General features: G+C 38.7%; 2 protein-coding genes and 2 pseudogenes across 2 annotated transcripts; all 4 read right to left on the minus strand.

Annotated features, from left to right (window-relative positions):
• Positions 1-19,717: 19,717 nt before the first annotated feature.
• On the minus strand, positions 19,718-32,850 carry ZNF226 (zinc finger protein 226). The gene is made up of 5 exons (XM_037820613.1): positions 32,769-32,850; positions 27,371-27,418; positions 25,498-25,624; positions 24,160-24,252; positions 19,718-22,377 (listed from the first exon to the last, which is right to left on the minus strand). Exons 2-5 carry the CDS (start codon positions 27,383-27,385, stop codon positions 20,183-20,185), a joined length of 2,430 nt encoding a protein of 809 aa, XP_037676541.1. The 5' UTR covers positions 27,386-27,418; positions 32,769-32,850; the 3' UTR covers positions 19,718-20,182.
• Positions 27,703-28,937, minus strand: LOC119521968 (annotated as a pseudogene).
• A 3,644-nt stretch (positions 32,851-36,494) lies between the features above and the next one.
• Positions 36,495-47,289, minus strand: LOC119521159 (annotated as a pseudogene).
• A 27,941-nt stretch (positions 47,290-75,230) lies between these two features.
• Positions 75,231-99,676, minus strand: ZNF234 (zinc finger protein 234). Its single transcript, XM_037820640.1, has 4 exons — positions 99,538-99,676; positions 93,422-93,663; positions 89,346-89,472; positions 75,231-79,265 (listed from the first exon to the last, which is right to left on the minus strand). Exons 2-4 carry the CDS (start codon positions 93,434-93,436, stop codon positions 77,545-77,547), a joined length of 1,863 nt encoding a protein of 620 aa, XP_037676568.1. The 5' UTR covers positions 93,437-93,663; positions 99,538-99,676; the 3' UTR covers positions 75,231-77,544.
• Between the last annotated feature and the right edge of the window lie 44,503 nt (positions 99,677-144,179).

Raw genomic sequence — 144,179 nt, forward strand, 5'->3', positions numbered from 1 at the left:
ATAAAAGCAGTGTGCAGTAGTCAAGACTACACTACACACTTGGGATCAGGCTTTGCCACCTATTCCGCAACCTGTATCCTTTTATTATCATTTATAAAATGGAGGTAACAATAGGTTTGATATGAGGAACAAATGAGTGAATACATGTAAAGCACTGAAAACTCTGCTTGAATCATAACCATGCCATAAAAGTTAGCTATTATACTCAGGTAATAAACACAAGACACATAAATTAGGGCTGGTTTGTTTCTAAATAAATTTGCTTTATAGCATTAAGATAGTATCAATAACTGTACATCAACTTTTGAATTCTGTGGGAAAAAAACTGGTAGATTCTACATCCCACCAAAATTGAGATAAAAGATAACTTAAATGCATATTCTTCCTGCTTTATTGTTTCCTGAATCCATTTCAGGAATTCTGAAAGATTATAATCTAACTGAGCTACAAGTCTGTTTCAGAAATGTTAGGCAACTACACCAATGACAAACACTAAAGAACCCCTCTCTCCATCTTGCACTGGGAGCTAAGCATTCATTAAAGAATAGAAACATTCCCTGCAATAAAAAAAAACATACAGCCTACAGGAGAGACAGATCAGAAACCAAGATCTAGAAGACAGTGCCAAGCCAAACTCCAAATAAAAAAAGCAAATTCATAATTGTTGCTCTCCAATCTTCAAATTTGTCTTATCTTTCTCAGGTAACTACTGTTTTCCTAGTTGCTAGGAATGAAAACCCTGAAGTTAACACCTGCTCTCCCTTGCTCTCCATAGATAATCAATTAATGTAAATGACTTTGAAATTCTAGTGATTTGAAGACTCAGATTTGGTTTTGGTTTAAAATACCAATCTCTTTTCTATCCCCAGGAAAGTATTGTAGGTGGGGAAGCAGAATAGATGCCATAAAATAGGCAAAATGTTGACAAAGGTCGAAGATGACTGATGGTTGGGGGTTGGGGTTCATCGTACTATTTTCTAGAAATTTATGTAAGTTTGGCCATTTCCATAATAAAATATGAAGGGGGAAAATCCAGCTTATACCATGCATAAATGCATTAAAATGTTAACAGGTGGTGGACTGTGATGGTTAGGTTCATGTATCAACTTGGCCAGATGATAGCACCCAGCTGTCTGGTCAAGCAAACACTGGCCTAACAATTGTTGTGAGGATGTTTGTGGCTGGTTAATAAACCAGCAGGCTGGTTTATTAAATCATCAGTCAATTGACTGCAGCTGTGACTGATGACTCACCAAAGGGCATGTCTTCCACAATGAGAGAATGCAATTGGCTGGATTTAATCCAATTAATCAGTTGAAGACTTATAAGTGAGACAGATAGAGGACCTTCACTTCTTCTTTGGCTGCCCAGCAAAGCATTTCCTGAGGAGTTCATCAAACTTGCCAGTTAGTTTTCTGAGGAGTTCATAGAACACGTTCGTCAAAGATCCCGGTTCATTTCCTGAGGAGTTCGTCGAAGTTGCCGGTTCATTTCCTGAGGAGTTCATTGGACATCTTCCTTGAAGTTGACAGTTTGCTGACTGCTCTACAGAATTTGGACTCATGTGTGAGTCACTTTTATAAATTAAGATCAACCATGTTTTGTTGTTGATCTTAATTTTATAGTCATAAAAAAAAATGTTAACAGGTGTCTTCTGTAAATACTGAGATTATGGTGTGCCATTTTGGATATATTATGTCCCTCAAGAAAAAGCCATGATCTTTTAATCCAATCTCATGGGATATTGGGATTAGGGTGTTTCCATGGAGATGTGACCCACCCAACTGTGAGTGACCCCTTTGGTTAGGGTGTGAGCTCTGATGGAATGTTTCCATGGAGGTGTGGCCCCACCCATTCAGTGTGTGTCTTGATTAGTTCACTAGAGTCTTTATGAAAGAGCTCACAAACAGAAGGGCCTCACAGCTGCAGCTCAGGGAGACATTTTGAATCTGGCCATTGAAACCTGATGCTGACACTTTGGAGAACGCCATTTTGAAACGCAACCTGGGAGCAAGCAGATGCCAGCCACGTGCCTTCCAAGTTAACATTCCGGATGCCAATGGCCCTTCTTTCTCCAGAAAAGGTATCTTCCTCCTGATGCCTTAATTTGGACATTTTCATGGCCTTAGAACTGTAAATTTCTAAGCTAATATATCCCCACTGTAAAAGCCAATCCATTTCTGGTGTTTCGCAAATGGCAGCATTAGCAAACTGGAACATATGGGTAACTGATTCTTCATATCTTTCTGTATTTTCTCTTTAATGGGCATGCATTACTTCTATATTGAGAATATAAATTACAAAGCCTCAAACCTCCCAAACCTGATAGAAGTAGTCTCTTTTTTCCTATGGCTAAAAATGTACAAGATAGAGATTAGATACACAGGGTTGGGGCTGCAACTCCTTGAGTTCAAGAACAGTTCAGCCTCTTACTGTCTAAGTCTTAGGCAAATAAACTTTATTTTCTAAGGAGAAATGGAAAAAAAGAATTTTCCCTGTTGCAAAAAGGGTGTTTCCCATCTCCTTTTTCTTAGATCATTTCTGTAAGAAACCTAATGCTTGTGAATCCTTTCTCTAACCTTTTCATAGGCATGTAAATCTTGTTAGAGGCTAAGTAAGCTTCTGCCCCAAGTTTACAACTCAGGAATGTTTTTCAAAGTCGAGTCATCTCTTTTGAATGTAGTAACTGAAAAGAGAACACCTCAGTCACTGTGGGAGTTTTACCAAGGTGCCTGTCGCTGAGCTGTAAATCTGCTATGAGGGGAGATGAGAAGTTTTATTCTTTCGGATAAAGTAAATTAAACAAATTAATTTATGAAAGAATTTGCAACAAGCAGTATTATGTACTCTTATAGGAAAACAAAACATGGTTGATCTTAAAAATTCATGTATGTTGTGGTTAAAAATAGAATGGTATGAAGTTTCTAAATGCTTGACTTTATTAATAGAGCGTAATTTCTCTCTCGTTGTAATCTCGTTTCCCAATATTGTACTCTGGATATGCTTATTCCGTAATAAAACTGCTTTCTTTTTTCTTTAGCGAGGCCTTGCTTGTTGGTAGGGCTTTTATCTCCCTAACGGTACTTCAGTTTCCTTACGTGTAAAAAAAGTGGGTAATAGCATTACCTACCTTATACGGCTGTTGCGATCATTTAATGAATTAATTCGTATAGAAGTATAAGGTACTACTACTGGTCACCCTACTTTAGAGATGAGGAAAATGTGGCAGATAGATTAACTTGCTAGAAAGTGGCAAAGGCAGTAGGTGGGAAAGCGGGTTGGGGAGCGCCAGAAGACTCCAACCAGGGGATGCGCGGTCCGTGCTTCTCCACAGACCGGGGACACAGGAACCACCCCAAATGCGAGGCTCCGCCGAGGACGACGCAATGCACCCACAACCCCACTCTCCGCCGCTAGCCGCAGCATCTCTTATACGAAAGTAAGGAGCCCCGCTGGCTCCCCACCCAAGATGAAAAAGCTCGGAGGATCCCAACCATCGACAAGGACGAAGCTCCTTTAAGGGAAGACAAGCTGCAACCTGTCCCGCTCAGAGCGAAAATTCCACCTTCCCCGCCAACACGAGTCCCTAGACAATTTCCCAGAATTCCCTAGCTCTGCCGTGCCTTAGCGGAAGTGCACCCGACCCCGCGAAGCCCCAGACTACACTTCCCACAATGCAGGCGGGGACGACAGCCACTGCCCCTCCCGCTGGTGCGGAAATACCTCCGAGCATCCTGAGCCACTCGGTGTTAATACGTAGGACGCCGGTGTGAGTCTTGGATAGTCATTCAGTTTTACTGTGGACTTGCCTACCTTGAGGACACCCACTGATTCTGCTGATTGAAAGCACTTTAGACATGTTGAAGGGGTTCCAGGACAAAACATTGAATCCAGGGCGTGCTGGGGGGGCGGGGGGAGGCCATTGGGGAGAGGAGTCCCTCGGTAAAACCCCAGTGTGCTGCGCCATAGGAGTAAGGATAAATGGGAAATGGATCCTCTTTGGTAAGGACTGGATCCAGACTCCAAATCACCATATTCCTTGAAGTTGGATTAAGGTGGACATTTTTTGTTAGCATCTTCCAGGCACCTGGCGGAAACAAATGAATATCATCCCTAGAGAAAGATAACCGTTGCCCTGGGTGTCACATTCTATAATTTTAACTATATTAATTTGGACAAGATTGTCTTTGAGGCAAAAAGAGTTAGAAGATTTACAAAGAGACACTTCATAATAATAAAAGTTTCAAGTAATCAAAAATTAATAGCCTCATAATATACAGCAAATTTTATAAAACAAAAACGGACAAAACAACAAGAAGAAAAACAATTCATAATCAGAAGAGAAATTTTAACACATATTTAATGAAATGTAAAGCCATAAAGGCATACATTAAGAAGAGAAGGTGAAAATAAAAATGAAAACATCCATCTCAGCACCTCCTCCTCCTCCTCCTCCTCCTCCTCCACCTCCTCCACCTCCACCTCCACCTCCACCTCCTCCACCTCCACCTCCTCCTCCAGTTAATAAATAACAAAACCAAAGTAAGTGGAAGGAAATGATTAAGACGATAAAATTAATGAAATAGAAAAAAAGCAAAATAGAGTGGATTAAACAAAGTGCAAAAGATCATTCCATGACTAATACAATAAAATTGATAAAATCATGTGAGAGTGACCAAGAAAAGAGACCACAACGACGTATTACCAATTTCAGAAAAAAGGGGAACACCATTAAAAATATTAAGAGAACATTATGATGAACATTATAAAAATAAATTTGAAACTATAGGGGGAAATATATATAAATTCCTAGAAAAATCCAACTTAAAACTACAATAAACTTACACAAGAATTACATATAATACTTAGTGATGGAATGTTGAAAATTTTACCTCTAAGAATGGGAATGTATAGAGAATGCTGAGTATGGCCATTTCTAACCAAATTGTACTGGACCTTGTTTTTATCCAGCAACCTGATAAAAACATTTAGCAATGTTAGGGGAACATTTATCAATTCCAATAACTTATCTGTAAACCCTTTTAGATTTTCTAAATATGCAATCATGTCATCTGTATATAATGATAGTTTTATTTCTTCTTTTTCAATCTTTGTACTTTTTATTTATTCTTCTTTCTGTTGTGATTGGTTGGGATCTGTTGTTAATTTTAACCACTATCACTTTTTTTTTCTTTCCAGTTGTGCTGGTTTGAATGTATTATGTCCCCTAGAAAAAGCCATATTCTTTGATGCAATCTTGTGGGGCAGACATTTTAGTGCTGATTAGATTGGAATCCTTTGAGTGTTTCCATGGAGATGCGCCCCACCCAACTGTGGGTGATGACTGTAATTGGATAATTTCCATGGAGTGTTACCCCACCCATTCAGGGAGGGTCTAGATTAACTCACTGGAGCTGTATAAATGAGCTGACAAACAGAAGGAACTCAGTGCAGCTGAGAGTGACATTTTGAAGAGTAGCCACAGCCAAGAGGGACACTCTGAAGAATGCCCAGGAGCTGAGAGAGGAGCTGCAGTTGAGAGACAGTTTGAAGACAGCCACTGAAAACAGACTCTTGCTCTGGAGAAGCTAAGAGAGGACAAACACCCCAAGAGCAACTAACTGAGAGACATTTTTGAGGAACTGTAGCCTAGAGAGGAACGTCCCGAGAGAAGGCCATTTTGAAACCAGAACTTTGGAGCAGACGCCAGCCATGTGCCTTCCCAGCTAACAGAGGTTTTCCGGACGCCATTGGCCATCCTCCAATGAAGGTACCCCATTATTGATAACTTACCTTGGACACTTTAGGGCCTTAAGACTGTAACTGTGTAACCAAATAAACCCCCTTTATAAAAGCCAATCCATTTCTGGTGTTTTGCATTCCGGCAGCATTAGCAAACGAGGACACCAGTACACTTGAAATAGTGGATGAAGTGTGATAAAATATATGATAAAATGATTTTATTATTTATTTATTCCTTTCTTTTCCCTATAGAATACTCTCATAGGCAATCATTTTTATTTTTGTATGTGTTTCTTTTTGTGTGTGTTCTTGTGCAAAATGTTTGTGGTGTCCTTTTGTGTGCACATATTTTAAATTTATAGAAATAGGATTGTGTCATAAAACTAATTGTTTTTTACTTTCCTCACTCAAGAATGTTTTTAAGAGCCATCCATATTTCTAGTGTACATCTAAACTATTTTTATAGAATGCGTTATCTGCATCCACAACATTTTGTCTATTTACTCTTCCATGGCAGACACCCAAAGTGCCAATAACCTAGAAAAGAACATCTTCATACATCTCCATACACCCTACGAGAATTTTTTTAGGACACATATTCAGGAGTGGAGCTGTTGCTTCATAGCATATCCATATACTAACATTTACAAATAATAGCCAGATTGCCCTCCCACATTACCACAAGTACTGCATGAAGTTTTTCATATAATCATTTCCACACTATCATTTGGCATGATCAGTCATCCTAAAATTTACCAGTTGATTGAATGTATCATGGTGTCTCACTGTTAAAATTAAATCTTTCTAAATTTTAATAAGTTTGAACATTTCTTCAAATGCTTGGTAGATTCTTTAATAAACTATCTACCTTTCTCCACTTTTCTACCCTTTCTCTACTTTTCTATTATGGATGCTATCTTTTTTGGTTTGTTTATTTGCACTATATATTCTAATTATTTATACCTTGTGAGTTGGAACATTGCAAATATCTTCTATTTGGCACATAACTTATTTTGTTACAGTTTTGTTAAGATAAAATTCACATAGCATACAATTTACCCATTTAAAGCATACAATTAATTTAACATTAGTATGTTCACAGAGTTGTGCAACCTTCACTACAATGAAGTTTAAAACATTTTCATCACCCCAAAATGAAATCCCATACCCACTGACAGTCACTCCCAATTTTCACCCAAACTCCTCAGCCCTAGGCTATTACTAATCTACTTTCTGTAGATTTAGTTGTTCTGAATATTTCACATTAATGGACTCATACAATATGTGGTCTTACATGAGTAGCATATTTAAATTAGCATAATATTTTCAAAATTCATCCATGTGGTTGCATGGATCTGTATTTTATTTCTTTTTATGGCCAAAGAGCATTCCTTTGTATGAATATACCCCATTTTATTTATCCATTCATCAGTGTGCTGGTTTGAATGTATTATGTCCCCCAGAAAAAGCCATATTCTTTGATGCAATCTTGTGGGGCAGACATAATAGTGGGGATTAAGTTGGAATGTTTGGATTAGGTTGCTTGCATGGAGATGCTCCCCACCCAACTGTAGATGATAACTGATGGGATATTTCCATGGAGGCATGGCCCCACTCATTCAGGGTGGGACTTGATCAGTGGAGCCATATAAACATGCTGACTCAGGGAGATGGAACTCAGTGCAGTGCAGCTGTGAGTGACGTCTTGAAGAGGAGCAAGCTTGCTAGAGAGAAACGTCCTGGGAGAAAGCCATTTTGAAACCAGAACTTTGGAGCAGACGCCAGCCACGTGCCTTCCCAGCTAACAGAGGTTTTCCGGACGCCATTGGCCATCCTTCAGTGAAGGTACCCGATTACTGATGTGTTACCTTGGGCACTTTATGGACTTAAGACTGTAACTGTGTAGCCAAATAAACCCCCTTTTTATAAAAGCCAATCCATCTCTGGTGTTTTGCATTCCTCAGCATTAGCAAACTAGAACAATCAGTAATTGGACATATCCAGTATTTCCATGTTTGGGCTATAATGCATAACACTGCTTGCTACTAACATTCACCTGCAATTCTTAGTGTGGACATATGATTTCATTTCTCTTGGTTACATATCTAAGAATGGAAAGCAGGGTCATGTGGTAACTCTATATTTAGACTTTTTGGAACTGCCAGTCTGTTTTACAAAGCATCTTCACCATTTTCCATTGTCACGAATAGTGTATTGTGTTCCAATTTCTCCACTACTTTGCCAATGCTTGTTATAATCTGTCTTTTTAAGTAAAGCCAATGAAGTGGTATCACAATGTGGGCTTGATTTGCATTTCCCTAAGTACCAATGATGTTGAGAATCTTTTAAAGTGCTTATTGACCATTTGTTTATCTTCTTCAGAGAAATATCCAGATGATTAGGCCCATTGTTTAATTGGGTTATTTGCCTTTTTATTATTGAGTTCTGAGAGTTCTTTACATAATGTAGATAAAAGTCCCTTAGATACATGATTACAAATATGTTCTTTCATTGTGTGGGGTGCCTTTTAATTTTCTTTTTCTTTTCTCTTTTTGTTCCTTTTTTTATTAGAGCAGTTGCAGGTTTAAAGAAAAGTCATGCAGAAAGTACAGCCTCCCATTTACACCCATTAATACACACACAGTTTTCCCTAGTAACATTTTGCATTAGTGTGGTACTTTGTAGTAATTGAAGAAACATATTATAATAATTATACTATTAACTGTAGTTATTAGTTTATATTAGGCTTCACTCTTTGTATTGTACAGTTACATGGCATTTTTAAATTTTTATTCTAGTAGCATATATAAAACCTAAAATTTACCATTTTATCCACTTTCAAATATATAATTTGTTGGTGTAAATTGCATTCATAATGTTGTGCCACCATCACCACCATCCATTACCAAAACTTTTCTACCACACCAAAAGAAATTCTGTGCCAATTAAGCATTAATTCCCCACCCCCACCCAAACCCTGATAACCTGAATGCTAGTACCTATTAATCTGAATATTCTAATTATTTCATATAAGTGAGATAATACAATATTCATACTTTTGTGTCTGGCTTACTTCATTCAATGTGATGTCTTCAAGATTCATCCATGTTGTAGCATGCATCAAAACCTCATTCCTTTTTATGGGGAATAATCTTTCATTGTATTTATATACCACATTTATGGCCAAATAATATTCCATTGTATGTTGTTTCAGTTTCCCTGGCTGCTTAAAGCAGTACCATGAAATAGCTCAGCTTAAGCAATGGGAATTTATTCACTTTCAATTTTGAGGCCGAGAAAATATCCAAATCAAGTCATCATCAAGGCAACACTTTCTTCCTGAAGACCAGATGCCAGTGATCCTTGGCTCCTCTGCTACATGGCAAGGCACATGGCAGCATCTGCTGGTCTCTCCCTCTCTTCCAGGTTTTGTTGATTTCAGCTCTTGCTTCTGTGGCCCTCTCTCTCTCTCTCCCTCTCCCTCCCTCCCTCCCTCTCTCTGTATTCATCCTGTTTATAAAGGACCCCAGTAAGAGGATTAAGATCCATGCTGATTGAGGTGTGTCACACCCTACCTGAAGTAACCTCATCAAAAGGCCCTGCTTACAATGGGTTTAGATTTTAGAACATGCTTTTCTGGGGTACATACAGCTTCAAACTACCACATATGTATATAACACATTTTGTTTATCCATTTATCTCTTGATGGACACTTGGGTTGCTTGCATTTTTGCGTCTATATTCATTAAAGAAATTGGTCTATAATTTTCTTTTTTTGTAGTATCTTTGCCTGGTTTTGGTATTAGGGTGATGATGGCTTCATAGAAAGAGTTAGGTAGCTTTCCCTCTTCTTCAATTTTTTTGAAGAGATTGAGCAGGATTGGTACTAATTCATTCTTAAATGCTTGGTAGAATTCACATGTGAAACCATCTGGTCCTGGGCTTTTCCTTTTTGGGAGCTTTTTGATGACTGACTCAATCTCTTTACTTGTGATTGGTTTGTTGAGGTCATCTATTTCTTCTTGAGTTAATGTTGGTTGTTTATGCTTTTCTAGGAAGTTGTCCATTTCATCTAAGTTGTCTAGTTTATTAGCATATAGTTGCTCATAGTATCTTCTCATTATCTCCTTAATTTCTGCAGGGTCAGTAGTTATATTTCCTTTCCCATTTCTGATTGCATTTATTTGCATCTGCTCTCTCTTTTTTTTTTGTTAGCCTAGCCAGTGGTCCATCGATTTTATTGATTTTCTCAAAGAACCAACTTCTGGTTTTGTTGATTCTCTCTATTGTTTTCCTGTTCTCAATTGCATTTATTTCTGCTCTAATCTTTGTTATTTCTTCCCTTCTGCTTGCTTTGGGGTTAGTTTGCTGTTCTTTCTCTAATTCCTCCATGTGAGCAGTTAACTCTTCAATTTTTGCTCCCTCTTCTCTTTTAATATAGGCATTGAGGGCAATAAACTTCCCCCTCGGCACCCCCTTTGCTGCATCCCAGAAGTTTTGATAAGTTATGTTTTCATTGTCATTTGCTTCGAGGTGTTTACTAATTTCTCTTGTAATTTCTTCCTTTACCCACTGGTTTTCTAAGAGGCTGTTGTTTAGCCTCCATATGTTTGTGAATTTTATGACCATCTGCCTTTTATTTATTTCCAACTTCATTCCATTGTGGTCTGAGAAAGTGTTTTGCATAATATCAATATTTTTAAATTTGTTGAGACTTGCTTTGTGACCCAACATGTGGTCTATCCTAGAGAATGTTCCATGAGCTCTTGAGAAAATAGTGTATCCTGCTGTTGTTGGATGTAGTGTTCTATAAATGTCTGTCAAGTCTAGTTCATTTATCATACAATTCAACATCTCTGTTTCTTTAGTGATCCTCTGTCTAGATGTTCTATCGATTGATGAGAGTGGTGTATTGAAGTCTCCAACTATTATTGTAGAGGTATCTATTTCTCTTTTCAGTGATCGCAGTGTTTGCCTCATGAATTTTGGGGCATTCTGGCTTGGTGCATAAATATTTATGACTGTTATGTTTTCTTGATGAATTGACCCTTTTATTAATATATAGTGTCCTTCTTTGTCTCTTTTAATTGTTTCGCTTTTGAAGTCTAACTTGTCTGATATTAATATAGCTACTCCCCCTTTTTTCTGGTTGTTGTTTGCATGAAATATCTTTTTCCAACCTTTCACTTTCAGTCTATGTTTGTCCTTGTGTCTAAAGTGAGTTTCTTGTAGACAGCATATAGATGGGTCCTGTTTTTTAATCCATTCTGCCAGTCTGTGTCTTTATATTGGGGAGTTTAATCCATTTACATTTAGAATTATTACTGTAAGGGCAGTACTTTCTACTACCATTTTGTTTTTTGGAATTTATATGTCATACCTTATTTTTTCCTCTCCTTTTACCTTTCCTGATAATCTTCATTTCTGCACTCTTCTCCAACTCTCTCTCTCCTGTCTTTTCCTATCAGCCTGTAGCACTCCCTTTAGTATTTCTTGTAGTGCCGGTCTCTTATTCACAAACTCTCTCAGTGTCTGTTTGTCTGAAAATGTTTTAATCTCTCCCTCATTTTTGAAGGAAAGTTTTGCTGGATATAGAATTCTTGGTTGGCAGTTTTTCTCTTTCAGTATCTTAAATATATCATGCCACTGTCTTCTTGCCTCCATGGTTTCTGCAGAGAAATCTGTACATAGTCTTATTGACCTTCCCTTGTATGTGATGGATTGCTTTTCTCTTGCTGCTTTCAGAATCCTCTCTTTGTCTTTGACATTGGACAATCTGACGAGTAAGTGTCTTGGAGTAGGTCTATTGGGATCTATTCTATTTGGGGTACGTTGTACTTCCTGAATCTCTAATTTTCTGTTTTTTATAAGAGTTGGGAAATTTTCAGTGAATATGTCTTCTATTACTCTTTCTGCCCCTTTTCCCCTCTCTTCTCCTTCTGGAATACCCATAACATGTATATTTCTGCGTTTCATGTTGTCACTCAGCTCCCTAAGACTCTGGTCATATTTTTCCATTTTTTTCACCATCTGTTCTTTTGTGTGTATGAATTCTAATGTATGAATTCTAATGAGTTGTCTTCCAGTTCACTGATCCTTTCTTCTGCCTGTTCAAATCTACTGTTGTAGATGTTTCCATTGTGTTTTTCATCTCCTCCATTGTGGCCTTCATTCCCATGAGTTCTGCCATTTGTTTTTTTAAGTTTATGAATTCTTCTTTATGGTCAGCCAGTGTCTTCTTTATATCCTTCAGCTCTTTTGCTATATCTTCCTTCATTTCATCAAATTTATTTAGCATTAGTTGCCTCCACTCCTGTGTTTCAGCTGAGCTATTAGTTTGTTCCTTTGGCTGGTCCATGTTTTCGTGTTTCCTGGTATGGCTTGTTATCTTAAGTTGTCTAGGCATCTGATTTTCTTGATTAGTTTATTTTGGAGCTTCTTTTCTGTCTTTTACCTAGTGGTTTTCTTGTTGGTTGGCTTTGTTCTCTGGCCTCTGTTATTCAGTTCAACTTATTCTAGACCTCTAACTTAGGTTCTATTTAGCTGATCATAATTTTTCCCCTCTTGTTTTTTCTGTTTCTTGCTCTGCCTCTATGTAACCTTTTTGTGAGTGGGTCTCCTCAGATATGGTCGACCCTAGTCAGATTTTCCCAGTCTAGTGAGGCCCAGGTCTCATTGGGAGGGTATGGAGTTTTCCTGAAAATGAGACCCTCCTATGAGGCCTTTAGGATTGGTGCTTTTCCTCTCCTGTCCAGCAGGTGGTGCTTGCCAACCCGCAGCTCCCCCACCAGTGTAAGGAGGCATGGAGACTTTAGTTCTCCTGGTGACTCTGATCCTGTCGGCGGCGTGGCTGACTGAAGCCAGAATCTGAATTCCAGCCCCTGGGGTCTGAATTCCCAGAAGGAGGACTGCCAGTTGAGCTGGACCTCCCTCCACTCTCCCAATCCTCAGAACTCCAGTTGTCTCTCAGGGGCACCATTGCCTTCTCCCCTCCCCTCTTTGGGGCCTCTCCAGGTAGATTCCTTGGTCAGCCTGAGTTGCCAATTAAAGACGGGGGTGGAGGCCTTCAGTAGTGAATACGGAACTCAAAGACACTGTGGGTACTCTGTCTCCCCCAAGCCCAGCCTAGTCCCTCAACCTGGGCTTTCCGATAGAAAATAACCACATATATTACTTTCAGATTAAAAAAAAAAAAAAGTAGAAAAGAAATCAAGAAAAAGAAAAAAGTAAAAAAAAAAAAAAAAAAGAGTCTCTTTTAAAAGTCTTTCCCCAGCCTGGAAGTTTTGTCAGTGTCAGAATAGAGCATTTAAAGATATGCTTTGGGCTATTGTCTGATAATTACTCTCCAACCGCTTCAGTTCCACCCCTGTCGGGGGCTATTGAAATACAAAAAGATAAGGGATCAGTGAGAAGCCAGAAGGGACAAAATGTAGGGGAAAAAAAATGGCTTTTTTGGAGTCTGGGAATGGGTGCCCGCATTTACGTGCCCCCACTTCTTGGAGCCCAGCCCTTCTTTAGCACCCCAGCTCCCAAAGTTAGTTAATTAATTTGTTAATTAATTCTGCAGTTGAGGCTGGGTTGAGCCTCCCTTCTTGCCCTCAGCAGATTGCTGTTTTTTGTGTTTTTTTTTCCCCCCTTTTCAGGGAGCCGGCAGCGAGACAGTCTGTGAGGTCTGGCTGGGGAGGGGCACCAGACCCCTGGTCCGGGGAACTTACAATGTTCGCTGCGATCTCAGCTTTTCCTCCAATTCCAAACTTGTGTCCAATGTGTGACTGGTTACTGGAGACCCCGAAAACGCTGTTTCATATAGTTCTTGGGTAATTGCCAGCTGCTCTAGGGGAGAGACGAAATTCTGCTCCTCACCACTCCGCCATCTTGCCCTGCCTCCAGATCGGTTGCTTCCATTTTTAGCAATTGTGAATAATGCTGATATGAACATCAGTATGCAAATATGTGCAAGTCCCTCAAGTGTTTAATTTCCTCATTGCTAAAGCAAATATCCTGCAATGGATTGGCTTAAAAACAGGAATTTATTGGCTTACAGTTTTGAAGCTAGGAGAATAGAATCCCAAATCAAGGTATCATCAAGGCAATGCTTTCTTCCAGAAGACTGTGGTGTTCTGGGGCTGACTGCTGGTGACCCTTGGCCCTTGGCTTTTCTGTCACATAGCAATGCACATGGTGTCCTCTCCTGGCTTCTCCATTCTCTTCTGGGTTCCACTGATGTTCAGTTTCTGGATGCTCTCTCTGGCTTTCAGTCTGTGACCTTCCCAATAAGGTCTTCAGTAATAAAATTAAGACCCATCCTGATTCAGTTAAGCCACCTAATCAATGAAGTAACCTCATCAAAGGGTCCTATTTACAAGAGTTCACACCCACAGGAGAGGATCAAGTTTAAGAACATGTTTTTCTGGGGTACATAGCTCCAAACTACCACAACTTGCTTTCAATTCTTTGGGGTATATAACTCAAAGTGGGATTATGGGTCATAAAAAATTCTATACTTAATTTCTGAGGAACCACCAAACTATCTTTGATGCAGCTGCACCATTTTACATTCCAACCAACAATGAACAAGTGTCCCTACTTCTCCGCATCCTTTCCATTTTTGTTTAAGTAGCCATTCCAGTGGTATCAGATGGTATCTCACTGTAGTTTTGATTTGCATTCCTCTAATGACTAATGATGTTGACGATCTTTTCATGAGTTTATTGGCAATTTGTATTTCTTCTTTGGAGAAAAGTCTATTCAAACCTTGGATCCATTTTTAAAAGTTGGGCTGACTGTCTTTTTTGTTATTGAGTTGTAGGATTTCTTTATATATTCTGGATATTCAGATATATGTTTTTCAAATATTTTCTTCCAATCTGTTGGTTACTGCTTTACTTTCTTGAAGTTCTTTGATGCACAAAAGTTTTTAATTTTGATGAAGTCCCAATGATTAATTTTTTTCCTTTTGTTGCTCATGCTTTTGGTGTAAAGTCTAAGAAATCATTGCCCCACACAAGGTCCTGAAGGTGTTTCCCTCTGCTTTCATCTAGGAGTTTTATAGTTTTGCTTCTTATATTTAGGTCTTTGATCCATTTTGAATTAATATTTATATATAGCATGAAGTAGGGGTCCACCTTCATTCTTTTGCTTACTGCTATCCAGTTTTGCCACCACCATGTGAAGAGATTATTGTTTCCCCATCGAATGAACTTGGCATCTTTTCAAACCATCAATTGCCTATAGATGTGAGCACTTTTTATTTTCTTGATGGTATCCTTTGATGCACAAGAGATTTTAATCTTGATGTCTGGTTTATTTATTTCTTTATTTTGTTGTTCCTCATGCTTTTGATGCCATAACTAAGTAACCATTGTATATACCAAAGATTTGAATTGGATATAGGCAAATATGACTATATTTTTCTTTTAAAAATTTTATAGAATTAGCTCTTACATTTAGGTCTTTGATTCATTTTGAGTTAATTTTTGTATATGGTGTAAAGTAGGGAAGTCCACCTTCATTCTTTTGCGTGTGATTATGCGGTTATCCCAGTAGTATTTGTTGAAGAGACTAGTCTTTCCCCATTGAATTGTCTTGGCATCAGCACTTGATTTTTACATTCATTTATTGTGTCATACATTGAATAAACACTTTAATTTTGAGGAAATACATTTAATAAAATTTTGTCTTAAAATCTATCTGTGGTTTTGAAACTCCTAAGCCTCAAGAATATTCTCCTACATTTCTAAATTTACCTTTCCCATTTAGGTCCTTTAATCCTTTGGAGTCTCTTAAATACATGTTTATTAGGTGAGGAACCACTTTTATTTTTCTTCATAAATAAAAGAAATATTTAAAAATAGATAGTGGTACTAATAGAAAATTCAATACTGTAAACATGTCAATACTTCTTCTTAAAGTGATCTATACTATCAATACTGACCTAGTTAAAATACTAACTTTTTTTCTGGAAATTAATACAATCCTTATAAAAATTTTGTAGAAAAGCAAAGGGCTAAGACTAGTCAAGATAATGTGGAAAAAAATGGACAAACTGGTGGATATACATTATTAGATATTAAATCTTACAACAAAGTTACAATATCTAAGATAGTGTGGTATTTTTTTATGGACAGATAAATAGGGAAGAGAATAGAATCCAGATTACAGCAGACACTCATTTGATTCATGAAAAGGCGATAATGCAATAGAGGAGGATAGAGGTCTTTTCAATCTGTACTTCTCCATATGGATATCCATATGGGAAGAAATATATTTACCTCTACTTCTCAGAATACACATATATAATTTTCAGAAGAACTGCAGATGTAATTTAGAAAAGTAAAATAAAAGCAAAAACAAAAAATTAAATTAAATTAAAAAAATAAAAGCAAAAACTTTTAGGGAATAAACACCAGAACATGTTTGCTGCCTCGGAATAGGAAATAACTTCTTAAGCAATACTAAAATATCACTAACTAAACAAAAACTGGTAAATTAACCTACTTTAAAATTTAGAACTTCTTTCATCAAGGCACCATTATGAAAGCAGACCATTATGGCTGGTCTTCTCTGGGGAATGGTGCCTATTTCAGGTGCAGTGTTGGCCTCTGCTTTTGGAAGGCTGACCATGCAGATGACTGTAGCTGGACAGGACTTAGTGAGTGGAAATCCATGATGCTGAACCCATACATAAGTTCCATCTCTTCCACCATGACTGCTCTGTTCATGAGTCCCCTGGAAAAAGACAGGGTGGCTTGGGATAGAGCCTGAAGGCCATTCACAGAATGGATCTTGATCACCTGATTAAGATCCTCCTCAGATGAGTTTTCACACTGAACATTTACATGAGTCACAAATAATTTCATACAATACCCACTCAGAGTGGTCCATTCACATAGCTCAATAACAAATTGTGTTGTCACCAATTACCAGTCACCGTCCTTTGAAGCCCCTGATCACCCAGCCAAACTATTAATACCTTTGGCATTATTCCGTCTAGGCAAAAGAACTGAAGTGCACTGCTCAGAATTCAAACAAATGGGAATATTTCCTTCCACTACTTGTCCGTCAGGATCACCACAGCATGAGGCTGTAGCACTCCAGTGTCCATTTTGGGTGGTATCAGCATATCATACAGAACTATCTGTAAACTTGGTCCAACTTTTCCTCCTCAGTCAACTGATCACAGTGAACTCCCCAAGAGTTCACAGGCATGGGTTGAGAGACAGAAGTCATTATAGCAGTAGTTGGAAATCTGGAAATGAGCCACTTGCCCATGCAACTTACTTGTGACTTGTATTTGAGTCCAGTATCATATGTATCACTTACACTTGTTGATGAAGTACTGCTGGTATGCCCAAAGTTATGACTTGATTGCATGGTAATTTTTTAGCCCATGGCCAAATATTTAGTTTTAACTAGAGCCCAATAAAATTAGAAAGTGTTTCTCAAAAGGAGTAATGCCATCTGTAGAAAAGGGCATGACTTTGTTCCAAGATCCTAACAGTATGTTTTGATTCACCTATTGGGGCCTTCCAAAGGCTCCTCATAGCATCCCTGTCACAGACATTTCATATACCAACAAGTATGCTGGGCCATATGGCCCAATAAGCAGAGCATCTTGCCCAGCAGTCTGTACATATTGCAAAACCTCTTTTCTGTGTCCCACCCAAAATTGGCAACCTTTAGGTTACACGGTCAATGTTTTTGAGTAGCATGTCCAAATTAAATACTTGTTGCCTTCTAACCTCAAAGGCCTACTAGGCATTGTGTCCCTTTTCTAGTGGTTTGGAAGGGCTGGATGTAGCTATTTGTTTCACCTTGAATAGATATCTTGATATGCCCCAGACCAATGGTTATTTCCATTTCCCCAATGCACAGGCACCATAAAATATGGTTACTTTGGGGAAGGCTTGGATGACTTATGGCATTTCAGGCCAGCCCCTGAATTTTTCTGTTTATCTATCCTCTCTCATGCCTATATGTAACCAATGTGTCTAGCGTAATCATTTCTTCCTGCTAGAAAGTACAATCAGCATTTTATCAAAATTATATTGGTCAGTGTGATGTCCTGTGGAATACAGAGGCAACTAAGATTCCTACTGACTAGATCAGGGATCAGGCAATTATTTCTGCAAAGAGCTAGATAGTAAAGATTTTTGGGTTTGCAGACCAGAATCTGGTCCCTGTTACAATTACCCAGTTTGGACACTGTAGCACTAAACCAGTAGATAATATGTAAAAAATGGTTATGGCTATGCTGCATTAAAACTTCATTTACAAAATCACGTGGCAGCTAGATTTGGCCCAAGAGCTGTAGTTTGCCAATTCCTGGACTAAATCATGATAAAGAATGGAAAGTTGATATAGCCTTGAGCTTGGATCATAAAGTATGTATTACTGGCCCTACCAGATGAATCTAAACTGCTTTGGATGGTTTTACCAATAGGTAAAAAGAAAAAAGCACTTGTCAACTCAATGGCTTCATATCAGGTACCTGCACATGCACTGATTTGCTCCAGCAATGAAACCACATCTGAAGCTGTAATTGGGGTCAACCCAAAATTAAGTTTACAATAACCCCCTGCCGTTCTCCAAGATTCATCCACCTCCCCCACAGGTCAATTGGGTAAATGGGGATGTGACAGAAATCACAATCCTGCAAACTTCAAGATACTGCTAGTGGCACTAATCTCTGCAACCCCTCTAGGAATGTTAATGTCTTTGGTTTACTATTTTGTTACAAAGGGGACAGTAATAGTGATTTTCACTTGTCCTTTCTTACCAAGATAATCCTCATTCCATGGGTCAGGGAACCAGTGTGGAGATTTTGCCAGTTGTTAAGTATTTCTTTGTTTTCTGAAATTTGGGAAGCCCACAGGATGAGTTCAAGGATCCATTCAGACCACCATATGGACCTGAGCAAAAAATCCATTAATTATTCAGTTTGGATGTCCAGTAATCACTCCATATTCTGGTTATTTCCATTCCCCCAATGCACAGGCACCATAAAATATGGTTACTTTGGGGAAGGCTAGGATGACTTATGGTCTTTCATTCTGGGACCTGACCTTCTCTTCATTCAAGGTAGACTGGAAATGAAAAATGACAAGTCAGGTAATTGGGTTGATTCAAGCCAGGACTTATGTTCACCAGAACTGGAGCTTTTCCACTTATTCAGACCAAGTAGGACTTTAGTAAACGTCCCATCTATTTAAGCCCCGGGACACCACAATCAATTAACTAACACCAAAGACCTCTGTGCAACAAACCATTCCAATAACTCCTTTTGGCTTTGCTGCTCATTATGATAAACACTCACTTGTCTCTGTCAATGAAGTACCTCCACTTGGCCTCTTGATATCTCAGGAACCCACCTTTCACACTGAAATCAGGGAGCCCACTTTGATGTCAGCATTTCCTTGTTATTCCTGGCCCACAGGCAATACCATTACAGAACTCTTCAAGAATGCCAACATAGGTTAGAGAACTTGACACAAGTAGGATATACTTCCAATTAAGAGACAGCCTCTACCTAAGTAGTTTTGATAAATATGCCACACCCAGGAGGAAATCATATCAAAACCTGGATGGAAATGTGGGGAATAAGGAACCAATGATCCATTCAATATTAACTATGAAAAAGTCATTAGTTACTGTTTCTGAACTTCAAAGTGTTAAAAGTAACCCCCTGCCTTCACATTGAGAAAAAAATTCAACCATGTAATATATAGGGTTATGTTATTGCAAGACTAACAAAATTCCTTTTTCAGTCTGTTTTTTTTCTATCAGAAAATATAATTCAATAAGTTCTGTTTACAACCATAAAATGCTAGGGAAGCCTAAAATGATAAGGATTCAACTTAAGAGAGACTGTGGGACTACAGGAGTTATTCATGACAGGGTGATGCCAAATAATGCAGATTGCAGTACTGAGTAGTTTTCTACATTTCAACTCTTTTTTGCCCTGAATTAATTTTATTAATGCTACTTTCAGGTTTCCTATTTTGAATACAGAAGTATATGAGATTTTGGAGATTAACTCAATAATACAATTTTCATATACTATACATTTTTCCCATTTATTAGTTTAACAAGTTTTGAGCATCTATGAAGTACTAAGCAATATTAAGATTGTGTAGATTCAACAGTGAACAAAGTCCCTGCCCTATGGAGTTTACATTCTAGTGGACATTAATTTTAGCTTCTCTAGGTGTCAAACTTTTGTCAAAGTCCTAATAAAACTCTTATCCTTTCTAAGGTCTCTCTTCTGAATATCTAATGAAAGTCAAGGTACTGACTGCACCACTAAGGGTTCTCTGTTGTGTGTGGTCTCCTGACTCCTGGGATATGTTGACCTATGGATGAAAACTGACTTTAATGAAACAAATGATTTTCTCTTATGGGACATGATGATTGGAAGAATTCACACCACACCTGAGTCTCTTCAAAAAATCATTTTATAGCTCTGTTTCTGTGCGGATTCTCTGATGTCCTTAACACTTCCATCACTTTTATAGGATTTATGATCAGCATGGATTCTGTGATGAATTGTAAGATTTGATCTCCAACTAAAGCTCTTATTGCATATCTCACATTTGTAAGGTTTCTCTCCTGTGTGAACTCTCTGATGAGAATGCAGTTGTGAAGACCGACTAAAGACTTTACCACACACATCACATTTGTATGGTTTTTCTCCAGTGTGGATACTCTGATGTAGTTGAAGACTTGAGGCCTGACTGAAGCACTTGCCACACTCCCCACACTTGTATGGCTTCTCTCCTGTATGGACTCTCTGATGCATGTCAAGATTCAAGCTCCACTTAAAGCCCTTCCCACACTCCTCACATTTGTATGGCTTTTCTCCAGTGTGGACTCTTTGATGGGCTTGAAGGTAAGAACTCCGACCAAAGCTCTTCCCGCACTCTTCACATTTGAATGGTTTTTCTCCACTGTGGATTCTCTGATGGGCCAAAAGATTTGAGGCCTGCCTGAAGACCTTCCCACACTCCTCACAATTATAGGGTTTCTCTCCTGTGTGGATTCTACAATGAATTTTAAGATCTGCTCTGCGACTGAAGCCCTTTCCACACTCTTCACATTTGTACCGTTTCTCACCAGTATGGATAAGCTGGTGAACTTGAAGACGTGAACTCTGATTGAACCCTTGTCCACACTCCTCACATTTATAAGGTTTCTCTACATTGTGGGCCTTCTGATGGATTTGAAGATATGAACTTTGACTGAAACCCTTCCCACACATCTCACATTTATAGGGTTTCTCTCCTGTGTGGACTACCAGATGAACTTGATAATGGGAATTTCTCCTAAAGCTCTTCCCACACACCTCACACTTGTATGGTTTCTCTCCAGTGTGGACTCTCTGATGGGCTTGGAGATTTGAACTCAGAGTGAAGCCCTTACCACATAAATTACATACATAAGACTTTTCTCCAGTATGGACTCCCTGATGGGCCTGAAGGCTTGAAGGTCGACTGAAGCCTTTACCACATTCCTCACATTTATAGGGTTTTTCACCTGTGTGGACTCTCTGATGAATGTAAAGATTAGAACTACAAATGAAGCCCTTCCCACATTCCTCACATTTGTATGGCTTTTCACCAGTATGGACTCTATGATGAGACTGAAGATGTGAATTCCGACTGAAGCTCTTACCACATGCATCACATTTGAATGGTTTCTCCCCAGTGTGTACTCTCTGATGGTCCTGAAGATGAGAGACCTGACTGAAAGCTCTCCCACACTCTCCACAATTATAAGGTTTCTCTCCTGTGTGGACTTTACAATGAACATTAAGTGCTGATTTATGACTGAAGGTTTTCCCACATTCTTCACATTTGTATGGTTTCTCTCCTGTGTTGACCTTTTGATGAGTTTGCAGATGTGGGCTCTGACTGAACTTCTTACTACACTCATCACATTTATAGTGTTTCTCTCCCATGTGAACTCTCTGTTTAATACAAAGAACTGAGCTGTAATGGAAGGCTTTCCCACACTTGCTACATGTATAAGACTTCTCTCCTAAATGTAATTGTTGATGAAGATCAAAGCTGGAGAGATCATTGAAGGTTTTTTTACACTCGTTACACTGGTAAAGTTTCTGCCCTGTGTGACTCATACTACACTGATCAAATGTTGAAATCTTCATGCTGTCTTTTCCATATTTATTGTGGCTATAAGATTTTTCACTTTTGTGTACTCCATGATCATTGTGGTTATGTGAAATCCAGCTCATCCTGTCAATACCCTGTCTATACCAAAACAGTTTATTTTTCAGGGAAATTTGCTGATATGTGCTCTGATAAGTCTGTGACTCAGTCATGTAAGATTTCCTCCAAGAATCCTGGGCTCTTGAAGTTTGGGATGCTGGATTTCCAGTATCACTAGGACCATTCTCTTCATGATTCAGTATATAGTTTTTATCTTCAGAAATTTGAATAGAGAGTCCTGCCCTAACTTGGCAGGGACAATCATCTTGTTTATGGAACTGAGAACTATTTATCATGGAGTCTTGACACCTGGTTAAGTCACTTGCAATCTGTTGCCATATTTGCCAGTAAGAAAGTTCCTCATGTGACCCTCTGTCTTGAACAATCCCCAGCTTGCTTCGATTCTTCTCTCCTGAAAGGACAAAGAATTCAGAGATACGGGTGGATGAATGAAAGATTCCTTCAGATTTCAGGATTTCACATGTAGGACAGTCTGAGGCTCAAATGAATCCCAGAATGGAAAAGGACTAGAAATTGCAGTTTTGCCAAGAAACAGAAACCGTGTACCACAGGCAGGGGTACACCAAGGGGATTAATGCCAATGAAGAAAACTGAAGGTGCTAAGAATCACGTGGGGTGAAAAGAAAGCAGGAAGACATATGCAGTGGTTCCTTCTGAGGTTTTTGTATTGTTTTCTAAGACATTTTTACTTTTCCAAGAAGTCAAAACTTAAGAGGCTAGCGAAGAATGTGGTCTCTTTGAAAACAAAGTGTGGAAAATTTCTGGATGTAGACATATTGGCATTTAACAAAACTGTTTTCCAAACTGATGAATGCACCCCATCAGTGAGCAGTGAAATAAACTTACTAGCTTGTGATATTCAGGAGATACAGAATAGAAATTACCAGAGAATCATTATAAGCAATGGAGGTGTCATTTTATGAAATGCCTCCTAAAATCATACATATAAATCTACACACACATAAAATGTAGTGAAAATGATGTAAGATCCATGTTATAACTAGGACTGCAGAAGACAAATGGGACATGGCTAGATAAATCTTTCAAGGGAAAGGCTAACTCACAAGCTGTTTATTTGGAGACTTTAGGAAATAGAGAAGTGAGCATGAGAATCATCATTTAAAAATTTCCTCCCTGAATATGCTCTGCTACTGATGGCTTGAGGAAAGCCACAGGGTAAACACGTTATTCAGTTTGGTCACAACTACAATGCCACAAGTTTTCTAAGATGTGGGTCAACTTGTATAGATAGGCACACACAAACATATACCATGGGCACCTAAGAAATTAGCATTAGGTAGGAATCATCGGAGGACAAAAAATATTTTGCAATATCCTTTTTTTTACTCTGATTTATTCATCAACTATTAGCTATTTCCATGGAAGACAGTGAGATCTCCTTATTCATTAACTCCTTCATTTAATTAACAAATATTCAGAGGCCCTGCCAAGTACCAGAATTATTCTAAGCAATGAAGATTCAGCAATAAACAAGTCAGACAAAATTCCTCCAGACCTGGAGATCATACTCCAGTGAGGACAGATGGGTAAAAAAATAAGTAAGCAAATGTATGTGAGGTAGTGATCAATGCTTAGATAAAAAATAAGGCAGGTTATAGAGGGTAAAGGGAGGATGGTATTTTAAATAGGTTGCTCAGAGGAGGCATCTCTTATTATAAAAAAATTGAACAGAGACATGAATGAAGTATAGGAGAGGCCAAAAGGATTATAGTTGAAAGAGTATTCCAGGCAGAGAGAAGATCAAGTAAAGGGCTGTTAGAAGCAAGAGGGAGAACAGTATGGCTGGAACACACGGAGCAAAAGGGAAAGGACAGGAGATGTATTCAGGGAGGGAGTGGGGGTTGAAGAGCAGACCATGCAAAACTTTATAAGCCATTTTAAGTGTTTTTTACTGTAAATAAAATAGGTCATAGATGATTTGGGGCAAAGGAATACTATAATTTGACTTGCATTTCCAAAAGGGCACTTTGGCTGCTACTTGGAGAAGACTATAGGGTGGAGAGGACACAGGCAGGGCAACTAGTAGGAAGGCTGCTGCAACAATCCAGGAAGAGATTTGGCATTTTGGACCACATGATGGAAAAAGTGATGGCGAGAAGCAAAACATGGACAGTTAACTAACTATGAGAACTCACAATTGTTTGGTTCTTACCCAAATTTCTCCCTTTTTGGGTTGTTGTCTTCATGATCCAAAGTTTCTCTTCTCTTTCTATATGTAATACATCTTGTTTCATAGGTTGATGTCCTGGGAACATGCAAAATCACATGTTTAAAATGAACACACTAGAAGTAAAATTTACTGGAAATTTGGATTTTAACTAGATATTCTTCATGATACCAAAAGCAGTGTTTTCAAATTTTTTGTATATCATAACCCATTTGAAGAAATGCCATTTATTGAAGGACAAATACTCATGCATAAATTTGTATTACTAAAACAACAGTCCAATGACCTATTTCTAAGCAATGTCTACTTTCGTTAAATTTTGTCCCACTGGTTGCATATCCCATTCATACAATGGCCAGAGTTTTTGCTGCAATGTGTTCTGTTCTTCCTAAGGAGCTCTGATATTTTTCTCCTTTTTTTTTTTCCATTAAAAATTGCTGACAGTACGTGGAATATGACTCCCGGGGAGGAATGTAGACCCGGCATCGTGGGATGGAGAATGTCTTCTTGACCAAAAGGGGGATGTGAAAGGAAATGAAATAACCTTCAGTGGCAGACAGATTCCAAAAGGAGCCGAGAGGTCACTCTGGTGGGCACTCTTACGCACACTTTAGACAACCCTTTTTAGGTTCTAAAGAATTGGGGTAGCTGGTGGGGGATACCTGAAACTATCAAACTACAACCCAGAACCCATGAATCTCGAAGACAATTGTATAAAAATGTAGCTTATGAGGGGTGACAATGGGATTGGGAAAGCCATAAGGACCACACTCCACTTTGTCTAGTTTATGGATGGATGAGTAGAAAAATAGGGGAAGGAAACAAACAAACAAACAGACAAAGGTACCCAGTGTTCTTTTTTACTTCAATTGCTCTTTTTCACTTTAATTATTATTCTTGTTATTTTTGTGTGTGTGCTAATGAAGGTGTCAGGGATTGATTTAGGTGATGAATGTACAACTACGTAATGGTACTGTGAACAGTCGAATGTACGATTTGTTTTGTATGACTGCATGGTATGTGAATATATCTCAATAAAATGAAGATAAAAAAAATTGCTGATAGAACTCAATAAACTGGTTTTATAACTCACTAATGAGTCAGGAGTAGAATGTGAAAAAGAACAGACAAGGTATAGCAGTACCCTGTCCATTTAAAGTTCTTTTACAAATCACTTGTCCATGAAGAAAGATGAAAAATATTCTATCTCTGCATCTCCTAGGAATTAGAAACTCAAGTCCAAACTCAGAGAACCATTTCAAGAGCCCCAAAGCCTTCAAACCCCAAGGACACAAAGACACTCCAGAGGGAGGTTGTCCTCACCCACTGAGAGCAAGTTCCTGAAGTTTTCCACCATCACGTCTTGGTACAGCTTCCTCTGGGCAGAGTCCAATAGCCCCAGCTCCTCCTCAGTGAAGGCCACAGCCACGTCCTTGAATGTTACTGTGTCCTATAAAAAAAACACACACAACCTCAATCTTCTAAACCAACGTCCACTGGATAAGGGGTAGCAATGAGAAGGTAGAGAAACATGTGAGAAGTTGCTCTGGATTCTTGAAGGTTGGGAGCTAATTTGTAGATTTCTCAGCCCTTCTCCTTCTGTCCTGCCAATACCATAAACAATTTCCTCAGTCTCACCAAAAGTGCTGCTATGAAAGTTTTGTATATTTACTTGGTGCCTTCAGGGGTATTCTTTGAAGTAGTCCCCCTAGAACTCTAATTGTTGCACTCAGAATAACAACGTTTTACTTTTTAATTATTATTGCCAGTTGCCTCAGAAACATTTAGCAGAAATGTTTAGCACTTCAATCCCCAAAGTGTTTGATAGCACCTCCCTTCCCACTGCAGGTAAGAACCAGGTGAGTAGTGTTATGTGTGGAAATAAACCAAAAGGGCATAACCAGGTCTCTGCGTTAAAAACTCCTTCTCTTTTCCCCCTTTCTCTCTCTCACTCAAATACAATACCCTGCCTCTGGACCCTTGATTTACTTGTGTCAACTTGAGGTTTCTTCATATGTCCACAAGCTTTTCTTTTTTATGTTTCAAATGAAGATGAGTCCAATGCACCTTCGGCAGTGAATTAAAAAAATACAGAGAGGCTTTTTTCACACCATCATGCTGCCTTAGCATCTCTAATGTCAGTAATAACATAGGGGCTTTGCACTGTCGTGATGCCTCAGCATCTCAGATCTTGTAGTTAAGTTCCTCAGTGATGACTCGAAACCCTACTTATACAAGATAAACAGCTTCTCCCTCTCCTTCCTGCATTCTACCTAGGTTTATGCCCCAAAAAAAGTCAAATACAAACTCTCAGTCCCCACTCTTGCTTGACCAACTGCTCCAGCCTCACCCTTATAAAGGCCTAGGCCCCAGGTCCACGTGTCCCTCTTGCTCCCTGCCTGCTTGGTTGAGCCTACACTCCTGCCATGTTTCCCTGAATGATCCTGTGAGGGACCTATGAGTACTCATATATTTTTCTTTCATACTCTCTGGTGTCACTTGTCCTTGCTGTACCTATCTATATAAAGAACTTTTCAATACACCTTCCTCCTATACAACTCCTCTGCGGAGAAATGCAGTGAAAGAATATAAGTGGCTGACAAGACCTCCAGTACCACTAGACTTTTTAAACTAAGGTCATCTATTATTCTGATTAAAAATAAAATATGTGAAGGAAAAAAAAATAGACCAGCAAATGAAACCCACCCACCCTGATTCATTTGAATCAGGCATGAGGGAGACAGAATCTAGCTAGTTCTTTCAGTGTGACAACTTCAAACTAAATGTCTATGAAGAAAGAATAGTTCAGAAAATAGGCTCAAAATTGGATGGAACTATGATACAGCAATTAAAAATGAATGTTATATAGTATTAAATAAAAGAAGCACAATTTAAAATCACATCTACATTATGAATACAAATATGTAACTATGAATACACATGATAAAGCAGCTAATTTGTAAGCAGGGAAGTAGTAAAGTGGAAGTTTTTTATTTCTATTAATTTTCTACTCTAATTTGTAGGAAAAAAAAAGAAATAAAATGAAAACCCAAATCAATTTAACTTGGGACCAAACAAGCACCAGGCATATCCAACAGACCTTCAAATGCTTTGACTCTCCTTGAAAGAGAAAAATTTGTGTTCAATCTGAGTACTAAAATGGCATTCAACAGAAGGAAAGGCAAGCCCCACTCACCTTGAATGTGGTCATTTTTCTTTCTTCTTTCTGGGGAAGAGCAGAGTCCTAGGAAGGCAGAAATGGAAAAGGAGAAAAAAGTCAATGGAAACCAGTCATATATGTCGCTAACCCATGTGGCCACTCCTTGTGAATTCCCAAAGCTACCCTTCCTCTGGGTGCCTGCAGCTGCAATTGGCTTGATTGAGCAGAGCATGGTATAAACACCAGATATTCCTTACCCTTTTCAATAGTAGATCTGTGAACAACCTGCCCAACCATACACGGTGACCCATTACCAATGTGCCTTGTAGCTCCCAAGATAGGAATTCTTCATAGTGTAAACTGAGATGATAAGTTAATAAAGGGTTGGCTCTGGATTCAATATGTGTGGGTTGAAATCCTGACATAGCTACTAACTAGCTATGTCATCTTGAGCAAATGTTGAACATCTCTGTGGCTTAATCCTGTCATCAGCAAAGTGGGGAGATTAACAGGACCAACCTCATGGGATTGTTGCAAGGTAGAAGCATTTAGAACAATGACAGTGTTTCTTATTTCTCTGCAACTGCAGTAGAGCAGATGATATTCTGTAGTTTGAAATTACCCTTAGAAATGTGATTTCTACCAACAGAATATCATAAGATACAATCTTGCTCTGTTGCGTGAAAGTCTCATAACTTCTGAAAAATCTCTGGTTGTCTTCCCAATAATTTTTTTCAGGTTCATAACTCTTTGTACAAATTGAATATCACATGATGAGTTGACATTAGTTTCTCCAGACATGAGAACTTAACAGATGAGGTACACACCATTTAGAATCCATTTAGGTTGCTTTCACAGTTAGAATGTTTTTAGATCTTAACTTGAAGTATAGGATAACCAAAGCAATGCCTCCATATGTGCCAGTACACAATTCATTCTACTTGTAAGAGTTTAAGAGTTGAAATTTTTAAAATTATCAGTGAACTGGAATTGGGTGTCAGTTTCTGGACCCGCCATGCTTTCAATCTGGAATGGTGATATCCCAAGGTAAAGAAGGCAAAGATGAGTGAGAGCCACTCAGGACCAGAAGCAGTCTCTTGCACTTTAAGTTTACAGCTCTCTGTTCTGGCTACCTCCTAGGAAAGGCCTTCCCATGGGACATACACTGACTGAAATCTATGCAGTCCTGGTGAAATGCAGGGCTGAGCCATACTCACTCTTGCTTTGACAAAGACAGTAGAGCAGCTAAAGGAAACCTGGATGACCAGCTTCCTAAGCACAGCTCAGAGGAAACATACAGCTTGCCCAAGCCACAAATTCCACAGCACATGTCCTTTAAACATATATAGCCACCTCTCAGGCCAGCCAGAAGAATCTGCCTCCCCTGCATACATTCACCAGGCCACCGTTCCCAAAAGTCTGTTACCTCAACAATATTTCAATTTACACAAACAACTTTTTACAAAAAGACATAAAAATGTATGGTTACTTTTTAAACAGAAAGCACCTTTTTTATGTATATGCATGGCGGTAAAGAAAAATCAATAAAGCTAAGATTCTGCAACTAAAAATAAAGTTTGATAGTCAATATACCTCAGCTGAATTAACAAGACGGGATTTTGAGTCCATATTGTTATATATAAAGGAATATGTAATAAGTAAATGGGTGAGAAGAGAAAGCTTCTCCTATATAATGCAAACTAATAAAAGTAGGATGGAAAATAGTTAGAAAATCATCAATGGATGCTAAAAATCAATGAAAGGTTGATGAGGAATAAATATCTACATAGTCTCAAAGTATTTCCACGCAAAATACTTACAATTACAAAAGGAAAAATAGTAAAATATATGGTTGCATATCTGGCAGACATCACCCTAACCAAAAGAACAAAGTTGAGACCATCAATATTTGCTATAGACCCAATATTATTAGCCTCACATGATGCACAAGTGAAGGATGCTTTACCACTTCTGTGGTAACCCTGCTGATAATACATAACCTTGAGATCTAATCATGAACACACATCAGAACCACAAAAAAGTGGGACAGGTCTACAAAATAACTTGCTTTCAAAAATGATAAGAACAAAAAAGAGAAATACAGGCTGAGGAATCACTGTTGATTAAACATGGAAAAGAAACATGAAAACTAAGTGCAATACACGTAACTGAGCGGGAGGAAAAATTGCTCTAAGGTTTTACTGGGAAAAATTGAACAAACTTAAATATGACCATGGATTAAATCAACAATATGTTACCCATGTAATTACTTTCATTTTGATAACTGTACTGTGATCATGTAAAACAATGTCTTTGTTCTCAGAAAACATATACTTGAATATTTAAGGACAAAGAGGCACCATGTCTCTGGCTTACTATCAAATGGTTCAGGAAAAGAGATATAGGTATGATAAAGCTGTGAAAGTAACCCCCACCCCAACCCCAGCTCTGACAGCTAATAGCAACAGCAGCTAAAACCTGGTGTTTTCAACTGATCAACAAGAATGAAATAGGGTCAGTTGGTGAGCATGGAGAGAAGAAAAAACAAGCCAACTCTATAATCATGTAACAGACAGACAAAGGCATTCTACAATGACAAAAATAACCAAATGACTGATTCTCCCAACAAACATGAGACTAGCTTCCTTACCAATGACAATTCCAGTCTCACTTTGTTCCTCCCATCTCCTAGATAAAAATTATTACAATATCCAATCATGAATTGCTCCTGCTTCTTGACAGCATCAAATCCAGAACAAACTATTGCTACCTAACACTTTCCCCAACTAAGCTAACACAAGCCAAAACCCAATAACCAGCCTCTTCTAACTGCCTCTTATTAAAATATCCCATAATTCCCTGCACAGTGTAGGCATCCTTGCTGTAGCAAGCAAAACAAAAACAAAAACAAAACAAACAAGCAAACAAACAAAAACAACTTGCCTTAGATTACACATATGTTTCAGGTGATATTTGGCTGATGGTCATCAACTGTGGCTAGTGGTCACTAACAGAAAAAATCAGGCAAACGTAAATAATTAGTGAGTCCTGGTAAAGAGGATATGAGAATTCCTTAGTCTACTTTTGCAACTTTTCTGTAAATTCAAAGTTATAATTAAAAGTTAATGAATCACCATGAACCAGAACAAATGTATAACAATACAATTAGAAGTTAATAATAGAGGGGCATATAGGGAAGAACTATATACCTATTACAAACTATATACTACAGTTAGTAGCATTTCAACATTTTTTCATAAACAGTAACAAATGTACTATATCAATACTATGAGTCAACAATTGAGGGGGGGGTGGTTAGGGATAGGGGAGGATTAGAGTTTCCTTTTCTTTTTTTCTTTTTTCATCTTTCACTTTATTTCTTGTCTGGAGTAATGAAAAGTTTCTAAAAATTGAACAAAAATTAAGTGTGATGGATGCACAGCTGTATGAGGGTACCCAGGGGCAAGTGACTGTACACTTTGGATTTTTGGATAATTGTATGGTATCTGAACAATCTCAATAAAAATGAAAAAAAAAAGTTAATGAATCAGGAAACAGTCAGTAACAGCAAAAGCAATAACAATAATAATCATGATGACAATAACATCTAACATTACCTATCAGCAACGACTACCTGATCTTCCCACTTCAGGTAGTAGTCCTCTAATGCAGAGAGCAATGAATCCACTCCCCAAAGCCTGGGAGAAATACTTCTCCAAAACTTAAAATTCCCTCCATTTTGGCTCTGTACTTGCCAGCTGCCTTCTGCTCATGTCAGGAATTCACAAGGAGACCTGACAGTTTGTGACATTTACTGAGAAAAAAATTCAACGGATGAGATACGGGTCTGGCACGTCCAGTTCAGTTTTATCTGTGACACCCCACTGGATCAGTTTTCTAGGCCTGAGTTTCCAGACAAGACCACTTCCTGAGCTTCTCAAACTTTAACATGCACAGAAATTGCCTCCAGATCTTACTAAAATACAGATTCCCAGGTCCTTTCTTCAGAAATTCTAAACCAGTGAGTCTTGGGTGGGGTTCAGGGATGGGCATTTCTACCCAGGTCATGCCAAAGCCACTGGTTTGTCGACCACAGTTGGAGCCGCTCTGCAGCATTCTAACAGTCCCAAAGACAACAGCCACTAAATGGAAGTATACACAAAGAATAACTAAACAAAAATGTATTAGAATTATTAACAATTGTTCTTTACATCCTAAGGTTAAGGATAATTTAACATTTTTCTTTGTATATTTTGTTTTCTGAATTCTCCCAAATGGTTTTATGTTGCTTCCATAATACAAATACTAAATATAAATATTATTTGAAATAAAATGAATTAGTTGAGAATACATTTTTTAAAAAACACCTCATGGAATAGTTTTAACACATTATCCTTGCTTTCAAGGTTCCCACAACCAAGTCCCAGCCTGCTTTGGTAACCTGAGTCCAGCCAGTTCTTTGGCTCAAAAGGAATATACCAAAGAGATTATGAACACACGATCTGGATTCAGACTGTCCAGGTTCCAACTCCTCCAACTGTTACTACTGGATGACCTTGGGCAACTAACTTATCCTCTCTGTATCTCAGTCTCCTCAAATGAAAAGTTATAGAGAAAAAGAGCAGTACCTTCCACTTTACATAGCCACTATGTGGCTGAATTGTGCTCATTTATATATAAAACCTTCAGAATGGAACTTAGCAACTAAAGAATAATTATCACCATTACCCATGCCCAAGAATATCTACCACATGTTCTCGGAACAATGCAAACATCTTTATAGAAGAATGGCAAGCCCTACTCACTTGGGGCCCTGCTGCTAGTGGCCCTCCTCCTCCGTGTAGTGCTTTTAGAGAAATCAGGGTTAGGAAGGAAAAAAGGCTGTGAAATACCAACATTTTGTCTCCAAAATCAGTGATATCTGCCGAGTACCAGCTGGGGGCAACTCTCTCATTCCCAAAAAAGAAGTCAGAAGGGCTCCGGAACAACCCTGCTTCCTGGGCATATAGCTCACTATGAAATGGGAGCGTCTCAGACTGTTACAAGTATTAACAGCAATAATTCATGTGCGCGACAGTTTTAAACTTTTTATTACTATCTCGTTTTTTTCTCACAACACCTAATTAGTAAGATATAACCACTATCCCCTTTTTATAGAATACAGCAAACAAAAGCATAGAGTTTAAGTAACTCGCCCAGTGTTGTAGCATATAAAGTGGCAGGGGTAGCTTGCATGTGGGGGAAGTGGGTAGGGAAAGCCGAGAGACCAGAGACCTTCAAACTCAGCGATGCATGACCGGTGTCAACTGCAACCCGGAAACACCACAAACGCTCAACCCAGAGGAACACAAATCTCCGCCCTCTCCCCTCAAACCTCCGCGGTTAGCTGCTATGCCTTCTCTCCAAACGAAAGGTCGTGGCCAATAGCACTCACCTCCGAGAAGTTCGAAAGTGTCGCGAGGAATGGACCTGAATCACCATAGCCAGCTAAAATATGGCAGCTGCCTTATCCTTGTGGGAGCGGAAGTGCCTGAGAGTACCCGGAACTCCTGGACTACACTTCCCAGAATGCCACAGTTCCGCCCTCCTTGAGCGGAAGTGCCTGCGACTACATGGAGTTCGTGGACCTACACTTCTCGGAACGTCTGCCTGGAAAATGTGTACAGGTCCGCCTTAATGTAGCAGGAGTATGTGAGAGTATACGAACTGGGTATTACATATTGCCAGCGGAGGAAACACGGCCACAGTACCGCCTTCTTTGACTACAATTCCCGGGTTGTCCAAGAGGAAAATAGAAAAGCCACATCCACTGAGGCGGAACTTTCCAGTTATACGAGCTCCTGGTTTCATTTCCCTGAAGCCTCCAGAAGGTCTCAGGTTAAGTAAGGCCCTACCATTCTAAGGTGAATGTATCACCTCTGTCCTTGATACTGCATGAAGGTGAACGCGTGTTGTTAGTATCCTATGGCCCTTTGCAGAAACAGATGCGAATCCTCTCTAGAGAACGGTACCATGCTAGACCTCAAGTTATTTCTATAATTTAAAAAACTTGTCATATTAATATTCGACGAGGTGGATTTTAAGGGAAAAAGCATTCCTAGACATACACAGAAACACATCATAATGATTAAGTTCCAAGTTATCATAAACTAACTAATAATTTGGCCTCATTGTTTATAAAGCAAAAATTGAAAGAACCACAAAAAGTAAGACACAAATGCTTAATTGGAAGGGGAAATTTTAACACATACATAGAGGGAAATATTGAGCCTTAAATGCATATATTGAAAAAGAAGGGAAGCTGAAAAATTGATTAGGAAAACATCATCTCAGGGAATTAATGAACAACAACAAAACCAAAGAAAGTAGATTAATGAAATCCAAAACAAAATACAGTGGTCTCTCCCCTCCAAAACAAGAACAAATGCTGTTGTAAAAAACAATAGAATTGATAAAGCCCTGGTGAGATTAAGAAAAGGGACAGATATGAAAAATTGAACATAAAACAATGTTGAAATGATGGAACTTTACTTTTGAAGTTGGGAATGAGCAGAAAATATTGATTATAAACACTCAATCAAATCGTACTGGACTTTACATCCAGCAAAACTTGCCAAACTCACCATTCTTATTGGTGTGGGATGATATCTCATTGTGGTTTTGATTTGCATTTCCCTAATAGCTAGTGAAGATAAACACTTTTTCGTGTGTTTTTTGTTTGTTTGTTTGTTTTGTTTTTTGTTTTTTTGTTTTTTTTTTAGCTATTTGTGTTTCCTCTTTGGAAAAATGTCTTTTCATATCTTTTGCCCACTTTATAATTGGGCTATTTGTACCGTTATGGTTGAGTTGTAGGATTTCTGTATGTTTGCTGGATATCAGTGTCTTAGCAGATATATGGTTTCCAAATATTTTCTCCCATTGAACTGGCCACCTCTTCACCTTTTGGAAGAAGTCCTTTGAGACACAGAAGCTTTTCATTTTGAAGAGTTCTCATTTGTCTATTTTTGTTGTTGTTATTGCTGTGCTTTGAGTGTAAAGTCTAAGAAGCTACCACTTAATACTAGGTCTTGAAGATGTTGCCCTACATTAACTTCTAGGAGTTTGATGGAACAGTCTCTTATATTGAAGTCTTTGATCCACTTTGAGTTAATTTTTGTATAAGGTGTGAGGCAGGGGTCCTCTTAAATTCTTTTGAATATGGATAGCCAGTTCTCCCAGCCCTATTTGTCTAAGACACTATTGTGTCCCAGTTCAGCGGATTTGGGGGCCTTATCAAAAATCAGTCAACCTAGATCTGGGGTTCTATTTCCAAACTCTCAATTTGATTCCATTAATCAATATGTCTATCTTTGTGCCACTACCATTCTGTTTTGACTACTGTAGCTTTATAGGAGGCTTCAAAGTCAGGAAATGTAAGTCCTCCCCCTGTGTTCTTCTTTTTTAGAATGTTTTTGGCAATTTGAGGCCCCTTTCCATTCCAAATAAATTTGAAAACTAGCTTAGTTTCCTGAGGAACCACCAAACTGTCTTCCATAGCAGTTGTACCATTATACCATTAAATATCTTGAAGATGTTTCTCTATATTATCTTCTAGGAGTTTTATGGTTCTGGCCCTTCCATTTTGGCAATTTGAGGACCTTTTCGCTTCCAAATAAATTTGAAAACTAGCTTTTCCAAGTCTGCAAAGTAGGTTGTTGGAATTTTGATTGGAATTGCATTGAATCTGTAGATCAGTTTGGGTACTGTGCTGGTTTGTATGTATTATGTCCCCCAGAAAAAGCCATGTTCTTTGATTCAGTCTTGTGGGGGCAGATATGTTAGTGTTGATAAAGTTGGAACATTTGGATTAGGTTGTTTCCATGGAGATGCACCCCACCTGGTGACAACTCTGGTTGGATGGTTTCCATGGAGGTATGGCCCTGCCCATTCAGCATGGGTCTTGATTGGTTTGCTGGAGCTTTATAAAAGCTCAGACAGAAGGAGCTCACAGCTAGCTGTAGCTGAGACAGACATTTTGAAGATGGCCGTTGGAAGCTGATGCAGACATTTTGGAGAAAGCCATTTTGAAACGCAACCTGGGAGCAAGCAGATGCCAGCCACATGCCTTCCCAGCTAACAGAGGTTTTCCAGATGCCAATGGCCTTTCTCCAGTGAAGGTATCCTTTGTTGATGGACACTTTATGGCCTGAAGACTGTAACTGTGTAACCAAATAAACCCCTTTTATAAAAGCCAATCCATTTCTGGTATTTTGCATTCCAGCAACATTAGCAAACTGGAACAGCTGCAGGATGCTGAATTTTGTTTAATGCATTTTCAGCATCCATTGAAATGATCATTTCATTTTTCCTATCTGATTTGTTAATATGATGTATTACATTGATTTTCTTTTTTTTTTTTTGGTAACAGCTGCTTTATTAGAATTAAATTCTCTCTCAAAATAATTTAAATTCTTGGCCTCACATTATGTATAATGTATACAGCAAATTCTTAAAATTGTCTTGAGTTAAGTCAGATTTAAACCTGGATCTCTTTCTTCAGTACTGCTCTTATGCCAGTTGACTTCTTACTATCCTTTGCTTGCAAATATATAAATTATTTTTATAACTTGATACTCTTAGTTTAGTAATTTATTAATATAATTTTATTTGATATGAATATTTTAGCTCTGCTTGATTAGATGAAACAGGAACACATGCTATAGCTGTGAAAAATTATATTTTCTGGTTCTATATAAAGCAATATCTAGAGCAACAGAGAGGTGTAACATTTATATTTTCAAAAATAGTTAAGCCAGACTGTTTCCTGGAGATATTTAATTTATTTTTCATCTTCAGATACAACTGGCTATTTTTGGTAGGGCTAGACATTAATATTGACCAGTTTAGCATTCCTGACAGTTAACAAACTACCCCACAATGAACTTGCCTTAACATTGAAGAAATTGTGGTGATCCCTTAACATACACATATTTTAAAATAAATGCTCATATTAAAAAAATCCAAATTCACAAGAGTATGAAATATTTATTTAAAAAAAAACCATGCTTCAGATTGTACTGTCTGGAAATAACAGAAGATTCAAATTCAGTAATAAAGGTAAGAGCAATTACTTGCTCTAAATACTAAAGAAAGACCTTGGATTCCCAGAAGATCCTGGAGCTCAATTATATTTCTCTGTTTGAAGGGAAACAGTAGCCAGGATAACTGCTGTGACTGCTGGGCAATTCCATGGAGCTGCATCTTTGCAGATTTCTTCTGTTCACATTCTATAACCAAATGGTTCAGCTCTGCTGCAGTATATCCAATAAGAGTCTTCAAGCCACAGACAAACTTATACACAAATCTCTTGCCTTGAACTTTACAAATCATGTCCCCATCATAATAATACCTTAATGCAAGACTGAGTTTCTCATAGTTCATTGTAGGTTTATTTTTTTTTTCATTGTAGGTTTATTTTTATGTTGTCTCCATTTCTGTGCAACCATTTCAGGCTGACTTAGCCTAAACTCACCTTCATCACCAAACCAAGAAATGCAGCCTTGAGCATCCTTGTCAGTAAGAAGTTCTAGCAAAAACTGCCATAGTTGGATTTGGCCATTGTTTCCTGTCCTGTTCCCAGGTGAACTATCTTCTTCTAAAATCCTTGGAGCTCTTTGTACTTTAGCTGCTTTTATACTACTATTTAGAACTTTATTGGTAGATGGTATAGCAGACTGCACTGATGCTGGGATAGTTTGCACAGGTTGAACAACTGTAACTATCTCATTCATTTGTTGTTCTTGGCTTGCCAATACATATTTTTGAAGAAGTTCCAGATGATTCCAGAGAATTTCTCCCTGAAGGAGCTGCTGAAAAAATCTTGGTTGAGACTACATAATTCTCTTCCCAAAATGTTGAATGAGGTAAGGTCTTTATCAGTCATGCTTAATTCCTTCATTACCCAAACTAAACAATGCAGGACTTGGTCTGTGGACCATTGTACAGGATCGATCATAGGGTATCCCAAGGTGTTCTTGGTCTTTCCTATAATCTTTCAGTGCAGCAGCCCATCTTGTCACTTGTTTTGAGGTTCCATCTGAAATGGTTGCAATGTGTTTTGTGCCATCAAGGGTTATTACTTGAGCTTCCTCAACAAGATGCGCTTCAGCTTCAGCATGGTGGGCATCTGGATCAATAATTACTTCAGCAGTTTCTGCAGGCTTGACAATTTCAAGGATGTTTAACTTTGGTTCAATTCCTTGGTAAGAAATTACCTATACACTCAGTTGTATAGTTCCATCTGTCTTTACTCCTTGGGCAGACTTCATTCAGGATACAGCTGGATGTCTTGCACACAAATTTCACAAGCATCCAGTAAACACTGTAGTCTTGGTTCTAGTAGTTTCTTTAAATTGCCTGTTGGCTCATTGATGTCTATGGCTTGGCTTACACATTCAGCTTTGGTGTAGGTTTGTTCTACAATGTTTTCTTCTGTGCATTCTGGTTTCTCTGTTCCATCTATCTCAATTTCTATCAGCTCCTCTGCTTCTCTTTTAGTCTTGGTCAGTGTATTTCAAAAGATCAATTCTGCAGCTATCCAGTCGTAGCAGATTGATTTTCTTATGTTGAACCACCCATGAATGCCTGGAATGAATCCCACTTGGTCGTGGATATATAATTCTTTTAATATGCCTCTGAATTTGATTTGCAAAGTATTTTTGAAAATTTTTACATCTATATTCATTACTGAGATTAACCTATAGTTTTCCCTTTCTTGTAGTGTCTTTATCTGATTTTGGTATTAGAGTGATTTTAGCTTCATAAAATGAAGTTAGGTAGTGTTTCTTTTTCCCCAATTTTTTTGAAAGAATTTTGAGCAGGAATGGTGTTAGTTCTTTTTGGAATGTTACATAAAATTCCCCTGCAAAGCCGTCTGGCCCTGGGATTTTCTTTGTAGGCAGATTTTTAATGACTGATTGGATCTCTTTTTACTTGTGATTGGTTTGTTGAAGTTTCTGTTTCTTCTCGAGTCAGTCTAGATTGTTCATGTGTTTCCAGGAAATTTTCCATTTCCTCTAAGTTCTCTAGTTTGTTGGCATACAGTTATTCATAGTAACCTCTCATGATTTTAAAAATTTCTTCCAGATCTATAGTAATGAATCCTGTCTCATTTCTGATTTTGTTCATTTGGATCTTCTCTAGACTTTGTCAGTCTAGCTAAGAGTTTGTCAATCCTGTTGATCTTCTCAGAGAACTAACTTTTGGTTTTATTTATTCTATTTTTTTGTTGTTGTTGTTCTCCAGATCATTTATTTCTGCTTTAATCTTTGTTATTTCTTTTCTTCTACTTGCTTTAGGTTAGTTTGCCAATCATTCTCTAGCCACTTCAGCACTTCAGTTGTTCAGTTAGGTCTTTCGTTTTTAGTTTTTCTTCCCTTTATTTATATATATACATAAATATGTGCTTCAGCTTCAGCTGAATAATTGAGATTGTTCACATTACTGTACAAGTATCCAAAGATCCAAAACAATACAATCAGTTGCCCATGGTACCATCATACAGCTGTGCATCCATCAACACAATTAATTTTTTTTCAATTTTTAGATCATTTTCATTACTCCAGAAAAGAAAGACAATAAAAGGAAACTCAAATCCTCCCATACCCCTAACCATGCCCCCCTCCATTATTGATTCATAGTTTTAGTATAGTACATTTGTTACTGTTGATGAAAGAATGTTAAAATACTACTAACTGTAGTATATAGTTTGCAATAGTTATAAATTTTTTTTCTATATGCCTCTCTATTATTAACTTCTAGTTATAGTGCCATTCATTTGTTCTAGTCCGTGAGAGAGATTTCTAATATTTGTATAGTTAACCAAGGACATTGTCCACTGCAAGATTCACTGTTTTATACAGTCCCATTTTTTTAACCTCCACCTTTCCTTCTGGTGACATACATGACTCTGAGCTTACCCTTTCTACCACCTTCACACACCTTTCAGCACTGTTAGTTATTCTCACAACATGCTACCATCACTCCTGTCCATTTCCAAACATTTAAGTTCACCCTAGCTGAACATTCTGGTCATAATAAACAACCACTCCCCATTCTTTAGCCTAATTCTATATCCTGGTAACTTATATTTCATGTCTATGAGTTTACATATTATAATCAGTTCATATCAGTGAGACCCTGCAATATTTGCCTTTATGCCTCTGTCTTATTTCACTCAATATTGTACCCTCAAGTTTTCTTCATCAACCCATTTCTTTTAAGATGCTTTTGTTCACACGCCATACATTCTGTCCTAAGTAAACAATCATTGGTTCCCTGTATAGTCATGTGTTTATGTGTTCAGCACCATTGCTGCTGTCTATATAAGGACATCTCCATTTCTCCCACAAAGATGGAGCAAGAGTCAAAGAAGGCAGAGAGAAAAAAGAAAAAGAAAAGGGAAAGAGAGAAAACAAAACAAAACGAAACGAAAAAAAGCCAAACCTTGACAGCTAGAAAGCTACAAAAGGAAAGATAACATTAACCTTAAGTAGAATAAAGAGTCAGACAATATCACCAATGCCAGGAGTCCCATACCCTTCCCCTATTCCCCACTCCCCCATATGCATTTAGCTTTGCTATATTTCCTTTGTTATATTAAAGGAAGCATAATACGTTTCCATTAATTTTAGTCTCTAGTTTGCATTGATTGTATTTCCCCCCCAATCCCACCCACACCTTGCAATGTTGACATTCATTCGTTCTACCTCATGTAAAAACATATTTGTACCTTTTATTACAATTGTTGAGCACCTTAGATTTCCAAGTTACACAGTCCTAGTCTTTATCCTTAGTCTTTTGTTCTGGTGTCCCACATGATCTCAACCTTCCTCTTTCAACCATACTCACAGTCATCTTTGTTCAGTGTACTTACATTGCTGTGCTACTATCTCCCAAAATTGTTTTCCAAACCTCTCACTCCTGTCTTTTCCTTTCTGTCTGCAGTGCTTCCTTTAGTGTTTCCTGTAGAGCAGGTATCTTGTTCACAAACTCTGTCATTGTCTGTTTGTCAGAGAATATTTTGAACTCTCCCTTGTATCTGAAGGACAGTTTTGCCGGATATAGGATTCTTGGTTGGTGATTTTTCTCTTTCAATATCTTAAATATATCATACCACTTCCTTCTTGCGTCCATGGTTTCTACTGAGAAATCCACACATAGTCTTATCAAGCTTCCTTTGTATGTGATGGATCACTTTTCTCTTGCTGCTTTCAGGATTCTCTCTTTATGTTCGATGTTTGGTAATCTGATTATTAAGTGTCTTGTTATAGGCCTATTCAGATCTATTCTGTTTGGGGTGTGCTGTGCTTCTTGGATCCGTAATTTTATGTCTTTCATAAGAGATAGGAAATTTTCATTGATTATTTCCTCTATTATTGCTTCTGCCCATTTTCCCTTCTCTTCTCCTTCTGGGACACCAGTGACACATACATTCTTGCTTTACATTTTGTCCTTAAGTTCCAGGAGACATTGCTCATATTTTTCCATTCTTTTCTCTATCTGTTCTTTTGTGTGTAGGCTTTCCAGTGCCTTGTTCTCCAGTTCCTGAGTGTTTTCTTCTGCCTCTTGAGATCTGCTGTTGTTTGTTTCCATTGTGTCTTTCATCTCTTGTGTTGTGCCTTTCATTTCCATAGATTCTGCCAGTTGGTTTTTCGAACTTTCAATTTCTACCTTATGTATGCCCAGTGTTTTCATTAGATGGTTCAGCTCTTTCACCATATCTTCTCTAAACTTTTTGAATGGACTTATTTTTAGTTATTTTAGTTCCTGTATCTCAGTTGAAGTGTAAGTTTGTTCCTTTGACTGGGCCATAACTTCATTTTTCTTAGTGTAGGTTGTAGTTTTCTGTTGTCTAGGAATGGTTTCCTTGGTTACCCCAATCATGTTTTCCCAGACCAGAATGGGCTCAGGTCCCAGAAGGAAGAAATATTCAGTATCCAGTTTCCCTGAGGGTGTGTCTTAGAAAATTGGTACACCCTGTGATGCCTCAGGTCACTGCTTTTCTGCCCAGCAGGTGGTGCCTATCAGCCTATAACTCGAGACTGGTATAAGGAGGTGTAGCCCGTGGCTGTTTTCCCCCAGGATCTGGCATCTGGCTCTGAATGGAAGGCAGGTAGTAGAGCTGGGCTCCACCCCTTTCCTCTTAGGGAAGATAATTCCCCCTAGGGAGAAGTCATTAGCATTTGAATAGACTCTGCTGTGCTATCTCCACTCTTCTCTGGGTCAGAGTGCTGGGAACAGAAAATGGCTGAGACTTTCTCCACTGAGCCGAAACAGGGATAGAAAGCCCCCTTCAGGGCTAGTCCGCGGCCACTCTCTGGCTCTCCAACATCAGTCATCACCCAAAGCCTCTGTCTGCTTCTTGGGAATTTGTAGCTCAAAGTGAGCAGTCCATTCTTGTTAATTAAAACCTCAGTTGGAGCTCAGCTGAGCTATATTCGCTTGCAGGGAGAGAGCTTCTCTTTAGCACCACGAGGCTTTGCAGGTCGGGTTGTGGAGGGAGGAGGCTCCAGGCTTGGATCTGCAGTTTTTACTTACAGATTTTATGGTGTGATCTCGGGCATTCCTCCCAATTCAGGTTGGTGTATGATGAGTGGATGGTCACGTTTGTCCCCCTGCAGTTATTCTGGATTATTTACTAGTTGTTCCTGGTTGTTTATTAGTTGTTTCAGGGGGACTAACTAGCTTCCACTCCTCTCTATGCCGCCATCTTTGATCTCCCTCTCTTTCTTCCTTTTTAATGTATGCATATAGAGCAATAAATTTCCCTCTCAGCACCACCTTCACTGCATCCCCTAGGTTTTGATATGTTGTGTTCTGTTTTAATGCATCTCTAGATATTTACAGATTTTTCTTGCAATTTTTTCTTTGACCCCCTGATTGTTTAGGAGTTTGTTGTTTAGCCTCCATATGTTTGTGAAATATCTGGTTCTTTGGTGGTTATTGACTTCTAACTGCATTCCGTTATTTTCAGAGAATGTCCTTTGAATAATTCCAAGGTTTTTAAATTTATTAAGACTTGTTTTATGCCCCAACATATGATCTATCCTGGAGAACATTACTCCATGAGTGCTAGAGAAGAATGTATATCCTGGTAATTTGAGATGTAATGATCTATTTATGTCTTTTAAGTCTAATTCATTTATCACAGTGTTGAGGTTCTCAGTTTCCTTATTGGTCCTGTGTCTAGTTGTTCTATCTATAGAAGAGAGTGGTGTATTGAAGCCTCCCACAATTATTGTGGAAATGACTATTGCTCCCTTCAGTTTAGCCAATGTTTGTCTCTTATACTTTGGATATACTTGATTCGGTACATAAACATTTATGAATGTTATTTCTTCTTGGTGAATTGTCACTTTTATTAATATGTAGTGTCCTACTCCCCAGTATTATCTGCTATTAATGGTGTTTTGTGCACATTCTTCTGGGGTATGTTCATAAACAATATGCAAGCAGTGTTTTGAGGGACCATAATTCATTTTCACTTTTAACACTTTATTGAGCCCCTTGTTCTATTTAGGTTATATAGCTTTTTTAATGCAATTGTATTGAAATGTACTCACAAACCATACAGTCATCCACAGTGTGCAATCAGTTATTCAAAGTGCCATTATTTGGTTGCGCATTCATCACCACAATCAATTTTTGAACATTTTCATTACCAGAAAAAATAAGAATAAAAATTAGAGTTAAAAAGAACATCCGAAATGTGCTGGTTTGAATGTATTATGTCCCCTAGAAAAAGCCATATTCTTGGATGCAATCTTGTGGGGCAGACATAATAGTGGGGATTAAGTTGGAACGTTTGGATTAGGTTGTTTGCATGGAGATGCGCCCCACCCAACTGTGGAGGATAACTGATGGGATATTTCCGTGGCAGCATGGCCCCACCCATTCGGGGTGGGCCTTGATCAGTGGAGCCATATAAATGAGCTGGCTCAAGGAGAGGAAACTCAGCGCAGCTGTGAGTGACGTTTTGAAGAGGAGCAAGCTTGCTAGAGAGGAACGTCCCGGGAGAAAGCCATTTTGAAACCAGAACTTTGGAGCAGATGCCAGCCACATGCCTTCCCAGCTAACAGAGGTTTTCCGGACGCCATTGGCCATCCTCCAGTGAAGGTACCCGATTATTGATGTGTTACCTTGGACACTTTATGGCCTTAAGACTGTAACTGTGTAGCCAAATAAACCCCCTTTTTATAAAAGCCAATCCATCTCTGGTGTTTTACATTCTGCAGCATTAGCAAACTAGAACACAAAACATCTCTCCCCTCCATCCCTCCCTATTTATTCATTTACATTTTGTCCCCCTTTTTTCTACTCATCTGTCCATACACTGCATATAGGAAGTAGGAGCCACAAGGTTTCCACAATCACATGGTCACACAGTGTAAGCTATACAGTTATACTGTGACCTTAAAGAATCAAGGCTACTGGTTTGCAGTTCCACAGTTTCATTTATTTCCTTCTAGCTATTCCAATACACTACAAACTAAAAAGGGATAACTCTATAATGCATAAGAATACCCTCCAGAATGACATTTTGAATCTATTTGAAGTGTCTCAGTCACAGAAACTTTATTTTGTTTCATTTCTCTTCCTCCTTTTGGTCCAAGAAGGCTTTCTCAATCCCATGATGCCAGGGCCAAGCTCATCCTGGCAAGTCATGTCCCACATTGCCCGGGAGATGTACACCCCTGGGAGTCATATCCCACATAGAGGGAAGGGCAGTGAGTTTACCTGCAGAGTTGGCTTAGAGAGAGAGGCCACATCTGAGCAACAAAGGAGGTTCTCTGGGGGTGACTCTTAGGCACAATTATAAGTAGGTGTAGCCTCTCCTTTGCAGTACCAAGCTTCATAAGGGAAAGCCCCAAGATTGAGGGCTCGACCTTCTAAATTGGTAGTCCCCATGCTTGTGAGAATATCATTAATTCCCCAGGTGGGGTAGTTTAATATTTCCACATTTTCCCCAGTCCCTCGAGGGGGCTTTGCAAATACATTTTTATTCTCTGCCAAATTACTCTGGGATGTTATCAGGGCTCCACACTAACCTGTACAAACCAACCAGATTTCACTCCCTATTCAAAGTTTCATGTAATTATGGTGTTTGAATAAACTGGCCATACAAGTTAAATTATATAGTGTGCTACAAAAAATATAGATTTTGCACCTAATAAACATTTCTTCCTTTGGTCTCACACAGAAATTGAAGTTTTAAAACACCATCAACATTGTCCTTTACCCTTTAGTCTGATTTATCTTAGTCCTAACCAATTCCATTTCGTTCATATCTCTTATTGAAGTCTGATCTTTTTTCCAGACTCTTTAACATTTGCTGTATGTGGTAATGCTGATATTTATATCTGCCAGACTCTGGCTGTGAGTCTCAATTGTTACATAGATACCCAAAGTTCCAGGGACCAACTAGGTGATACATAAAGAGCTCAGCATCTCAGAATTTAGAAATTGCCATTACAACTCAAGAATAGATGTAACTGCTGTAAGAAATTACAATCTAGGAAACTTTACAATAAGCCTTCCTCTGATAACCTGTACTCTCCGATTGAATTCTCAGAGTTTGCACATTGTAGTTAGTCCATATTAGTAAAGCATTATAATGTTTGTCTTTTCATTTCTGGTTTATATCACTCAATTAGTAAACCCCACTAGTGTTTACCCTCTCATTTGCCTCAAGGCCCCTACTAGATAGAGGCCTCCTAGTATCCCAAAGAACCTTAAACAAATAAACCTATCTGTATGGGATGAAGGCATCCTCAGGTGAGCCTACTGAGTAGCCCTTGTGTGTATTCCTGTTCTCGGTCCAAGACCTTAAAAACACATTTTTTGTATCCTTCTTCCCCCTGACTCTCAATACCTATTTGCTTTTTTGTTTTTTTTTTTACAATTTATTCACATTTATTTTTTGTTTTTAGTGTGCTCACAGAAAATTAGAACACCTTAAGCAGGAGTTTAATTGCAATTTTTGTAAGGAAGTTACATTCCATCTCTAAGTCAAACAGGTCAGAGCTTCTCCAGTATTTACAAAACATGATAGACAAGATGCTACACAAAACCATTGCATCTGAAGGTTTTTTTTTTCCTTTATTCTCAAAGATGACTGGAAAAGACAGCATTGTCTGCTGTAATCAAAAACATACCACAGTATAAACAGTAACCGTTCCACTTATCACAGCTTGGTTGAGTTTAAAATTTGTGTTTAAAAGGTCCAAGATGACTGCAGTTTTACAAAAATGGGCAGGGTGGAAAGTTGCAAGCTTCATGTTCTTTTGGATATCAAGATTTGTTTTTATACAATAGTCACAGTTAAAAACACTCTGCTGTAATACATAATTACACTTTATTAAGGTCATAAACCAGCAATAAACAATAAAGCCTATACAACTTGTAGTTCTCCTTAATCACTGGCTGGTACAGCTAACGAGATAAGTGAAAAGTTCCTATGGTTTAAATGAACTCCTAAAACTATTATTATTTTTTTAAAATCTGGGTATTGGTGGTAGTGCTTTTTTTTCCTCTTTCCTTCTTAGTCAAGACTTGTACTGTTGTAAACCTGCCTCACAAAATACATGGTAATAACTTCTTTAAAAAAAAAAAAAAAGCCTAGCCTTTACACCATCATTTCTAGTGGTACATTATCTTGGCAAAATTATGCATCACTTAAATTTCCCCATCGTGGCCCCTATCACTTCATTTGATATCCCTTTTTGACCCACCCATCTCCTTCATATACGGGCATGTCCATAGATTGACAAAGAAAGTTTACATTTTTGAATAAAGATGCAAAGTATGCAAAAACATTAATACTGATGCAAAAAAAATAAAAATAAAAGAGAAACAAGGCAGAGGAAGGTTTTAAGATCTCCTTGACCTGTTGGAATGGTGATAACAGAATGATTTGAGATGAGATCTGTGCGGAGGGAGGGAAAAAAAGACAACGAAATTTGTTGCTAAAAAAATATAAAATAAAAAAAGACATCTTTAAAATCAATCCCTGGTTGTAGGCAAGTTCTCCAAAACCAGTACCTGGCACCACTCCAACAAACAAACGCTGGGAGAAGTAGTTCGGTTATCTCAAAAAATCTTTCCCTCTTTAATCTGCCGCCTCCGCTGGGGGGGGCTTCTGGACTGGACTTGGGCTGGGCCTTCTGTCGGGGGTGGGGGGCGCCGGGAGCCGGGCAGCGTCAGGTGCCGCAGCGGAAACGAGGGGCCGGCAGCTGCCGCGGGCTCCTCCTTGTCGGCGGCTGGGGCGCTGCCGTTGGACTGCGGCTCCTCCCTGGTGTGTGGCTCGGCGGCCGCAGGCCGTTCACTTTCACGTGGCCCTTCTCCTCTGCTTCCACACCCATCTTTGCCCGTGATTCCGCAAAGCCAGGAAGTGCCCCAGCGGCTGATTTTGCATATTTAACGGGTTCGAAACCTCTTGGTCAACCTCTCCCGCCCCAGTTGGTTAGGGGCAGGGAAAGCAACACAGCTTCGGTTCTAGCAAAAGAGGCATGGTGGGCGCTCAGTTTTTGCAAAGCAGCCACCCATGGCCGACCGCCCATTCCCACCTAACCGTGTTCATCCGCCTGAGTCCGGGAAGCCCCGGGGCAGCCCCTCACGGGTAGCTGAGATGCCACACACATGAATAGTCTCAACCAAAATGCACACAAACTACCTCTTCTTGACCATCTGAAGAGGTTCTTCTAGGACGCAGCCCAGGGATACCATTTAAAAGTCAGAAGGGTGTGTAATTCCACAGACAGCTCAGAATAAATGTTTAGGGCACAGCCCCATCGGAAGGTACCAAAACCCTTCTGCCCAGCTCCAGCCAGCCGGCCACCTTTCGAAGATTACCCAAGGCACGTCTCCTCGGCTTTACAACAAGACAACCCTTCCCTCTCGCCTTTCTCCACCGCCATCCCCATTGCACACCCCCCCACCCCACCCCCTTTTCCCTTTCCCTACCCACACACACAGTCACACCAGTTAGAAATCTCGAAGGAGACCTGGGCTCAGCAAGAAACATGAGAACCACCCAATCACTGTTGTGCCCCCAAATACAAATGTAGCTTGGCGGGAGGCTGGGGGAGAGCACTAACTAGTCACATTCTGCCAAGCTCCAAAACACGCCATTTTAGTCAAATTTATCACTCCTTTCCTACCGTCTACCCCATTTGCTTTATTATTATTATTATTATTAAATTCAGTTTTATTGAAATACATTCACACACCATACAATCATCCATGGTATACAATCCACTGTCCACAGTATGATAACATAGCCTATTTGCTTTTGAATGGCAGGGACTTAAGGGTAAGATTCTTGGCCTGCTCACTTAACCCCATACATAGCTTCCTGTGGAACCACCACACTGTCCTCCAGATGGGCTGCACCCATCCCTTTCTCCACATTTTCTCCAGCACCTATATCCCACTGTTTATTTTTAGATGGTTTTATTGACACACCATACATTCCATCCTAAGTAAACAAACAATGGTTCCCTGTATAATCACATAGTTATGCATTCCCTACCACTAGCTATATGAGGACATTTCCATTTCTTCCATAAATAAAGAGGAAGAATAAAAAAGGAACAAAGAAAAAAAGAAAAAGAAACAATTACAACTAAAAAGCAAAAAAAATAAAAAATTAAATTAAAATTAAATACAATTAAAAAGTCAGATAACAACACCAATGCCAAGAATCCCATATCCCTCCCTTAAATTGCCCTCTTATAGACATTTAGCTTTGATGTATTGCCTTTGCTACAATTAATGGAAGCATATTATTACAATGTTAACTTTAGACTCTAGTTTGCATTAATATTATTTTTTCCCCAATATCATCCCACTTTTAACACCTTGCAAAGCTGACATTCATTTGTTGTCCCACATGTAAACATTTTTATATTTGTGCATTTAATCACCTTCATTGATCACTCTAGGTTTCACTAAGTTATACAGTCCCAGTCTTTAGCTTATATCTTTCCTTCTGGTGTCCCACATGCCCCTAACCTTCCTCTTTCAACTGTATTCACAGTCATCTTTTTTCAATATACTTACAATATTATGCTACCATCACACAGTATTGTGCTATCCATTTCTGGATCTATACAATCAAGCCTTTTGAACATTCTGTACTCCTTCAGCATCAAATGCCTGATCTTTACCCCCTTTCTATCTCCTGGTATCTTCATTTCTACACTCTTCTCTAAACCTCTCTCTCTTGTCTTTTCCTATCTCTCTATAGCACTCCCCTTAGTATTTCTTGTAGAGGAGTTCTCCTGTTCACGAATTCTGTGTGTCTGTTTATGTGAAAATGTTTTTAACTCTCATTTTTGAAGGACAGTTTTCATCTTATGTGGTTTCCCTTGTATGTGGTGAATCGCTTCTCTCTTGCTGCTTTCAGGACTTTCTCCTTCTCTGATTATTATATGTCTCAGAGTAGGTCTATTTGGATTTATTATATTTGGTGTTCATTGGGCTTCTGTGTTTTGTATGTTTAAGTCATTTATAAGAGCTGGGAAGTTTTCCCCAACTATATCCTCAAATACCCTTCCTAGCCCTTTACTCTTCTCTTCTTCTGCAATACCAATGGTTCTTATATTTGTGTGCTTCATGTTGTCCTTTATTTCCTTGAGATCCATTTGAAATTTTTTTATCTTTTCCAGCATTTCTTGTTTTGTGCATTAACATTCAATTGCCACATCCTCTAATTCACTTATCCTATCTTCTACCTCTTTAAATCTGCTGTCGTGTGTCTCTAATATATTTTTAATTTAATCTAAAGTAAATTTTATTTCCACAAGATCTGCGGTTTTCTTATTTAATCTTTCAAATTCTTCTTTATGCTCTGCTAAAGTCTTCTTGATATCTTTTATGTCTTCAGCCAACCCACTGAAATTGTTTTGGAGATTTGCATATACTTCTTTGAATAATTGCTCCAGATTCTGTGTTTCCTCTGGCTTTTTAATTTGGTCATTTGGCTTGTCCATATCTTCTTGGTTCTTCATGTGCTTTGTGATTTTCTGTTGGCTTCAGGGCATTTTCTTATCTTGGTAAGGTTATTTTGGTATATGCAGTATTATTTGAACATTTATCTATAATTTGGCAGAGCTACAGCTTGCTGGAGTGCACATTCCCTGTCTTCCCTGCAGCTGGCTGGCATTCTTGAGCCACCTCTTACCCTTAAGCCAGCTTTCCCCCAACTTCCCTGTGCACTATGCAGGGTCCAAACCAGGAGTAAATCCAATCATTGCACCAGTTCTCCAGGTGCAGTGGGGACTGCAAGCCCTGGATGTGGGTGGTTGGTTCTGTGCAGCTTAACAGGGAGTCTGCTCAAGGTCACTGACAGTTCCTGGGCCTCTGAGTGGATGATTTTTGGGCTGTGGGTCTCCAGCTCAAATGCACTGCATTCCATGTTTGCCATGTGTCTGTGAGCCTCTGAAGTTGGGGAGGGGCTCCTGGTGCTTCCATGTGGCACCTTGCCCCTCTCCATCTTTTGCCTGTGCCCACTGTGAGTTTTCATGGAGGAAGATTAAATGCAGTCACCATAATTCTGCTGAATCCTTAAGTATCTTGGCATAGACCTTTTCAGATCTATTCTGTTTGGGATATGCTACGCTTCTTGGATCTGTAATTTTATGTCTTTCATAAGAGATGGGAAATTTTCATTGACTATTTTCTCTATTATTGCTTCTGCCATTTTCCCCTTCTCTCTCTCTCTGGGACACAAATGACACGTACATTCATGTGCTTCATGTCATTCAATTCCCTGAGATGTTGCTCATATTTTTCCATTCTTTTCCCTGTCTGTTCTTTTGTGTGTAGGATTTCAGGTGTCTTGTTCTCCAGTTTTTGAAAGTTTTCTTCTGCTTCTTGAGACCTGCTGTTGTATGTCTCCATTGTGTTTTTCGTCTTCTTGTGAGGTGCCTTTCATTTCCATAGATTCTGCCAGTTGTTTTTTCAAACTTTTGATTTCTACCTTATGTTCACCCAGTGTTTTCTTTATGTCCTTCATCTCTTTTGCCATATCTTCCCTAAACTCATTGGCTTGGTTTTTTAATTGATTTAGCATATGTATTTCAAAATCTTTGATTGTTTCATTAAAGTGAAACAATAGCTCAACTGTATCTCCATTGAGGTGTAAGTTTATTCTTTTGACTGGGCCATATCTTCGTTTTTCCTAGTGTGATTTGTAGTTTTCTGTTGTCTAAGCATCTGGTTTCCTTGATTACCCCAATCAGGTTTTCCCAGGCCAGAACGGGTTCAGCTCTCAGAAGGGGCCTTTATTCGGTATCAGGTTTCCCTGAGGGTGTGTCTTGGAAGATTGACAGACTTTACTGTGAGGCCTCTAGCTGCTGTGCTTTTCTGAACCTGCCCAGAAGGTGGCACCTGTCAGCTTGTCACACCCCACTGATTAAAGCAGTGTGGTCCCTTTAATTCTCAACTTAAGTTATTTCTGTTTTTACTGCTTTCCTCAGGCCCTAGGGTCTGAGTTCTGAAGGGAGGGTAGGCACTAGAACTGGGCCCCACCTTCTTCGTTTTAGGGAAGATACACCCCCTAGGGAGTTATCTTCTGCATTTGAATTACTACTTTGTCTCTTCTGACTCTGTTAACTCTACCCCTGTCTGGGTCAGAGTGATGTGAACTGAAAATGGCTGGGGCTTTCTCTACTGAACCACTCAGATTTAGAGAGAGGGAAAGGGAAAGAAAGCTCCTTTTCAGAGCCAGTCTATGGATCCCCAGTTTTGCCTGTTGGCCAGAGATAGCACCTGGTCTTCTGGGCTCCCTTTCCCAGGACACAGGAGTTTTCTGGCTCTCTAAGGTCAGCTGTCTCCAAAAGCTTCTGTATTTTTTTAATTTAATTTTTTTTCCATCAGCTCCACCTCCTCTCCACTGGGAGTGACCTCAGGGTAGTTTGCTGCTTCTTAGGGGTTTGCCTATGTTTGTAGCTTGTATTCAGCAGTCCACATTTGTTCATTAAAACCCCAGTTGCAGCTAGGCTGAGCTATATTCGCTTGCTCTGGGAATGCTGCTTTCTCCCACAGCAAGGTCTGGCAGCTCAGTCTTCCACGGTTGGAGGGGTCTCCCGGCATGGTTCTATAGTTTTTACTTACAGCTTTTATGCTGTGATCTCACCCATTCCACCCATTCCAGTTTGGTGTACAATGTGTGGACAGTCATGGTTGTCCCCCAGCAGATGTTTCCGATTATTTACTAGTTGTTGCTGGTTGTTTATTTGTTGCTCCTGGGGACTAACTAAATTCCACACCTCTCTATGCCACCATCTTGCTTTGTAGTGAGTTTTGAAATTAGAAAGTATTAGTCCTCCTACTTTGTTCTTTACCAAGACCATCTTGGCTATTCTTGGTCTCATGAAATTCCAAATAAATTTGAGAATCAGCTTTTCCATTTCTGATTAAAAAAAAAGACTTTGAATTTTGATAGGGATTCTGAGGAATTTATAGACTGCTATGGGTAGTATTGAGGTATTAACAATATTGAATCTTCCAATCCATGAACACAAGATAGCTTTCAATTTATTAAAGTCTTATTGCAATTATTTCAGCAATTTTATGTAGTGTTAAGTTACAAGTATTTCATTTCATGGAAAAAATGTATTCCTAGGTATTTTACTCACTTAGATGCTATTGCAAATGGAATTGGTTTATTTTCTTTTTCAGATGGTTCATTTCTGGTATATAGAAGCAAAATGGATTTTTCTGTGTTGATCTAGTACCCAGTGACTTTGCTTAATTTGTTTATTAGCTCTACTTCCTTTCTTGTGTATTCCCAGGGATTCTGTATATATAGAGTCATGTCATCATTGAATAGGGATTGTTTTACTTTATTCTTTCCAATACAAATGCCTTCTATTTCTTTTTCTTTCCTAGAATGAATGGCTAGAACATGCATTATGTTGATGAATAGCACTGGTGAAACTGGACATCCTTGCCTTGAGGAAAAGTCATCCAGTCTTTCACTATTGAGTATAATATTAGCTTTGAGTTTTCCCTAAATGTCCTTTCTCATGCTGAGGAAGTTCACTTCCATTCCTAGTTTTCCAGGTGCTTTTTAAATTTTTTATATCAGAAATGGCATTGGATTTTGTCAAAGACCTTTTCTGCATTAACTGCAATGATCATGCAGGGTTTTTTTCATTTGTTCAACTCATGTGGCATATTAAATTGATTGATTTTTGTAATGTTGAACCACCCTTACATGCCTGGAACAAATGCCACTTCATCATGGGGTATAATCATTTTAATAGGCTGTGGGATTTGGTTTCAGACTTTTTAAAAAGAATTTTAGCATCTATATATATAAGGGATGTTGGTTAATACTTTTCTTTTCTTGTGATGTCTTTTATCCTATTTTTTTGTATGCCTTGTGATGTTTCAGTGAAATCTGGATATTTGAATATTATAATATGCTATCTGTGGAAATCAGAATTTTTTCCATCTCTGGGGTTTGTTGTTTTGTTTTGTTCAATTAATGAAAGTTGTAGAGACTGTTAGTTTAGATTACTCCAAATTATTATTGCAAAGATTGCATTCTTTGTTGTGTGTGGTCACTGAAGTCTCTATTTCCTTAGACTGTCTTTAGCTAGTGTTTTGACACAATTTCCTTGAATGCCAGTAGCCAAACAAACAAAACACCTCTCCCAGTCTTTACAGATTGGTTCCATTGTTTGGAACTCCTTCAACACTTAACCAGGCCTGCACTGAGCCTACAGACCAGTCCAAGGCAAAAGCTTAAGGACTTCTCAGATCTTTCTGAGTCGGCATCTTGCCCTGGGTGTTCATGTGACATTCTAAATTGCCCCAGATACAGGGTGTTTTTGAATACCCTACTTTCCCATGGAAACTCTCTCCAGATTTTCCTCCCAGGCTTTAGCCAGTCCATTTTATGTCTCAACTGTAATCTTTTGCAAAAAGAGGCTACAGGTTGATCAGCTGTGGGTTGATGGTGTTTTATGGCAATGTGCACCACTTTTATGCCATGAGTCTGAGATGGGGGAAACAGAGATGAGCAGAGATGAGTGCCTTGCTTCAGGATTAGAAGAGACAAACACAATAATTTGTGAATAAGGTCTGTTCTGCTCCCTCCAGTGAAAGACACCAGGTTTCCACATGGGGAACACAACTGCCATCCTCACGGCTGCTGCCAGCCTGTGAAGGGGATGGGTCAAGGGCAAGTGAAAACACCACAAAGCTCTCCAAACACTTTTAACTTTCTTAGCTTTTTCTTGATTCAGCCTTCATTTGGTTGCTATCAAAGAGTGGCTGTATTCCACTTCTCACAAAGTTGTTTTTGACAGCTTCTGTTTGTTTTTTTGTTTCTGTTTGAGGATGAGATCTGGAAGCTAACTACTCCAACATCTTGCTGACATCACTTCCTAAAGTTCTTTTTGTCTTCAGCTTGAGAACATAAAGTCCAAATACTGTGATCCAAAGTATTTTTTTTTAATTCATTTTAATCAGATATATTCAAGTAACATATAATCATCTACAGAGTACAATAAGTTGCTCACAGTACTATCATAGTTGTGCATTCATCACCAAAATCAATTTTTAACATTTTTATTACTCTAAAAAAATAAAAATAAGAATAAAAATAAAAGTAAACAAGAACACCCAAAACATCCCATCATCCCATCCACCTTTTATTCATTTAATTTTGGTCCCACTTCTACTCATCTGTCCATACACTGGATAAAAGGAGTGTGAGACACAAGTTCTTCAAAATCAGTCACACCATGTAAGCTACATGGTTATATAATCATCTGATTTAAAAAAAATTTTTAACTTTACATATTGAAAAATTAAAACAAACAAACAACAAAAAAAAACCCCACAACATTTCAAGCAAAACAAAAGAAGAAGAAAAAAAAATAATCTAAAATAACTACAGTGCTTCCAACATGTTCCTATCATACCCCAAGAAAATTAACAAACTGTAATCAAAGACATAAGAAAAACCAAATAACCTAAAATAACTACATTGAAACTAATTTTTTTTCCATTTTTATTGAGATTGTTCAGATACCATACAATTATCCAAAGATCCAAAGTGTACAATCACTTGCCTGTGGGTACCCTCATACAGCTGTGCATCCATCACACTTAATTTTTGTTCAATGTTTAGAAACTTTTCATTACTCCAGACAAGAAATAAAGTGAAAGATGAAAAAAAAAAAAAAAAGAAAACGAAACTCTAATCCTCCCCTATCCCTAACCAACCCCCCTCAATTGTTGACTCGTAGTATTGATATAGTACATTTGTTACTGTTTATGAAAAAATGTTGAAATACTAACTGTATTATATAGTTTGTAATAGGTATATAGTTCTTCCCTATATGCCCCTCTATTATTAACTTCTAATTGTATTGTCATACATTTGTTCTGGTTCATGGAAGTGATTTCTAGTATTTGTACAGTTGATCATGGACATTGCCCACCACAGGATTCAGTTTTATACATTCCCATCTTTTGACCTCCAACTTTCCTTCTGGTAACATATATGACTCTGAGCTTCCCCTTTCCACCTCATTCACACACCATTCGGCACTGTTAGTTATTCTCACATCTTGCTACCAACACCCCTGTTCATTTCCAAACATTTAAGTTCATCCTAATTGAACATTCTGCTCATACTAAGCAACCACTCCCCATTCTTAAGCCTCGTCCTATATCTTGGTACCTTATATTTCATGTCTATGAGTTTACGTATTATAATTAGTTCCTATCAGTGAGACCCTGCAATAATTGTCCTAATGTGTCTGGCTTATTTCACTCAGTATATTGCCCTCGAGGTTTTGTCATCAACCCATTTTTTTTTAATATGGTTTTGTTCACTCACCATACATTCCATCCCAAGTAAATAATCGATGGTTTTCTGCATGGTCATACATTTATGTGTTCACCACCTTCACCATTATCTATATAAGAGAATCTACATTTCTTCCACAAGGCAGGAGGGAGAGTCAAAGAAGGTAGAGAGGAAAAAGAAAGAGGAAAAAAAAAAAGACAGCTAGGAAGCTGCAAGAGGAAAAATAACCTTAAGTCAAAGTAGAATAAAGAATCAGACAATACCACCAATGTCAAGTGTCTAACATGCCTCCCCTATACCCCCCTCTTATCTGCATTCATCTTGGTATATCACCTTTGTTACATTAAGGGAAGCATAATACAATGATTCTATTAGTTACAGTCTCTAGTTTATGCTGATTGCATCCCTCCCCCAGTGCCTCCCCATTTTTAACACCTTGCAAGGTTGACATTTGCTTGTTCTCCCTCGTAAAAGAACATATTTGTACATTTTATCACAATTGTTGAATACTCTAGATTTCACCAAGTTACACAGTTCCAGTCTTATCTTTCCTTCTTTCTTGTGGTGTCTCACATGCTCCCCACCTTCCTCTCTCAACTGTATTCATAGTTACCTTTGTTCAGTGTACTTACACTGCTGTGCTACCATCTCCCAAAATTGTGTTCCAAACCATGCACTCCTGTCTTCTATCACCCTGTAGTGCTCCCTTTAGTATTTCCTGTAGGACAGGTGTCTTGTTCACAAAGTCTCTCATTGTCTGTCTGTCAGAAAATATTTTGAGCTCTCCCTCATATTCGAAGGACAGCTTTGCTGGATACAGGATTCTTGGTTGGTGGTTTTTCTCTTTCAGTATCTTAAATATATCACACCACTTCCTTCTTGCCTCCATGGTTTCTGCTGAGAGATCCGCACATAGTCTTATTAAGCTTCCTTTGTATGTAATGGATTGCTTTTCTCTTGCTGCTACAGGATTCTCTCTTTGTCTTTGATATTTGATAATCTGATTATTAAGTGTCTTGGCATAGGCCTATTCATATCTCTTTTGTTTGGAGTACACTGCACTTCTTGGATCTGTAATTTTATGTCTTTCACAAGAGATGGGAAATTTTCATTAATTATTTCCTCTATTATTGCTTCTGCCCCCTTTCCCTTCTCTTCTCCTTCTGGGACACCAATGATACGTACATTATTGTACTTTGTTTCATCCTTGAGTTCCCGGAGACGTTGCTCATATTTTTTCATTCTTTTCTCCATCGGCTCCTTTGCGTGTAGGCTTTCAGGTGTTTTGTTCTCCAGTTCCTGAGTGTTTTCTTCTGCCTCTTGAGATCTGCTGTTGTATGTTTCCATTGTGTCTTTCATCTCTTGTGTTGTGCCTTTCATTTCCATAGATTCTAGTAGTTGTTTTTTGAACTTTTGATTTCTGCCATATACATGCCCAGTGCTTCCTTTACAGCCTCTATCTCTTTTGCAATATCTTCTTTAAACTTTTTGATTTGATTTAGCATTAGTTGTTTAAATTCCTGTATCTCAGTTGAAGGGTACGTTTGTTCCTTTGACTGGGCCATAACTTTGTTTTTCTTAGTGTAGGTTGTAATTTTCTGTTGTCTAGGCATGGTTTCCTTGGTTATCCAAATCAGGTTTTCCCAGACCAGAGCAGGCTCAGGTCCCAGAGGGAAGAAATATTCAGTATCTGGTTTCCCTGCGGGTGTGTCTTAGAAAATTGCTCCACCCTTTGATGCCTCGGGTCACTGTGCTTTTCTGCCCAGCAGGTAACGCCTGTTAGCCTATAATTCTTGACTGGTGTGAGGAGGTATGGCCATGTTCCCCCAGGCTCTGGGGTCTGGTTCTGAATGGAAAGGGCCCCACCCCTTTCCTCCTAGAGAAGACAGAGCTCCCAGGTGGAGGTGATTAGCATTTCAATGGTCTCTCTCTCTGCTTGTGCTGTCTCCACCCTTCTCCGCTTCACAGCCCTGGAAACTGAAAATGACTGGGGCTTTCTCCACTGAGCCAAAAAAGAAACAGATAGTCCCCTTCAGACCCAGTCCAAGGTGACCCTCCGGCTCTCCCAGGTCAGTCGTCACCCAAAGCCTCTGTCTGTTTTTTGGGGCTGCGTACCTGTAGTGAGCAGTTCACACTTGCTACTTAAAACCCCAGTTGGAGCTCAGCTGAGCTATATTCGCTTGCTGGGAGAGAGCTTCTCTCTGGCACCACGAGGCTTTGCAGCTCGGGCTATGGGGGAGGGGGTCCCACGACTTGGTTCCGCAGGTTTTACTTACAGATTTTATGCTGTGTTCTAGGGCATTCCTCCCAATTCAGGTTGGTGTATGATGAGTGGATGGTCTCGTTTGTCCCCCTGCAGTTATTCTGGATTATTTACTAGTTATTTCTGGTTTTTTGTAGTTGTTCCAGGGGGACTACTTAGCTTCCACTCTTCTTTATGCTGCCATCTTGCCCCTCCTCAAAACTAATTTTTTAATGCAATAGCTTTCTTTTTTTTTTACTATATCAAAAATTAAAAAAACAATTCAAACAAAGCAAAGGAGTAAGAAATACAAATAACCTAAAATAACTGTTTCTTCCAACATGTCCCTACCATATTCCAAGAAAATTGAGAAACCCAAACAAAACAAAGGAGTAAGAAAAGCAACCTAGAATAACTACATTGCTTCCAACATGTTCCTACCATACCCAAGAAAATTTGCAAACCATAATCATTCCTGAGCATTCCCATAACATTGAGATTACCCACAATAGCTTATCTGTTCTTATTAGATTATCATTCCCCCTTCACTAGTTGCTGTCTATCTCTACGTCCCCTACATTCTACAATATAAAATATTTATTTTACATTTTTCACAGAGTTTACATTAATGGTAACATAAAATATCTCTTTTTGTGTCTGACATATTTCATTCAGCATTATGTCTTCCAGGTTCATCCATGTTGTCATATGTTTCATGACCTCATTCCTTCTTACTGCTGCATAGTATTCCATCATGTGTATATACCACATTTTGTTTATCCACTAATCTGTTGAAGGGCATTTGAATTGTTTCCATTTCTTGCCAATTGTGAATAATTCTGCTATGACTATCGATGTGCAAATATCTGTTCATGTCACTGCTTTCAGATCTTCTGGGTATATACCAAGAAGTGAAATTGCTGGATCGAAGGGTAACTCGACATCTAGTTTTCTAAGGAACTGCCAGACTGTCCTCCAGAGTGGCTGTACCATTATACAGCCCCATCAACAATGAATAAGAGTTCGAATTTCTCCACATCCTCACCAGCATTTGTAGTTTCCTGTTTGTTTAATGGCAGCCATTCTAATTGGTATGAGATGATATCTCATTGTGGTCTTAATTTGCGTCTCCCTAATAACTAGTGAAGATGAACATATTTTGATATTTTTTGGCCATTTGTATTTCCTCTTCAGAGAAATGTCTTTTCATATCTTTTGCCCACTTTATAATTGGGCTGTTTGTACTATTGTCATTGAGTTGTAAGATTTCTTTATACATGCAAGATATCAGTCTTTTTTCAGGTACATGGTTTCCAAATACTTTTTCCCATTGAGTTGGCTGCCTCTTCACTTTTGTGACAAATTCCTGTGAGGTACAGAAGCTTTTAAGTTTTAGGAGTTCCATTTATCTATTGTTTCTTTCTTTGCTTGTGCTTTGGGTGTAAGGTCTAAGAAGTGACCTCCTAACAGAAGGACATGAAGGTAATTCCCTACATTATCTTCTAGGAGTTTTATGGTGCCGTCTCTTATATTGAGGTTTTTAATGCACTTTGAGTTAATTTTTGTGTAGCTTGTGGGCTAGGGGTCCTCTTTCATTCTTTTGGATATGGATATCAAGTTCTCCCAGCCCCATTTGTTTAAGAGACTATTCTGTCTCAGTTCAGTGGTTCTGGGGGCCTTATCAAAGATCAGTTGACTATAGATCTGGGAATCTATCTCTGAATTGTCAATTTGATTCCATTGATCAATATGTCTGTCTTTGTGCCAATACCATGCTTTTTTTGACTACTGTGGCTTTATAGTAAGCTTCAGAGTCAGGAAGTGTTAAGTCCTCTCACTTTGTTTTTCTGTTTTTAGAATGTCTTCAGCAATTCGAGGCATCTTTTCCTTCCAGATAAATTTGCTAACTAGCTTTTCCAAGTCTACAAAATAGGTGGTTGGCATTTTGATTTGAATTACATTGAATCTGTAGATGAGTTTGGGTGGAATTGACATCTTAATGACATTTAGCCTTTCTATTCATGAACACAGAATAGTTCTCCATCTTTTTAGGTAAGCTTCTATTTCTTTTAGTAAAGTTATGTAATTGTCTATGTATAGATCTCTTACATCCTTGGTTAAGTTTATTCCTAGGTACTTGATTTTTTTTTTAGTTGCTATTGAGAATGAAATCTTTTCTTGAGTGTCTCTTCAGTTAGGTCATTTCTAGTGTATAGGAACATTACTTATGTGCATTAATCTTGTATCCCGCTACTTTGCTAAATTTGTTTATTAGCTCAAGTAGCTGTGTCGTCAATTCGCAGTGTTTTCCACATATAAGATCACATCATCTGCAAATAATGATAGCTTTACTTCTTCCTTTCCAATTTGAATTCCTTTTATTTCTTTGTCTTGCTGGATTGCTCTGGCTAGCATTTCTAGCAGTGTTGAATAACAGTGGTGACAGCTAGCATCCTTGTCTCATTCCTGATCTTAGAAGGAAGGCTTTCAGTCTCTTCTCATTGAGTACTACGCTGGCTGTGCATTTTTCCTATATGCCCTTTATCATGTTGAGGGCATGAAGTGTTTTTATAAAAAAAAAAAAGGTGCTGGATTTTGTTGAACACTTTTTCAGCATCTATTGAGAGGATCATTTGATTTTTCCGTTTTGATTTGTTAATGTGTTGTATTATGTTGACTGATTTTCTTATGTTGAACCATCCTTGCATGCCTGTATTGAATCCCACTTGGTCATGGTGTATGATTTTTTTACCGTGTCTTTGGATTCAGTTTCCAAGTATTTTGTTGAGAATTTTTGCATCTATATTCATGGGGGAGATTGGCCTGTAGTTTTCCTTTCTTGTAGCATCTTTACCTGGTTTTGGTATTAAAGTGATGTTAGCTTCATAAAATGAGTTATGTAGTGTTCCATTTTCTTCAATGTTTTGAAAGAGTTTAAGTAAGATTGGTGTCAGTTCTTTTTGGAAAGTTTGGTAGAATTCCCGTGAAGCCATCTAGCATTGAGCAGTTATATCTCGGGAGCTTTTTCATGACTGATTAGATCTCTTTGCTTGTGATTGGTTTGTTGAGGTCTTCTATTTCTTCTCTGGACAGTCTAGGTTGTTCATGTGTTTCCAAGAAATTGTCCATTTCCTCTACATTATCTTGTTTGTTGGCATACACTTGTTCATAGTATCTTCTCATCATTTTTAAAATTTCTTCTGTATCCATAGTAATGTCCCCTCTCTCATTTATTATTTTGTTTATTTGGGCTTCTGCTCTTTTTGATTTTGTCAGTCTATCAAGGGGCTTGTCGATCTTGTTGATCTTCTCAAAGAACCAACTTTTGGTTTTATATATTCTCTCTCTCTCTCTCTCTCTCTCTCTCTCTCTCTCTCTCTCTCTTTTCTTTTGTTCTCTGTATCATTTATTTCTGCTTAAGTCCTTCTTATTTCCTTTCTTATGCTTGGTTTAGGATCAGTTTGCTGTTCATTTTCTAGCTTCTTCAGTTGTTCTATTAGTTCTTTGGTTTTAGCTCTTTCTTCCTTTTTAATGTATGCATTTAGAGCTATAAATTTCCACCTCAATACCACCTTCACTGCATCCCATAAGTTTTGATATGTTGTGCTCTCATTTTCATTAGTCTCAAGACATTTAGCAATTTCTCTTGCTATTTCCTCTTTATCCCACTGATTGTTTAGGAGTGTGTTCTTTAACCTCCAGATATTTGTCAGTGTTCTAAATCTTTGATGGTTATTGACTTCTAGTTGTATTCCATTGTGATCTGAGAATGTACTTTGAATAATTTCAATCTTTTTAAACTTGTTGAGGCTTGTGTTGTGGCCCAGCATGTGATCTATTCTGAAGAAAGTTCCATGCCCTAGAGAAGAATGTAAATCCTGGTGATTTGGGATGTAATGCTCTATATATGTCTGTTAAGTCAAAATCATTTATCACATTCTTTAGTTTCCCAATGTCCTTATTGTTCCTCTGTTTGGTTGATCTATCCATAGGAGAGGGTGATGTATTGAAGCCTATTTTCTGTGAGCCTTTCAATGATTGACTCAATCTCTTTACTTGTGATTGGTTTGTCAAAGTTGTCTATTTCTTCTCAAGTCAATGTTGGTTGTTCATCTTTTCTAGGAAGTTGTCCATTTCACCTAAGTTACCTAGTTTATTAGCATGTAGTTGCTCATAGTATCCTCCCATTATCTCTTTTATTTCTATGGGGTCAGTAATGTCCCTTTCCCATTTCTGATTTTATTTATTTGCACCTGATTTTTTGTTGTTGTTGTTAGCCTAGCTAAGGGTCCATCAATTTTACTGATTTTCTCAAAGAACCAACTTATGGTTTTGTTGATTCTCTATATTGTTTTCCTGTTCTCAATTTCATTCATTTCTGCTCTAATCTTTGTTATTTCTTTCCTTCTGTTTGCTTTGGGGTTAGTTTGCTGTTCTTCCTCTAGTTCCTCCTGGTGAATAGGTAATTCCTCAATGTTGGCTCTTTCTTCTGTTTTAATATAGGCATTTAGGACAATAAATTTCCCTCCCAGCACCATGTTTTCCGCATTCCATAAGTTTTGATATCTTGTGTTTTCATTTTCATTTGTCTCAAGATATTTACTAATTTCTCTTTAATTTCTTCCTTTACCCACTGGTTGTTTAAGAGTGTCTTTTAGCCTTCACATATTTGTGAATTTTCTGACCTTCTGCCTATTATTGATTTCCAACTTCACTCCATTATAATCTGAGACAGTCTTTTGTATGGTATCAATATTTTTCAATTTTTTGAGACTTGCTTTGTGATCCAATATGTGGTCTATCATAGAGAATGATCCATGAGCATTTGAGAAAAATGTTTATCCTGCAGTTGTGGGGTATAATGTTCTATAAATATCTGTCAAGTCTAGTTCATTTATTGTACAATTCAACATATTCAACATCTCTGTTTCCTTATTGATCCTCTGTCTTGATGTTCTTATTCATTGATGAGAATGCTGTGTTGAAGTCTCCAACTATTATTGTAGAGGCATCTACTTCTCCCTTCAGTGTGTCAATATTTGCCTCATGTATTTTTGGGGCACTATGGCTCTGCGCAAAAATATCATTGTTCTGTCTTCTTGATGAATTGTCCTTTTTATTAATATATAGTGTCCTTCTTTTACTCTTTTAATTGTTTTACATTTGAAGGCTAATTTGTCTGATATTAATATAGCTACCCCCCACTTTTTTTTCTGGTTGTTGTTTTCATGAATCATCTTTTTCCAACCTTTCAGTTTCAACCCATTTTTTTGTCCTGTGTCTAAAGTGAGTCTTGTGTAGAGAGCAGATAGATGGGTCCTGTTTTTTAATCCATCCTGCCAGCCTACTTCTTTTTATTGGGGAGTTTATTCCATTAACATTTAGTGTTATTATTATAAGAGCAATACTTTCTTCTACCATTTTGTCTTTGGGATCTTATATGTCTTATTTTATTTCTCTCTAATTTTCCTGATAGTCTTCATTTCTACACTCTTCTCTAAATCTCTCTCTCTGCTCTCTTTTCCTATTAGGGTGTAGCCCTCCCTTTAGTATTTCCTTTTTTTTTTTTTGTCTTGCAATTTTATTGAGATATAGTCACATATCATGTAAGTATTTCTTGTAAGAAGGTCTGTTATTCACAAACTCTCAGTATCTGTTTGTCTGGAAATATTTTAAATTGTCCCTCATTTTTGAAGGACAGTTTTGCTGGATATAAAATTCTTCATTGGCAGTTTTTCACTTCAGTATCTTAAATATATCATACCACTGCCTTCTTGCCTCCATGGTTTCTGCAGAGTCTGCAGAGTCTTATCAAACTTCCCTTGTATGTTATGGATTGCTTTTCTCTTGCTGCTTTCAGAATGCTCTGTCTTTGACATTGGACAATCTGATCAGTAAGTGTCTTGGAGTAGGTCTGTTGGGATCTATTCTGTTTGGGTATGCTGTGCTTCTTGAAACTGTAATTTTATGTCTTTTATAAGAGTTGGGAAATTTTCAGTGATTATTACTTCTGTTATTCTTTCTGCCCCTTTTCCCTTCTCTTGTCCTTCTGGGGCATCCATAACATGTATATTCATGCACTTCATGTTGTCATTCAGTTCCCTAAGACCCTGCTTGTATCTTTCCATTCTTTTCCCTATCTGTTCTTTTGTGTATATGATTTCAGATGGTCTGTCTTCCAATTCACTGATCCTTTCCTCGTCTTCTTCAAATCTATTGTTGTATGTCTCCATTGTGTTTTTCATCTCCTCTATTGTGTCTTTCATTCCCATAAGTTTCTAGCTTATGAATTTTTCCTTATGTTCCCCCAATGTCTTCTTTATATCCTTCATCTCTTTTGCCATATTTTCCTTCAGTTTGTTTATTTGATTTAGATTTGTTTGAACTGCTTTAATTAGTTGTTTCAACTCCTCTATCTCAGTTGAAGTGTGTTTGTTCTTTTGGCTGGGCCGTATTTTCATGTTTCCTAGTATGGCTTATTATTTTTTAGCTATCTAGGAATCTGAATTTCTTGATTAGTTTATTCTGGAGCTCATTTACACTCTTTTACCTTGGGTTTTCTTGTTGGTTGTCTTTGTTGTCTCTGTTCTTTGGCATTCAGTTCAACTTATCCTAGACTTCTAACATAGCTTCTGTTTAGTTCATCAGAAATTTTCAGCTCTTGTTTTTCTGGTTCATTCCCTGCCTCTACATAACTTTTTTGTGGGCGGGTCTCACCAGATATGACTGACCATAATCAGATTTTCCCAGTCTAGACAGGCCCAGGTCTCAGGAAGTGGGTGTATTCCACATGAAGTTTCCCTGAGAATGAGACCCTGCAGTTTGTCAGATCCTTCTGTGAAGCCTCTAGACTCTGTGCTTTTCCTATCCTGTCCAGCAGGTGGTACCTGTCAGCCAGCAGTTCCCCACTGGTGTAGAGATATGTGCTTCTAATTCTTAGCAGCCCCTTTCCCTGCCAGGGGTGTGGCTGTTTTCCAGCCCCTGGGGGTCTGAGTTCTCTGAGGGAGGGCTGCCACTTAAGCTGGGCCCCACCCTTCTCTTGGGGAAGTTATGCCCTTTACAGAGTTATCTCCCCCACTAGACATTGCTTTGCCTCTCAGACCTATCTTAGCTCTACCCTCACCTGGGTCTAGCTACTAGTTGAAAATATCTGAGGCTTTCTGTACTGAGCTACTGAGAATAATTTTTAAAAAAGAAGAAAAAAAAAAAAAAACAAGGGAAAAAAAAGAAATCCCCTTTCAGAGCATTTCCCCAATCTCCAAGTTCTGCCAGTCAAGAGCTGGAGCTGGTATCCATCTCTATGTATAACCCACCCCCTTTTTGGGGCACAGCCCCTTTTCAGCACTCTGAGCTCAGCTGACTCCAAAGTCCTCTTTATTCTTTTTTATTTTATTTCATTTTATTTTTGTCAGCCCCACCTCCTCTCTGCCATGATTAAAGCCACAGTTTTAGCTTTGCCTAGCTCTTTTTCCTTGCTCCTAGTAGAGACTATTTAAAGATACACACTTTAGGAAATGGTCTCCTTCACCTGGCTAGTTACTCTCAGACAACTTTAATTCTGCCCTTGCCTAGGGCAGTGCTGAAATCTGAGAGTTCTGGCAGCTGTAATGGGACATTGAAAAGTAAAAATGATAAAGAATTTGAGAGAAAAAAAAGAAAAAAACCTTTTCAGAGCTGGACCCCAGATCCCCAGGTTTGCCAATCAAGAGCCACAGTTGGCACTCATTTCTATGTGCCCCTTTTTCTTAGGGCCCAGCCCTTTTCTGGTATTCTGAACTCCTTCAACTCCAAATTGCCTGTTTTTGTTTTGTTTTGTTTTTATTTAGTTTTTAGTGCTGTTGTTAGCCTTGCCTCCTCTCTGCCGAACTGAAACCTCTTGGTTCCTTTTGTGTTTGCTCTTGATTTATCTGTGCTCAGAGATTTTAGTCAGCAGTCCAAATTTGTTAATTAATTCTGCAATTGGAGCCTGGTTAAGCCCCCTTCCTTCCTCCCACTAGAAACTGTTTCTTTTTCCCTTGGGGAGCCAGCTCCCGGACAGTCTGCCATGCCTTTGGGTAAGGAGCACCAGTGGGGAAACACAGTTCTTCACTGCAATCTCAGCCATTCCACCCATTCCAGACTGGTATATGATGTGCATCCAATTACAGAAGTCCCCCCAAATAGTTGTTCCATATAGTTCCTGGCTATTGATCAGCTGCCCTAGATGAGTAACTAAATTCCACACCTCACCACTCCACCATCTTGCCCCACCCTCCAAAATTTGTTGAGTTAGTTTTTTGTTCCCCTCTTCAGTGTGATGTGATACATTTGAAATATAGTAGAAATACAATTTCTATTTTTAGCGTTTCTTGTGGATTTATTTTATTGTGCATGTGAAACATTAATATGGTTCTAAAGTCAGAACCATATATAGAGAATGATCACAGAAATGTATTAGATTGTTTTGTAATCCTGGAAGCTGTCTGAAGGCAGTGAGGCCTGTTGGTTGACCTTGCAGGATTTTTTAGTAATTTCAAATTCAGACTCTGCCACTTAATTAGCTTTCTGACCTCAGGCAACCTACTTAAGCTCTTGATGCCTCCATTTTCAAATATCAAAATATGGAGAAAAATAGTATTACTTTAGAGGAATGAAGAATAATTGCATGATAGACACAAAGCACAATGCTTGATACATATTATTTCTTGATAAAAAATTTTAACAATATCTAATATTTTATTATCAAATTACAACAGAACTTACTCAGAAATTTTAAAGAATTTTAGTCAATAATTTTCACCCTTTTTCTACACAGAGCTTGAGTCTAATTCTTGGGATCAAAGACTACTTTTATATCACCCAAGTCTTTGTAAATTGTCCAGTGTAAAATCTGTGGTGAAACTTGTTCAACAATTTTATATTTAACAGATTATTCCTAATGATTTTAAAAATGTTCATTGTTTTCTTTTGCTATTGACTGGCTTTATTGTTATTTTTTTACTTCTTGTAAGATGTGAGGAGTGCTAACTGAAGTACTGCATGTCTCTCTCTATATATATATACAAGGGCCATTGAGAAATTGGAATTAGTTAGATCAGTTCTTTTCACCCTCACTACAACAGCCATAATCTAAATAATACATCATTGGAAAATTTAGTTATAGTCCCAGTGATGACCTTCAGATCTTCTGAAGAATAGACAAGGTGAAGGATTAAGAAGCTGCACATTTACAAATCTACAAAAGAACCATTGATAAAAACTCTTGATTTAAACTGTATTACAAAATTCATATTCTAAAGTGAGGTATCTGAATTGATTTGATTCATTCTCATGCTTCCTAGGTGAGTGTAACATACCTAAAATAAATGATTCAACACAATTCTGGCAGCCCAATACCAAAGATCCCAAAAAAGAAATACTGAGACAGCCAACAGGAGAAATCTGCTCATCAGGCTGCCCTCTTGGAACTGGCACTGCCCGCAGGATGTGGTGTGAATCACTATCACTGCATCTTTCCCCATTTGATGGTGGCAGTAATCTCTGCAATCACTCCAGGAATATTGCTTTTTTTATGTAAAAAGTCAGTATTATCTTAACACAATTTTATTGAGATATAGTCACATACCAGATAATCATGCTAAGTGTACAGTCATTGGTTCACAGTATCATCATACAGTTGTGCATTCATCACAATTTTTGAACATTTTGATTACTCCAAAAAGAAAAATGAGAAAAATAAACACCCAAGACACCCCACATCCCTTATCCCCACCTATTATTTACTTATTTTTTGTCTTTATTTTCTTACTCATCTATCCATACACTGGATAAACGGAGTGTCAAGTCACAAGGTTTTTACAATTACACAGTCACACCATAAAAGCTATATAGTTATACAATCATCTTCAATAATCAAGGCTACTGGAATACCAATCAACAGTTTCAGGTATTTCCTTCTAGCTATTCTAATACACTAAAAACTAAAAAAAGGTATCTATACAATGCATAAGAATAACCTCCAGATTGACCTCTCAACTCTATTTGAAATCTCTTATCCACTGAAACTTTATTTTGTTTCACTTCTCTTCCCTCTTTGGTCCAAGAAGGTTTTCTCAATCCCATGATGCAAGCACCAGGCTCATCCCTCAGAGTAATGTCCCATATTGCCAGGGAGATTTACATCCCTAGGAATCATGTCCCACATAGGGGGAAAGGCAGTAGGTTTACCTGCAGAGTTGGCTTAGACAGGGAGGCCACATCTGAGCAACAAAGAGGTTCTCTGGGGTCTCTGCGGTTACTTGGGCATAATTATAAGTAGGCTTAGCTTTTCCTATGCAGGAGTAAGTTTCATAAGGGCAAACCCCAAGATCAAGTGCTTGATCTATTAAATTGGGAGTCCCCAATGCTTTCAAGAATATCAGGCATTCCCCAGATGGGGAAGTTTAATATTTCCACATTTCCCCCCAGTCTTTCAAGGGGCCTTTGCAAATACTTTTTTATTCTCTGTCCAAATACCTCAGGGATGAATTGGGGCATCACAGTAACCTGTACAAACCAACAAGATCTCACTCCCTATTCAAAGTTCTATGTAATTATGGTGTTCAAATGAACTGACCCTACAAGTTAAATTAGATAGTGTGCTACAAAAAATACAAATTTTGCACCAAATAAACATCTCTTCCTTTGGTCTCACAGAAGTTGAAGTTTTAAAACACAGTCAATATTGTCCTTTATCCTTTGGTCTGATTTGCCTTAGTCCTAACCAGATCAGCTTCACTGATATCTCTAATTGAAGTATGACCTCTTTTTCAGCTTTTTAAACAGTTGCTGTATGGGGTAATGCTGACTTTCATAGCTGCAGAACTCTAGCATTGAATCTCAGTCATCACACGGATACCCAAAGTTCCAGAGAACAACCAGGTTATACAAAAGAGCTCAGCATCTCATAATTTAGAAATAACCATAACAACTCAGGAATAGATGGGACTGCTGTTAAGAGCTTACAATCTACAGACCTTTACAATAAGCCTTCCCCTGATAACCTATGCTCTCGAATTTCTCAGAATTTGCACGTTATATTTAGTCCATATTAGTGAGGTGTTAGAATATTTGTCTTTCGTTTCTTATTTCACTCAGCCTGTTGTCCTCAAGGTTCATTTACATAGTTGCATGCCTCACAACTCCATTCCTTCTTGCAGTCACTCAATATTCCATTGATGTATACTCCACAGTTCATCCTTCCATTCATCATTCAATGTGCCCTTAGGCTACCTCCATCCATTGCAAATTATGCATACTGCCACCATAAACTCCAGTATGCAAATATCCATTCATGTCCCTGCTTTTAGTTAGTCCAAGTAGATGCAGAATAATGGGGTTCCAGGAGCAACACTGCTTTTGATTTACTCTTTGTAGAGGCAATTCTACTGGCTTCTAAAAGGCAAAGCCTCTCATAATTGCCCTCACTCCATTGGTCAGTAAACTAATGTGGTGAGCCTGTCAATTTCTGACTAAGTCATGTATGTAGTCTGGAACTGGGGACATACTACATGAGGGTTCAGAGACACAGTGGTCCCACTGTGAAACTGAATTGAGCTAAAATTCCACTGATCACTTGACCACTATAAGCCCCTACACTGATTGGTGGGCCACAATGTTGATTTAATTATCCAAGAATTAGTGTTAATTCAGAACAAGTATTCAGCAATCTCCCCAAGTCTGATTATTTCTCTTTACACACTGCACAGTGAAAAATAGCTGAAAGACCCTTTGGGGAAGTCTCGGAGAAAGACTAATGGTACAAATTTTTGGCAGCACAGCATGGTCCTTTCAAGGGAACCTGGACTCCCTTCATACAAGAGATTTGAGGTCTGTAAACTGACTGAAGTCTGAGAAGTGATTCAGGGGCTGCTTGTTTGTCTTGGCAATGCAAGTTAGACTGTTAACTTGACATAGAACCTATTTCATTTATGCAAATCAAATAAATTAATATACTTCCCATGTATTTTCTATGGATACCAAGGTCAACTAGAGAATGTCATACGTCAGACTATTCTAATTTCTACACTGGCTCTACTGTCCATTCCACTAAACATGCCAATCTTGTCTTTGGTAATTAAGTGCTAGCCACTTGCCCCCTGCCACCTTGATACCACTTTATTCCCATTGTATTTAGGGACCCAGGTCAACAGTAGTTCCCAGAAAGCTTCTGACCCATAGAGAACTACTACAGAGAATATGAAGGATGCTGGAGCAACTCTCACAAATTTATTTCTCACAGTCATGATAAAAGATGTGTCCTATGGCCCTCAGCATGAGTGAGCAGCTCTAACATGATAATCCAAAATCATAAACCTAATCTTGCTAAACCTTGGCATATCTTCCTCTGCAGTATACCAAGGCAGATCTGGCATTTAAATTTATCCATTGTAGGCCACTTTTGGATCCATATGTCAACTAACCAAAGGGTTAGAGCTCTTTCTAAACCCTGGAATAAAATACTAAATCCGGAACCTCTGCATAGTAAGCCCATTATCAATAAATCTAGCCTGTTCCAATTTTACAGTACCTCCACCATGATTCCACACCCTTAAGATACATTCCTGCACATTATCCTCAGATTTTTGTCTGTATAAGTTGGAAAAATGATGCAGTTCTTTTGGTGCATAGCACACCTCACCATTGGTTACAATTGTACTTCAACTTTTGGAGAATATTGGAACTTGAGTTGTTATAGGTCTAGAAGCAGATGGGAAGTGGAAGAAGTATTGAGGAGAATCAGCAGTGCCTCACAAGGCAAGTACCTCAGAGGAGGCCATTAAAGATTCTTCAGAAAAAGGTCTAACTTGCTCAGGCAGGAGTGGAAGGGCTGCTTCTACTGGTAAAGAAAATTTGGCAGAAATTAAAATAACATCCCCAGCTTCACGGGATATGCCCATATGGCCCCTCCCAATATTCACAATACCATTCCTTCCAAATCTATGTACTCAACTAACAGAAAACACCACAAGAGGTTGGAAATTCAATTAGTGTTGTAATTCAGACATTCATGGAATAAGACTTTATGTTTGGTTTTCAGAAATTTTGGCCTTGTAGCTGTAGGATGTGTTTTAGGACAGATATAGAAGCTTGCAGGTCATTTTGACTGAGCTTGGTATTTGACACTGTGAACTCATCTTTCTTTCACCACCTTCTCCAGCACAGTTATAAGCAACTGGTCAATACCATTATACTCTCTGGCTTGATTAAAATGTCCAGTGATAGCAAATATGGTATTCTGGTTTGCTAAAGCTGCCACAATGCAAAATACCAGAAATGGAATGGCTTTTAAAACAGGGTTTATTAGTTCATAAATTTACAGTTCTAAGACCTTGAAAATGTCCCAAATAAGGCATTAATAGGACGATACTTTCTCTGAAGAAAGGCCAATGACATCTGGGATTCCTCTGTCACATGGGAAGGCACATGGCCAGTCTCCTGGGCCTCTCCCAGGGTTAGCTTCTGGTTTCCATTGCTTTCCCCAAAATGTCTCTGGGCTTCTGTCTTAGCTTCTCTCTCTCAGCTCCTGTGCATCCTTCTTGTTTCTCCTAGGGCATTTCTCTCTAAACATCTAGGGGTGTTCTCTTAGCTTCTCCAGGGCAAACTCTGGAGGGGTATAGGAACATGGTTTATGTATGCTACTGAAGTTAAGTTGGTATGAAAGCAAACAAGATTGTTATAGAATTAGGAAATTAAATTTAAGCCCACAGTAACCACAAAGAAAATATAGAGAATATCAACAAACACAGAGACAGAAAGTAGATTACAGATTACCAGGGGTAGGGGCAAGGGCAATAAGTAGTTAATGCACAATGATTATAAGGTTTCTGTTTGGGGTGAAGAGAAAGTTATAGTAATGGATGATGGTGAGAATACTGCAACACTGTAAATGAGATTAATCACACTCAATGGTATGCTTGGGAGTGATTAGGATGGAAAAGATTTATGTTGTTTACATGTTTTCAAAATTTCAAAAAAGAAAAAGGGATAATGATAAATAAATGGAATACATGGATGATGGATAGAAATATAGGCAAAGGTGGCAAAATGTTAAAATTGATGGATCTGGGTATCTGAGGGGGTAGGGAATATGTTGGAGTTTTCTGTATTGTGTATGGGGTTTGTATTGTTTTTACAACTGTCCTGTATGTTTGAAATTATTCCAAAATAAAAAGTTATAAGAAAATTTATATGTAAGGGCACCCAAAAACATCTTGAAGGAAAACAAAGTTGAAGGACTCAAACATCACAATTTCAAGCCTATTATAAAGCTACAGTAATCAAAACAGCATGGTACTATCACAAGGACAGATATATTGAACAAGGACAGAAATAAGCCCTCATATCTATGGCCAAATGATATCTGACAAGGATGCAAAGGCCACTCAATGGGGAATAACATTTTCAACAATGGTGCTGGGAAAAGTGGACAGCCATATGCAAAAGAATGAAGGTAGATGCACATCTCACATGATGTACAAAAATTAACTCAAAATGATCAAAGACCTAAATGGGATTTCATCAAAATTTAAACTTTGTGCATCAAAGGACTTCATTATGAAAGTAAAAAGACAACCTACAGAATCGAAGAAAATATTTGGAAACCATAGTATCTGATAAGGCTTTAATATCCAGATATATATAAACAAACTCCTATGACACAAAAATGAAAAGACAAACAACGCAATTTAAAAATGGGTGAAAAACTTGAATACACATTTCTACAAAGAAACACAAATGGCAAAAAAGCACATGAAAAGATGCCCAAAATCATTAGCCACTAGGGAAATGCAAATTGAAACTGCAATGAGATAATCATTTCACACCCACCAGAATGGCTACTATTTTTTTTTTTTTTAATGTAAAATACCAAGCGTTGGAAAGGTGTGCAGAAATAGCAACACTCCCTCATTGTTTGCGGGAAGGTAAAATGGTGCAGCCACTATGGAACACTGTTTGGCAGTTCCTCAGAATGCTAAGTATATAATTACCATATGACCTAGCAATCCCACTTCTAGGTATATGCCCAAATAACTGAAAGCAGTGACTCGAACAGGTATTTACACACTGACGTTCATAGCAGAATTATTCGCAATTGCCAAAAATGGCATCATGTTTAGTGAAATAAGCCAGACATAAAGGACAATTGTTGTATTACCTCACTATTATGAATTAGAATAAGCAAAGCCATAAAGTCAGAGACTAGGATATAGGTCACCGGGGGCTGCTGGGGTGGGCACAGGAAAGAGGGAGTTAATGCTTAAGTGTTTCTATTTGGGTGATGGAAAAGGAAAAGTTTGGGTAATAGTAGTAATGGTAGAACAACATTGTGAATGTAATTAACAATACTGAATTATATACCTGAATGTGGTTTAAAGGGGAAATTTTAGGTTGTATATTTTTTACTAGAAAAGAATTAAAAAAAAACACATAGGACTGTACCACACAAACAGTGATTCCCTAGTGTAAATTATAGACTATAGTTAACAGTATAATTAAATAATAGTCTCATCAATTGTGACAAAGGTACCACACTAGTGCAAAGTGTTAAAATAGGAAAAATGCTGCACGTGAGGGGGGGTTACAGGGAAATTCTGTATATTCTGCAAGATCGTTCCATAAGCCTATAACTTCTCTAACTAAAATTAAAAAAAAAAATCAGTGGTGTTTCTGTACATTAGCAATCAACAAGCTGTGAGGAAATCAATTTGAAAAATCCATTTACAATAACAAAAAGAATCAAATATCTAAGAATAAATTTAACCAAGAATGTAAAAGCACTTGTACGTGGAAAACTATATAAAATATTGCTGGAAGAAATTAAGGAAGACCTAAATAAATGAAGGGACATTCTATGTTCATGGATTGGAAGAGTAAATATCAAGACGTTAATTCTACCCAAAGTGATATACAAATTTAATGTAATCCCAATCAAAACTCCAACAGCCTTCTTTTCAGAAATGGAAAAGGCAATCATCAAATTTATATGGAAGGGTAAGGAGCCATGAATAACTGAACACATCTTGAAACAGAAGAACAAAGTTGTAGAACTCACTTTCCAATTTTAAAACCAATTACAAAGGTACAGTAGCACAACAGCGTAGCAATGGCACAAGGGCATACATATAGAACAATGGAATCGAAATGATAGTTCAGAAATAAATTATCACATCTATGCGATAGGGAATGGAGAGTTAATACTTAATTGGTACGGAGTCTCTTCTTGGGGTGATGGAAGTTTTGGTAATGATCAGTAGTGATGGTAAACCACAGCATTGTGCGTATAATTAACATCACTGAACTGCATATTTGAGACTGGTTAAAACAGTAAAGTTTAGGTTGTATATATGTTACTAGGAGAGAAAACAAACAAGAAAAATCACCATAAAACACAGAGTCAGGTATGCTAATGTAAACTAAGGATTTTTGATAATAGTCTAATTAAACTATTGTTTCATCAGTTGTAACAAAGGTAATACAGTAATGCAAAATGTTAAAGGAAAAATCTGTGGGGTGGGGAATGATGGTATATGGGAACTCTGTACTTTTGGCAAGATCTTTCTATAAACCTGTAACTGCTCTAATTGAACAAAAAAAAAAAGACCATCACAAAGAAGTTTGTCAGCAGTAAACTGGTTAAGTAAAATAAAATAATCAGTACAACAGAATATTTTACAGGCATTAAAAACGATGGAGGTCAATATTATGGCACAGAAAGGATCTTCAATAATACTTCAATAAGTGAAACAATCAAGTTAGAAAACAGTACATATGATATGTTCCTAGTTTAATAAAATTCTACACAATTGTGCACAAATATCCTAAAGCAGGCTCACCAAAATATTCATACTGTTAAGTTCCTACTGACCTCCACTTTATTCTTTGGGCCTTTCTGTACTAATTTACTTGTTTTCAAGATTCAGGCACTATTTTTGTAAGAACAAGAATATGAAAGTTATGTTTACTTTGAAATTTAAAACAAAATAATCTCCAGCACATTCACACATGGATAGTGTGGCAAACCAAAGCCACAAGAATTATTTAAATATTTGTCTTTAATTATGGCTTATGTAATAAAGCATCAAGTCTCTAGATAATTAAGAGGTTCAGAGAATGATTACTTTCTACCAGAACTTTAGTGTGTCAAATAAACAGGAGATATTTGTGATAGTGAACTCAAATCCTTAAATAGATATCCAATCATTACAGTTAGAGTTTAATCATGTGGGAAGCCTCTCTCCTTTTTCAAGCAAAAAGGAATGATGATAGCATGTAATAATGCCCCCAAAGTGTTAAAACATAGCTAAGCATAGAGCTAAGACAGAAATCCACAGGGCCAGAAATGAACAGAGAAGTCCATGGTGACAAGTAGGAACTGAAACTGAATGGCCCACAAAAGCAGGGAGAACTATATATAGAGCTAGGGATTTAATCTTGCAGTTTAGAAACATGATTTACCCAGCACTTCAAATAAGACAGCTCTCTTTCTTTGGCTCTGGGGGAAAAAAATAACAAACCCAAGCCTCCCACACCCATAGATCCCAATTGTTACCACTACCTTGTAACCATCTTGAAGATTCTGGTCACCCAGGAGGATGGGTGTAATATTCTACCTGTGGTATTGTCTTATGAGTTATGTGAGGGAACAAATCTTTTTGGTTTAATCCACTGAGCTGAGTTTTTTTGTTACAAGTTACCTTGAGAGAAGATGACTAAATCTGTTATCTAGTGACAGGAAAAAAAAAAAAAAACCAAACCAAACCAAACCAAAGACCAATTGAAGGCCCTGGATTTCTGATGCCATCGGTGCAGGTGTGAGTTAAGATAGGCCCAAGGCCGCTGTCCTTAGAAAGGCCTGTTGCTAGGTTGGCCCTTGGCTGGTGTCTGGGAACTTGGAATTTTGGGAAGTTTCCCACCATCCCCTGATATGAGTGGCTCACTGTGCCTAAATAATTTGTAAAAACAACATCTATATTAAACACCTGCTTAATTCTGGGAGTCTGAACTTTTGGTACGTACTAAGCAGACACACCTCCCCAGTGTGAATCTTGAGAACTGGGTCTCTAATGAGCTTGCCTGGTAGACATCACACATGTACACATTACAATTCGATGCTGAGATAAAAATTGAGTACACCTGGGGAGAGAACCCCTGAAAGCTTGTGCTTGGTTTCCCACAGACGTCAACCCATGTGTCTTGGCTCTGTGCTCATTTCCCTATAATAAATCAGTCATGAGTACAACTACAGACTGTGTCTCGTGACTGCTGTTAGTGAAATCACAGAACCTAGGGGTACCTTTAGGTACTCCTGACACTCCATGGGCCTTCACCAGGCCTTCATCCTGTGAAAGGATGTCCAGAAAATCAGCTGTCTCCCCTATTAGATACACTTGGCTGAATAAAGCCCATTAACCAAATACACTTAAAATATCACCATGGTGTATGAGGAGTAAGGAATGGCTTCCACACCTGCTTTGTCCTTAACTGGTTCTACATCTTGAAAGGATAAAAATTTATGAAATTCTAAAATAGAAAAACCCACAAAATGCCTCTTTCCACAGAAAATCACTGACAGTGAGTGTCCCTTTACACAAGCTTGTACATGCACGTGTACAATATGCACACTATCACATGCACACACTTATTTATGAGTTTAATTAATCATGAAAGTTACAATCGATGATTTCCCAAATCCCATATTATGCTTTCCTCCTGTCATTACAGATTTATGCCATCATTTTAATAGATTCAGGTCATTTTAGGAATATATCAAAACCAAAATTCCTACAGATGAACACTTGCTATTTTGATGCTTAAAAAACTCAGTGATATCATTGATGTGGTATTCATCTTCCTGATGTTTTAATCACATAACCATTAACTCCTAGTATATGATTTCTAGATCAAAGAGATGCACATTATACACTATATTTCCCTTTCCAAAAGCCATGCTTTTACTGCTACCAATAGGAAAAAGCAGGTAAATGTCAGTCCTGACCCAATAGTAAACACATGCGGAGAAACTGCCAAATTCCAACTAATTTTTTTGGTATTTATTGGGGGAAGACAAAAGGGTATGGAACTAGATAATATACATGTCCTTCAAATATAGCAGAGTCCCTAACCTGAGAAGTTTTGATAAAAGAAAAGATACATCAATTAGAAAAAAAATCGTTTCAAATTCTGGAGGGAAATGCAGATCAGAAATCAATGATCAAGGTTGACTTAGAAAATTTTTGTCACTGGTAACTATTTCTGACACTTTCAAAATATTACAGTAAACCCTGCCTTAACACTGTTGAAACGAAATTCAATTGCATAATACGCAGTGTCCTGTTACTGAAGGATAACAAAACTCTTTCACTCTGTTAGAAAAATCACAAAAGATAGCTGAATGTACACTGTAAACAAAGAGGGAACACTAGAAAGAGCCCCAAATAATAAGACCCAACTTGAGAACAGAGTTGGAAAGGGACAGGAACCAGTAGCAATATTAAAAATGCAGATTACCAGTACCAAGTGGTTTTCTGCATTTCGACTAATGGTTGTTTTTCTGGATTATCTACTTTTGCAGGTTTCTTCTTCCGGATGTAACTTTCAAATACCATACATTTTCTCCTTTTGATTCATTTAACAAATAAGTACTGAGTGCACCAACAAAGTACTAGTCAGTGTTAAGGTTGTGCAGCCAAGTTCCTGCCCTTGTAGAGGTTACATTCTCTTGGACGACATTCTTAGCATGTTCATCATTATAGTTTTGTAAAAGGCCTAATATCAAACTGTTATCTTTCTAAGGTAACCTGGGTGATATCTGATAAATATCAGAGCCAAGTGAAGCTTAGTTACTGTACCACTTACAAGGATTCTCTGCTGTGTGGTCTCTTGACCCCTGGGAAATGGTGAGCTCTGGCGGAAACACTGACTTTAATAAGTGTTTTCCCTCCTCTGAGACCTGAGGATTACAAATATTCAGTTTGCACATGAGATTTTTAAAAACATCATTTGATAGAACATCTTTCCTGTAAGGATTCTGTGATGTTCTTACCACTCTCAGTGCTTTCATAAAATTTATCATGAGGCTCAGTTTGCATTTTGGTGATACTTTTTGTAATGATTTACAAGACTTGTTTTCCAGGTGAAGATCTTACCACAGATATCACATTTGTAAGGTTCCTCTCCTGTGTGAACTCTAAGATGATGTCGAAGTTGTCCACACTGACTGAAGACATTACCGCACACATCACATTTGTATGGTTTCTCTCCTGTGTGGACTCTCTGGTGTATGGCAAGATTCACATTCCACTTGAAGCTCTTCCCACACTCCTCACACTTGAATGGTTTTTCTACAGTGTGGACCCTTCGATGGGCTTGGAGCAGTGAATTCTGACTGAAGCGCTTTCCGCACTCTTCACATTTAAATGGTTTTTCTCCACTGTGGCTTCTCAGATGGGTCAGAAGATTTGAGGGCCAACTAAAGCCCTTCCCACATGCCTCACAATTATAGGGTTTCTCTCCTGTGTGGATTCGACAGTGGATTTTAAGATCTGCTCTACGATTGAAGCCCTTTCCACACTCTTCACATTTGTACCGTTTCTCACCAGTATGGATCAGCTGGTGAACTTCAAGTCGTGAACTCTGATTGAAGCCTTGTCCACACTCCTCACACTTAAAAGGTTTCCCTACACTGTGGGCCTTCTGATGGATTTTAAGATATGAATTCTGACGGAAACCCTTCCCACACACCTCACATTTGAATGGTTTCTCTCCTGTGTGGACTACCAGATGAACTTGATATTGGATTTTCATCCTGAAGCTCTTTCCACACTCTTCACATTTGTAAGGCTTCTCTCCAGTGTGGACTCTCTGATGAACCTGAATATATGAACTGTAAATGAAACCCTTACCACACACATTGCATATGTATGGCTTCTCTCCAGTGTGGGTTCTCTGATGGGCCTGAAAATGTGAAGACTGAATGAAGCTTTTACCACATTCACCACACTTATAAGGTTTCTCTCCAGTGTGGACACTCAGATGGAGAGAAAGATTTGAGCTGCAAATGAAGCCCTTCCCGCACACCTCACATTTGTAAGGTTTCTCTCCCGTGTGAACCATGCAGTGACGATTAAGCGCTGATCTACGACGGAAGCTCTTACCACATGTGCTACATTTGAACGGTTTCTCTCCAGCGTGGATTCTTTGATGTTCTTGAAGATACGAAGCGCGAATGAAGGCCCTCCCACATTCCTCACAATTATAAGGTCTTTCTCCTGTGTGGATTTTGCAATGAATCTTAAGTCCTGAATTACGAACAAAGCTTTTCCCACACTGCTCACATTTGTATGGTTTCTCTATGGTGTGGACTTTCTGATGAGTTTGCAGATGTGAGCTCTGACTGAACTCCTTTCCACACTCATCACACTTATAGCGTATCTCTCCCAAGTGAACTCTCTGATGAATATGAAGAGCTGAGCTATAACGGAAGCTTCTGCCACACTCACAACATATATGTGACTTCTCTCCTGAGTGCAACCAGTGATGAAGATTAAAGCTGGAGAGATCACTGAAGGTTTTTTTACACTCATTACACTGGTAAGGTTTCTGTCCTGTGTGATTTATAGATAGTCCTGTCCCAACCTGGCAGGATGAATCATCTTGTTTGGGAAACTGAGTACTATTTATTGTGGAGACTCGACACTTGGTTAAGTCACTTGTAATTTGTTTCCAGATTTTCCAGTAGGAAAGTGTTTCAATTGGTTCTGCTGGTGGGAGAGTCTCTAGCTCACTTTGCACCTTGCCTCCTGTAAGGACAGAGAATTCAGAGATGTGGATAAGTGAAAGCTTTGGTCATGCCTTTGAAGATTTCACATTTAGTACAGAGCCTGCGACTTCAATGAATCCAGGAAAGGATCAGTTTGCCCTTAACATTGTGTATCGTGTTTTCAGATTTATATCTGTAGAAAAAGCAAAAAAGTGGCCCTTATCTGCTAAACATTAATGAGATCCATTAGGTCACCATGAGTCTCCTACGTAAGGTACAAGTTAGAAATAAAAGAGTTGTTGTTTTTTCCTTTAAAATGATCACATGGTAAAACTGTTAACCTATCTCTATTTCTATTGCATTTCAGAGTCAGTGGAGAATAGTGAAGAGTAGATTATGTAGGTAGTAAGTTATGAACTCCTTTCCACATTCATCACACTTATAGCATATCTCTCCCAAATGAACTCTCTGATGAATATAAAGAGCTGAGCTATAACAGAAGCTTCTGCCACACTCACAACGTGTATGTGACTTCTCTCCTGAGTGCAACCAGTGACAAAGATTAAAGCATATAATAATAAAATATATATAACAATTATAAAAATTATGTAGATAATAAAATATAAATTAACAGGAATTTTAAGGGAAAACAATAGCATAACCAACACCTCATATATTTGGGTTTGTTATAGCTCTTAAATATCAAATACTTAGAAAGTTGAAGTGATAACATACATTGTTCTAAAACCTGACAGTAATTCAGATCTCTAGGAAAAAAAGTGAAAAACTGGAAGCTAATCTTTACAATGGAAATATGGTCTGGGAGAAGGAAAAGAACAAGGCACAGTGTAAATTCTGAAAGCCAGCCACAGAGTCAAGTATTGTGCCTGAAATGCTTCCCAGATATTTGCATGTATCGGATGCTCACTTCTTTTAGGACTCTGCTCAAATGTCAATCTATCAATGAAGTCTTCATTACACCCAGTGTAAAATATTAAACCCTGTCCTCAACCAATTCAGCTCTGGCTCAATGTCCATCCCCTTTGATTATGTATATATTCTACTTAGTGCTTATTCATCTGATATACTAAGTCATTTTATCTTTAAGTCTTCCCACCACAATATATAAGCATTTAGAAAAAACAGAAGAAAAGCAGGAAAAGTCTCATTACATGAAATACCTTTTGGCATGGACTGTATTTTATGGTTATATTTAATAAAATGTCACTTTAAAATAGTGTTTTGGAAGAGAGGGGGAATCTCTCTGAGGATTTATCAATTTTGAGTGGGCAGTTTCCTGATTCTTTTCAGCTTATAAAGTTTTCCAGTTCAAAATAAAACACCAGGTCTTTATAACATAATGGGAACATTGTGTGAAATCCATGTTCTTTAACGCAGAAGTATACATCATATTTTTTAAAAAGATGACCAGAAATATAGGCAATGTTCAGCTGTGAAACTTGTGATGCCCTCATAAATTGTCCCCCTCTAGCCCAAGGAAGGGGAAACCTGGGGAGCAGTGCTGTACGTGTACACTTTGGAAGAGAAAAGTGGGCTGTGGCTGGGCAACTTTCATGGGAAAATAGGTTGTAAGCTGGTTATTATCAGACATCTTAGGGAATAATGTGGGGGGAGCTATGAAGTGATATCAGAATCTTGATTCAAAAAGATATTTCTTCCCAGAAATGAATAGGCTCCAGGAAAGCCATAGGGAAAATACATTATTAGGTTTGGTCAAAGCCACAATGCTTGTTTCCCTAAGATGTGGGTCAAGTGTGCATGTGCACACACACACACACACACACACACATTCACCCCAAGGGCTCCTAAGAAATTAGAAATTGTTAGGCATTTATCAGAAGACAAAACTTCTGCAATATACTTCATTCAGTCTGGTTTGTATATCACCAATTAGCTATCTCCATGACTCAGTGAGATCCCCCATACATTAACTCATTTATTACGTCAAGAAATATGGACAGAACCCTACCATGTACCAGGTCTATTCTAGGCACTGAGGATACAGCAATAAACTGAAAACTGAACGGACAAAAATTTCCCCAGATCTGGAGATTACATTGCAGTGAGGAGAGAGAGATGATAAGTGAGTAAACAAAAATACATATGACATAAAATAAGGTGGGGTAAGGAGAGTAAGGTATTGGAGTGTCAGTCAAAGGCAGAATAATGGTCTCCCACAGAGCTCCATCTCTTAACTCCTCAGAGCCTGAGACTGTGTTAGATTATGTGACAAAGGGAATTAAGACTGCTAATCAGCTAACCTTGAAATAGGAAGAACAAAGTGAAAAGACAACCAAGAGAACAGGAGAAAATAGTTGCAAGTGATGTATCAGATAAAGATTTAATATCCAGAATATATAAAGGGGCTTACAAAATAACCACAAAAAGACAAATGACCCTTTTAAAAAATGGACAGAGAACTTGAATAGACATTTCTCCAAAGAAGATATACCAATGGCCAACAAATACATGGAAAGATGCTCGACATTATTAGCCATTAGGGAAATGCAATTTAAAACCACATAAGATATACCACTTCATACCCACAAGGATAGCTAGTATTAAAAAAAACACAGAAAATAACAAGTATTGGAGAGAATGGGAAAACTGGAACTCATGTGTATCATGGTGGGAATGTAAAATGGTGTAGTCACTGTGGAAAGCAGTATGGCTGTTCCTCAAAAGGTTCAATATAGAATTACCACTTGACCCGGCAAAGCCACTTCTAGGAATATACCCCAAGTGAGTGAAAACAGGGTCACAAATACTTGTGCACCACCAATGTTTATAAGCAACAGTATTCACAATAGCCAAAAGTTGGAAACAACCGAAGTGTCCATCAACCAATGAATGGATGAACAAAATGTGGTACATACACACAATGGAATATTATTGGCTATAAGAAAGAATGAGATTATGAGATATGCTGCAACAAGAAAGAACCCTGAAAAAATTATGCTCAGTGAAACAAGCAAGTTACATAACAACAAAAATTGTATGATATCATTTATAAGAGATGACTAAAAAACAGCAAATTTGCCGGGACAGAAAGCAGCTTAAAGACTACTGGGAGACCAATTAAAAGATATAGATTCGCAGAATGGATAAAAAAAAATGAACCATCAATATGTTGCATACAAGAGACTCATCTTAGACACAGGGACACAAAGAAATTGAAAGTGAAAGGATGGAAAAAAATATTTCATGCAAGCTACAGCCAAAAGAAAGCAGGTGTAGCAATATTAATCTCAGATAAAATAGACTTTAAATGCAGGGATGTTTTGAGAGACAAAGAAGGCCACTACATACTAATAAAAGGGGCAATTCAACAAGAAGAAATAACAATCGTAAATGTCTATGCACCCAATCAAGGTGCCACAAAATACATGAGAGAAACACTGGCAAAACTAAAGGAAGCAATTGATGTTTCCACAATAATTGTGAGAGACTTCAACACATCACTCTCTCCTATAGATAGATCAACCAGACAGAAGACCAATACGGAAATTGAAAACCTAAACAATCTGATAAATGAATTAGATTTAACAGACATATACAGAACATTACATCCCAAATCACCAGGATACACATACTTTTCTAGTGCTCATGGAACTTTCTCCAGAATAGATCATATGCTGGGACATAAAACAAGCCTCAATAAATTTAAAAAGATTGAAATTATTCAAAGCACATTCTCTGACCACAATGGAATACAATTAGAAGTCAATAACCATCAGAGACTTAGAAAATTCACAAATACCTGGAGGTTAAACAACACACAACTAAACAATCAGTGGGTTAAAGAAGAAATAGCAAGAGAAATTGCTAAATATATATAGACGAATGAAAATGAGAAGACAACATACCAAAACCTATGGGATGCAGCAAAAGCAGTGCTGAGGGGGAAATTTATAGCACTAAATGTATATATTAAAAAGGAAGAAAGAGCCAAAATCAAAGAACTAATGGATCAACTGAAGAAGCTAGAAAATGAACAGCAAACCAATCCTAAACCAAGTAGAAGAAAAGAAATAACAAGGATTAAAGCAGAAATAAATGACATACAGAACAAAAAAAACAATAGAGAGGATAAATATCACCAAAAGTTGGTTCTTTGAGAAGATCAACAAGATTGACAAGCCCCTAGCAAGACTGACAAAATCAAAAGAGAGAAGACCCATATAAACAAAATAATGAATGAAAAAGGTGACATAACCGCAGATCCTGAAGAAATTAAAAAAATTATAAGAGGATACTATGAACAACTGTATGGCAACAAACTGGATAATGTAGAGGAAATGGACAATTTCCTGGAAACATATGAACAACCTAGACTGACCAGAGAAGAAATAGAAGACCTCAACCAACCCATCACAAGCAAAGAGATCCAATCAGTCATCAAAAATCTTCCCACAAATAAATGCCCAGGGCCAGATGGCTTCACAGGGGAATTCTACCAAACTTTCCAGAAAGAACTGACACCAATCTTACTCAAACTCTTTCGAAACATTGAAGAAAAGGGAACACTACCTAACTCATTTTATGAAGCTAACATCAATCTAATACCAAAACCAGGCAAAGATGCTACAAAAAAGGAAAACTACCGGCCAATCTCCCTAATGAATATAGATGCAAAAATCCTCAACAAAATACTTGCAAATCGAATCCAAAGACACATTAAAAAAATCATACACCATGACCAAGTGGGGTTTATTCCAGGCAGGCAAGGATGGTTCAACATAAGAAAATCAATCAATGTATTACAACACATTAACAAGTCAAAAGGGAAAAATCAATTGATCATCTCAATAGATGCTGAAAAAGCATTTGACAAAATCCAACATCCCTTTTTGATAAAAACACTTCAAAAGGTAGGAATTGAAGGAAACTTCCTCAACATGATAAAGAGCATATATGAAAAACCCACAGCCAGCATAGTACTCAATGGAGAGAGACTGAAAGCCTTCCCTCTAAGATCAGGAACAAGACAAGGATGCCCGCTGTCACCACTGTTATTCAACATTGTGCTGGAAGTGCTAGCCAGGGCAATCCGGCAAGACAAAGAAATAAAAGGCATCCAAATTGGAAAAGAAGAAGTAAAACTGTCATTGTTTGCAGATGATATGATCTTATATCTAGAAAACTCTGAGAAATCGACGATACAGCTACTAGAGCTAATAAACAAATTTAGCAAAGTAGCGGGATACAAGGTTAATGCACATAAGTCAGTAATGTTTCTATATGCTAGAAATGAACAAACTGAAGAGACACTCAAGAAAAAGATACCATTTTCAATAGCAACTAAAAAAATCAAGTACCTAGGAATAAACTTAACCAAAGATGTAAAAGACCTATACAAAGAAAACTACATAACTCTACTAAAAGAAATAGAAGGGGACCTTAAAAGATGGGAAAATATTCCATGTTCATGGATAGGAAGGCTAAATGTCATTAAGATGTCAACTCTACCCAAACTCATCTACAGATTCAATGCAATCCCAATCAAAATTCCAACAACCTACTTTGCAGACTTGGAAAAGCTAGTTATCAAATTTATTTGGAAAGGGAAGATGCCTCGAATTGCTAAAGACACTCTAAAAAAGAAAAACGAAGTGGGAGGACTTACACTCCCTGACTTTGAAGCTTATCATAAAGCCACAGTTGCCAAAACAGCATGGTACTGGCACAAAGATAGACATATAGATCAATGGAATCGAATTGAGAATTCAGAGATAGACCCTCAGAACTATGGCCGACTGATCTTTGATAAGGCCCCCAAAGTCACTGAACTGAGTCATAATGGTCTTTTCAAAAAATGGGGCTGGGAGAGTTGGATATCCATATCCAAAAGAATGAAAGAGGACCCCTACCTCACCCCCTACACAAAAATTAACTCAAAATGGACCAAAGATCTCAACATAAAAGAAAGTACCATAAAACTCCTAGAAGATAATGTAGGAAAACATCTTCAAGACCTTGTATTAGGCGGCCACTTCCTAGACTTTACACCCAAAGCACAAGCAACAAAAGAGAAAATAGATAAATGGGAACTCCTCAAGCTTAGAAGTTTCTGCACCTCAAAGGAACTTCTCAAAAAGGTAAAGAGGCAGCCAACTCAATGGGAAAAAATTTTTGGAAACCATGTATCTGACAAAAGACTGATATCTTGCATATATAAAGAAATCCTACAACTCAATGACAATAGTACAGTCGGCCCAATTATAAAATGGGCAAAAGATACGAAAAGACAGTTCTCTGAAGAGGAAATACAAATGGCCAAGAAACACATGAAAAAATGTTCAGCTTCACTAGCTATTAGAGAGATGCAAATTAAGACCACAATGAGATACCATCTAACACCGGTTAGAATGGCTGCCATTAAACAAACAGGAAACTACAAATGCTGGAGCGGATGTGGAGAAATTGAAACTCTTATTCATTGTTGGTGGGACTGTATAATGGTTCAGCCACTCTGGAAGTCAGTCTGGCAGTTCCTTAGAAAACTAGATATAGAGTTACCATTCGATCCAGCGATTGCACTTCTCGGTATACACCCGGAAGATCGGAAAGCAGTGACACGAACAGATATCTGCACGCCAATGTTCATAGCAGCATTATTCACAATTGCCAAGAGATGGAAACAACCCAAATGTCCTTCAACAGACGAGTGGATAAATAAAATGTGGTATATACACACGATGGAATACTACGCGGCAGTAAGAAGGAACGATCTCGTGAAACATATGACAACATGGATGAACCTTGAAGACATAATGCTGAGCGAAATAAGCCAGGCACAAAAAGAGAAATATTATATGCTACCACTAATGTGAACTTTGAAAAATGTAAAACAAATGGTTTATAATGTAGAATGTAGGGGAACTAGCAATAGAGAGCAATTAAGGAAGAGGGAACAATAATCCAAGAAGAACAGATAAGCTATTTAATGTTCTGGGGATGCCCAGGAATGACTATGGTCTGTTAATTTCTGATGAATATAGTAGGAGCAAGTTCACAGAAATGTTGCTATATTAGGTAACTTTCTTGGGGTAAAGTAGGAACATGTTGGAAGTTAAGCAGTTATCTTAGGTTAGTTGTCTTTTTCTTACTCCCTTGTTATGGTCTCTTTGAAATGTTCTTTTATTTTATGTTTTTTTTGTTTTGTTTTGTTTTTTAAATTTTTTTTTTCCATACAGTTGATTTAAAAAGGACAAAAAGGTTAAAAAAAAAAAAAAAAAAAAACAAGGAAAAAAAATATGTAGTGCCCCCTTGAGGAGCCTGTGGAGAATGCAGGGGTATTGGCCTACCCCACCTTGATGGTTGCTAACATGACCACAGACATAGGGGACTGGTGGTTGGATGGGTTGAGCCCTCTACCACAGGTTTTACCCTTGGGAAGACAGTTGCTGCAAAGGAGAGGCTAGGCCTCCCTATAATTGTGCCTAAGAGCCTCCTCCCGAATGCCTCTTTGTTGCTCAGATGTGGCCCTGTCTCTCTAGCTAAGCCAACTTGAAAGGTGAAATCACTGCCCTCCCCCCTACGTGGGATCAGACACCCAGGGGAGTTAATCTCCCTGGCAATGTGGAATATGACTCCCGGGGAGGAATGCAGACCTGGCATCGTGGGATGGAGAACAGCTTCTTGACCAAAAGGGGGATGTGAAAGGAAATGAAATAAGCTTCAGTGGCAGAGAGATTCCAAAAGGAGCCGAGAGGTCACTCTGGTGGGCACTCTTACGCACACTTTAGACAACCCTTTTTGGGTTCTAAAGAATTGGGGTAGCTGGTGGGGGATACCTGAAACCATCAAACTACAACCCAGAACCCATGAATCTTGAAGACAACTGTATAAAAATGTAGCTTATGAGGGGTGACAATGGGATTGGGAAAGCCGTAAGGACCACACTCCACTTTGTCTAGTTTATGGATGGATGAATAGAAAAATAGGGGAAGGAAACAAACAAACAAAGAGACAAAGGTACCCAGTGTTCTTTTTTACTTCAATTGCTCTTTTTCACTGTAATTATTATTCTTGTTATTTTTGTGTGTGTGCTAATGAAGGTGTCAGGGATTGATTTAGGTGATGAATGTACAACTATGTAATGGTACTGTGAACAATCGAATGTACGATTTGTTTTGTATGACTGCGTGGTATGTGAATATATCTCAATAAAATGAAGATTAAAAAAAAGATTACTGGGAGAGGGGGAGGGGAGTAGTGTTTGTAAAAATAAAAAATAAAGAAAAAAAAGAACATCCTGCATCATCAGGGTGGGCCCAATGTAATCAAAAGGCTCCTTAAAAGTGGAAAAGGAAAAAGACAGAGAAACTAAGGAGATAATAATTAAACACAATATATGATACTGGATGGGATCTAAGAATAGAGGAGAAAAGGCTCAAAAGAACATTATTGGGACATAATAAAAAATTGGAATATACAATGTAAGTTTTATGTTAATGTTAAATTCCTGGAACTTGATTAACTGCACTTAAGGTGATTACATATATCCACTTATGTAATCACCTTAAGTGCAGTTATCAAGTTCATGGGAAATATACATGGAAGTAAATGTACATGGAAGTATTAAGTTGATTACATAAGTGGATATATTACATATAAGTACAGTTATCAAGTTCATGGGAAATATACATGGAAGTATTATGTGCTCAAGGATTATGATGTGTGCAACATCCTCTCACATGTTCAGAAGATAGATGGATAGAATTGGTGGATCTGGGTATCTGTGGGTGTGAGGGTGTGTTGGAGTTCTCTGATTGGGGTTTGTATTTTTGGAACTGCCTGAAGGTTTGAATTTATTTCAAAATAAAAATTATTTTTTAAAAAAAGTGGAAGAGGGAGGCAGAAGAAAGAAGGAAACATGATTTACAGAAAAATGGTCACAAATGCAACATGGCTGGCTCTGAAGATGAGGAAGGGGAACCACAAGCTAAGGAATTTGGTAGCCTCTAGAATCCGGAAAAGGCTAAGAAAACGGATTCTCCTCTAGGGCTTCCAGAAAGGAACATAGCTCTGCTGACAGAGTACAACCCATGTTGGACTTCTGACCTACAGAAATGAAAGATCAATCTATTTTGTTTTAAGCCACTAAGTTTGTGGTCATTTGTTATGGCAGCAATAGGAAACTAATATAGTGCTCTTAGCACGTACTAGAACCAGCAGGGAGGACAATGTAGTTGGAAAAGAATGAGCAAGAGAAAGGATAGGCGGTATATTAGAGAGATGGTGGCGGACAAAGAACAGACAATGCAGGACTCTATTAGCCACTTTAAGAGGCTTTAACTTTTAGAAAATAAAAGCCATAATGGGTTTTGGACAGAGGAACAATAATCTAACTTACGTTTCCAAAGGATCACTTTGGCTACTATGTGAACAGACCGTAGGAGGGGAAGAGTGGAAGCAGGGAACCAGACCAGGGGCTGCTGCATGAATCTAGGGAGGAGGTTTGGTAATTTGGACCAGGTGGTAAGACAGACAGACAACATTTAGAAGGATTTCTGGTTGCCTGGTCCTTTCCTGAATTCCTTTCTCTTTGGGTTGTGTCTTCATTATTCAAAGCCTTTTTTTCCCCTTCTTAGTGGCCTATATCATGTGGAAGTGTTGATGCTCAGTGAACATGCAGTCACATATTTAAAACAAACACACTATGGGTACAATTTACTGGTAAATGGGTCCTTATTGCATGCTGATCAATGAATCAAAAGTAGTGTTTTCCAAACATTTTCTTCCATGACCCACTTGAAGAAATACCATTTATTTCAAGACCCATACACAGGCATGAATATTTATTACTAAAACAGAAGTTGAATGCTCTATATCTAATCTCTATTTTCATTAAATCTCCTCCCACTGGCTCTCACATCACTCATGCAATCAGCGGGATTTTTGCTGCAATATGTTCCATTCTTCCTAACAAACTCTAATATTTTCAACCCTATTTATTTCATTAAATATTATCAGTAAGCAAGGCTGGTCCCCAAACTCAGGCGACCATTACAATAGCCCTAAAGCCTTAAACACTCAAGGACACAGAGACACTCAAGAGGGCTGACACTTAGTGTCAAAGGGCTCCTATCCTCACCCATGAAGTGCAGGTTCCTGAAGTTCTCCACCATCACATCTCGGTAAAGCTTCCTCTGAGTAGAGTCCAGCAGGCCCAGCTCCTCCTTGGTGAAGACCACAGCCACGTCATTGAAGGTCACTGCTTCCTAAAACAACAAGCCCGTGTAAACTCAGTCCTACAACCATCATCAACTTGAAAAGGGGCAGCACTGAGAAAGTGGAGGGGATGGGTGGGAAAAGCTTTGGGGATTCTAAGGGACCCAAGTCAACTTGTAGATTTCCCAGCCCTTCTTCTGCTATCCTCCCAATGATATTCATGGATATTCCTCCCCCTCACCAAAGGGCAGCAATGAAAAGAAGATCTTATATTTTCCTTGGTGTCCTCAGCAAGGATTCTCATAAGCAATTCTCTAGGACCCTGAATATTGCCAATCACACAGAATGTTTGGCAATTCAGTCCCAACACCCACTTTCCTCCTCACACACACATCAACCCTGGATGTTATCACTCTTCTTTAATGTCTACCTAACTAACAAGCCTTTTGGTATTCTGTCTTGGACGGGTACATAATTCGTCCTGTTTATTCTCAAGGCACACACCACATCTGTTAATCCCAGCATTCAGTGTCATGCTCTGGAGCCAGCACACCTGAGTGCACATCCCACGGGTCTGCCCCCTTCCCCCGCCGTGACCTTGGACACGTTCACTTATATACCTAGTTTCCTCCCTGTATAATGGTTTTTAAATTACAGGGTTCTGTCAAGAATTAAACAAGAGAAATATAAAGCACCTGGAACAGTGTGTGGCACAGACTAAGTGCTTAGTAAACATTAACTATTACCATTATAAAACATCATATTTATGTTACCTAGTTCATTTCATTTCATGACTGCATAGTATTCTAGGGAACTGATGACCTATGATATAGTTACCTGTTCTAAATAATATATTTAATTTTAGACAACTTTCTCATTTTAACAAATACTGCAAAGAACATCATTTTAAGTGTTCTTACTCTCCTGTCTAATTAAGACAAACTTCAAATGAAAATGAAAAGATTAAAATGTCAAAAAATAAGCACGCTTAACACTTTGATGGCAGATTTTCTTCCCAATTGTTTTTTCCTACTTCACTCATCTTTCAAGAGAGTACAAGCATCTCTGCCCAGTACAAATCTGGTTATTAGTTTGAACATATTGGCAATGTGATTAGGAAAAACAATTTATTTTTATAATTGTGACTTTTTTATTATAAATGGAAACTGATATTTACTGCCATCTCTGTTTCTCCTTTCTATCTTGCCTGTTCACATCCTTTGCTCACATTCCTTTGGATTCTTTGTCTTTAGTCTAAGGATCTATAAGATTCCTATTAGGGATTTTAGGCCTTTTCCTAGCATATTTGGTATAAATATTTTTACCCCAGTTATTATTTTTTCTTCTAACACTCATCTCTTTTGCCATGGAGAAACATAAATATCTTGTACAATGACTGAGCTAACGCTGTACTGGCCTGGCTGGAGCACTGAGCATCTCAGTGTACTCGAGGAAGTAGCCAGGGGAGGAGCTGTGCCACCTGTGGAACTTGTCACTCAAAAGAGCACAAAAAAGACAATTCACAGAAAAGGAATTCCAAGTGACCAACAGACTATGAAAGGATGTTCAACCTTACTAGAATCAGGGACATGCAAATTAAAATAATAATAAGGCACAATTTCTCATTTCTCACCCAGCAGATTGGCAAAATAAAAAAATAAAAAAAATAAAAAAAAATGGGAGGCAGGTACCCCAGGCCTCCACACTACAAGGTCCAGGACCCTAAATGGAGAACTCTTTCTCTCTTTCCTCTTGTCTTTCTCTTTCAGTCCAACAGAATGCCTAACACCCCATACCCTGGTTTCCTGTGTGACCTTGAGCAGGTTTCTCACATATCACCTGTTTAAAATGAAGGGGAGACCAAACACTTCCTCACTCACCTGGTCTGAGAACTAAATGCAGCGATGGAACGCAACTGCCTGGCAAATCGCCTAGTATCAGTGGACATTTTAAACCAAGGTTATGCATTACTTCTATAAAACTAATATGTAAAGGAATAAAAATAGATCAGCAAATAAAACACACATAGGGTATGATGCAGGTGTGGGGAAGACAAAATCTCTCTCTTCCTGAATAAAAACATCCAGCACTGTGTGTGTGTAGCAGCAGTTAGATCCTGTTGCACTGTGCCTTATAGGATATTCTATCTACAAAACAACCAACAAGCTATATATCAAATGTACTTTTTCAATATTGAGCACAAATGTTTCAGAACTGATTGGGGGGGGGGTTGTACAAAAATGACACTCCTGCATTTACCTAGAACAATAAACTCCTAAATGTGCATGAGGGAAGTTCTTAAAAGTAAAAAAGTAAACAGGATCAATGGGAGTATGATTTCAACTTTCAGAAAATAAACATTACACAATGCTGTATAGTAATGAATTTGGCCTCAAATAGAGATCTGGCCTTTGTTTTGGTTCTGGGGATGGTAAAAATCTTTGAAGTTCCCTGTGACAGAAGTGCCTTTTGTCATTTATAAGGGGCCCAAGGACCATGCCTGACAGTTAATATGCTAACAAATGACAGAGAAGGCCCAGCCCCACCTTAAGTCTTAGGGTGGGGGCTGGCCAAGCCATGAAGACTGGCCCTGTGATTAGAGGGTTGGGGCTTTTGAGCCAGGTCATGATTACAGGGCCTCCCCAACCTCTGGGAGGGGAGGGGGCACTGAAGACTGAGCTCAACCAGGAAGGCACTGATTTCATTAATTGTGCCTACACAACGAAACTCGATATAAACTCAGGACACTCAAAGCTCAGCCGAGCTTCAGATTGATAAGACACATTGCTGTGCCCAGTGGGTGAGGCTTTCTGACTCCAGGTGGAAAGAATACGGAAGCGTGTATTTGAAACTCTCCCAGACCTTGCCTTGTGTGTCTCTTCTTTTGGCTTCTTCTTTTAAGTATCCTTCTACTATAATAAAAATATAAACCTAAGTACAGCACTTCCAGTGAGCTCTGTGAGTAGCTTTAGCAAATTAATGAATCTAAGGGGATTGGTGGGAACCCCTGAATTTGTAGCTGGTTGGTCAGCAGTGCCAGTGGCCTGGGTCCTCATACTTGTGCCTAGTGCCTGAAGGGCAATCTGGGAAAGGACTGCCCTTAACCTGGGAGACTGGCCTAACTCCAGGTAGAGTCTGGATTGGGTGGAATTTCATTGCACTGAAATTGCTGACTGAAGTTTTTGTAGTCTTTATAGTTGGTGTCAGAAGTTACTGAACTTTATGCTAATCTTATTTTTGAAATAAAGAGAAAAAACAATAAAATAAAACACAAAAGAATCCAAATAAACCAAAAAGGGGCAAAGCAAGCACAGGTCTTCAAATCCCTGTCACTCTCCAGAGTCTTCCCAAGAAAGATCAGATGTGTGTCCAATGGAATTTTTTTAAATTCATTTTTATTGAGATACATTCACATACCACACAATCATCAAAAGTGTACAATCAGGGAATGCCATAAGGACCAAACTCCACTTTGTCTAGTTTATGGATCGATGTGTAGAAAAGTAGGGGAAGCAAACAAACAGACAAAGGTACCTAGTGTTCTTTTTTACTTCAATTGCTCTTTTTCACTCTAATTATTATTCTTGTTATTTTTGTGTGTGTGCTAATGAAGGTGTCAGGGATTGATTTAGGTGATGAATGTACAACTATGTAATGGTACTGTAAACAATCGAAAGTACAATTTGTTTTGTATGACTGCGTGGTATGTGAATGTATCTCAATAAAATGATTATTAAAAAAAATAAATAAATAAAAAAAAAAATAAAAAGGAAAAAAAAAAAAAAAAAAGTGTACAATCAACTGTTCACAGCACCATCACACAGCCGTGCATCCACCACCCCAATCCATCTTCTGAACACCTTCCTTGTACCAGAAAAAGTAAAAAAAAAGAATTAAAAGTAAAAAAGAACACAAAAATCATCCCCCCTCCCACCCTATTTTTCATTTGGTTTTTCGTCCAATGGAATTTTAACAGCAAGGAAGATAAGCCCTACTCACCTCGAATGTGGCCATGTTTCTTCCTACTTCTAGGGATGTACAGATTCCTGAGATGTGCAGAATCTTGGGAAGAACTGTGCCTGGCAGAACTCCTTGGAAGGCAGAAAAAAGGACATGAAAGGGTGGCCAGTGATGTCTCTCACCTACATGGACACGTATTGTGAGTCAGTCAAGGGCCTTCCTTGGAGTGGCTGCAGCTGCACGCAGCTGGCTGAGCAGAGTAGACCACGGAGCCTCGATTCCTGTCCAAACACAAACATTGGCACCATCACTAAGTTGCTTAATAAACATTAACCATTACCATTATAAAATATCATTATTATGTTATCTATAATACCATAGCTCCAAAGGTAGCAATTCTGAATAGGGGTAGAGTGGATGTGAAGACAATCTAATGTACTGAATAAGTCAGCTCTGGACCCATATATCTGGGTTCAAATCCTGGCATGGTTTCTCACTTAGCTGGGCCACTGTGGGCAAATTTGCCTCAATTCTGTCATCTGCTAAAACTGGGAGAATAATGGTCCCTATTCACGGAATTGCTGCGAGGTGAGAAGATCTTAGAATACTGTCATGGTTTCTCATTTCGTACAGAAAAGCAGATATTGTGTAGAATGGACTAGTCCTTATAAACGTGATTTCTACCAAGGGAACACTGTAAGACACCTGACTTCTGATGTGACTGCCCTGTCATGTGTATATCACTTATAACCTCTGAAAAATCTGTAACTCTGCAATTGAGCCTTCCCTAATAATTTCTTGCCTTAATAACAATATTTAAAATGGCCCTGACACCTGATTTCTATAAGGTATTAAAACAAGTGAATTTTCTTTGTTAAGCAGAAATACCTCTTCACCCACATGTCTGGATTTAAGATAAATTTCATTATTAATTTGTTATTACATATTATGTTATCATATATAGTGATTATGATTATGATTATGATTATAAAGTGGTTATCTTGGGCTGGAGGTGTGGAAGAAAAGATGGAGCCAGAAAATAATCAGTTTCAACTAGTTGTGAACATTCAATGAGGAACAGTTTACATACACAAACTTAAAGCATCTCCCCACAATGGAACAAGAAACTTCCATTATCAACAGAAAAATAGTAACTTCAGTGGAAAAATTGATAGACAGTGCCTCAACCAAGTGAAAAAGGTGAGATCACCAATATAGGGACAGACCAACGTCATCCACCTATCATCCACCTCCTGTTTTGCTGCACCCAAAAAAACACCTCACTAGTCCCACCCCATCAAGATGAAGATTGAGTTACTTCAGAGCTCCATCCCCCAACAGACGCTTTGAATAACAGCAGGAACAGGCACAAATATCTTTCTAAAAGCTCCAGAAAACATTTCAAGGATTGCAGTTAAGAGGACAAGTGCCAAATCAAGAAAAAGCCACTAAAAAGCAGTAGGATCTCCTGGCACTGTGATGGCCCTTCCCCCATTCCCTCACCAGCTCAGTGCTGAGCCAGACCCTGCTCTCGGGATGGATCCCTGGTCCCAGTGGGAGCAGAGTAACCCATAGGCACATACTGTAGCATGTATGTCTGGCCCAATCTGCTGGTGGTGGCCTGAGGGACTTGCTGTCCCAGAACTTGCCCTCTGCATAGAAGGCAGCTCACTGAGCTCTTTTACAGAATGCTGTGGGAGAGCAGTCAAGTCATGCTGACTGGGATTGCTGGCTGCAGACACACAGTGCAGTGCCCAGGACATTCATTTGGGAAGAGGGAATATTCATTTCCCTGTAAACAGGAAATTCCTACGGCCACGTGTGTAGAAAGGATCAGCGAGGCCCCTATGTCTTGGCCTGGAGCTATTCTCCAAATTCACCTTATGGACAAGCTCTGAAAGAGCACACCTGCACAGGTCAATCTACAAACACTAAGAAAAGAGTTTTCTTTTTGCCTTCTTATTTTTAACTCTGTTAGCTCCTGGGATTCAAGGAAAGCTCTCTCATAATACTAGCTGGATACAAGCTTAAGGTACAAAAGGCCCAGAGTCTAAATTTCAATGATAACAAATTGAAATATCAAAATGTCCAGGTTACAACAAAAGATTACAAAACATTCATGGAAACATGAAGTGATGGCCCAGGCAAAGGAGAAGATTAAAGCATTAGAAGCCATCATTGAGGAGGATCAGAACTGGGACATTCCACAGAAAGACTTTTTTAAAAACTGGTCCTAAATACATTCAAAGAACTAAAGGAGAACATGGGCAAAGAACTAAAGGAAACCAGGAAAATGATAGATGAACACAAAGAGAATATTCAACAGAGATGGGAAATTATTAAAAAAAAAACAAAAAAAGCTGAAGACCACAGTAACAGAAATTTAAAATTCCCTAGAGAGGTTCAACAGCATATTGGAACTGGCAGAAGGAAGAATCAGTGAACTCAAAGACTCCATCAAGCCTGAGAAGCAGAAAGAGGAAAGAACGAAGGAAAATGAACAGAGCTGAGGAACCTGTGGAACAACATCAAGCACACCAAAATACACATTTTGGGAGCCCAGAAGAAGAAAGAGAGAAAGGAGCAGAGAGAATACTCAAAGAAATAGTAGCCAAAACTTCCCAAATAAGAAAACACACAAATATTCACAACTGAGATGCTCAATGAACTCCAAACAGGCCAAACTCAAATAGGCCCGTATCACATCAGTACACTACAAATTACCAGGTTGAGGAGCAGAGGCAATGGGGAGTTAATACAATATGAGGGTAGGGTTTCTGCTTGGGACAATGGGACAGTCATAGCAATGGATGGTGGTGAGGATATGGCAACACTGTGAATGTGATTTGTCTCATTGAATAATATAAGTGGAAGGGATTGGGATGGGAAGATTTATGTTGTTTATATGTTTCCACAATTAAAAAAACAAGAAAGGGAAAATAAACAGATAATGACAATTACATGCAATGCATTATACTGGATGTATCTAAGAATGGAGGAGAAAAGGTTCAAAAGGACATGGTTGGGACAAAAGAAAAAATTTGAGTATAGAATGTAAGCTTTATATTAATGTTAAACTTTCTGAACTTGATAACTTCACTTAAAGTGATTACATAAGTGAATATCCTTGTTCATCAGAAATGTACATGGAATTATAATGTGTTCAAGGAGTGTGCAACATTATGATGGTTAGGTTCTTATGTCAGCTTGGCCAGGTGATGGTGCCCAGTTGTCTGGTCAAGCAAGCACTGGCCCATCTATTGCTGTAAGGACATTTCATGGACTTAAGTCATCAGTTTGTTGACTGCCTATATGGCTGGTTACATCTGAAGTTGGCTAAGGGAAGACTCTTCTACATGAGAGACATTTAATCTAATCAGTTCAAGGCTTTTAAGGGAGGAGGTCATAGCTTCAGCACACAGAAGAGAGAACTTTCGTCTCTACTTCAGCCAGCCAGCCTCTCCTGGAGAATTCACTGAAGATCTACATCCAAGTGCCAGCCTGCAGCCGCTCTGCGGAATCTGGTCTCGTGCATCCCCACAGTTGAGTGAGACACTTTTATAAATCTCATACTATTTACAGATATCTCCTGTTGGTTCTGTTTCCCTAGAGATCCCTGACAAATAAAAACATGATCTCAAATGTTCAGAAATAGAATATAAATAGATAATAGATGCAATGATACAACAAAGGTGGCAAAATGTTAAAATTGGTAGATCTGGGTATTTGAGGGAGTGGGGCTACTCTGGAGTTCTCTGTATGGGGTTTGTATCATTTTTGCAACTTTCCTGTAAGTCTGCAATTATTTCAAAATAGAAAAAAAAATTTTAAAAGGACACTTCACTATTTTTTGAGGTATCATTGCTGATAATGCTTAATCCGAATCTAAATATGAAAAATATCAGAAAAACCTCAAATGAAGGTCTTTCTCCAAAATACCTTGCCTATATTTGTCAGAAATACCAAGAACAACCCCAACAAAAAAATAAAGCCTAAGAAATTTTTCCAGATTAAAGCAATCTATAGAAACATGACATCTACAGGTAATGTATAACATTGGACCCTGAACTGTTAAAAACGGGATTAACAGTTAAAAAGGACTTTATTGGGACAACAGAACAAGTTTAAATATGGACTGTGGATTAGATAAAACATTATCATTATTATCTAATAAATAACACTATTAACTACTGTTAATTAGTATGATATTTAATATTATTCAGGATGTTATGCTAAAACTCTCTAATCAGCCGCTCCTAAATGCCCCTTACCAATACACCCCATGATTCCCTGTGGTGTGCAGCTTCCTTGCTGGAGCTGGCTAAAATCAGTTTCCTGTAATTACAAGTTTTCTGTAATTATTTGTCTGATGGGAGTTGATGAAGCAAACAGGCAAAATGTAAACAACTGCAGAATCAGGGTAAAGAGAATATGAGATTTCTTTATACTATCTTTGCAACTTTTCTATAGGTTTGAAATTATATGACAATAGAAAGTTATGTTACAGGAAATAGTCATAGCAATTAATAATAGTAGTGATAAAAATACTAAGGATAATGATGATATATGGCAGTTCATTAGACTATTCTTTCTTGACAGTGTTTGCAAATGTCCAGTTTTAAAAGATAAGGGGAAATGTTCAACAGTTAATTGTGTTGATGAATGCACAACTATATAATGGTACTGTGAAAAACTGATCTTATACTTTGGATGATTGTATGGTATGTGAATATATCTCAGTAAAATTGAATTTAAAAAAAGGGGAAAGCATTATGAAATCTATGATACCAATTTTATAAAACGTTTATAAATAAACAAATACACACAAAGAACTACTAAACAGTAAGGCATTAGAAGCTTAATTAATAGTTGCTATCTTGACATCCTGGAATCATGGGTAAGGAAAACTTTTTCTCTACATACTTCTGTATTTCTTTTAATTCTCCACAAGAAAATAAAGAGATAATGACAATTATGTGCAATACATTATACTGGCTGTTATCTAAGAATGGAGGCGAAAAGGCTCCAAAGGATACGACTGGGACAAAACAAAATATTATTTGTAATCAAATGGAATGAGTTGAGAATGTTTTAAAGACTCACAGAAAAGTCCAAGTCCATTAGCCTTGTTTACAAGGTATCCTACGATGAAGTCCTAACCTCCTTTTCCTGATTCCAGCCGGATCCCTTTGGCTCGGGGAGAAAATTACGAACTCGGGCTCTGCTCCTTACTACAGTGACTGACAACAGGCAAATAATTTATGTTACTTGTTTCTCAGGCTCCTCTCTTTAAAACAGGGCAAAATATCAGTACCACTTCACAGAGTCCCGGTATAGTGTAAATGTCTTAATTCGTATAAAGCCCTTAGAAGGGAACTTAGCAATTAAGGCTTAACTATTATCATTATCCATGCCCGAGGCCTTGTCCCACACATTCTCCCACATATTTGAACATCTTTGCAAAAGAAGGTCAAGTTCTGTTCGGATGGGGCTCGCTCTGCTGCCATAGCCAAAGAGTATGTCAGTGCAGTCGCTTTTGAGAAGTCAGGGTTGGGGGAAAAGGGGGGCTGTGAAATAAATACCACGATTGGATAACCGTCCCTGATAAACCACAGTTATATCTCCTTCCTCCCCGGGAGGAAGTGGAGGCAACCGCTTCCTTCCTAAAGAGCTCAGGAGTCAGGGAGGCCCCAGCTTTCCGCAATGAACAAAGAGAAGGTCCAGGGCCACTGCAGCCGGGTCCACAGCTTTCAGGGAACCGAAAGCTCGGGAAGCTAAACAGTACTAATTAGTTATTAAACAGTACTAATAGCAAGAAACTGCCATTCACCACTTGCCAGGAACTGTTTTAAGTCTACTGTTTATACTCTCTCTTCCAACTCTAATTCACCCTACAGGAAAGCATTATTATTATTATCACCATTTTACAAAACAGCGACCAGACGCACAGACATAAGTAACTCGCCCAACGCTATATGGCGGGCATGCATCAGAGCGTTTGGAAAGGGTGGGCGGAAAGGGGTTGCGGAGAACCTGGTCCCCTTTAACCAGGAGATTTGCCTCGGGCCCTCCTCCAAACCCCAACGCGCGAACCACCCCAAACGTGATGAGGTTCCGCCGAGGGGAACGCAAACTACCGCACTCGCACCTCAAACCTCTACTCTTCGCCGCGATTTTTCTCCTAAGTCGATCGCCTGTTGGTCGCGGGCCCCAAGAGCAGACCCAAAAAGCTCGGAGCGGCAGCGCAATGCGGAACAGACTCAGAACCACCTTGAAAAGATGGCATTAACTTCGCCCTCCCGCAGCGGAAGTACCTGCACTCGGAGCTCTCGACCACACGTCCCAGAATTCCCTGCCCTGCCTGTCTGAGCCCAAGTGCCAGCGACTCCACGAAACCTTTGGACTACGATTCCCAGAATTCCTGGGATCGTTTAACCCCTGTGGGTCTAAGCGGACGCGCTCGCACATCTACCGGGCTCCTGGCCTACGTTTCCTAGAAGGCGTGAAGGACATACATAAAGTCCACAGCCTTTCTCTGCTGAGACGGTAGTGCTTGCCATCACCTGGGGCTCTTGGACCTAATACCCTAGGGAAACATATGCAGAGTCTCTTGATGGGGGAAGTGGATTACTCCTTTCCCTGAATCCTTGAGTGGAAAATATTCCATAGACATGACTTTCTGAAGTGTAAATTCCTCCAATTATGACACAACTATTTCTAGAATAAACAATATTTATAGAATTAATGGTGAAGAACCGTTTTAGGGGGTAGTAGATGATGGAAAGAAGGATGGGAAGGGCTAGTATAATCTAAAGTTATGAGAATAAATCTAGGAGTTTAAAGAATGAGCAAGATAGAATAGTTTGGTTGGGACAATAAGAAGCAAGAGACCTGGACCCAGTAGTGCCAGTGGTTTGGCAGGAAAAGCAACCAAAACTAGAGTGGAAGCAGGGTCTAAAGGGAAAGGCTATCTTCCCCATTTAAAGGTTTCATGGTAATTATTATCCCTAGTTTGTTAGCAGACAAAGGCAGTGGATTCTTTGCCCCATGTGCTCAAATGACCAATTCCTGAAACACCAGGGTTTCAAAGATAGAAAGAGTTTATTGCTAGGAGCAAAGCAGGAGATCAGAAGGCCTATCAGCCCAAAAATCTGTCTCCTGGAACTGCAGTAATTCTGGTAGTTTTATAGTATTAAAAGATGGGCAGGTTTTAGGATAATGAGCACAATGTCTCCAGATGATGTAATTGGAGGTGATATAAAGTATTTATATATTCTAGGTATGAGTCTATAGTCAGACTGTAACAGAAGCTGAGAGTCTGTAAACAAGAGACCTGCCCAACAAGAAATACTAAAGAGAGTTATGCAAGCTGAGAAGAAAAGACAGGAGAGAGAAACTTGGAGGAGAGTATAGAAATGATTATCAGTAAGGGTAACTAAAAGGATAAAAAGAAAGAAAAATACTAGATCTGATCAATAAAAGCCAAAGAATAAATGGTTGAAGTAAGTACTGCCTTTACAGTAATAATGTGGAATGTTAGTGGATTCAACTCCTCAATCCATTGGCAGAATGGATAAAAATTATGACTCATCTATATGCTGTTTTACAAGAGACACATTTTAGACCCAAAGATACCAATAGGTTGAAAGTGGAAGTCTGGAAAAAGATATTACATGCAAACAGTAACAAAAAAAGAGCTGAGGTACCTATACTAATATCAGACAAAATAGACTTTAAATGCAAAAATGTTATGAGGCAAAGAAAGACATTATTATTAATAAAAGGGGAAATTCACCAAGAAGAAATAACAATCATGAGTATCTATGCACCTAACCAAGTTGCCCTAAATAAAGTACATGAGGCAAACACTGACAAAACTGAAGACAGTAATAGGCATCTCTTCAGTAATAGTTGGAGACTTCAATACACCACTCTTATCAATAGAAGGTCAGAACATAGGATCAATAAGAAAATAGAGAACTTGAATAATATGATAAATGAGCTAGACTTAACAGACATATATAGGACATTGTACACCAGAATAGCAGTATACACATTTTTCTCAAGTACTCATGGTTCATTCTCCAGGATAGGCCACAGGTTGGGTCACAAAACCAGTCTCAATAAATTTAAAAAGATAGTTTATACAAAGCACTTTCTCTGATCATAATGGAATGAAGCTGGGAAAAAATAATAGACAGAGAACTGGACAATTCACAAATGTATGGGGGTTAAACAACACACTCCAAATTAGTGGATCAAAGAATTATAAGAGAAATTGGTAAATATCTTGAGACAAATGAAAATGAGAACACAACATATCAAAACTTATGGGATACAGGGAAAGCAGGGCTAAGAGGGAAATTTATAGTCCTATAACACCTACATTAAAAAGGAAGAAAGAGCTAAAACCAAAGACCTAACTCAACATTTGAAGGAACTAGAGAAAGAACAGCAAATTAATCCCAAAGTGAGCAGAAGGAAGAAAATAACGAAGATCAAAGCAGAAAAAAAGAAATTGAGAACAAAAAAAGCAATGAAGAGAATTAATAAGACCAAGAATTGTTTCTTTGAGAATATAAATAAAATTGACAAATCCTAAGCTAGACTGACAAAGATAAAAAGAAGATGTAAATAATAAAATCAGAAATGAGAGGAAGGTCACAACAGTAACCCCAAGGAGACAGAAAAGTTCATAAGAGGATACTATGAACAACTATATGCCAACAAATTAGAAATTTAGATGAAATGGACAATTTCCTAGAAACACATGAACAACCTACACTGACTCTAGTAGAAATTGAAGATTGCAACAAACCAATTACAAGTAAAGAGAATGAATAATTAATTTAAAAAAAACCTCCTAACAAAGAAAAGCCCAGGACCAGATGTCTTCGTAGGTGTATTCCACCAATCCTTCCAAGAAGAATTAATACAAGTCCTGCTCAAACTCTTCCAAAAAATTGAAGAGGAGGGAACAATACCTTATTTTATGAAGCCAACATCACCCTAATACCAAAACCAGGTAAACACATACAAAAAAGAACATTACAAACCAATATCTCTAATTAATATATATGCAAAACTCCTCAACAAAGTACTTGCAAATCAAATCCAACAGCACATTAAAAGAATTATACGCCATGATCAAGTTGGTTTTATTCTAGGTATGCAAGGGTGGTTCAGCACAAGAAAGCCACTTAAATAATGTAGCACACCACATTAACAAATCAAAGGGGAAGAGACCCCATGAATATCCTGATCAATTCAGAAAAGGCATTTGAAAAAATCCAGCATCGTTTCTTGATAAAAATACTTTGAAATAAAGAAATAGAAGGAAACTTCCTCAACACTGACAAAGGGCAATAAGAAAAACCATTGTTTCGGTTTGCTAATGTAGCTGTTTTGCAAAACATCAGAAATGGATTGGCTTTTATAAAGGGGGTTTATTTGGTTATAAAGTTATAGTCTTATGGCCATAAAGTGTCCAAGGTAAGGCATCAACAATCGGGTATCTTCACTGAAGGATGGCCATTGGTGTCCAGAAAACGTCTGTTAGCTCTGAAGGCACGTGGCTGGCGTCTGCTTGCTCCCAGGTGGTGTTTCAAAATGGTGTTCTCCAAAATGTTGCTCTTGGGGTGTTTTGTCCTCTTTTAGCTGCAGCTCCTCTTCAAAATGTCACTCTCAGTTGCTCTGCTCCTTCTATTTTTCAGCTCATTTGTATGGCTCCAGTGATTTAATTCAGACTCACCCTGAATGGGTGGGGTAACATGTCCATGGAAATTATCCAATCAAAGTCATCATCCAGTTGGGTGGAAACATCCAATCAAAATGTTCCAACCCAATCAACACTAATACATTGGCCCCCACAAGACTACATCAAAGATAATGTCGTTTTGGGGGATATAATACATCCAAACCGGCACAACCATCATCTAGCATCGTACTCATGAGAGACTGAAAGCTTTCCCCCTTAAATCAAGAACAAGAAAAGGATGCCCAATGTCACCAAGGTTATTCAATAAGGTGCTGGAAGTTCTAGCTAGAGCAATTAGGCAAGAAAAAGAATTTAGATTTAGTAAATATGTGTTGAAATTAAATTCTTATCTTGGGTTACTCTTTACTTTTAAACTATTGTCTGTTCCTTTACCTTATTTGAGTGAGAGGTTACTTGGTGAAGTGCAAACCAACTGAGTCATGACCTGGAAAGGAAGAATTAAAACTTTCAGATTTGTAGATGACATGATCCTATATTTAGAAAGTCCTGAAAAATTGATGACAAAGCTACTAGAGCTAATAAATGAGTTCAGGAAAGTGGTGGAATACAAGATCAACAATTTAACAATCAGTTTCTATACACTTCTAGTGGGCTATTGGAGGATGAAATCAAGAAAAGAACTCCATTTACAAAAGCAACTAAAAGAATAAAATATCTAGGAATAAACTTAACCAAGGATATAAAAGACCTACGTTAAGAAAACTACAAAACATTTCTAAAAGAAATCAAAGAAGACCTAAATAAATGGGAAAACATTCAGTGTTCACAGATTGGAAAGCTAAATTTCCCTAAGATGTTAATTCCATCCAAATTGATTTATAGATTCAATGCAATTCCAATCAAAATTCCAATGGTCTACTTTTTTTTTTTTACTTTTATTGTGGAATATAACATATATACAGAACAGTGATAACTTTCAAAGTACAATTTAACAAGTAGTTGTATAGGTAATTTCAAAGAATGTTATGGGTTACAGTTCCACAGTTTCGGTTAGTTCCTTGTTGTGAAATACAACACATATACAGAAAGGTGAATAACTTTCAAAGTACAATTTAATGAGTAGCTATAGAGCAAATTTCAAAGAATGTTATGGATCACATTTCCACCATTTCAGTTATTTTCTTCTAGCTATTCTAATGCCCTAGCATCTAAAAATATTTATATAATGATTCCATATTCATAATCCTTTGTTAAATCCTATTTTGTCTGTTGCTACCCCTTCTCTCATTTAATCACTTTCTTGATCTTCAGGGATGTCTAGGCAGTGACCACCCTAACTTGTTCATTTTGAAAAGGGGTGTCAGCATTATGGGGAAAGGGGCTGCATCTGGTTGATGTTCTTAAAGAGGCTGTTGCCTCTGGGTTTGGGGACCTACCTGGCATAGGAACACTCTGGAGGATTTAAGTTTCTGAAAAATAAACTTGGTGAGTGAAACTTTTAGACTGTCAGATAGGGACCTAGGTATTTAGGGACTGCTGTTGGTTAGGGTTTGGCAAACTGTGGCCATTTGGGATATCTAGCTGGAGCTTGCATAAGAGTAGCCTCCAGGATAGCCTTTCAACTCTATTTGAAATCTATTAGGCAATGTAACCTTATTTTGTTACCTTTCTTTTACCCCTTTTGGTCAAGAAAACATTTTCAACCCCTTGAACAATGGCCTACTTTTAAGAAAAGGAAAAGCCAATTACCAAATTTATTTGGAAGGGTAAGTGTCCCTGAATAGCCAAAAACATCTTGAAAAAAGAAGAATAAGTTTGGAGGACTCACACCTCCTGACTTTAAAGCATATTACAAAGCTACTGTTGTCCAAACAGCATGGTACTGGAATAAAGACAGACATATTGATCAATGGAATCAAATTGAGAGTTCAGAAATACATCCTCACATCTATGGTCAATTGATTTTTGACAGGGTTGCCAAGTCCACTCAACTGAGGCAGAACAGACTTGGTAATAAATGGTGCTGGGAGAACTGGATATCCATATACAAAAGAATGAAAGGGGACACCTATCTCATACCATATACAAAAATTAACTCAAAATGGACCAAAGATATAAATATAAGAGCCAGGACCATAAAACTCCTGGAAGAAAATGTAGGGAAGCATCTTCAAGATCTTGTGGTAGGTAGTGGTTTCTTAGACCTTACACCCAAAGCACAAGCAATGAAAGCAAAAAATAGATAAATGGGACCTCCTCAAAATGGAATACTTCTGCCCTTCAAAGTACTTTGTCAAGAAGGTGTCATGGGTTCATCTCTTTACACCTCAAACCTGTGATCTCTGTTAGAAAAGGCCTGAGCCTTATCAGGTCATGATTCAGTTAGTTTGGGCTTCATCAAGTAACCTCTGACTCAAATAAGGTAAAGGGACAGACAATAGTTTAAGAGTAAAAAGTACCCAAGATAAGAATTTAACTTCAACACATATTTACTAAAGGAGCACATAAGTTAAAGGAATAAGTTTACAATGTGAAAATAAATTGACACAGTACCAAGCCTGGGGACTTCTGTCCCTTTCAGATGCAGCTGGATATGAGATCAGAAGACACCTCCAGTTTAAATTACAGACTATTTATAGAGTCTTTGATTTAAGAGACATTCAATTAAGTCGTATTCTATTTTTATGTTTGAACCATGGATGGTGGACAGGTGGTGAACCATGGGTGAATTAAAAACAAAGGAGGGCATTCACAACATTATTAGAGATTCAGACTTAACCTTGAATGTTTGCTACACTGTATTGAAAATATTTCTACTAAGTATGACTTTTGGAAGAGCAATATAACACACCTTTTACTTATATAAAAACTAAAAATTAGAAGAGAGATTACTATTACTCATGTCTAACTTAGTATAGTTTTCTTATTTCATTCTATAATTAGTTTAGCCATTACATCATGTCCCTCACTTCCTCCTCTTTTACTTGGGCCTGTTTAGCTTCTCCCTCAGTATGGTCTGCTAATATAGGACTTGAAGGGTAGGAAGTATCTGTCCCAGTTATCATAGTAGGGTCTTTCCACTTTTTATCATTTGGAAATTGTACTTGAGTATTTGGGGGTAAAAGTTCTGTTAAATATGCTTCTATATTAGAAGGAATAACTGGTTCTTCACTATCAGAACAGAAAGCATCAGGTGGTATATAAGAGCAGCAAGTCTCCACAGTTATATGATCCTTACATAGAGAAAAGGAGTCAGCGTCCTCATTTCTGGATTCCTCAGTAGAGATATTATCCTGTGACAAAGGTGAAAAAACAGCCTACTCAATGGGAGAAAATATTTGGAAACCAAATATCTGATAAGTGTTTAATATCCAGAATATATAAACTCAACAATAAAAAGACAAACAATCCAATTACAAAGTAGGCAAAAGGCATGAATTAACTTTTTTCCAAAGAGGTTAAAGGGCTGAAAAGCATATGAAAAGAAACTCAATTTCACTAGCTATTAGGGAAATGCAAATCAAATCCACAAAGAGATACCTATCATTTCACACCTACTAGAATAGCCGGTATTAAACACATGAAAACTGCAAGTGTTGGAGAAGATGTAGAGAAATAGGAATACTCATTCATTGCTAGTGGGAATGTAAAATGGCATAGCTGCTATGGAAGACAGTTTGGTGTTTCCTCAGGAAGCCAAGTATAGAACTGCTATATGATCGGGAAATCCTGCAATAATTATATACTCAGAAGAACTGAAAGCAGGAACGCAAACATGCATTTGCACACCAATGTTCACAGCAGCATTATTCATGATTGCCAAAAGATGGAGGCAACCTGAGTCCATCAACCAATGAATGGATAAACAAAATGTATATACATATGATGGGATATTATTTTGCTTTAAGAAGGAATGAAGTCCTGATGCATGTGAAATAAGCCAGACACAAAAGGACAAATATGGCATGAGAAAACTCATGGAGTTAATACTTAGAATATCAGAAGATAGAATGAGGGTAGAGAATGAGAAACTGATGCTTAATTCATGCAGCATTTTTACATACAGTTGATTATAAATGCTTGGAAATGGATAGAGATGATGGTAGCACATTATAGTGTGTGTAAATAACAGCACTGAATTGTGTGTTTGATTGTTGTTGAAAGGGGAAATTCAGGGTCATGTGTATCACTAGAGGGAAAGCCAGAGGATATAACAAGGGACTGTATAACACCGGGAACCCTGTTGTGGATGATGAAAGTGGTTAACAGCACAAATACAAGAATGTTCTTCCAGGAATGTTCATACAGTTTTGAACAAATATATATCACAACTATAAGGAATTAACATAGGGTGGTATGCGGGGAAAAAATTTACTGTTAACTATGGACTATAGTTAACAGTAATATCTTAATGTTCTTCCATTGATTTTTAACAAAGTTATCACAATAATATGGAGGTATAAGGGGCCTGGGTTTTTGTTTTTTGTTTTTTGTTTTTTTAGCTATGAAATTGTTTTAAAATTGATTATGGCGGAGGCGGGGCAAGATGGCAGACTGGTGAGCTGTAAGTTTTAGTTACTCCTCCAGGAAAGTAGGTAAAAAGCCAGGAACTGCGTGGACTGGACACCACAGAGCAATCTGTCTTTGGGCATACTTCATACAACACTCATGAAAACGTGGAACTGCTGAGATCAGCGAAATCTGTAAGTTTTTGCGGCCAGGGGACCCGCGCCCCTCCCTGCCAGTCTCAGTCCCGGGGGAGGAGGGGCTGTCAGCTCCGGGAAGGAGAAGGGAGAACTGCAGTGGCTGCTCTGATCGGAAACTCATTCTACTGATTCAAACTCCAACCATAGATAGACTGAGACCAGACACCAGAGACTCTGAGAGCAGCCAGCCCAGCAGAGAGGAGACAGGCATAGAAAAAAACAACACGAAAAACTCCAAAATAAAAGCAGAGGATTTTTGGAGTTCTGGTGAACACAGAAAGGGGAAGGGCGGAGCTCAGGCCTTGAGGCGCATATGCAAATCCCGAAGCAAAGCTGATCTCTCTGCCCTGTGGACCTTTCCTTAATGGCCCTGGTAGCTTTGTCTATTAGCATTTCAATAACCCATTAGATCTCTGAGGAGGGCCGTGTTTTTTTTTGTTTGTTTGTTTGTTTGTTTTTGTTTTTTTTTTATTTTTTTATTTTTTTAAATCCTTTTTTCTTTTTCTAAAACAATTACTCTAAGAAGCCCAATACAGAAAGCTTCAAAGAATTGCAATTTGGGCACGTCAAGTCAAGAGCAGAACTAAGAGAGCTCTGAGACAAAAGGCAATAATCCAGTGGCTGAGAAAATTCACTAAACAACACAACTTCCCAAGAAAAGGGGGGTGTCCGCTCACAGCCACCATCCTGGTGGACAGGAAACACTCCTGCCCATCGCCAGCCCCATAGCCCAGAGCTGCCCCAGACAACCCAGTGTGACGGAAGTGCTTCAAATAACAGGCACACACCACAAAACTGGGCGTGGACATTAGCCTTCCCTGCAACCTCAGCTGATTGTCCCAGAGCTGGGAAGGTGGAGCAGTGTGAATTAACAAAGCCCCATTCAGCCATCATTTGAGCAGACTGGGAGCCTCCCTACACAGCCCAGCAGCCCAGAACTGCCCTGGGGGGACGGCACTCACCTGTGACATAGCACAGTCATCCCTCAAAAGAGGACCCGGGGTGCACAGCCTGGAAGAGGGGCCCACTTGCAAGTCTCAGGAGCCATACGCCAATACCAAAGACTTGTGGGTCAGTGGCAGAGGCAAACTGTGGCAGGACTGAACTGAAGGATTAGACTATTGCAGCAGCTTTAAAACTCTAGGATCATCAGGGAGATTTGATTCTTAGGGCCACCCCCCCTCCCCGACTGCCCAGAAACACGCCCCACATACAGGGCAGGCAACACCAACTACACACGCAAGCTTGGTACACCAATTGGGCCCCACAAGACTCACTCCCCCACTCACCAAAAAGGCTAAGCAGGGGAGAACTGGCTTGTGGAGAACAGGTGGCTCGTGGACGCCACCTGCTGGTTAGTTAGAGAAAGTGTACTCCACGAAGCTGTAGATCTGATAAATTAGAGATAAGGACTTCAATAGGTCTACAAACCCTAAAAGAACCCTATCAAGTTCAGCAAATGCCACGAGGCCAAAAACAACAGAAAATTATAAAGCATATGAAAAAACCAGACGATATGGATAACCCAAGCCCAAGCACCCAAATCAAAAGACCAGAAGACACACAGCACCTAGAGCAGCTACTCAAAGAACTAAAGATGAACAATGAGACCATAGTATGGGATATGAAGGAAATCAAGAAGACCCTAGAAGAGCATAAAGAAGACATTGCAAGACTAAATAAAAAAATGGATGATCTTATGGAAATTAAAGAAACTGTTGACCAAATTAAAAGATTCTGGACACTCATAGTACAAGACTAGAGGAAGTTGAACAACGAATCAGTGACCTGGAAGATGACAGAATGGAAAATGAAAGCATAAAAGAAAGAATGGGGAAAAAAATTGAAAAACTCGAAATGGACCTCAGGGATATGATAGATAATATGAAACGTCCGAATATAAGACTCATTGGTGTCCCAGAAGGGGAAGAAAAGGGTAAAGGTCTAGGAAGAGTATTCAAAGAAATTGTTGGGGAAAACTTCCCAAATCTTCTAAACAACATAAATACACAAATCATAAATGCTCAGCGAACTCCAAATAGAATAAATCCAAAAAAACCCACTCCGAGACATATACTGATCACACTGTCAAACACAGAAGAGAAGGAGCAAGTTCTGAAAGCAGCAAGAGAAAAGCAATTCACCACATACAAAGGAAACAGCATAAGACTAAGTAGTGACTACTCAGCAGCCACCATGGAGGAAAGAAGGCAGTGGCACGATATATTTAAAATTCTGAGTGAGAGGAATTTCCAGCCAAGAATACTTTATCCAGCAAAGCTCTCCTTCAAATTTGAGGGAGAGCTTAAATTTTTCACAGACAAAGAAATGCTGAGAGAATTTGCTAACAAGAGACCTGCCCTACTGGAGATACTAAAGGGAGCCCTACAGACAGAGAAACAAAGACAGGACAGAGAGACTTGGAGAAAGGTTCAGTATTAAAGAGATTCGGTATGGGTACAATAAAGGATATTAATAGAGAGAGGGAAAAATATGGCAAACATAAACCAAAGGATAAGATGGCCGATTCAAGAAATGCCTTCACGGTTTTAACGTTGAATGTAAATGGATTAAACTCCCCAATTAAAAGATATAGATTCGCAGAATGGATCAAAAAAAATGAACCATCAATATGTTGCATACAAGAGACTCATCTTAGACACAGGGACACAAAGAAACTGAAAGTGAAAGGATGGAAAAAATATTTCATGCAAGCTACAGCCAAAAGAAAGCAGGTGTAGCAATATTAATCTCAGATAAAATAGACTTCAAATGCAGGGATGTTTTGAGAGACAAAGAAGGCCACTACATACTAATAAAAGGGGCAATTCAGCAAGAAGAAATAACAATCGTAAATGTCTATGCACCCAATCAAGGTGCCACAAAATACATGAGAGAAACACTGGCAAAACTAAAGGAAGCAATGGATGTTTCCACAATAATTGTGGGAGACTTCAACACATCACTCTCTCCTATAGATAGATCAACCAGACAGAAGACCAATAAGGAAATTGAAAACCTAAACAATCTGATAAGTGAATTAGATTTAACAGACATATACAGGACATTACATCCCAAATCACCAGGATACACATACTTTTCTAGTGCTCACGGAACTTTCTCCAGAATAGATCATATGCTGGGACATAAAACAAGCCTCAATAAATTTAAAAAGATTGAAATTATTCAAAGCACATTCTCTGACCACAATGGAATACAATTAGAAGTCAATAACCATCAGAGACTTAGAAAATTCACAAATACCTGGAGGTTAAACAACACACTCCTAAACAATCAGTGGGTTAAAGAAGAAATAGCAAGAGAAATTGCTAAATATATAGAGACGAATGAAAATGAGAACACAACATACCAAAACCTATGGGATGCAGCAAAAGCAGTGCTAAGGGGGAAATTTATAGCACTAAATGCATATATTAAAAAGGAAGAAAGAGCCAAAATCAAAGAACTAATGGATCAACTGAAGAAGCTAGAAAATGAACAGCAAACCAATCCTAAACCAAGTACAAGAAAAGAAATAACAAGGATTAAAGCAGAAATAAATGACATAGAGAACAAAAAAACAATAGAGAGGATAATTATCACCAAAAGTTGGTTCTTTGAGAAGATCAACAAGATTGACAAGCCCCTAGCTAGACTGACAAAATCAAAAAGAGAGAAGACCCATATAAACAAAATAATGAATGAAAAAGGTGACATAACTGCAGATCCTGAAGAAATTAAAAAAATTATAAGAGGATATTATGAACAACTGTATGGCAACAAACTGGATAATGTAGAAGAAATGGACAATTTCCTGGAAACATATGAACAACCTAGACTGACCAGAGAAGAAATAGAAGACCTCAACCAACCCATCACAAGCAAAGAGATCCAATCAGTCATCAAAAATCTTCCCACAAATAAATGCCCAGGGCCAGATGGCTTCACAGGGGAATTCTACCAAACTTTCCAGAAAGAACTGACACCAATCTTACTCAAACTCTTTCAAAACATTGAAAAAAATGGAACACTACCTAACTCATTTTATGAAGCTAACATCAATCTAATACCAAAACCAGGCAAAGATGCTACAAAAAAGGAAAACTACCGGCCAATCTCCCTAATGAATATAGATGCAAAAATCCTCAACAAAATACTTGCAAATCGAATCCAAAGACACATTAAAAAAATCATACACCATGACCAAGTGGGGTTCATTTCAGGCATGCAAGGATGGTTCAACATAAGAAAAACAATCAATGTATTACAACACATTAACAAGTCAGAAGGGAAAAATCAATTGATCATCTCAATAGATGCTGAAAAAGCATTTGACAAAATCCAACATCCCTTTTTGATAAAAACACTTCAAAAGGTAGGAATTGAAGGAAACTTCCTCAACATGATAAAGAGCATATATGAAAAACCCACAGCCAGCATAGTGCTCAATGGTGAGAGACTGAAAGCCTTCCCTCTAAGATCAGGAACAAGACAAGGATGCCCGCTGTCACCACTGTTATTCAACATTGTGCTGGAAGTGCTAGCCAGGGCAATCCGGCAAGACAAAGAAATAAAAGGCATCCAAATTGGAAAAGAAGAAGTAAAACTGTCATTGTTTGCAGATGATATGATCTTATATCTAGAAAACCCTGAGAAATCGACGATACAGCTAGTAGAGCTAATAAACAAATTTAGCAAAGTAGCGGGATACAAGGTTAATGCACATAAGTCAGTAATGTTTCTATATGCTAGAAATGAACAAACTGAAGAGACACTCAAGAAAAAGATACCATTTTCAATAGCAACTAAAAAAATCAAGTACCTAGGAATAAACTTAACCAAAGATGTAAAAGACCTATACAAAGAAAACTACATAACTCTACTAAAAGAAATAGAAGGGGACCTTAAAAGATGGAAAAATATTCCATGTTCATGGATAGGAAGGCTAAATGTCATTAAGATGTCAATTCTACCCAAACTCATCTACAGATTCAATGCAATCCCAATCAAAATTCCAACAACCTACTTTGCAGACTTGGAAAAGCTAGTTATCAAATTTATTTGGAAAGGGAAGATGCCTCGAATTGCTAAAGACACTCTAAAAAAGAAAAACGAAGTGGGAGGACTTACACTCCCTGACTTTGAAGCTTATTATAAAGCCACAGTTGCCAAAACAGCATGGTACTGGCACAAAGATAGACATATAGATCAATGGAATCGAATTGAGAATTCAGAGATGGACCCTCAGATCTATGGCCGACTGATCTTTGATAAGGCCCCCAAAGTCACCGAACTGAGCCATAATGGTCTTTTCAACAAATGGGGCTGGGAGAGTTGGATATCCATATCCAAAAGAATGAAAGAGGACCCCTACCTCACCCCCTACACAAAAATTAACTCAAAATGGACCAAAGATCTCAATATAAAAGAAAGTACCATAAAACTCCTAGAAGATAATGTAGGAAAACATCTTCAAGACCTTGTATTAGGAGGCCACTTCCTAGACTTTACACCCAAAGCACAAGCAACAAAAGAGAAAATAGATAAATGGGAACTCCTCAAGCTTAGAAGTTTCTGCACCTCAAAGGAATTTCTCAAAAAGGTAAAGAGGCAGCCAACTCAATGGGAAAAAATTTTTGGAAACCATGTATCTGACAAAAGACTGATATCTTGCATATACAAAGAAATCCTACAACTCAATGACAATAGTACAGACAGCCCAATTATAAAATGGGCAAAAGATATGAAAAGACAGTTCTCTGAAGAGGAAATACAAATGGCCAAGAAACACATGAAAAAATGTTCAGCTTCACTAGCTATTAGAGAGATGCAAATTAAGACCACAATGAGATACCATCTAACACCGGTTAGAATGGCTGCCATTAAACAAACAGGAAACTACAAATGCTGGAGGGGATGTGGAGAAATTGGAACTCTTATTCATTGTTGGTGGGACTGTATAATGGTTCAGCCACTCTGGAAGTCAGTCTGGCAGTTCCTTAGAAAACTAGATATAGAGCTACCATTCGATCCAGCGATTGCACTTCTCGGTATATACCCGGAAGATCGGAAAGCAGTGACACGAACAGATATCTGCACGCCAATGTTCATAGCAGCATTATTCACAATTGCCAAGAGATGGAAACAACCCAAATGTCCTTCAACAGATGAGTGGATAAATAAAATGTGGTATATACACACGATGGAATACTACGCGGCAGTAAGAAGGAACGATCTGGTGAAACATATGACAACATGGATGACCCTTGAAGACATAATGCTGAGCGAAATAAGCCAGGCACAAAAAGACAAATATTATATGCTACCACTAATGTGAACTTTGAAAAATGTAAAACAAATGGTTTATAATGTAGAATGTAGGGGAACTAGCAGTAGAGAGCAATTAAGGAAGGGGGAACAAAAATCCCAGAAGAACAGATAAGCTATTTAACGTTCTGGGGATGCCCAGAAATGACTATGGTCTGTTAATTTCTGATGGATGTAGTAGGAACAAGTTCAGTGAAATGTTGCTATATTATGTAACTTTCTTGGGGTAAAGTAGGAACATGTTGGAAGTAAAGCAGTTATCTTAGGTTAGTTGTCTTTTTCTTACTGCCTTGTTATGGTCTCTTTGAAATGTTCTTTTATTGTATGTTTGTTTTCTTTTTAACTTTTTTTTTTTCATACAGTTGATTTAAAAAAGAAGGGAAAGTTAAAAAAAAAAAAAAAAAGAAAGAAAAAAGACAAACAAAGAAAAAAAAAAAAGATGTAGTGCCCCCTTGAGGAGCCTGTGGAGAATGCAGAGGTATTCGCCTACCCCACCTCCACGGTTGCTAACATGACCACAGACATAGGGGACTGGTGGTTTGATGGGTTGAGCCCTCTACCATAAGTTTTACCCTTGGGAAGACGGTTGCTGCAAAGGAGAGGCTAGGCCTCCCTGTATTTGTGCCTAAGAGTCTCCTCCTGAATGCCTCTTTGTTGCTCAGATGTGGCCCTCTCTCTCTGGCTAAGCCAACTTGAAAGGTGAAATCACTGCCCTCCCCCCTACGTGGGATCAGACACCCAGGGAAGTGAATCTCCCTGGCAACGTGAAATATGACTCCCGGGGAGGAATGTAGACCCGGCATCGTGGGATGGAGAACATCTTCTTGACCAAAAGGGGGATGTGAAAGGAAATGAAATAAGCTTCAGTGGCAGAGAGATTCCAAAACGAGCTGAGAGGTCACTCTGGTGGGCACTCTTACGCACACTTTAGACAACCTTTTTTAGGTTCTAAAGAATTGGGGTAGCTGGTGGTGGATACCTGAAACTATTAAACTACAACCCAGAACCCATGAATCTCGAAGACAGTTGTATAAAAATGTAGCTTATGAGGGGTGACAATGGGATTGGGAATGCCATAAGGACCAAACTCCACTTTGTCTAGTTTATGGATGGATGTGTAGAAAAGTAGGGGAAGGAAACAAACAGACAAAGGTACCCAGTGTTCTTTTTTACTTCAATTGCTCTTTTTCACTCTAAGTATTATTCTTGTTATTTTTGTGTGTGTGCTAATGAAGGTGTCAGGGATTGATTTAGGTGATGAATGTACAACTATGTAATGGTATGGTAAACAATCGAAAGTACAATTTGTTTTGTATGACTGCGTGGTATGTGAATATATCTCAATAAAATGATGATTAAAAAAATTGATTATGGCAATAAAAGATCAACTCTGTGATTATACAAACAGCATTGATTGTACACTTTGGGTGGATTGCATTGGTGTGCAAACAAACTGTTTTGAAAATGGGAACTAGAAAAAGAAGAGCAAACTAAATCCAAAGCTAAGGGAAGAAAGGAAATAATAATGTTTAGAGTGGAAATAAACAAAATAGGCAATAGAGAAGATCATCAACCCAAACTGGTTCTTTGAAAAATCAACAAAATTTACAAACTTTTAGCTAGATTGACCAAGAGAAAAAGAGAGAAGATGCAAATTACTAAAATCAGAAATGAAAGAGTAAACATTACTACTGAACTTTTAGAAATAAAAAGGATTACAAAGGAATACTATGAAAAAATGCATGCCAACAAATTAGACAACTTAGATGAAATATGCAAATTCCTAGAAATTCACAAACTACCAAAGCTGACTCAGGAATAAACAGACACTCTGAATGGACTTATAACAAGTGAGAAGATTTAGTTAGTAATAAAACAAACTAACCCCAAAGAAAAGCCCAGGCCCACATAGCTTCACTGCTGAATTCTACCAAACATTCAAAGAAGAATTAATTAGCATTCTTTACAAATTCTTCCCCCAAAAGTAAAGCAGGAGGGAACACATCCCAACTCAATTTATGAGGCCAGTATTACCCTGATAGCAAAACCTAAAAAGACATCACAAGAAAAGAAAATTATAGACCAATATCTCCATGAATATGGATGGAAAAATCCTCAAAAAATATGAGCAAACTGAATCCAACAACATGTAAGAAGAACTGTACACCATCACCAAGTGGAATTTATCCCATGGATGCCAGGTTATTCATATCCAAAAATTAATTGATGTAATACATCATATCAATAGAATAAAAAACAAAAATCACATAATCATATCAATAGACACAGAAAAGGGAATTTGACAAAATCCAACACTTTTTGGGTTGTTTTATCACAAAAACATAAAGATAATGCTATATTGTTTCCTGATAAAAACAGCCAAGAATAGAAGGGAACTTCCTTAACATGATAAAGTGCATCTATGAAAAACCCATAGCTAACATAATAATTACATGTGAAAGACTAGACACTTTTCCCCTAGGAATGTCTGCTCTTGCCAGTTCTAGTCAACATTGTGCTGGAGGATCTAGTATGGGCAATTATGCAGGAAAAAGAAATAAAATCCATACATATTGGAAAGGAAAATTGAAAACCATCTCTATTAGCAGATGACATAATCTTGTGTATAGAAAATCATACAGATGTAAGATAAATATACAAAAATCAACTGTATATCTATACACTTGCAATGAAAATCCAAAAATGAAATTAAGCAATTTCATTCACAGTAGCAATAAAAAGAATAAAATATTTATAAACATTTAAGAATAAATTTAAGAAAAGAACTGCAAAACCTAAACTCTGAAAACCACAAAACATTGTTGAAAGAAATGAAAAATCTAAATAAATGGAAAAATTTCCCATGTTCATGGATCAGAATATTTAACATTCTTAAGATGGCAATACTCCCCAAACTGATCTACAGAGTCAACAGAACTCCTATCAGAATCCCTGTGGACTTCTCATATAAATTATAAAGGTGATTCTAAAGTTCATATGGAATTTCAAGTGACACAGAATAGTGAAAACAATCCTGAATAAAGAACAAAATAGGAGAACTCACACTTCCCAATTTCAAAACTTACTACAACGATAACTCACATCTTTGTGAATTATCTGATGTAAAATCTGTAGGTGAAACTTATGCAACAATTTAGCATTTTACAGGTTGTTCCTAATGATTTAAATGTTTGTTGTGTTTTCCAGTGGTGTTGATTGACTTTCATTTTTTACCTCTTGAAAGATGTGGGAAGTGCTAAACTGAAGCGGTGCATATTTGTACATATACAAGGGCAGTCTATTTTATGTCTCAGCCATCATCTTTTTCCCAGGAAGCTACAGGTTTTTCATTTGCCTAATAATGTTATAGAGAAATACACCAGTCCTACAGGTAGTCCTCAGATAGGTTACAACTAACAAATTCAATAATTTGCACATAAGGTCTGCTCTGCTCCCTCCAGAACCAATGATCAGGGCCCTATACTGGGAACACAAGCTGTCATCTTCATAATTGCTTTTGAGCTGGGAAGTGTGTAACAAAAGCAAGTAAAAATACTACAAAGATTTTCTACCAGTTTTAAGTAGCCTTTGTATTGATTCAGCATTTGCTGGATTCTTGTAAATCTGTTTTCCAAGTTCTGATAAAGTTGGTTTTGACAGTTTCTGCTTGTTTATTTGATGATTCTGTAAAGAGACAGTTGTTTGATCCTGCCTTCTCTGCCATTTTGCTGACTTCTCCCCATTTGTTTTTGAGCTCTAGTCTTAGTGATCATTCTTTGAATGGAGACTGCTGAAATATCAGGACATGCACATGTCCGTGACATTGACATTAGCAACACATCCTTCCAAAATCCTGGGATTTTAACCTGTCAATTTCACACTTAGATATATTCCCAAGAGAACTGAAAATATATGCTTAATAAAAACCTGTACAAGAATGTTCATAGCAGCATTTTTTCATAATAGTAAAAAAGTTGAAAAAGCCCAAATGTCCACCAATGGATGAATGAATAAACAAAATATGGTATATCCATAAAATTTATTATTCAGCAACAAAATGGAATTAAGTAGTGATTCATGACGTAACATGAACCTTGAAAATATGCTTAAGACATGGGACCATGTATTGTATGATTCCATTTATATAAAATATCCAGAATAGGCATGTGATGATCTGGAACTGTCTGTACCCCAGAAAACCATGTTCTTAAAGCTAATCCATCCCTTTGTAAATAGGATCTTTTGATGACGCTACTTAGTTAAGGTGTGACCCACCTCATTCAGGATGGGTCTTAATCATCTTACTAGAGTCCTTTATAAACAGAATGAATACATAGAGAGAAACAGAAAGCCACAGAAATAGGAAGCTGAAATCAACAAAACCTGGAAGAGAAGGAAGAGACCAGCAGATGCAATATGCCAGCAGCTGTTGTTAGGGGAAAAAGCATCACCTTGATTATGCCTTGATTTGGACATTCTCACAGCCTCAAAATGTAAACAAATAAATTCCCATTGTTTAAATCCAACCCATTTCAGGGTGTCTGCTTTGAGAGACTAGGAAACTAACACAAGGCAAATTCCATAGAAAGTAGATTAGAGAAAGATTAGACGTTGCTGGGGCTGAGAGGGGGGGAGGTGGGAATGGGGAGTGAGTGCTAATGGGTAGGGTTTCTTTTAGGTGAATGAAAAAGTTCTGAAGTGTCGGAAATAAAGCGGTACCTGTAAGGGAATAAACGCTCTCTCAGTTCTGGAGGAGAAAAGAATTTATTTACGATCTTGCAAGATGGGGCGTCCAGCCAAACACGCGGAAGGCTGGCGCCCCAGAGGAAGAGAATGGCGATCTTTAAATCTCCTACTCCTAATTCGCAAGTCCCTCCCCTGTTTCCCCATTGACTGGGTACTACAGAGGTTACAGCCTATCCGAGAACACTAACTAATTCATCTTTTGAGATTTTAATTTGTACAGCCAATCCCAGAGAGCCAACTAGCTCATTATTGAGATTTTGAACTGATTAGCCAATCCCCCCCCAAATTTTTATTTTATTTTATTTTATGCTGTGAGTTCCCACCTCTGATACTACCTCATGTCTCTTTACATCAGGCAGATTCTCTCTTCTCTTTGTCTGGGGCTTGTTTAAACTGGTTTTGCCTCTATTTCCCTTATTCCATGCTGTCTCTATGTGAAAACGAAACTTATTCCTTTCTTACAGATTCCCTCCTCTTTCTTTTTTAAACACTTTTAATTTTCACATTTTAGATTCTCAAATTTGCTAAGGGCTTTTTCACATTCCTCATCATACGGATCTTTCTTATTTTTGATTCTAGTGGTTTTGATGGGTTTTTGAACTAGCCTTTGAGCACACGGGATTATGTAGCACCCAGCTGTTATAAACATTTTGGCTGGAATGATAAGGAAAATTAAAATAGATGTTGCAATTCCTTTCCATTTCTCGAACCAATTTTCCAACCATTCTATGAGTGGGTTGTTAATGCTAGAATTCTTTTCTAGTTTCTGAAATAAGGCTGTTAAGCCTTGTAGGGCTTTGGTGATAGTTCCATTAGGCGCGGTATTATAGGGGATGAATGTGCGACAATTTCCCCCAACTATAGCACAGATGCCTCCTTTTTCAGCTAGCATCATGTCTAGGGCCATTCTGTTTTCCCATGCCATTCGGCTAGTGGCATCTAACTGTTCTGCTATTTCTTTAATGACATCCCTGGTATAGTTGATAAATTTTAGCTGATGATTGACATTTTTATTGATGGTGACCCACCAGAATAAGGACGATTTAAATTCTGCAGCTACTTGATTTTTAGCTTTAAACTCATTAGGAACTTTCTGGGGAACCCCTATACTATCTACAAACATTTTTTTATTGAAGGAACTAGGTACACTTTGTACATTTTTTTTTCTCCTTTGCCTTGGGTTGGTACCTTTTTATTACTTTCAAATGCCAGGGTAAATGAGATAGCCAATTGAACCAGAGCACAGTTTCCTCCCCACCTTTCAGGTAGTGTTGGCCAGAGGATGCCCTTCCCACAGCACCACCAGAGGTCTGCTCGGGGTATAGTTAGGCTGGAGAAGTTGCCAGTACTATCCTTGCTCACATTCCACACCTGTGTACACAGAGCCATGGTACCAAGATCCTGGAGCCCTTCTTCCCATCTGGAGAGACAGGCAGAGTGGTTTCTGGGACCAAGGTGAGACGCTGGTATGGCTTTGACACTTCCCTTCTGGACTGGAGGGAAAAGGGAGGACAATGTACTACAACTTTCACCAGGAGTAGCATTTTGAAAGAGGAGTGTTATACATTTAAACTCCCTTTCATGCTTTTTCATCCCCAAGGGGAAGGGCATAATCTGAACAGTGGGTTGTTTGGTTGTACAAGCATAACAGTCACTTCTGTTTAGACTCTGGATGGTATGTTTGCCCCATTCTACCCAGGCATTTGTATTTCCATAACCTGTCTCTATTTCTGTGGTTTGCTTTAAGTCTTTGGTCTTAAGTGTTCTAATGACCTTGGGGTCAATTTGAACTGGAGAGTTAAATTCCAGCCAAGTTTCCCTTAATGGTTTTTCTTCCAACCTGGGTAAGACCCATTCCTCATACTGTGTGGTCCACCAAGCAGTGTTCCAAGAATAACAGGGGTTAGGTGTCTCATAAGTTATACTCTCAAATGTTCACCCCCCAACAATCTTGCTTTCTATTTGAACAGTCTGCTTACATAAATGCTTATATTCCTCACTCAGTTGTTGCTGACGTTTTAGATTTTTACAGCTCATTACTTGACAAACATCAAATTGTACAGTTTGAGACTTTAAGCCATTGACTACACTTATAACCAGCTTAGCAGAACCTGTTACTCCTTGAATATAGAACATTATGATCAGTATAAGCAATTTCATCATTAAGCTATACACAGAGCACAATGCAAACATAGGGTTTAATCCAGCCCTTCCTCCCTCCTAGTATGTTCTTTCAACTGTTGCCTATTTAAAGTGATCCTTAGGGGATCTGAGGTAGGAGTCACTTTCCAGGATTCAGGTTGAGTTGCTGGATACTTATCGTCTGGTTCAGGCACCGGTCCCTTCACTCGTGTGTAATGAGTCCAGCCTCTTTCTGCCGTTCGGACTGCCGTCTCAGTTGTCAGCAAGACCTGATAGGGTCCTTCCCAGATCGGTTGAAGTTTGGATTCTTTCCACGACTGGATCAGAACCCAGCTGCCAGGCTGATGTCGATGGGCAGCAAATTCAAGAGGCGGGGTCTGAGCCAGCAGTCCACGGTGCCTGAGAGATGATAAAGTAGAAGACAAGGCCAGTATATAATTCTTAAGAAAAAGATCCTTTGTGTCTAGGGAGGGGAGCTCTCCAGTCCACCTGGGGAAAGGCAAACCAAAAAGCATTTCATAAGGGGAAATTCCCAATTCTTTTCTAGGGGCAGTCCTGATTCTTAGTAGAGCTATAGGTAAGCACTTGATCCAAGGTAACTTTGTTTCCAAAACTAATTTAGAAAGATGTTTCTTTATGGTTTGATTCATTCTTTCCACTCTCCCAGAGGATGGTGGATGCCAGGGAGTGTGGAAGTCCCAAGTGACACCCAGGCTTCTCATGACATTTTGCAACACACGGGAGGTAAAGTGACTGCCATTATCAGAGTCTATATTTTCCACTAACCCATAACGGGGAATGATTTGTTCAAGGATAACTTTAGAAGTTCCCAATGCTGTAGCTGAGGATAGAGGGTAGGCTTCCACCCATCCAGTGAGGTGGTCGACAATTACCAAAATATATTTTAAACGACCGATTGGTGGCATTTCAGTATAATCAACTTGAATGCTCTGGAATGGTCTCAGGCCCGGCTCTCTTCCCCCTTGTACCTGTTTTCTTAAAACCTTTTTATTAATCTTCTGACAAATTATGCACCGCTCACAGATTTGTTTAGCAACTGTATAAAGGCCTACACATCCAAATTGTCTAAGTACTACATCACACATGGCTTGTACCCCCCAATGACTCCCCTGGTGTAGGACTGCTAATATCTCCCTCATTATTTGTTTATTTAACATTTGTCTGCCATCTGGGAGAAACCATTTCCCCTGGTCATTTAAGGTTGCTCCTAACTGTTTCAACTCTTTTACTTCTTTGGCAGAGAATGTAGGGACCCCAAATTCCTTAGGGATAGAGGGTATTAGGATCATTATTTTTAAAGGGGGGTAGAGAGAGGCCTCCTTAGCCTTTTCATCAGCCAACCTATTGCCTTTTGCCTCAAAAGTAGGTCCCTTCTGGTGTCCATTTATATGCACCACTGATATTTCTCTAGGTAAGAGTAGATTGGTTAATACTTGTTTCACCAATTCCCCATGAACCAGTTCTTTTCCTTTGCTATTGATTAATCCCCTTTCTTCCCAGATCTTTCCAAAGGTGTGGACTACCCCAAAGGCATACTTAGAGTCAGTGTATATTGTACCATCCTTTCCTTCTAATAATTTGAGGGCTTGATTTAGTGCATACAATTCACAAGTTTGAGCTGACCACTTATTGGGCAATCGGCTAGCTTCTTTTACTTCACAAGTTATCCCATCCACAACTGCATAGCCATTGTGCCTTTCTCCTTCTAGGACTTTGGAGGATCCATCTATGAACAGTCTTTCCCCCGAGTGCAGGGGAAGATCCCTTAGGTCAGGTCGGACTCGAGTTTGGTATTCAATTAGGTCTAAACAGTCATGCTCAGGGGTCTCTACTTGCTCAGGCCCCTTCCAGAGGAAGGAGGCCGGGTTTGGCTATGATCTGTTGTTAAGACCAAATCATCTTTTTCCATTAGGATTGCTTCATATTTTAAGATTCGAGAATCAGTTAACCATTTCCCTGCCCTTTGAGACAGAATAGTTCTCACTTGATGAGGAGTACTAACTACTAATGCCCCTCCAAAGGTTAATTTCCTGCTTTCTTCTACTAAAAGGGCAGTTGCTGCAATGGCTTGAACACACCCAGGCCACCCCCTAGAGACTGGATCTAAAACCTTTGAAAGGAAAGCCACCGGCCTTCTTTGGCCTCCCCAGATTTGGGTTAGGACCCCCAAAGCTGTTCCCTTATCTACTGTAACAAACAGGTGAAAGGGTTTTTCGAGGGAAGGAAGTGCTAGAACAGGAGCTTGCACCAGTGCCTGCTTGAGTTCATTTAATGCCTTTATTTCCACTTCCTCCCATTCTATCTTGTCAGGCTCTTCCTCTAGTAATTTTTGGTATAGCTCTTTAGTTCGAGATGCAAAAGAATCTATCCACAATCTACAGTACCCTACCAATCCCAGGAATTTTCTTAGCTCTCTTTTTGTTTGAGGAAGAGGCAACTCTACTATGGCCTGGATTCTTTCTGGATGGATTTTTCTTTTTCCTTCACTTATGAGGTGGCCTAGGTACTTAACTTCCCTTGCTACAAATTGCAGTTTACTTTTAGATACCCTTAATCCTTGTTCCCCTAAAAAGTTCAGTAGATTTTTCGTAGCTTGAGCCACCACTTGCCTTTCTTTACCTGATATTAATAGATCATCTACATATTGCAGAAGGGTGATTTCAGGTGGGACTGGAAATTTTTCCAGTACCCTCTCTATCTCTTGCCCAAAGAGATTGGGGGACTCCGTGAAACCCTGAGGTAAGACCGTCCATCTGTATTGCTGCTTTCGCCCATTGAAGGGATCTTCCCACTCAAAGGCAAACAGGTCTCTACTTTCTGGATCAAGGGGACAGGCCCAGAAGGCATCCTTTAAATCTACTACACTAAACCACTTATGATGAAAGGGAATTTTACTCAGGAGAGTGTAAGGATTAGGAACTACAGGGTGTCGAACCTGGACAATTTTATTAATGGCCCTTAGATCCTGCACCATGCTCCAGCTACCATCTGGTTTCTGAATGGGGAGAATGGGAGTATTAAAAGAGGACATACAGGTTTCCAAGAGTCCATCCCGAAGGAGACCCTCAATGATGGGTTGGAGTCCCTGTCTTCCTTTAAGAGGAATAGGATATTGTTTCTGGCACACGACCTCCCCTTCCTTTTTTAACTTGATTTTAATTGGGGGAATTTGCAACCCTCCCCTGTTTCCTTCTTTTACCCATACCTCCTCCTTAATGTCTCTTTCATCTTCTTCAGTGAGCAGGGCCAAAACCTCAATCTGTCCATTCCTTACCTCTAAATCCAGTCCCATAGGTATTATTAGGTCTCTTCCTAATAAATTACTCCCAGCTTCTGGGATGTGCAACAAGGGAGCTATGATTTGATTATTTTCCCAACAAATATTAGTAGGTTCAAGAATGGGAACTTTAAATCCCTCCCCTTTTACCCCTGTGACGGTGAGGGAACTGCCAGAGAGCCTGGCCCCCTTTGGAAGATGATTTACAGAGGAGCAAGCTGCTCCAGTGTCTACCAAGAATGTAATTTCCTCTTGATATGGGCCCACCTTTAAATTTACTAAAGGCTCCCGGTGGGCTTCTGAGATGAGGAGCCTCTGACTCTCCTAGTCTTCAAAATTCATTAGCGGTATAACTCGACCCTCTTTCTGTAAGTCTGGGCACTCCCTTTTGAAATGGCCAGGCTTTTCACAATGATAACACCCTGCAGAGTTCTGCATTTTCCTTGCTCCTTTTTTTAAATCAGCCCAGCCCCCTCCCCTATCTCACCTCTGTCTGCATCCCCCATTTCCTGTTTCTAATCTTTTCTTGACCAAGTGGTCAACAGTGGCTATCATGACTTTAGCCTGCTGCTTTTGTTTTTCGTCCTCCCTTCTTACAAATACTTTCTGTGCTTCCCTTAATAACTCCTCCAATGGCTTATTCATCCATCCATCTATTTTCTGAATCTTTTTCTGAATATCAGGCCAAGATCCCTTCACATAGCTGACCTTTAACATTCCCTGGGCTACAGGGTCTTCAGGATCCATACCTGAATATTTCCTTACTTGTTCTCTCAATCTTTGTAGATAAGCAGAGGGAGACTCATCTTTCTCTTGATTTACCTCAAAGGCCTTATCCAAATTTTGAGATTTGGGTACCGCCAATTTTATTCCCTCTACAATGAGGTCTCTGAGATCCTTCATTTGTGCCCTATCCTCTTTATCATTATTATCCCAATCAGGGTCAGTATTTGGAAATTTTTGCTCTGCTGCCATCACCCCTTGCCCTGGCGGGTGTTGCCTTTCCCATTCTTTCATAGCAGCCCCTCTTATCATTCCTCTCTCCTCTTTTGTAAAGAGGATGTTTAATATGGACATAAGTTCAGACCACGTGTATAGGCTAGAGCCTAGGAACTGATCTATTTGCTCAGCCAGCCCCATTGGGTCCTCTATTAGCAATTTCATCTCCTTCTTAAAATTTCTTACTTCTGCACTCGTTAATGGGGCATTTACATACCCGACTTCCTTTGGCCCCATAGGCACCTCCCTCAAGGGGTAAAGGGATTTAACGGGGTGATGTTCCCTTACTCTCTTTCCTTCAAGAGTTTTTGGAAATGGAAAATTCTGTACATCCTTTTTGCACTGTGTTAATTCTTTCCTCAACCATTGATGGGTCATATCTGGTGGGGCAGTTGGCGCCGATGGGCCTCCTGATTCCCCTGGAACCTGTGCGGACCTTATTAGGTCCTCAGACTCTAACAATCTCTGCCCTGGGGGAGGAGGGGAATAGTAGGGAGGAGGAAGGCTTAATAAGGGGTCCCAGGGTTTAGATTCTACCAACTCATCTTCCAAGTTTGGGTTTTTATCTTTCACAGGGTAAAGGGGAGTTTTTTTGTTCTTTAGCCAGCACGTGGCATAATCAGACTCCTCCTTAGAAAAGGGTTTCTTCTCATTAACATAAATTACAAGGTTGGCACAGAGCCAGTCCTCCTCTGACCCATACTTTGGCCAGAATACGTCTGGCGGTGAAATGCTTTCTTCAGTCCAAATGTAACAACAGTATTTAATCATTTTCTTTTTGTCCTTTCCCTTGGTCCGATCGCTATCGGTCCAATATTTTAACATCCTACCTAGTGGGCTATCTGGAGGGATGTCCCCGAGGGACTCTATAGGTGCCCCCTTTTCTTCTTCCCCGGCCGGCCAACTGCCTCTATTTCCCATCCTGAGTCTTGTCTGGGCTTCTTTCTCTCAGTTCCTTTCGCTTCGTCTGTCTCTGGCCCTTTCCCTCGCGGGAGAAGGGAACCGCAGATTGAGACTCCGCACTCGCTTCGTGCAGTATGTCGCACGTCTCAGTCACACACAAGCAGCTCCAGACTCATCAGGAATTCCCGACCACCAAGGCAATATATTACTTTCCTTACCTTGGTCCGTGCACGGAGTTGCCTGGTCAAACAGAGGCAAGCCCTTTCTCCCTTTTCTCATCCACAACCGGCAGATCCAAGCGTCTGTCTCGGGCCCTTTAGCTGCCGGAGATGGGCCCCCAATGGCGGAGTCCGGGACCGCTCAATCAGCAGGGCACGCCTTCCCTTTGTCCACCTCGGGGGTCCCCCTCCAAAGCTTTGGGTCCCGGACGAGCCCCCAAGTTGTCGGAAATAAAGCGGTACCTGTAAGGGAATAAACGCTCTCTCGGTTCTGGAGGAGAAAAGAATTTATTTACGATCTTGCAAGATGGGGCGTCCAGCCAAACACGCGGAAGGCTGGCGCCCCAGAGGAAGAGAATGGCGATCTTTAAATCTCCTACTCCTAATTCGCAAGTCCCTCCCCTGTTTCCCCATTGACTGGGTACTACAGAGGTTACAGCCTATCCGAGAACACTAACTAATTCATCTTTTGAGATTTTAATTTGTACAGCCAATCCCAGAGAGCCAACTAGCTCATTATTGAGATTTTGAACTGATTAGCCAATCCCCCCCCAAATTTTTATTTTATTTTATTTTATGCTGTGAGTTCCCACCTCTGATACTACCTCATGTCTCTTTACATCAGGCAGATTCTCTCTTCTCTTTGTCTGGGGCTTGTTTAAACTGGTTTTGCCTCCATTTCCCTTATTCCATGCTGTCTCTATGTGAAAACGAAACTTATTCCTTTCTTACATGAAGTTAGTGTTAAGTGTTGCACAACTTTGTAAGTATATAAATCCACTGAATTATATACTTTTAAAAGTAGATTTTATTGATACGTGAACTACATCTCAGTTAAAAAAAATAGGGCTCATTGGTCTAATAATATTTTGGAGACTATTTCCGACTCATATTCCTACCTCCTTCAAAACATATTAAAATATCTCTACCATTACATCTAACATGCTGCTCAAACTTTTCACTGGCTTCTCTGATCATTAGACCCTAAGGGTTCTCCTGTATTCTAGACACACTCTCCCCTACCTCTAGTAGCAACCCAATTTTCCCTTGGCAATCAGGATCAATCACCCCAGTGAAAAAAATCCCTTCTTCGCCTATTGTTTTAGAAGCACGAGGAAAGTCACAGGTGACAGATTCACTTAACAGTTTAGTGTAATCATTATTGTGACTCCTGATGAAAGCAATCCTCCTTTTCCAAGTAAGACCTCAACATCAGCAGGGCCTAAAGTTGTGGGGAGAGGGAGCAAAAATTTTGCTAGTGGATCACTAGGGGTAATTGTGAGTAGAGACACTCCCAATTGCCATCTCTTGATCTGTGAATACCCAACTCCTGGATATGGGTGAAACAGCACCATACATTGAACACTGATTTGGCACATATACAATATCCAGGAAGACAGTGCCCCAAGCCCCACAAGTTGCCACCTTGTTGGCAGTATACTTGAATCTTCTAAAAGCATTCCACTGTTCTATCAAGTCAATTGCTTCAGGATGATACGGAAATAGGTAAATAGAAAATTCCATGAGCATGTGCCCACTGGCTCAATTTATTTGCTGTGAAGTGAGTTCCTTCATTAGAATTAATGTTGTTGGAAAGCCACAATGATGGATAAAGCATTTTGACAATTCATGGATGGTATTTTGGGCAGCATTGAATGTAGGGAAAGCAAATCCACATCTACAGTAAGCACAAACATTACCTCTTCCACAATGGCCAACTGATCAACCAGTCACCATATAGCTGGATGATGACCTTGGGGAATTGTGCAAATTGTAGGCTCAGTGTTAGCCTCTGCTGCTGGCAGAATGGCATTCATCAGTGGTTATAGTCAGGTTAGTCTTGGTGTGCCAGTTTGAATGTCTTATGTCCCCCCAAATGCCATTATCTTTGATGTAATCTTGTGTGAGCAGACCTATCAATGTTAATTAGATTGTAATTCTCTGAGTGTTTCCATGGAGATGTGCCTCACCCAACTGTGGGTGATGACTCTGATTGGATAATTTCCATGGAGGTGTTGGCCCGCCCATTCAGGGTGGGTCTGAAATAAATTACTGGAGCACTATATAAGATCAGACAGAAGGAGAAAGCTGCTACAGCCAAGAGGGACACTTTGAAGAAAGCACAGGAGCTGCAGATGAAAGACACTTTGAGGACAGCTGTTGAAAGCAGAATCTTGCTCCGGAGAAGCTAAGAGAGGACAAATACCCAAAGTGCAACTAAGAGTGACATTTTTGAGGAACTGCAGCCTAGAGAGGAACGTCCTAGGAGAAAGCCATTTTGAAACCAGAACTTTGGAGCAGATGCCAGCCACGTGCCATCCCAGCTAACAGAGGTTTTCCAGACACCATTGGCCATCCTCCAGTGAAGGTACCCGATTGCTGATGTGTTACCTTGGACACTTTATGGCCTTAAGACTGTAACTGTGTGACCAAATAAACCCCCTTTTATAAAAGCCAATCCATCTCTGGTGTTTTGCATTCTGGCAGCATTAGCAAACTAGAACACTTGGTGAGTGGAAGTTCATGTTGCTGAACACTTGCCTACCTGCTGTCTGTCACCATGTCCACTTTTGTCCACAAGCCCTTTTCGAGTGGGTAGAGAAGAAGCTGACTGGCATCCACAGAATGGGTCGACCCAATCCTCTCAATTATTAAAATCCTCCTCTGCTGAGGTCAGCATTTGGTCTGCATATACATGGGATACAAATATCTTCACATTCTTTGCCTACTTAGAGAGGTGTATCTTGTTGTACTGCAGCTGCAGTGCTACCATGTCAGGTCCCAAGGTACTGAAACCCTTGCTGAGAAACTCAAACACCTCTGGAAGACACAGACAGTTCACACAATCCGTTATTGTGAGAAGGAAGTTTACAAACTGGGGACGCAGTCCAGGGCAGTGGCTGGACCTCGGCAGGACTCTGCCAGCTATGCTATGGTATACAGCAGTTTATATAGGAAAAGAACAAAGGAGGCACAATGTCAGGGGCATACTAAACCACATGACTTGGAAGGTATTTTGTGGAATGTGCATATGCTTTCTTAGTGTACTTTCCCATGGTATTCGTGCAGAGACCCTCACCTTTGTGGCCACAGTCAGACTGGGTTTTGGCAACACTTACCACCCTGGTGTACAGGTCATGCTCTGTGCACCAGAGACTCCCCTATTCTTAACTGATTAATGATGAGGTTAGTAAATCTTTCATCCCCACAGGAACACAAGGAGGAAACAACTACTAACAAGCCAGGGAGGCAAGGTTTGCACAAATGAAACTATTTATCCTACATATTCACACACCTCTTCCCCAGATCTTGTTTCTTACACAATATATTATGCATTTGTGTATACCACATACACACAGACACATACACACATTCACACACAACGAGAAGTCAGCTTAATTATGCTATAGTTACAACCTATGATTTACCAAAGCCCATGTTATGTTCTCCTGTTACTAAACTTTTATGCCATCATTTTAAAGGCTTCATGTTATTTTGGGAATATACCAAAATTCAAATTTCCATTGATGAACACTTCTTATTTCCATTTTAAAAACCGAGTGAGCCCTCCCCCCTACGTGGGATCAGACACCCAGGGGAGTGAATCTCCCTGGCAACGTGGAATATGACTCCTGGGGAGGAATGTAGACCCGGCATCGTGGGACGGAGAACATCTTCTTGACCAAAAGGGGGATGTGAAAGGAAATGAAATAACCTTCAGTGGCAGAGAGAATCCAAAAGGAGCCGAGAGGTCACTCTGGTGGGCACTCTTACGCACACTTTAGACAACCCTTTTTAGGTTCTAAAGAATTGGGGTAGCTGGTGGTGGATACCTGAAACTATCAAACTACAACCCAGAACCCATGAATCTCGAAGACAGTTGTATAAAAATGTAGCTTATGAGGGGTGACAAGGGGATTGGGAAAGCCATAAGGACCACACTCCACTTTGTCTAATTTATGGATGGATGAGTAGAAAAATAGGGGAAGGAAACAAACAGACAAAGGTACCCAGTGTTCTTTTTTACTTCAATTGCTCTTTTTCACTCTAATTATTATTCTTGTTATTCTTGTGTGTGTGCTAATGAAGGTGTCAGGGATTGATTTGGGTGATGAATGTACAACTATGTAATGGTACCGTGAACAATCGAAAGTACGATTTGTTTTGTATGACTGCGTGGTATATGAATATATCTCAATAAAATGAAGATTAAAAAAAAAAAAACCGAGTGACATTACTGATATGGCACTCCATCTTTTCCATGTTTTTAAATTTCATAACTGAAATTCCTATCCTATGATTGCCAGACTAAAGAAATGCACCTTAAACATTCTGATACATACTTCTTTCCAAAAGCCATGCTTTCACTGCTTTTGAAAAGCATAGAAATGTCAGTGCTGCCCCAAAATGAATAAATTTGATAAAAATAACCAAATGCCAACAATTTTTAAAAAGAATTTGTTTCATGTGGGTGGAAAGAGTAAGATTTAACTCAGTCTTATCAGCACAGCCAGGAACTAAGAAACTTGATCGCAAGGGGTTTTACAAAGAATAACAAAGATTTAACACAGTGTTCCCCTTACCACGGAAGGGAACTGAGAAACCTAGTTGCAGAAATAACAAAAAATAATGCAGTGTGCTCATTGTCAAAGATGGAAACTGAGAGATCTAGTTGCAGGGGCTTTTTCAATACTACTGGTTAGGCAAGAAAAAAATAGCCACCATTTGAGAGGGGAAGGGGAAGCAGTGTCCTCACGGAAAAGCGTCTATCCACATTTAAACTTTTCATGCTATTACTATTTCCATTTTGGAGGTGAAAACAAAATTTCAGAGAAGATAATAAATTGTCTAACATCTCCAAGCAAGTAGACATTTTGCTTGCTGAAGAGCTTGACATTTGGTCATTCTTACTCCAAAATCCTATGTTTTCTGCAAGAACATTTAGGAAGATCCTATAGGTGGGGGAGCATGTTTCAGTGTTCACAATGTGGTTTTTTTTTGTTTTTTTTTTTTGTCTTTAGTTAAAATTTTTAGTGTCTTCAGTAATTATAGATATGTGCTGATTGAAACTAATTAAAAATAGTATACAGCAAAATAAGAAAATCCACCTTAAATCCTACTCCTTGAAGATAACCAGATCATTTATCTCCCCACAGGCATACATCTCACTTTCAATCTACATATTTATTTTTAAGAATGAAATCATGTAAAATTTCATGTTCTGCCTCTATTTTTCTAAACTCAATATAATCCACACATTTTCCAGTATCAATCAATAACAATCTACCTCTTCCCAATTGATGACTGTATAATGTTGCACTGAATTAATTGAGAAAGAAAAAAAAAAAAAGAGCATCCCCTGATGCCAAATCTAGCCTGGCACTCAAAGCTAGGCCATATTGGACATAATTTCAGATGAAGCTACTCAGAGACCTTGTAAACTGAGATAAAATAAGGCCACTTCAAAATTTGTCTAAGCACAGGCAAAAACAAGGTCACTGTGCCCCACCTATAAAATACCAAAGATCCCCCCCAGTCCCCACTAAATGAGGGATTATTATCTCTTTACCCATTAGAGCTTTACCCTCTCTCTAGTTTCCTTCCCTATAAATAAAATCTACTGATACCCAACCTTTGAATTACTCTTGCTTTCTGACAGCATCCAAACTAGAGCAAATTTCTGTTTAGAAACCCCTTCCAAATCACTCGAACCAAGACCAAATGCTGTAATAGGCTTTTTTTAAACACCCACTTAACCTCTTAATAACTAATGTTCCCCAGAGTGTGTGTTTGCCAGTCTTAGTTCCTTAGGGATATCATAATAAACTACCACAAGGTGACTTTAAACAACAGAAATTTATTGGCTCACAGCTCTGGGGGCTAGAAGTTCAAAATCATGATGTTGGCAGGGTCATGCTCCCTCTGAAACCCGTAGAGGAGGATTCTTCCTTGCCTCTTCCTAGCTTCTGGCCATTGCTGTCAACTCTTGACATTCCTTGGCTTGTGGCAGCAAAACTCCAATCTCTGTTTTCACATGGCTTTCTCTGCTGTGTCCACATTTTTTTTTTTTTTTTTTTTTTTTTTTTTGAGAGAATTCAATCAGCTAAATTTATTTATTTTTTTTTACTTTTTTTTTTAATCATCATTTTATTGAGATATATTCACATACCACGCAGTCATACAAAACAAATTGTACTTTCGATTGTTTACAGTACCATTACATAGTTGTACATTCATCACCTAAATCAATCCCTGACACCTTCATTAGCACACACACAAAAATAACAAGAATAATAATTAGAGTGAAAAAGAGCAATTGAAGTAAAAAAGAACACTGGGTACCTTTGTCTGTTTGTTTCCTTCCCCTATTTTTCTACACATCCATCCACAATCTAGACAAAGTGGAGTTTGGTCCTTATGGCATTCCCAATCCCACTGTCACCCCTCATAAGCTACATTTTTATACAACTGTCTTCGAGATTCATGGGTTCTGGGTTGTAGTTTAATAGTTTCAGGTATCCACCACCAGCTACCCCAATTCTTTAGAACCTAAAAAAGGTTGTCTAAAGTGTGCGTAAGAGTGCCCACCAGAGTGATCTCTCGGCTCGTTTTGGAATCTCTCTGCCACTGAAGCTTATTTCATTTCTTTTCACATCCCCCTTTTGGTCAAGAAGATGTTCTCCATCCCACGATGCCGGGTCTACATTCCTCCCCGGGAGTCATATTCCACGTTGCCAGGGAGATTCACTTCCCTGGGTGTCTGATCCCACGTAGGGGGGAGGGCAGTGATTTCACCTTTCAAGTTGGCTTAGCCAGAGAGAGAGGGCCACATCTGAGCAACAAAGAGGCATTCGGGAGGAGGCTCTTAGGCACAACCATAGGGAGGCCTAGCCTCTCCTTTGCAGCAACCGTCTTCCCAAGGGTAAAACTTATGGTAGAGGGCTCAACCCATCAAACCACCAGTCCCCTATGTCTGTGGTCATGTTAGCAACCATGGAGGTGGGGTAGGCGAATACCCCTGCATTCTCCACAGGCTCCTCAAGGGGGCACTACATCTTTTTTTTTTTCCTTGTTTGTCTTTTTTCTTTTTTCTTTTTTTTTTAACTTTCCCTTCTTTTTTAAATCAACTGTGTGAAAAAAAAAAGTTAAAAAGAAAACAAACATACAGTAAAAGAACATTTCAAAGAGACCATAAAAAGGGAGTAAGAAAAAGACAACTAACCTAAGATAACTGCTTAACTTCCAACATGTTCCTACTTTACCCCAAAAAACTTAAACATAATATAGCAACATTTCAGTGAACTTGTTCCTACTACATCCATCAGAAATTAACAGACCATAGTCATTTCTGGGCATCCCCAGAACGTTAAATAGCTTATCTGTTCTTCTTGGATTATTGTTCCCCCTTCCTTAATTGCTCTCTACTGCTAGTTCCCCTACATTCTACATTATAAACCATTTGTTTTACATTTTTCAAAGTTCACATTAGTGGTAGCATATAATATTTGTCTTTTTGTGCCTGGCTTATTTCGCTCAGCATTATGTCTTCAAGGTTCATCCATGTTGTCATATGTTTCACCAGATCGTTCCTTCTTACTGCCGCGTAGTATTCCATCGTGTGTATATACCACATTTTATTTATCCACTCATCTGTTGAAGGACATTTGGGTTGTTTCCATCTCTTGGCAATTGTGAATAATGCTGCTATGAACATTGGCGTGCAGATATCTGTTCGTGTCACTGCTTTCCGATCTTCCGGGTATATACCGAGAAGTGCAATCGCTGGATCGAATGGTAGCTCTATATCTAGTTTTCTAAGGAACTGCCAGACTGACTTCCAGAGTGGCTGAACCATTATACAGTCCCACCAACAATGAATAAGAGTTCCAATTTCTCCACATCCCCTCCAGCATTTGTAGTTTCCTGTTTGTTTAATGGCAGCCATTCTAACCGGTGTTAGATGGTATCTCATTGTGGTCTTAATTTGCATCTCTCTAATAGCTAGTGAAGCTGAACATTTTTTCATGTGTTTCTTGGCCATTTGTATTTCCTCTTCAGAGAACTGTCTTTTCATATCTTTTGCCCATTTTATAATTGGGCTGTCTGTACTATTGTCATTGAGTTGTAGGATTTCTTTGTATATGCAAGATATCAGTCTTTTGTCAGATACATGGTTTCCAAAAATTTTTTCCCATTGAGTTGGCTGCCTCTTTACCTTTTTGAGAAATTCCTTTGAGGTGCAGAAACTTCTAGGCTTGAGGAGTTCCCATTTATCTATTTTCTCTTTTGTTGCTTGTGCTTTGGGTGTAAAGTCTAGGAAGTGGCCTCCTAATACAAGGTCTTGAAGATGTTTTCCTACATTATCTTCTAGGAGTTTTATGGTACTTTCTTTTATATTGAGATCTTTGGTCCATTTTGAGTTAATTTTTGTGTAGGGGGTGAGGTAGGGGTCCTCTTTCATTCTTTTGGATATGGATATCCAACTCTCCCAGCCCCATTTGTTGAAAAGACCATTATGGCTCAGTTCGGTGACTTTGGGGGCCTTATCAAAGATCAGTCGGCCATAGATCTGAGGGTCTATCTCTGAATTCTCAATTCGATTCCATTGATCTATATGTCTATCTTTGTGCCAGTACCATGCTGTTTTGGCAACTGTGGCTTTATAATAAGCTTCAAAGTCAGGGAGTGTAAGTCCTCCCACTTCGTTTTTCTTTTTTAGAGTGTCTTTAGCAATTCGAGGCATCTTCCCTTTCCAAATAAATTTGATAACTAGCTTTTCCAAGTCTGCAAAGTAGGTTGTTGGAATTTTGATTGGGATTGCATTGAATCTGTAGATGAGTTTGGGTAGAATTGACATCTTAATGACATTTAGCCTTCCTATCCATGAACATGGAATATTTTTCCATCTTTTAAGGTCCCCTTCTATTTCTTTTAGTAGAGTTATGTAGTTTTCTTTGTATAGGTCTTTTACATCTTTGGTTAAGTTTATTCCTAGGTACTTGATTTTTTTAGTTGCTATTGAAAATGGTATCTTTTTCTTGAGTGTCTCTTCAGTTTGTTCATTTCTAGCATATAGAAACATTACTGACTTATGTGCATTAATCTTGTATCCCGCTACTTTGCTAAATTTGTTTATTAGCTCTAGTAGGTGTATCGTTGATTTCTTAGGGTTTTCTAGATATAAGATCATATCATCTGCAAACAATGACAGTTTTACTTCTTCTTTTCCAATTTGGATGCCTTTTATTTCTTTGTCTTGCCGGATTGCCCTGGCTAGCACTTCCAGCACAATGTTGAATAACAGTGGTGACAGCGGGCATCCTTGTCTTGTTCCTGATCTTAGAGGGAAGGCTTTCAGTCTCTCACCATTGAGTACTATGCTGGCTGTGGGTTTTTCATATATGCTCTTTATCATGTTGAGGAAGTTTCCTTCAATTCCTACCTTTTGAAGTGTTTTTATCAAAAAGGGATGTTGGATTTTGTCAAATGCTTTTTCAGCATCTATTGAGATGATCAATTGATTTTTCCCTTTCGAGTTTTTAATGTGTTGTAATACATTGATTGTTTTCCTTATGTTGAACCATCCTTGCATGCCTGGAATGAACCCCACTTGGTCATGGTGTATGATTTTTTTAATGTGTCTTTGGATTTGATTTGCAAGTATTTTGTTGAGGATTTTTGCATCTATATTCATTAGGGAGATTGGCCGGTAGTTTTCCTTTTTTGTAGCATCTTTGCCTGGTTTTGGTATTAGATTGATGTTAGCTTCATAAAATGAGTTAGGTAGTGTTCCATTTTCTTCAATGTTTTGAAAGAGTTTGAGGAAGATTGGTGTCAGTTCTTTCTGGAAAGTTTGGTAGAATTCCCCTGTGAAGCCATCTGGCCCTGGGCATTTATTTGTGGGAAGATTTTTGATGACTGATTGGATCTCTTTGCTTGTGATGGGTTGGTTGAGGTCTTCTATTTCTTCTCTGGTCAGTCTAAGTTGTTCATATGTTTCCAGGAAATTGTCCATTTCTTCCACATTATCCAGTTTGTTGCCATACAGTTGTTCATAATATCCTCTTATAATTTTTTTAATTTCTTCAGGATCTGCAGTTATGTCACCTTTTTCAGTCATTATTTTGTTTATATGGGTCTTCTCTCTTTTTGATTTTGTCAGTCTAGCTATGGGCTTGTCAATCTTGTTGATCTTCTCAAAGAACCAACTTTTGGTGATATTTATCCTCTCTATCGTTTTTTTGTTCTCTATGTCATTTATTTCTGCTTTAATCCTTGTTATTTCTTTTCTTGTACTTGGTTTAGGATTGGTTTGCTGTTCATTTTCTAGCTTCTTCAGTTGATCCATTAGTTCTTTGATTTTGGCTCTTTCTTCCTTTTTAATATATGCGTTTAGTGCTATAAATTTCCCCCTTAGCACTGCTTTTGCTGCATCCCATAGGTTTTGGTATGTTGTGTTCTCATTTTCATTCGTCTCTATATATTTAGCAATTTCTCTTGCTATTTCTTCTTTAACCCACTGATTGTTTAGGAGTGTGTTGTTTAACCTCCAGGTATTTGTGAATTTTCTAAGTCTCTGATGGTTATTGACTTCTAATTGTATTCCATTGTGGTCAGAGAATGTGCTTTGAATAATTTCAATCTTTTTAAATTTATTGAGGCTTGTTTTATGTCCCAGCATATGATCTATTCTGGAGAAAGTTCCGTGAGCACTAGAAAAGTATGTGTATCCTGGTGATTTGGGATGTAATGTCCTGTAGATGTCTGTTAAATCTAATTCATTTATCAGATTGTTTAGGTTTTCAATTTCCTTATTGGTCTTCTGTCTGGTTGATCTATCTATAGGAGAGAGTGATGTGTTGAAGTCTCCCACAATTATTGTGGAAACATCAATTGCTTCCTTTAGTTTTGCCAGTGTTTCTCTCATGTATTTTGTGGCACCTTGATTGGGTGCATAGACATTTACGATTGTTATTTCTTCTTGCTGAATTGCCCCTTTTATTAGTATGTAGTGGCCTTCTTTGTCTCTCAAAACATCCCTGCATTTAAAGTCTATTTTATCTGAGATTAATATTGCTACACCTGCTTTCTTTTGGCTGTAGCTTGCATGAAATATTTTTTTCCATCCTTTCACTTTCAGTTTCTTTGTGTCCCTGTGTCTAAGATGAGTCTCTTGTATGCAACATATTGATGGTTCATTTTTTTTGATCCATTCTGCGAATCTATATCTTTTAATTGGGGAGTTTAATCCATTTACATTCAACGTTAAAACCGTGAAGGCATTTCTTGAATCGGCCATCTTATTCTTTGGATTATGTTTCCCATATTTTTCCCTCTCTCTATTAATATCCTTTATTGTACCCATACTGAATCACTTTAGTACTGATCCTTTCTCCAAGTCTCTCTGTCCTGTCTTTGTTTCTCTGTCTGTAGGGCTCCCTTTAGTATCTCCAGTAGGGCAGGTCTCTTGTTAGCAAATTCTCTCAGCATTTCTTTGTCTGTGAAAAATTTAAGCTCTCCCTCAAATTTGAAGGAGAGCTTTGCTGGATAAAGTATTCTTGGCTGGAAATTCCTCTCACTCAGAATTTTAAATATATCGTGCCACTGCCTTCTTGCCTCCATGGTAGCTGCTGAGTAGTCACTACTTAGTCTTATGCTGTTTCCTTTGTATGTGGTGAATTGCTTTTCTCTTGCTGCTTTCAGAACTTGCTCCTTCTCTTCTATGTTTGACAGTGTGATCAGTATATGTCTCGGAGTGGGGTTTTTTGGATTTATTCTATTTGGAGTTCGCTGAGCATTTATGATTTGTGTATTTATGTTGTTTAGAAGATTTGGGAAGTTTTCCCCAACAATTTCTTTGAATACTCTTCCTAGACCTTTACCCTTTTCTTCCCCTTCTGGGACACCAATGAGTCTTATATTCGGACGTTTCATATTATCTATCATATCCCTGAGGTCCATTTCAAGTTTTTCAATTTTTTTCCCCATTCTTTCTTTTATGCTTTCATTTTCCAGTCTGTCATCTTCCAGGTCACTGATTCATTGTTCAACTTCCTCTAGTCTTGTACTATGAGTGTCCAGAATCTTTTTAATTTGGTCAACAGTTTCTTTAATTTCCATAAGATCATCCATTTTTTTATTTAGTCTTGCAATGTCTTCTTTATGCTCTTCTAGGGTCTTCTTGATTTCCTTCATATCCCGTACTATGGTCTCATTGTTCATCTTTAGTTCTTTGAGTAGCTGCTCTAGGTGCTGTGTCTCTTCTGGTCTTTTGACTTGGGTGCTTGGGCTTGGGTTATCCATATCGTCTGGTTTTTTCATATGCTTTATAATTTTCTGTTGTTTTTGGCCTCGTGGCATTTGCTGAACTTGATAGGGTTCTTTTAGGGTTTGTAGACCTATTGAAGTCCTTATCTCTAATTTTTCAGATCTACAGCTTCGTGGAGTACACTTTCTCTAACTAACCAGCAGGTGGCGTCCACGAGCCACCTGTTCTCCACAAGCCAGATCTCCCCTGCTTAGCCTTTTTGGTGAGTGGGGGAGTGAGTCTTGTGGGGCCCAATTGGTGTACCAAGCTTGCGTGTGTAGTTGGTGTTGCCTGCCCTGTATGTGGGGCGTGTTTCTGGGCAGTCGGGGAGGGGGGGTGGCCCTAAGAATCAAATCTCCCTGATGATCCTAGAGTTTTAAAGCTGCTGCAATAGTCTAATCCTTCAGTTCAGTCCTGCCACAGTTTGTCTCTGCCACTGACCCACAAGTCTTTGGTATTGGCGTATGGCTCCTGAGACTTGCAAGTGGGCCCCTCTTCCAGGCTGTGCACCCCGGGTCCTCTGTTGAGGGATGACTGTGCTATGTCACAGGTGAGTGCCGTCCCCCCAGGGCAGTTCTGGGCTGCTGGGCTGTGTAGGGAGGCTCCCAGTCTGCTGAAATGATGGCTGAATGGGGCTTTGTTAATTCACACTGCTCCACCTTCCCAGCTCTGGGACATTCAGCTGAGGTTGCAGGGAAGGCTAATGTCCACGCCCAGTTTTGTGGTGTGTGCCTGTTATTTGAAGCACTTCCGTCACACTGGGTTGTCTGGGGCAGCTCTGGGCTATGGGGCTGGCGATGGGCAGGAGTGTTTCCTGTCCACCAGGATGGTGGCTGTGAGCGGACACCCCCCTTTTCTTGGGAAGTTGTGTTGTTTAGTGAATTTTCTCAGCCACTGGATTATTGCCTTTTGTCTCAGAGCTCTCTTAGTTCTGCTCTTGACTTGACGTGCCCAAACTGCAATTCTTTGAAGCTTTCTGTATTGAGCTTCTTAGAGTAATTGTTTTAGAAAAAGCAAAAAGGATTAAAAAAAAAAAAACGGCCCTCCTCAGAGATCTAATGGGTTATTGAAATGCTAATAGACAAAGCAACCAGGGCCCTTAAGGAAAGGTGCACAGGGCAGAGAGATCAGCTTTGCTTCGGGATTTGCATATGTGCCTCAAGGCCTGATCTCCGCCCTTCCCCTTTCTGTGTTCACCAGAACTCCAAAAATCCTCTGCTTTTATTTTGGAGTTTTTTGTGTTGTTTTTTTTCTATGCCTGTCTCCTCTCTGCTGGGCTGGCTGCTCTCAGAGTCTCTGGTGTCTGGTCTCAGTCTATCTATGGTTGGAGTTTGAATCAGTAGAATGAGTTTTCGATAAGAGCAGCCACTGCAGTTCTCCCTTCTCCTTCCCGGAGCTGACAGCCCCTCCTCCCCCGGGACTGAGCCTGGGAGGGAGGGGCGCGGGTCCCCTGGCCGCAAAAACTTACAGATTTCGCTGATCTCAGCAGTTCCACGTTTTCATGAGTGTTGTATGAAGTATGCCCAAAGACAGATTGCTCTGTGGTGTCCAGTCCACGCAGTTCCTGGCTTTTTACCTACTTTCCTGGAGGAGTAACTAAAACTTACAGCTCACCAGTCTGCCATCTTGCCCCGCCTCTTCCCACATTTTGTTTTATAAGGACACAAGTCATATTGGATTAGAGCCCAAACTTACCCAGTTTGGCCTAATCTTAGCCCATCACTCATTTAGAGACCCTAGTTCCAGATAAGGTGACATTCTGAGGAACCAGGGGTTAGGACTTCATAAAGGCTATTTCTAAAGAGTAAAGCAGCTAATTTTTTGTAATATCCCTTAATTTAGTTTTGTCAATAGTTTCCTGATGATTATATTCAGATTATGCATGTTTGGCAGGAATTTTATGGAAGCGATAGTGTATCCTCGTGCATCAGCCCAGAATGTACCAGAAGTCAGTTTCTTTCCATTCTTGCTGATTAAGGTATGATCCTCCAGGATTCTCCACTATAAAATTACTATTCTCCCCTTCTTAACCAATAATCACTTTGTGGGAAGATACTTTGAGAATACATTAGTATTATGCTCTTCATCAAATTTCTACCTACTTGTTCACTTTCTGCCAAAATCAATTATTATTATTATGATTATAAAAATGAAGATTTTCCAACTCATTCCTTCCACATTTATTAGTTGGCATTCTACTCTAAAAAGAGCTTTCCCATCTGTTTCTAAAACTGCCAGAATGCAATATACCAGAAACGGGTTGGTTTTTATAGTGGGGAATTATTAACTTACAATTTACAGTTTTTAAGCAATGAAAATGTCCAACTCAAGGCATCAACAGGATGATATCTGGACTCTGAAGACAGGCTGCCGGCATCTGGGATACCTCTGTCACATGGGAAAGCACATGGCTGGTGTCTGCTGGTCCTTCTCTCCCAGGTTTCATTGCTTTCAGTTTCTGGTTTTAGCAACTTCCTCTTTGTTTTCTGTGAGTCCTCTCTTAGCTTCTCTGGGGCTTTTCTCATGAGCTTCTCTTAATTTCATCTCTTAGCTTCTGTTTTATCCTCATATAAAGGGCTCCAGTAAGGGAATAACCACACACACACACACGCACACAAACACCCAGAATGGGGTGGGTCACATCTCAATTGAAATAACCTAATCAAAAGGTCCCATCCACAAAAAGATCTACAGTCACAGAAATGGGTTTTAAAAACATGGCCTTGCTGGGTCACAGCACTGGGAACTGAAAATGGCTGAGGCTTTCTCCACTAAGCCAAAAAAGAAACAGAAAGTCCCTTTCAGAGCTAGTATGCAGCGACCCTCCGGCTCTCCAAGGGCATATCTGCTGTTGATGAATTCCCTCAGTTTTTGTTTGTCTGAAACCATGAGGAGATCTTTCTTGTATCTTTATTGTGAGGACTTGGTATGTTTCATAGAGCAATTTCACTTCTCAGTATATACCCAGAAGATCTGACAGCAGTGACATGAACAGATATTTGCACACCAATGTTCATGGTGGCATTATTCACAATTGCCAAGAAATGGAAACAATCCAAATGCCCTTCAACAGATGAGTGGATAAACAAAATGTGGTATATACACACGATGGAATACTATGAGGCAGTAAGAAGGAATGAGGTTGTGAAACATATGACAACATGGATGAACCTTGAAGACATAATGCTAAGTGAGATAAGCCAGACACAAAATGAGAGATATTGTATGTTACCACTAATGTGAACTCTGTGAAAAATGTACAATAAATATTTTATATTGTAGAATGTAGGGGACCTAGAGATAGACAGCAACTAGTGAAGGGGGAACGAAAATCTAATAAGAATGCATAAGCTATTGAGGGTAATCTCAATGTTATGGGAATGCTCAGGAATGATTATGGTTTGCAAACTTTCTTGAGTATGGTAGGATCATGTTGGAAGCAATGTAGTTATTCTAGGTTATTTGTTTTTCTTATTCCTTTGTTTTGTTAGGATTTGTTAATTTTCTTGGGGTATGGTAGGGACATGTTAGAAGCAATACAGTTATTTTAGGTTATTTGATTTTCTTATTCCTTTGTTTTGTTTTGTTTGAATTGTCTTTTTTTAAATTGTTTGATAAAGTAAAAAAAAGCTATTACATTAAAAACATTAGCTTCAATGTACTTATTTTAGGTTATTTGATTTTTCTTATACCTTTGTTTGATTATAGTTTGTTAATTTTCTTGGGGTATAGTAGGAACATGTTGGAAGCAATGTAGTTATTTTAGATTATTTGTTTTTCTTATTCCTATGTTTGGATCTGGTTTATTAATTTTCTTGGGACATCGTAGGATCATGTTGGAAGCAAACTAGTTATTTTAGGTTATTTGTTTTTCTTAATCTTTTGCCTTGTTTTGTTTGAAAAGTTGTGTTTTTTTGTTTTATTTTTTTGATAAAGTTAAAAAATTAAAAAGAAGCCACCATGTTTTGCCAACGAATGTAAATCAAAATCACCATGTTAGCAGCTACATAATACTCTTATTGTGGAGATGCTTTTATTCAATCTCTTATTTTTGACACATAGATTGTCACCATTTTTTTCATGTTATAAACAGTATCGTAATGAACACCCTTATGGATTAAAATTCGCACACATCCCTACCCCAGTTCTTTCCTTAGGATAAATTTTTAGTAGTAAAATTGCTCAATCAAAAGATATGCACATTTTCACACTTTTCTGTGAACATTTTTGAGTTTTGTAAAAAAACTTATTTTCTATAAAATAAATGATTTAAATAATCAAAAATAAATAAATAAATAAAAACATGGCCTTTTCTGGGACACAGATTTTGTGAATTCTTATTTAATTGAATGCACTCACCTCTACTATTGTTAATACTTGTTTTGATGCTCAAATTGTCTCAGATTTTGCCAGAGCAATCCCCTTCTAAGGGTTGACTGTCCTTTTGACTTTTGCTCATCATTATTTGAGCATGTGTTTACTTTTTGGTACTTTATCTTTATTCTAAGTCCTTGCAGCTGACAAAGTTAGCAAATATATGTATATGTACATACACAAACACAGAAAAACATATACACCCACACATATATCCATATTTCTATATCTTTCTTACCGATACATCCAATTTTAAGACATTCTCCCTTCTATGTTTGTAACTCCATCATCCAACAGTGAGACAGTTCACTCTGATTATTCTCAGTATCTGTATTCATTTGTTCAACTATGAAACTCAATACAAATAAAGTAGTGTCAGAATTACCAACCTATACTGCTGTGAAAAACAATCCAGCTAACTGTAGTTAAATATTATTGCAATTCTTGTTTCTAGACTGTGGAACATTTTTTCATATTTTCAGGGACCACTTTCTATTCAAATCTCTTGCTCATTTTCCTGTTGGGTTTTTTTTTTAATCTTTCCACCCTCAATTTCTAAGTATTCTTTATATAATCATGATATTAGCCATTTATCAATAAAAAACTGGCAAATATTTTCTCACAGTTTGTCTTTTTTTCTTTTGACTTTGTTTCTGATTTTTCCCATGAAAAATTAAATGTACCTTCTATTTTTTAAATAATTTTTATTTATTAGGGTAAAGAGCAATACTGACAGGTTTTAAAACTACAACGTATGTGTGAGACCAAGGGAAGAGATGTTTATCTGGTGCAGGATCTATATTCTCTGTAGCACACGAGATAATTTAACTTGTACGATCAGTTTGTTTGAACACCATAGGTGCAGGAAGCAGTGAATGGGAAGTGGGATTTGGTGAGTTTGTACAGGCTGGGGTGAAATCCCAACACATTCCAGAGTGATATAAGCAGAGAGCTTAAGTGTATTTGCAGGGCCCCCCAAGGAACTGTGGAGAAATGCAGAAGTGTTGGACTTCCCCACCAGGGCTATTTCTGATTTTCCTGCAAACATTGAGGACTGCC

This window comes from Choloepus didactylus, chromosome 27, assembly GCF_015220235.1.
Source record: "Choloepus didactylus isolate mChoDid1 chromosome 27, mChoDid1.pri, whole genome shotgun sequence".
NCBI classification, from domain to species: Eukaryota; Metazoa; Chordata; class Mammalia; order Pilosa; family Megalonychidae; genus Choloepus; species Choloepus didactylus.

Excerpts from the sequence above, each read along its gene's own strand:
- ZNF226 (XM_037820613.1), bottom strand. Across the intron at positions 24,253-25,497 it reads CAGGAACTTGCTCTCAGTGG|GACATCAACCTATGAAACAA; the intron begins GTGAGGACAACC and ends GCATGTTCCCAG. Across the intron at positions 22,378-24,159 it reads CCAAAAAGGGAGAAATTTGG|GAGAGAAGAATCGAAGCAAG; the intron begins GTAAGAACCAAA and ends TTGTCCTTTCAG.
- ZNF234 (XM_037820640.1), bottom strand. Across the intron at positions 79,266-89,345 it reads CAGGAACCTGCACTTCATGG|GAGGCAAGGTGCAAAGTGAG; the intron begins GTGAGGATAGGA and ends CTGTCCTTACAG.